General features: G+C 44.3%; 10 protein-coding genes across 15 annotated transcripts in view; 5 read left to right on the top strand and 5 right to left on the bottom strand.

Annotated features, from left to right (window-relative positions):
- ADAMTS4 (ADAM metallopeptidase with thrombospondin type 1 motif 4) overlaps positions 1 to 2,410 on the bottom strand; it is a 7,521-nt gene extending 5,111 nt beyond the window's left edge. Inside the window, exons 1-2 of the mRNA XM_081256668.1 lie at positions 1,338 to 2,410; positions 1 to 230 (exon numbers count right to left, since the gene is read on the bottom strand). The exon at positions 1 to 230 is cut by the window's left edge and continues 94 nt beyond it. Coding sequence (XP_081112794.1) covers positions 1 to 230; positions 1,338 to 1,961 — 854 coding nt within the window. The 5' untranslated portion in view covers positions 1,962 to 2,410. The remainder of the gene's footprint in view (positions 231 to 1,337) is intronic.
- A 3,295-nt stretch (positions 2,411 to 5,705) lies between these two features.
- Positions 5,706 to 14,880, top strand: NDUFS2 (NADH:ubiquinone oxidoreductase core subunit S2). The gene is made up of 14 exons (XM_081219338.1): positions 5,706 to 5,841; positions 6,647 to 6,753; positions 9,510 to 9,700; positions 11,209 to 11,329; positions 11,511 to 11,623; positions 11,879 to 11,953; positions 12,121 to 12,198; positions 12,340 to 12,425; positions 12,633 to 12,752; positions 13,463 to 13,592; positions 13,873 to 13,968; positions 14,148 to 14,231; positions 14,374 to 14,431; positions 14,633 to 14,880. Exons 1-14 carry the CDS (start codon positions 5,747 to 5,749, stop codon positions 14,668 to 14,670), a joined length of 1,392 nt encoding a protein of 463 aa, XP_081075464.1. The 5' UTR covers positions 5,706 to 5,746; the 3' UTR covers positions 14,671 to 14,880.
- A 250-nt stretch (positions 14,881 to 15,130) lies between these two features.
- Positions 15,131 to 18,926, top strand: FCER1G (Fc epsilon receptor Ig). The gene is made up of 5 exons (XM_081224932.1): positions 15,131 to 15,564; positions 17,662 to 17,753; positions 17,914 to 17,949; positions 18,387 to 18,407; positions 18,562 to 18,926. Exons 1-5 carry the CDS (start codon positions 15,252 to 15,254, stop codon positions 18,622 to 18,624), a joined length of 525 nt encoding a protein of 174 aa, XP_081081058.1. The 5' UTR covers positions 15,131 to 15,251; the 3' UTR covers positions 18,625 to 18,926.
- Positions 18,927 to 21,162: 2,236 nt separating this feature from the next.
- On the bottom strand, positions 21,163 to 22,473 carry APOA2 (apolipoprotein A2). The gene is made up of 4 exons (XM_081224211.1): positions 22,440 to 22,473; positions 22,209 to 22,284; positions 21,778 to 21,910; positions 21,163 to 21,402 (listed from the first exon to the last, which is right to left on the bottom strand). Exons 2-4 carry the CDS (start codon positions 22,258 to 22,260, stop codon positions 21,276 to 21,278), a joined length of 312 nt encoding a protein of 103 aa, XP_081080337.1. The 5' UTR covers positions 22,261 to 22,284; positions 22,440 to 22,473; the 3' UTR covers positions 21,163 to 21,275.
- Positions 22,474 to 24,329: 1,856 nt separating this feature from the next.
- Positions 24,330 to 28,062, top strand: TOMM40L (translocase of outer mitochondrial membrane 40 like). 4 transcript variants are annotated; one of them, XM_081225125.1, is made up of 10 exons: positions 24,330 to 24,442; positions 24,673 to 24,923; positions 25,216 to 25,283; positions 25,582 to 25,674; positions 25,954 to 26,055; positions 26,203 to 26,308; positions 26,498 to 26,620; positions 26,786 to 26,862; positions 27,055 to 27,157; positions 27,297 to 28,062. In XM_081225125.1, the coding sequence occupies exons 2-10, from the start codon at positions 24,809 to 24,811 to the stop codon at positions 27,434 to 27,436; spliced, it is 927 nt and encodes a 308-aa protein (XP_081081251.1). In that variant the 5' UTR covers positions 24,330 to 24,442; positions 24,673 to 24,808; the 3' UTR covers positions 27,437 to 28,062. The 4 variants fall into 4 exon arrangements, with proteins under 4 accessions (XP_081081251.1, XP_081081249.1, XP_081081252.1 ...); XM_081225123.1 differs by having other exon boundaries at positions 24,333 to 24,442; positions 24,773 to 24,923; XM_081225126.1 differs by having other exon boundaries at positions 24,333 to 24,452; positions 24,773 to 24,923.
- Positions 28,059 to 33,773, bottom strand: NR1I3 (nuclear receptor subfamily 1 group I member 3). The gene is given in 14 exon segments (XM_081225127.1): positions 28,059 to 28,206; positions 28,208 to 28,292; positions 29,156 to 29,261; positions 29,851 to 29,942; positions 29,944 to 30,001; positions 30,218 to 30,328; positions 30,331 to 30,358; positions 30,582 to 30,667; positions 30,670 to 30,709; positions 30,713 to 30,744; positions 32,152 to 32,202; positions 32,205 to 32,266; positions 33,490 to 33,545; positions 33,549 to 33,773. Coding segments are annotated over 14 exon segments (900 nt in total). The 5' UTR covers positions 33,597 to 33,773; the 3' UTR covers positions 28,059 to 28,161.
- Positions 33,774 to 45,495: 11,722 nt separating this feature from the next.
- On the top strand, positions 45,496 to 67,050 carry PCP4L1 (Purkinje cell protein 4 like 1; the record flags this gene model as incomplete). The annotated part of the gene is made up of 3 exons (XM_081225386.1): positions 45,496 to 45,625; positions 66,233 to 66,287; positions 66,908 to 67,050. Exons 1-3 carry the CDS (start codon positions 45,617 to 45,619, stop codon positions 67,048 to 67,050), a joined length of 207 nt encoding a protein of 68 aa, XP_081081512.1. The 5' UTR covers positions 45,496 to 45,616.
- Positions 67,051 to 78,866: 11,816 nt separating this feature from the next.
- MPZ (myelin protein zero) lies at positions 78,867 to 82,941 on the bottom strand (the record flags this gene model as incomplete). Its single annotated transcript, XM_081224828.1, is given in 7 exon segments — positions 78,867 to 79,058; positions 79,062 to 79,160; positions 79,262 to 79,322; positions 79,480 to 79,615; positions 79,858 to 80,071; positions 80,314 to 80,480; positions 82,829 to 82,941. Coding segments are annotated over 7 exon segments (936 nt in total). The 5' UTR covers positions 82,896 to 82,941.
- A 3,626-nt stretch (positions 82,942 to 86,567) lies between these two features.
- Positions 86,568 to 114,184, top strand: SDHC (succinate dehydrogenase complex subunit C). 2 transcript variants are annotated; one of them, XM_081225719.1, is made up of 6 exons: positions 86,568 to 86,665; positions 92,372 to 92,428; positions 94,660 to 94,761; positions 103,987 to 104,048; positions 110,652 to 110,815; positions 113,991 to 114,184. In XM_081225719.1, the coding sequence occupies exons 1-6, from the start codon at positions 86,646 to 86,648 to the stop codon at positions 114,093 to 114,095; spliced, it is 510 nt and encodes a 169-aa protein (XP_081081845.1). In that variant the 5' UTR covers positions 86,568 to 86,645; the 3' UTR covers positions 114,096 to 114,184. The 2 variants fall into 2 exon arrangements, with proteins under 2 accessions (XP_081081845.1, XP_081081846.1); XM_081225720.1 differs by lacking the exon at positions 92,372 to 92,428 and having other exon boundaries at positions 86,647 to 86,665.
- Positions 114,185 to 116,710: 2,526 nt separating this feature from the next.
- CFAP126 (cilia and flagella associated protein 126) lies at positions 116,711 to 121,663 on the bottom strand. Of its 2 annotated transcripts, XM_081225718.1 has the most exons (5): positions 119,668 to 121,663; positions 118,341 to 118,403; positions 118,057 to 118,137; positions 117,374 to 117,550; positions 116,711 to 116,984 (listed from the first exon to the last, which is right to left on the bottom strand). In XM_081225718.1, the coding sequence occupies exons 1-5, from the start codon at positions 119,692 to 119,694 to the stop codon at positions 116,712 to 116,714; spliced, it is 621 nt and encodes a 206-aa protein (XP_081081844.1). In that variant the 5' UTR covers positions 119,695 to 121,663; the 3' UTR covers position 116,711. The 2 variants fall into 2 exon arrangements, with proteins under 2 accessions (XP_081081844.1, XP_081081843.1); XM_081225717.1 differs by having other exon boundaries at positions 118,274 to 121,663.
- Between the last annotated feature and the right edge of the window lie 18,044 nt (positions 121,664 to 139,707).

Below are 139,707 nucleotides of genomic sequence, written 5' to 3'. Positions count from 1 at the left end.
GTCTGGGCGGCACTGGGCCCTACTTGGGGCCCTTCCTCACCTGGCCCCAGAATCACTAGCCGAGTCACCACCAAGCTGACAGGGTTGCGGATGCTTGGGTGCTTGAAGGCCTTGGCCGCTGCTGCCATGACCGTCAGCAGGTAGCGCTTTAGCCCAGCACCGTGAAATGCCACCATCTTGTCATCTGCCACCACCAGGGTCTCCACAAATCTACTCAGTGAAGCAAAGCGCTGGAGAGGAAAAAAGGGGAGGAGTATCCTGAAATAGCCTCCCAGACCCATGGATCACTTCTCCCCTCCCTTACTTCCTGGGTCTGGAACTCAGCAGAGCCAGCTGGGCCACATACATCCCACGGGATTCCTGATGGGTCTCGGTGGGGCCTCCCCCCCAACTCCAAATCCCAGGGCTTTTGTGGTAACGCTGAGAAATCATCTGCTGGTTCTGAGAAGGGGAGGGGATGGGGATGCCACGTCCCAGGGCTATGTGGGCCCAAGAGGTGAAAAGCAGCTGGGACTGCCTCTGGGAGGGACTTTGGGGTCCCCCATGGCTGAGTGTGTCTGGGGCTGCAGGACTGGGGCTAGAGGGCTGGGCTGCAACGTGTCTGCCCTGTGTGGTTGGAGGAACAATTCAGTCAGCAGCTAGGGCCAGGGCCAGATCTCAGCGTGGCGGGTGTGGAGGGAGCGTCTGGTCTGGATTAAAGCTAGAGAGGGAGGGAGGAAGGAAGGGAAGAAGGGGGGAGACTGGGAGTGGGAGGGAGGAAAGGATGGAGCCTCAGTCAGCCTTGCAGTCAGTCCACAATGTGGGAAGGGGACGGACCAGAAGGGGGTTCAGGATGCCTTTCCTCCCCGGTCCACTCCTGCCCTAGTTTGCAGTTTGCCAGAACAATTTTGAAGACAGCATCAGAAGCCAGAGGCCAATCTCTTGGGCCTCAAACCTCACTCCTTTAGCTGGTGGTGAAAATCAAATTTGGGGCCCAGAAAAGAGTCAAGGCCAAGGGGCTATCAGGAGGGCCTCATTGTTGGGGACTGTGCCAGTAGGATGCCATGACCAGGCAGGGCCGGGGTGGAGAAAGAGAGCGGTCATTCCCAGCATAGAGTCTCTGACCCACCTCTGGGAATCCCCTTGGGATCAGCGGTCTGGCTAGGAGAAGGGTTGGGGCAGGGAAAAGCCAGAGCCTTCCCAGGAAAGGAGGCCAGTGGAAAGAGAAGAGGCAGGCAGAAGGGAGGGAAGCAGCAGACTGGCCAGAAGTGGAAGTGGGTGGAGAGAAGGTGAATAGGGGTCAGTAGGACAGACATGGCAGGAGGACACTGCAGGACACAGACTCCAGGGCTGCCTACCTTGGCTCTTCGTGGGCTGGAACTGGGGTTCCCGGGAGGAGCCTGGACGTTGCACATGGGGCCCTGGCCGCTGGCAGGACTCTTCCGGCGTAGGATGTGAGCCCCAGGCCCACCAGCAGAGTTAGGGGTGCCTCCTTCCAGGGGCTGGATGTGGAGTTCAGTCCCTCGATACTGCAGCACCCCTAACAGAGCTCCCCCATCCCAGTGCAGAGATGCCACCGACTCCGGATCTCCGTTGATGGTGCCAGTGAGGTAGGTGCCCGGCTCTGCCCCGCCCAGGAGCTCAGGCGCCCGGCCCAGGTATTGCACCGTCAGCCCCTCCACCCGCACGCCGGGGTCCTGCTCCAGCTCTAGTAGCAGCATCTCCCCAAAGGCCGGCAAGCGGTACAACAGCCTGGCAGGGGTGCCCAAACCAGGCAGGACACTGTCGTTGAGCTTCTCTGGAAACACGATCTCCTCCTCCCGGGGGAGGGGGCTGGCCGGCCAGGCTGAGGGCAGGAGGGAGGCCAGCAGCAGCAGAAGCAGCCCGGAGACGGGCACGGTGGGGAGCAGCAGGCGGGGTTGGATTCCCCACAGGCAGCAGTCCGCCAAGCCCCTCCCGGGATGCGAGTCCGTCCGGGACATGGCACTGGTGCTGAAGCTGGGAGGGACTGAGGCCGTCTGGGCACCAAGTCCTCCCCGCCCTGGCTTTGGAAAGCTCCTCTCTGCAGCCTGGGGGCTCGGACTCCAGCCAGGGTCAGAGGCAGAATTTTCAGAGGGTCTGGGGACCTTCAGAGGAGATGAGATGGAGAAAACTTGGCCCTTAGGCTTAGGAGAGGTGCCTAGTGGTCTGGTTCCTCCAAACTCTCCTTCCACACCCTCCTCTCCTGGATCTTTGTTTCTCCCTGCCTGTGTCTTCTGCAGCTTCTCTGGCCTCTCCCTTTGCACTCCCTCAGACTCTGTCTGGCTTCGCTTCTGTGCCTGTCCTCTCTCTGCCTCCTTCCGCCGTGCCTTTGTTTCTGTCTTTCTCCTCCTCTCTCTCCCGTGTCTATGTGTCTGTGGGTCTCCCTGTGAGTTCTTCCCAGCCTTTCTCCGCGCCAGCTCTTTTAAGCATCCTGAGCCACTATGATTGGCTGAGCTGTAAGCCATTCAGCCAGGAGCTCTGGTGGTAGGACTCAGATGGGTGTTTCATTGCTTCCCAAAAATCTAGTTTTTGTTTTCCTTTAAAAAAAAAAAAAATGGGACTTGCCCAGGGGAGGGGAATCTCTAGCAGCCGGATGGATCATAGGCACCGGGCCAGCTGATGACATAGTCTTTTCCCAAACCCCACAGTCGGCTCTCAGCTGTCTCTTTCCCTTTTTGGTGGGACAGAGCCTCAGGAAGGGTAGGAAGTCAGGGAAAGGGCCTGGACAACACGTGAAGAAAGGACCATGGTCCCAGGAGAATTCTAGCTCCCACTGTCTAACCTGGCACATCCTCCCTTTTCTCAGGGATCCCTCATGATGCCCTCTGCCCCTAGAGGCTGGTTTCCAGGGCCGAGGGAACTGAGTGAGCTGCCAGGGAAAGAGGGTGGGGAATAGGTAAGGAAGCATCAAGAGGGCAGAACAAAGAAAGGAGGTAGCTTGACACTGTTCAGGATGGGACCAAGAAGCTGGAGAGAGTACGGGAGGCAAGGAGAAGGGGCAGGCAAGGAGACAGTGATCAGGGAGTGTACTGCCCAAAGGTAGGATGAGTCTGCTTAGAATGGGCACATGGAGCCGGCAGAGGGCAAGGCAGGAGGGGTTAACGACTCTTCCTTTTATAGAAGGAAGATCTAGGGTGGCACCTCCTCTTCCCTAACGTCTCTCCTCTCCCTCAGGATCCCCTTTCCTGAATTACCATTCCCCGCCCCCTCAGAAGCCCAGACAGCCATTCTGCCTCCAGCCTCCACTCCCCCCAGAGCTCCCCCTCCCTACTTCCTGACTCCCCATTTCCCTGGCCCAGCTCCCAGTAGCTTCCCCCAGGCTCTTGGCCCTGCTCCTACCCACTCCCAACTGCCCTAAACCCTCCCCCAGCCTCAAGTCAGCCAGCCCCCAGCACAGGAAAGACATGCTCTCTCAGGAACCCAGAAGTACCCTATGTCAATCCATCAGAGGGAATCCCCACCTGGTTCCCCTTTTCGGCCCCACCTTGTCCTAAGAACCCAGTGGTTCCTGGAATATCTAGTAATCTTTTATTTCTCATTCCCCATGGGACAGGGAGAGGGTGGTTGCAGCATTGTGTGTACAGGAAAATTAGGGAACTGAGAGAAACAGAAACCCAGTGCCTGGGATGGAGAGAGTGCTTGGGGAGGAAGAGGTAATGTTAGGGAAAGGAAGCAGAATGATTCCCTTGGTTTGGGACTGGAGAGAACTCAGCAAAGAAGTCTTGGGGGTGGATTCTCAAGACAAGGAAGGAAAGAGTTCAGAAGTAGGGGCGATTTCTGCTCACCCCATGCTATGGCCACTCCTTTCCCCAGGATATCCCCAGGAAGGAGAGTACCGTCAGCACTTTCCTTTCCCAGAGGCAGACCACCTGCCCCTGCCCCCATTCCTCTATTCACTCTCTGCCTAGTCACCTCCTGTCCTCCACATCCCATCCGCCAGAATACTTCCTTTTCCACTCCCTTCCTGCTCAGGTTGCTGATACCTGCCCTGGTGATCATCACTTCCTCTATCACCCACCCTCTTCTGACTGCAGGACCCGCCTCTTGACCCACCACATGCCCTGACCTTGGTCCTAAGGGGAGGGGGTTGGTGCTGCAGAGTCAGACAAAGGATGGGAGACAAGAAGGGGCAGGAGCAAGAGGAGCTGTCACCAGAGGACTCTTACTGCCCCTCTGCACCCGCATCTGAGACGAGGACAAAGGGGCCGAGTAAGCAGTGAAAGACAAAAAGCCTTAGAGTTACAGCAGCAGTGTGTGTGGGGGGAGTGTTGGTAGCAGGGAGAAGGCACAAAAGATGCAGTGTCCTAGGCAGCCCCCCAGGATCCCTCACCCTAGTTGCAGCTCAAGTTGCCCCTAGGGCCAAGCAGCCCGGAGTCTATCCTGACTTCTCCTAGGCTGGATTAGGGCAAATAAATGCAGTCCCCACATCGTCCTCCCTCACTATCACCACACTCACTGTGTTTCAGCTATACCGGGAGAGAAGGCCCAGGGAGACGGTGGGGAATGAGGGGGGCAGGGAGGCACAGCCTCTGCCTGGCTCTGTGAGGGCTGCCGAGCCCACCCAGGTGTCCCAGTCAGTTCCCACAGCCAGGGATATGGCCTCACCCTTTGGTACAGTTCCCATTAGGTCAACTCCCAGGCTAGAAGTCTGGCTTTCCCCTCTTTCTTTGTAGCTAAGAATTCCCTGTCTCTGCCACTCTCCTGGTCTGTCTGCCCCACCCTGCTGTCCTTCTGGTGAGCTGTGGCCCAGGCACCCTGTCTGGAGGAGATCTGGGGAAGGCCTCTTTCCAGGCCCCAAGTGGGAGGGATGTGCAGAGTTAACGGGTGGCCCAGCTGGAGCTGGGCTTGGAAGCAGAGAGAACAGGAACTAGCTCCAAGGCTGGAACTCCTCTTTGTCTCTTCCACACAGGATTAGGATCAGACTCCTGGTGGTGCTACAGTTTTATGCCGTTGGCCATTACAGAGGCCGGGTCAGAAAGATATGAGGTAAGAGACTGACCCAGGATGGAAGTGGGGTGCGAGGCATCGCTAAGGGCACTTCCTGGGTCTGTAATTCTGTGGGTTCTGGAAGCCTGGCAGATATCAGAGTCACCCATAGGGGACCTCCTCTCCTCATGAGGTGGCTCCTACACACCCCAGCAGCCCGTTCCAATGCTGGTGGCCTTCGCATTCTACTCTTTTTTCATTTTACTTTGGCAGGAGCTCTCAGACCCGCCCAGCCCCACTTGGGCCCATTTTCCCTAACCCATTTAGGCCGTCTGGAAGTTAGCTAGCTCTCCCGGCTCCGAATCTTTTGGATTCGGGTTTAAGGAGGTAACTGGCAAAGCCCGGGTCTACCCCAGAAGGGCAGGGCTACAGCAGCGGTGCAGCTCAGGCGAGGAGTGGGGAAGGGCCCCCGTGTGAGTGCCCGCCTGGCTCCGGGCGGCAGGGCACTTGCTAAGGCGCGCAGGCAGCTCGGCGACGGTGCGCGAGGGGCGCCGCTGCCCGCAGCAGTAACTGCAATTTTCTCCTGCTCAGCCTTAGAAGAGCCCACCAGGAGCGGTGGGAAGCAAGGGCCCCTGTCTCCGGTATTTAAGCGAAAGTGAAGCCGGCGTGCAGAACCCGGATGTTGTCAGGTTCGCGCTCGGCGACCCCGCCAGCTTCCAAGAGGGCGGCTGCGTGGTGCCAATAGGCGAGAAGCCCACAAGGAGGCGCGCAAGAGGCACTTCCGCCCGGTTCCCCCTCCCGCAGTCTGTGGCGGGGCAAGATGGCGACGCTCAGGTCTCTATGCGGCCTCCGGGGCGTCGCGGCCCTGGTGCTGCGGCCCGGGGCTGGGGCCCGACTGCCGATTCAGCCCACCAGGTGAGACCAAGGGCAGCCTTCGATGCGCTGTCCCCAGGGCTAGGGTTTCTCGAGTCCGGGGATTCCACGGGCCCTGTGACCCCATAGGAAAGAATGACCCAGGCCCGTGACCCCTCGCCCAGGCCTGCTCTATCGAGTTCCAGGATCCAGTGGTGCCTGCCTTGGCCGAGGGAGGAAAAAGGGTTTGAGCTCGATCTGCCAGAGGTGAAATCAGTTGGAGGGAGACTCTGCGCTTCAGAGTTAGTGATAATGTCCCCCTCCCTTTATGTCCTGCTGCTTTTCCCAAACCCCTTCACGGGTGGGCGCGACTGGTGAAAGGTCTCCTTAGACGCTGTGGAAGAAGAGGAGAGCAACCCCGATAGACTTAAAGGAGGAACATAAACCAAGAATCCCCGGGTTGGCCCCAGTGCATTGTTCTGGCCATACTTGAGCAGAGCCAAGGAGCCAGCATGCCCCACCCCCCTTTCTTTTCTTACTCTTGGGTTGACCTTGAATAAACACACCTTTCTTGAGTTCATATTCACCAGGATGGGAATATGAATATGACCAGAATTTAAAGGAGCTGGGATCCCCAGCTTTGCATGCGTACGGGTGATAGGTGAAGTGATTTCAGGAATAATTTGCTAGTAAGGATGGAACCTCTAGAGTTCCAGTTTGTTCTGCCAAAGCGACACAACCCTGTGTCAGTGACTTGGTATTGAAGAATCCAAGACACCCTTCCCTGGACCCACCTGAAAGTGAATGGGAACAGAGGAACCAAGCACTGTTCAGGCCCTTTGTCTAGGATCTGTCATTACCTCCCCAGAGGTGCTCGGCAATGGCAGCCAGATGTGGAATGGGCAGAGCAGTTTGGGGGCGCTGTCATGTACCCCACCAAGGAAACAGCCCACTGGAAGCCTCCACCTTGGAATGGTGAGTGCCCAGTGCCACTGTCCCAACCGACACCCCTCCATGCCCCAAGCTGATTTCTTAAGTGCTCTTGACCTCTCCGAGTGAGGCAGATTTTAGCCGCCAACTCTTTTTGCTTCTTTAACCTTGCAACTCAACAAACGTGACAATAGTGATAATAGGAGGTATTTGTCAAGTGGAATATTCCAAGAGAAAAGAAAGAGAAGGTCCCAGTCAACCCTTGAAGATCCCTATCAAATTTATATCTTTAGCTTCAGCTTTTTCCAGAGGTTCGGTATATTTCCATCTCCCTCTCTTGACAAGGTGGTTTTTCCCACTGGCACCCAAATGAAACATTTCTAAATACGAAACATTTTCTCCCCCATCAAAACTAGCTCTTCTTTGTGATTTTTATTTTTTATTTTTTTATTTTTTTGTGGTACACGGGCCTGTCACTGTTGTGGCCTCTCCCGTTGTGGAGCACAGGCTCCGGACATACAGGCTCAGCGGCCATGGCTCACGAACCCAGCCGCTCCGCGGCACGTGGGATCTTCCCGGACCGGGGCACGAACCCGTGTCCCGTGCATCGGCAGGCGGACTCTCAACCACTGCGCCACCAGGGAAACCCGTGATTTTTAATTTTGATCAGTGACTCCCTCACTCTCCTAATCCCTCAGGATTGAAATTTTTAGTCATCTTTGGCTCTTTTTTTCTCTCTTGCCCTGCATGTCTATGTCCAATAACGTGCAGATTCTTTAATAATGTTTCATATCTGGTCATTTCTCCCTTTGTTGTTTTGATTTATTTTGTATTAGACCTTGATTATTTCGGAAGTCTCTTTGATGGGTTCTTGCCACTGATATAGTCTCCCTCCAGCTATCCTATACAGTGTCTATGCCTTTGTCTTCCCCAGACATCATTTTAGCATGTCATTCATTCTTTTGCTCGAAAACCTCCAAAGGAACTTCCAGTTAACCTTTCAAAAATTTAACAGTAACAACAGCTGAGTGCTTACCATGTGCTGAGTGTTTTTGTATGCATTATTTCACTTAGTTGTTACAACAACCCTATGAGAGTGATACTAATATTATCCCAATTTTGAGGAAATTGTGGTGTAGAGAGATTAAAATGTGGTCGAGGACACAGGTGGATTTGTACGTGGGTCTGTCTGACTCCAAAGCCCATGGTGAAGAATTTTGGTTGCATAGGTAGTCTCTGGTTTCAGATCTCAACTCTCCATTTACCAGTGAATAAAGTACCTACTTCATAGCGTTATTGTAAGGATTAAATGAGATACAAGTAACATAAACCATGTAATGTAGTGATTGGCTCATGCTAAGTCCTCCCTAAGTGTTATTAATAATACTGATAATTGGGGCTTCCCTGGTGGCGCAGTGGTTAAGAATCTGCCTGCCAATGCAGAGGACATGGGTTCAAGCCCTGATCCGGGAAGATCCCACATGCCGTGGAGCAGCTAAGCCCGTGCGCCACAACTACTGAGCCTGCAAAGCACAACTACCGAAACCCGTGCGCATAGAGGCCGTGCTCCGTAACAAGAGAAGCCCACGCACCGCAGCGAAGAGTAGCCCCTGCTCTCCACAACTAGAGAAAGCCCATGTGCACCAATGAAGACCCAATGCAGCCCAAAATAAATAAATTTTAAATAAATAAATAATACTGATAATTGAACCAGTACCCCCTACCCCCTACTGCCTGCCAACACTTAATCTTCTGTCTCTTGGCAAACAAGAGTACCATAGATATTTACTTTCTTGTTTCTGAGATTTGACATGTGTTCATTCCATAGCATGGGATGCCTCTTCTCTCTACCTATTTGAATCATTCCCTGTGTTTAAGAACCAGCTCAGATGCATGAGGGAGGGGATGTGGGAACAGATGTATATGTATGACTGATTCACTTTGTTATAAAGCAGAAACTAATTAAAAAAATAAAAAAATAAAAAAAAAACAACAAAAAAAAAACTATTCTACCCAAATAAAGTATGCAAATCACTACTCCAAAAAAAAAAAAAAAAAAAAAAGAACCAGCTCATATCTTGCCTCCACGAGATCTTCACAGTGTCCTTTCCTTTCTTTAAATACTTAACGGCTAAGCAGCTTACTTGGCAACTTGTAAATTTGACCTGTGTTACTAGTTTCTCACATGTACTTATCTCCCTAATTAAATTGTAAGCCTCTTGAGGGTAAAAACTGTCAATTAGTAGTAGTAAGAATTCAGTATACATTTCCCAATTAGTTGTCCATTCAGCAGATACATCTGGAGAGCAGTGTATCTTCGTGGTTAAGAGTGTGGAGTCTGGAGCTGACCAGGCTGAGTTAAATCCTGACTCTGCCACTTACTAACTGACAATTTCATTTAGTCTTTCTGGCCTCAATTTCTCCAATGAAATGAGGATAATGATAGTATCAACTACTTATATGGTTGTTGAAATAATTAAATTAATTAAAATAAGTAAAGTGCTTAGAATAGTGCCTGGCACATAATAAGGACTGTATAAGTGTTATCTATCATTATTATTTTTTTAAAGGTATCCTGAGAGACATGGAAAGAGTGAGGCTCATGGTCCCTCTCATCAGAAAGTTTAGTCTCCCTTCCCTTTTTCCCATCTAATGGTCTTCCTGGTTATGATAAAGGTTAGGAAATCAGCAGGGTATGGAATGGTGAGATGGAAAGTCTCCAGGGAGATGCTAACTCCTTGCTGTCTTTTGGGGGTTCTCAAAGGAATTACCATTTGGCTCAACTATTTCCCACTTCTCAGATGTGGACCCTCCAAAGGACACGTTGGTGTCGAACCTGACCCTGAACTTTGGGCCCCAGCACCCAGCAGCCCATGGAGTCCTGCGACTAGTGATGGAATTGAGTGGGGAGATGGTGCGCAAGTGTGACCCTCACATCGGGCTGCTGCACCGAGGCACTGAGAAGCTCATAGAATACAAGACCTATCTGCAGGTGTGGGGGGTGAATGGGGATCTGTTGACAGGACCTGGGGATGCTTTAACCTGGGACTTTGCCAGTTCACTGCCCCAAAACCCCAAGGGAGGAGGGTGTTGAGAGGAGTAGCCTGTGGAGGTTATTAGGACAGTTTTGGTTGGGAGGATGGAGGGATTTGGCAGGGGATGCTTGACTTGAATCATGTGGATTTGGTTTATCCAACAGAAATACTTTGGAGCTGGAGATACACTCCTAGCTCTTCTCTGGCTGACTTTTGGCTGACCCCTTTATCCTTACTCGAGTGCCTCAGTTTCCCTGCTCTTATGTCATACTAGTACGTCAAAGCTGGTGTCCCTGGGGTCAGGGAAAGAGGAGAGAGACGTCAACTCCTCAGGTTTAACAGCTGATTCTTGTATCTTCCAGCATTCTAAGTTTGTTTTCGAAATATTCAGTGAGTCAGAGTGACTGGGAGGGAGTTTGTAACAGAGTTTGCTGTTTTTAGGAGAACTCTGTGACCCAAATAATGAGGGTCAGATTTGAAGAAATTGGAACTGGGATAGGAATCTGAAGTTTTTTTCTTACTATCATGAAGAAAGCTCTTGATAACAGAGGACGATGGGGTTAGGATTTAGAACCAGCTGACTAGAATGTGATTCCCGCAAAGAGTCCAGGCAATGATGGTTTCTGGTCCCAGAGTCCATGGAGTTAACCCCTGTAGCTTTATCCCACGTCACACTGACATCAGGGCAAGAACTGGCTGTTCCAAAGAGAGGCGTCTTAGCTCCGCCTCCTTCCTGGACGCTGAAGCTGGTTCAGCATACAGCTGGGACTTAGCTTTCTTGGTATTCTGGGGAAGAACCATTACTACCTGACTCTTCCTACAGAAACAAATCCCATTCTTCTTGGTGTTCTTAATTTCCTCCTGAGATTACCTTTCTCCTGCAGTATCTCAGAGAGGCGTTCTTCTTTGACAGAGGCATCACTTGGCCCAGAAGACTTGGTTGGCAGTGGTGTGCTGGAGCTAACTCATACTGGCTCACAAGAACAGACTGTTAAATTTTCAGGAATTTTGTGAGCCAGTTGTTAAACACAGCTGTTATTAAAAATCAGATTATACTATCTTGCGCTTTAATATATTAAAAATCAAGGTAAGAAGTATCAAAGTCCATGCCTTCATTATTTTACTACATTTTTCTATGCTGTGCTCTTTAGGTATTTACTTCCATTGTATCTGTGTAGTGGAAATACTGTGTAATGGTGTGCTACTCGGCCCAGCGCTGTCTGTGGTCAGTTACATAATGTTGGTAGTTTAGTATTTTCACCATGGAAATTGGCAAACACGACAAATCGGGGTCCCCCCACCTTCACCCCTTCCGTGTGTTTCATCCTGCCTTTCTGAGGCTCCTGAGATGGGGAAGGTTTATGTAGCACTGACCTCTGATGCCCACTGAGAGCAGTGCTTCTAGCAGCCAGACTGAGGGTTTGTTGGCCTGTTAGATGTGATCCTGATTCCTCCCTCTTCCCAGGCCCTTCCGTACTTTGACCGGCTAGACTATGTGTCCATGATGTGTAACGAACAGGCCTATTCACTGGCTGTGGAGAAGTTGCTCAACATCCAGCCTCCTCCTAGGGCACAGTGGATCCGAGGTACGCCCCATCCCCTTCTTCCTGTGGCCCACTGAGAGTACAGCATAGTGCCTCTGCCCCACATCTTAGGAGCGCCGAACCGGAGCTTAGTATGCAGACCCCAGACTCTGCCCAGAACTGCTCTGTCAGCCTGGATCCTTGGCTCCTATATCCTTCTCTTCTTGTCTTCACCTCTCTCCAGTGCTGTTTGGAGAAATCACTCGGCTTTTGAACCACATCATGGCTGTGACCACACATGCCCTGGACATTGGGGCCATGACCCCTTTCTTCTGGTTGTTTGAAGAAAGGGAGAAGGTATGAGAAGGAGGAAAGAATAGGAAAAGGGAAGGAGGTGCCAGAGGTAGAGAAGGTATGAAGGAGACGAGAGTAAAAGGAGAGAGAACATTTAGGGGGAGAAGGTATATTTAACCTGGGTTATATTCTTGAGGAGCTCTGTGTCATGAGGGGTTGCTTGGGCACCAGAAGGCTGGAGGTGGGGGAGTAGACCATCGTGGTGTTGGACCTACGGGCCCAGGACTTCGTCACTAATTCCCAGTGTGTCCTATCAAGATGTTTGAGTTCTACGAGCGAGTGTCTGGGGCTCGGATGCATGCTGCTTATGTCCGGCCAGGAGGTGTGCACCAGGTGAGCAGGCTCCCCTGCCTCTCTTAATGTCCAGTCCTTGCTTGTATCCTCTGTGGCCACTGGAGGGCAGCCCTGGCTGATGGAAGCGCTAACCCTGTATCCCTGAGGCAGAGCTGGCTCTCCTTAGTGGAGACTCTGCACTCACTATCGATTCTCCATTTGTCTAGGACCTACCCCTTGGGCTTATGGATGACATTTATGAGTTTTCTAAGAACTTCTCTCTTCGCATTGATGAGCTGGAGGAGGTAAGATAGGAGTCAGTGGGAAAAATCCCTCTTTTACCCTGAGAGCATCTGTGGGATTTTAATCCCCAGTTATAAAGAAATACAGAAGTATTTGAAGAATGTCATGAAGAGTGTTCACACACCAGCTCTCTTGCTCAACAGATGCTGACCAACAATAGGATCTGGCAAAATCGGACAGTCGACATTGGGGTTGTAACAGCAGAAGACGCACTTAACTATGGTTTTAGGTGTGAGGAATAAGACTTCTCTCCTTAGGGGCGGGTGGGTTCCAGCTTAATCTCTTGGCTTCAGGTGTGGCACCTTCTTTGCCATGCTGTCTTTGTATCCCATGCCCAGAGCGTGCGGGAGGGAGAGGGGAGACTAAGGAAGAGAGCATGCCTCTTTTCTTGTTTTGTGATAAGTGACCCTTGGTCCCATTATTATACTCTCTACAGCGGGGTAATGCTCCGGGGCTCGGGCATCCAGTGGGACCTGCGGAAGACCCAGCCCTATGATGTTTATGACCAGGTGGAGTTTGATGTTCCTATTGGCTCTCGAGGGGACTGCTATGATAGGTGAGGCCCAGATCCCTTCTTAGCTCGTTGTCCAGCTAGTTTCCCCCGTCTGACTTTTCTCTTAACTACTTTCTTCTTTCTCATACTTTCCAGTATCTATTGGAGCTCTTGTGTGTGTTAAACTAGGTTGCTTTTCAAAGCACTTGCACATATGGGACATTTTATTTTACCTTTACATTCTTCTTGTGTCTTAGATGGAACTGGTTTAGGCTGCATCTTATAGCTGAGAAAGCTGAAGCATAAAAGTTAGAGATTAGCCTGGGATATTATTCTGTTAGTAGTGCTTGAGACTAGAATCCTCCTGATCCAGTGCTATTTCCACTAGATTCTAAGCTTCAAATTCCATTCCTCTTTACTGACCCCAAGAAAAATTTGCTACTGTTTTCTTTTTGAGTCACTTTGACTCTCACCTGTTCTATACCCCAAAAAATGTTTTAAGAGGGTAATTAAAGAGGGAAATACTACAGGACATGGTCTGAGAAAGCTAGAAGAGGATTTGGTCTGAGAAAACTAGGAGAGGGCCCAATACTCGAATCAGAAGACTGTACGTTTTATATGGGTGGCCAGGCCAAACAGAGATGCTGTACTAGGAGAAAAGAATGAGGAAAGTTACCTAGCACTCTTCAGTTCGGCCAAGGGCATCCTCCCAGCCTCACATCTCATCCTCTGGCTGCCCTTCTCTTGCTCTGAGTCTGTCTCGTCTACTTCAGGTACCTGTGTCGGGTGGAGGAGATGCGCCAGTCCCTTCGAATCATCTTACAGTGTCTGAACAAGATGCCTCCCGGGGAGATCAAGGTTGATGATGCCAAAGTGTCTCCACCGAAACGAGCAGAGATGAAGGTTAGCTATAGGGGGAGGGAAAAGGGGGAAAGGGGGCAGCACCTGGGGAGGAGTATCTTTGGATTAAATCCTACTTTTCAGTTTTCCTTTTTCAAAGAATTCACTGTATAAGATTCTTAACCTCCCGTAGCCTCCTCTCTTTTTCTATAACTTCTCTGCTCATTGACTTACATGTGGGATTTTAGACTCCCTGGGGGTAGAGATGATTTTCTGTGTGTCGGTACACCTGCCATTACAGTTTGGATCTGGCTTGTTGATGCTCCGTTTTTCCTCTCTCCAGACTTCTATGGAGTCACTGATTCATCACTTTAAGTTGTATACCGAGGGCTACCAAGTTCCTCCAGGGGCCACATACACTGCCATCGAGGCTCCTAAGGTGAGGCAGGAAGGGGAAGGAAAGGACAGTATGTGGAGTGGGTGACTGGAGGTGGATGTTCAGATAAATGCTTGTTCGTCAGTGAGAGAGAGGATGTGAGGGTGAATAGAGAGGTTTTTGTTGGCAGAGGAAAGGGTTCTTCCTGTTAATGGAGGCAGCCAACCTTCTTCCTTGGACAGGGAGAGTTTGGGGTGTACCTGGTGTCTGATGGCAGCAGCCGCCCTTATCGATGCAAGATCAAGGCTCCTGGTTTTGCCCACCTGGTAAGAACCAACCCCAAAGATTCTAACGCTAATACATGAATCCAGTAATTAATGGCCTTGTTGAGATTTTTATGAACTTTCACTCCTCCTCCTTCTGCCCTGCTAATCTTGCCTAACACTATTGCTGTCTTAATCTCTGCAGGCTGGTTTGGACAAGATGTCTAAGGGACACATGTTGGCGGACGTCGTTGCCATCATAGGTACAAGGCCTGTTGTGTAGTAGAGGTGTTCTAGGCAAGGGAGTTTGAGACTCTGATTGGGGACAGAAACTGAACACTTCCTGTTCAACATAGACTATGGGCATGGACTCAAATCCTCAAATCCTCAGTTTCCTGAGCACAGTAATGAATTCTAGATTCTTGGTAACATCGCTTTTTTTCCTCCTCCCTCTGACCTCCTAGGTACCCAAGATATTGTGTTTGGAGAAGTAGATCGGTGAGCACGGGAACAGCATTGGACCTCCCTACCTACCTGCTTCGTCTGCGGAGCCTGTCCATCGTTGGGAATGGGACTGTGTGTGTGTGTGTGTGTGTGTGTGTGTGTGTGTGTGTGTACACGTACATGAATGCTTAGCTGTCAGGCTTTCTGTGCATGTACTGGAAAAGGAGAAATTATAATAAATTAGCCGCCTTCTGGCCCCAAGCCCAAACTTGTGATATGTCTTTCTCAGTATCTTACTGTCTTTCACTTCGATGGGAAACTTAGGAGTGTTAACTCTCTACTTCTCCATTAGACTCAGTCCTTAGCAGTTTTTCCTGTACATCTCCACCCCTTTTGTGACCCTGTCCTTTCCACTTCTCCATTGCCCATTTCCTCTTTTTCCCTTACTTCCTCCCTGCCCAAACCTTGCTGCCCACACTAATTGGTAAACTCCTCAAATCAAGACTGGGTACAAAGTTCCAGGTGGGAGAGAAAGGGGCTATCATGGGGTCTTAGGGAATTTTGAGGGGCACGTTATCAGAGCTCTGTCTCTGAACAGGGCTAGAGTGAGATGGCGGGTTTAAATAGCCTTTCCCAAGCATGGGTGTTGCCTCTTTCCATGGTAGCAGGGGCTTGGTAACTGAAGGACGGAGACATAGGAGACCAGATCTCCTAGCTCCCTTAGTTGGCCCTTCCGGGAGCCGCCCGGTCTCTAGTGCAGGAAGGGGAAGGGGCCAGAGCTCAGAGGAAGGCGTGGCAGGAAGGGGGCAACTCTGTGGTCAGGGAGCCGCTCGCAGAGCACAGCTGCACAGTGCCATCAGAGCGTCCGATCCCCAGCTCGTGGCCCCTCGGCCCCTGCACAAGATGTTTCCAGCAGTGGTCTTGCTCTTACTCCTTCTGGTTGAACAAGCAGGTAAGAGGGTTTGGTGAGGGACAGTGAGCTGGGCTCCAGGGTGGGAATCAAGGGCATGTGTCTGAGGGCTGAGGCAGGGACAGACAGGAAGGCTGGCGCTGGGAGGATGGGCACAGAGACCCTGAGGCTTCTCCTGTCCAGTCTCTGTCAGGGTGCAGGAATTGTAGTTCCCTCCTTCCTTGTCCCCTTCTTACTTTTTCAGGACCGATACACACGTAAGTCTTCAGTTTGGCAGAGGAGGGGAGTGGGTGTATGACGTGAAAAGCTTGTCTGGGGAAAAATTCCGTTTCCCATGATCAGCATTTTCTGTGGGGTGCCTTTGGTCTTATCCATTGGGAGCTGATCTCTAGCTGGTTAAATAATATTTATAAAGCCCCTTTAGGAAGGCAGGGGCCTGTCCTTGTGTTTAGGAGTGAGGTAAGGGTAGTCAAATACGTGATTGCTCTTTCTGTGGGTCATCACGAAGGCACAGTTGATGTGAGGGTGGGCAGCATGCAATGCCCAGTTCCAGAGAGCTGATCGTCAGTGGAGGCAGAAATGGGAAGTCCTCTGCAGCTCTGAGGCTCCAGGCATTCTCTAAACTCTCACTCTGTTTGCGCTGTCTGTGTTTTTTGTTTTGTTTTTTTTGTTTTTTTTTTTACTGTACGCGGGCCTCTCACTGTTGTGGCCTCTCCCGTTGCGGAGCACAGGCTCCGGACGTGCAAGCTCAGCGGCCATGGCTCACGGGCCCAGCCGCTCCGCGGCATGTGGGATCTTCCCGGACCGGGGCAGGAACCTGCGTCCCCTGCGTCCCCTGCGTCCCCTGCATCGGCAGGCGGACTCTTAACCGCTGCGCCACCAGGGAAGCCCCATGGGTTGTCTGTGTTTTGAAGAGGGATAGTTACAGCTGGGGTTCGGGGAGGAAGAGGTTAGTGAAACTTAAGGGAAAGTGGGGAAATTAAAAGAGATGGACTGGGATGGAGTTCCACCAGCCCAGCTGTGAAGATGGAAGGACTAAGTGAGCGGCCAGTCTGCTGCCATGGGATGAGGGAGCAGGGACACTGAGGCATAAAAGAGGGCACAAACCTGGAAAGCAGAAAACCTGAATTTCAATTCCAGCTCTGGCACTTCACGCTATGACCCTAAATGAATTACTTAGCTTTTCTGAGCCTTGGTTTCGTCATCTACAAAATGGCGATCATGTTTCCCTCACGGGGTAGTTTTGAGATTTATGTAATACCGTGTGTGAAAGAGCGTCACAGAATAAAACATACTTCACTCATATGTCACATGCCCATGAGCCCTTCTGGTAGGGGTCAGAGCAGATAGAGGCTGGAGCTCAGACTTTATTTGATTTTTTCCCTTGCACAAAACTTCCTCTCTCAGTGGCCCAGAGTGAGTAACAGGGCAGAGTACCCGGAGCCGGAATCCATACAGCTTGTGATCATTCCCTTGAGCCTGGGCTAAGACACTCACTCAGCCTTATGTGCAGAGCCATCGGCATCCATAAGGCCAAGGAAAGCAGGCACCTTGTTTTTACATATTGAAGTGTCTTAGTTGGGGAGGACAGAAAGCGATGTGGCTGAGGCTAGATGACCCATAACAGAGTGATTGCCTTCCCTCCTTTCCTCAGCTCACATCCTTCCTGTCCAGCCCCTAACCACAGGTCACAGGACTTAGCAGAGACACCCCTGTGGTTTCTTCGCTGAAATTAGTCACTGCCTCCACTCACTTCACCCCCCTGGGCTGAGGTTTTGGTCTTGGCTCAGTGAACTCAAATGGGTCCCTTGAGGGCTATGGAATGCTCAGTGGTGCCTGAGGAACCCACAGTGCTACAAGGAGAGGGTTGGAGGCTGAGGGGCAAGCTCTCAACTCTCAGAACCTATAAGTTCCATCACAACAGAACTGTTCACACTTCCTGTCCTACCCCTACCCTAGGGTGAGGAAGAAGAGGGAGAGGTGAGAGAAATAGGAATCTAGAGAGGAAGATGAAGTTTCTTCCCTGGGACGGTGCCCCTCCAAGTCCCGTCCCACCTCCCAGAGCCCTTTCTTTCTCTCCTCTGAGCACCAGATCTTTCCTGCTGCCCCTGACCCTATGGGTACCCTCTGTCCCCTCAGCGGCCCTGGGAGAGCCTCAGCTCTGCTACATCCTGGATGCGATCCTGTTTTTATATGGTATTATCCTCACCCTGCTCTACTGTCGACTCAAGGTAAGGCTGGGCAGCGTGGGGTGAGGGCTGGAAGGAGGAGTGGGAGGGTGGTGGCAGCATGGCTCCAAAGAGAGGGAATAAAAGGGGTTCCCCTACAACGTTTGGAGGTGGGGTTGGGCCACTAACTTCACCTTTACTAATGGCCTTTCCCCTACTCCAGCTGCAGGTGCGAAAGGCAGCTACAGCCAACTATGAGGTATGGACCCTTCCTCAACTGGGTATAACAGTTTTTCAGTCTCTCAGCCCTTCTGGGGCTTTAGCCTTGGGATCTGCGGTCTCTGGGGGGCATGGGACTCATGTGCTGATCTGTATACGCTTCAGAGGTCCCCCTCCTACCTCATCCTACCCACCCTGCCACCTAGCCAAATCACAAGTAAAATATTCAACAGGTGACGAGGAAGAGTCAAGTGTAGAGTGACAAGGAGTACATGAGAGAGTTGTATGTTGTGTGTATATGTATGTTGGTAGCCATATGGGCAAATGTGCATTCATGCCCCAGAGTATCCATGGGAGTGCCCTCTAGCCCAAGGGGGCCAGCCACCCCTGGCCACATACCTCCCTGGGTAGGGAAGAAGATGCTGAGGGGCCCTGGAGATGTGGGTCTCTAATGCCTTACCCCTTTTACCTTTGCAGAAATCAGATGGCATTTACACGGTGAGTGAACCTGCCTCCCAACCCCAGTCCCAGGAAGTCAGCAGAAGAGGGTGGGCTTTTGAGTGAACTTTGGAAGGGGTAGGGCCTCTGGGGGTGGGTAGGAGGCCCTGTGATGGGCTCAAGCTCCTGACTATCCTCTGACTTCTACCTCCAGGGCCTGAGCACCCGGAACCAGGAGACTTATGAGACCCTGAAGCATGAGAAACCGCCACAATAACTTTAGAACAGATGCCCTTGGTCACTTCCTTCTTCCACTCTCTTCCCAGCCCTCGTAACTGGCATCACACATGCCTCCCTGCCATTAATGCCAGCTGACCCTATCCCTGTAATGACACTATGCTCCCCATTAATAGACACCAGTGGTTCCTCCTACCTGTCAAAGACCTCAGATGCTCTTCATTAATGTTTATATTCTAGTCTCACCACTTTATGCCAACCTTCTCCGCTTCCCCGTCCCCAACTCCCACTAAACAATGGGAAGGGAAGGGACTAACATCAATAAAGTTCCCACAGACTGGACTCTATTCATTCATTCATTTAACATACATTTACTCAGCCTCTACTAGCCTAGGCTGGATACTGAAGATATCACAAGGCAAATTTAGTTCCTGACCTTCCATAACTCATAGTCTAATAGACCAGAGCTGTTCTGCTTGATTGAGGGATGAATGCTGACTGTGACAGGGGGAAGGATGAGACCCTTGACCCCCAGGCTCTCTAACAGGGTGCTGGAGCAGGGAGTAATGTGTTGGGAGTCTAGGCACATTCAGAGACATTTGAACCCGAGAAGTGACTTCCGCACCCAGCTTGGCCCTCTGTGTCTGACAACTGAAACAAGGTTGGGTTGCGGAGAAGCCTGGCTGTCCAACCCCAAATAGTCACCAGTCCAGATCAGAGTGGGCTTCAGGGAGCAGTGTGAGCACAGCTCGCAATATACATGCATAAGGGCATTAGCATAGCTGAAAAGCCAAACATGCAGAAGGGATGGTGTGACAAAAGCTTGTGTGATGCTCCCAATGGAAGGTTTTATGGGAACAGTGTTTTCAGTGTGTTCTGGGGCAAGAGGGACCTGAGGGAGCCAGGTCTGGGTTGGAGGAGGGTAAGGCAAAGGGGAACAAGTCAGGTCCAGATGGGAGGCCAGGTCCTCCAACTGCATGGGTGAGTGGTGAAGGAATCCCCCTTCTCAGGGCCTGTCCTGTTTCTAGGCAGGATTCCCTGGTAGTATCTGAATCCCATCTGATGCTGCCAGTTCTACCTCTGATCCAGCAGCCCTGTCCAAATGGGTCCAGAGTCTACAGGCTTACTCCTAGCAACCCCCTATGCTGGGCAATACTTTGTACTGCATGGTGACTTACACTTTTCAATGTGTTTTCCATCCTGTCGTACCATTTGATCCACTCATTAACACTGTGAGGAAATTCAGGCTCTTTGAAGTTAATTAACCTGTCCAATGTCATCTTGCAAGTGATGGACAGATCACATGAGGAAAAAAAAAAAAAGATACTGAGAAAGAAAGGGGAAGAAAATAATCACGAGTGGTAAGGGTCTTAAAGCCCAGACTGAAGAGGTTGATCAGTATACAGAAGAGCGGGGGAGGGATAGATTGGGAGTTTGGGATTGACATGTACACACTGCTATAGTTAAAAGAGATAACCAACAAGGACCTACTGTATAGCACAGGGAACTCTGTTCAATATTCTGTAATAACCTAAATGGGAAAAGAATTTGAAATAGAACAGATACATGTATATGTATAACTGAATCACTCTGCTGTACACCTGAAACACAACATTGTTAATCAACAAAACTCCAAAAAAAATAAAAATTAAAAAAAAAATATATATATATATACAGAAGAAATTGGAGCTATCTCGGTATCTGGGGAAAAGGTGATTTCAGATGAGATATGAGGAATGAGTCAGGGTAGAGAAGTAACTATTTTAAATATAAAGTGGAAGTAAACTTTTATTGGAAAATGACCATTTTCCCATTTTGGGATTGTGAGCCTCCTGCACCAGTTCAGCCTGACCTCCATTCCATTTTGATTTAATGCAGGTATCACAGCTACCAAAATTTCTAAAGTCCCACATGTCCATCAAGTTGGAGACCTGTTAGGCCTTTAACTGGCTACCACGTCTACTAGCTCCAGGCTCTAAGATGGCTACCAGAACTTGGGCCAGTTCCATGAATAGCACCCAGATAATAGTGGGGGAGAGGCTTGGAATGGGTGTTCCCAGACAGGGGGTCTAGGTGAGAGGTTTCAAATGAAAGGATGAGAGCACCTTCAGGGAGAGGAGTCTTTTATTGCAGGATGGGGGGAAGCACAGTGTTCCCCTGGCTCAGAAGGGAAGGGAGGGGCCTTGGGTGACCCCTTTGGGCTCATTTTTGGGAAACTTTCTCCTCTTCATAGTATGACAGAGGAAATTCTGAAGGGTGCTCTCATTTCCAGTGACCTCCAGGAGTCTAGGGATTCAGTTCATGAATCTTTCATGCCTTTCAAGGTACCATGTCCACGGCAAAGTCTCTTTAGTTTCTCCTGCAGGGCCATTCCCAGGCCTGTAGAAAAATTCCTGGGGTTTGGAGAAGAGTCACAGGCACCCCTACCCTGTCATTTCCATCACTGGTCTCTTCAACCTTTTATCCACCCCTTCACACCAAAACCCCTCTCCTGTTAGAAGCAGACTTCTCTTTGTTCTCCCTCCTCCTCCTCCTCCACTACCCCTACTTTTCCCAGTCCCCAAAACATACCAGGCTCACAACTTGATTCCTTCAATATTTATTGTAGAAAACAAGGAGTAGGTAGGAAGAGGAGCTCTAGGTCTGGCCAGTGGGTGTTCCAGGGGCCAGCTGGGGATGGAAGACAACAGTCTAGACAATGCACTTGGCAACAGGCTGTGTTTTGAGGTCCAAAAAACTGCTCACGAAGTTAATCAGATCAGTTCCAGCCTTCTTGACCAGGGGCTTCAGCTGCTCCTGTGCCTTCTCAAAGTAGGCCCTGGATATGTGAGGGATTAGAAGTCAGGATGAGGGACTGGTAGGGGCCTTCTTGGTAGTGGGAGGTGAGACCCAAGTCCCCAAACTCTAGTGCCTGGTCTATCCTGGCATGGCAAAGCTCCCAGGAGGAGAGGCAAGCCCTCCGCTGGGCAGAGGAACAGACCATAGAGATAGAAATTCAAAGCCCAGTTCCTGCTACCCCCATCTGTCCAAGAGGTCCATGGGATCTGTGGGGTGATGAAGGAATTTTCTCTACAATTTAAACCTCATCCTCCCTAACCCCCACCCCTTAGCTCAGTCTTCTGTAGGACCTCCCAGCTTCCCCTCTTTCTCTCCATAGCCTCCTGGTCCATGAACCCCCTTTGTTGAGACTTACTTGGCTTGGATTGGAAGCTCTGAGCCCTTGGCCTTCTCCAGCAGGTCCTTGCCGTAGTCGGTCGCAGTCTGGAAGTACTGAGAGAACAGGCTCTGCAGATTCGGCTCCTCTGCCTGTCTCCGAACCAAAGCCCCTGCACATACACAGAAACACACACATGCACACACACACACACACACACACACATCCTCAGCTGAGTCCCCAACAATGAGTCCCACATCTCTGCCAGTATTCAGCCTCAGCTCTCAGCTCTCTCCCCAAACAGGTATCCAGCTCCAGGTCTTTGGATGCACTTTCTGGGCTTTAGAGAGGGAATGATTTTTCTTTTAAGCTCTCTGGTTGCCAGACCTGGGCATAGGAGAACAGACAGATGGGCAGCTAGGACCCAAGCACCTTTTCCTCCTTGGGACCCCTCTTCACATCACACCCACCTTCAAGGCCACAGATGGTAAGGAGCAACACAGTCATTGCAAGCAGCTTCATGGTGTTAATGGAAGGGAAAGTGGCCTGCGAACAGGTGGGGGCAGGGAAGGTCACTGAAGCGAATGGGCTTCAGCCCCTCCCCAGAGACCCCTACCTACATGTCCACGCCAACCTGGTTCCCTCCCTTTCTACAGTTAAATCTCTGGATGCTGCCCACACCTCTTACTCCCTTACTTTACCTAGTCAGCGTTGCTGTCCTTGCCGTCTGTGCCTGGCCTGGCTAGGGAGGCAGGGGCTATATATCTGTATGCTTCCCCACCCCCCTGTCAGGTGACAAGTACTTTGGAGGAGTCCAGTGGGGCAGGGGCTATACTGGAGTAAACAAGTTAGAGAAATGGGGGGAGGAGAGGACAGCACGTAGAGGACTCATGGTGACGGAGTAGGAGGCGGGGGTGCGGGCCTTAATGGATGCCAAAGGGGTATACTTTAGGCTTATTCAAGATCCATTCCTTTGGGGCCAGGGCCCAGTAGTCCTTGGATTTGAATGCTTCAAGAAGCAGGATTCCTAGGTTTTTTTTCCCTGGAAAGCTCTGACATATCAAGCCCTCAGCCCTTGGAATCTTTGTCCCATTATGGGTATATTTCATCTCCCAACCCTATCTCCCATCACTCCAACTTGGCAGAGAGGTATTGGGGAACAGAAGAAAGGACATAATATCAGAGACAGGGGTGAGGGGAATGCAGGTTAGGACAATAAGGGTTAGGGCCAGAGGCCAGGTGTGATTGACTCTGTACCTTTTTGAGTTAATGTGTAATGAATGAGATGGGAGAGAAAACACTAGAGCCCAGAATGACCTTCCTGAGTGCTGAACAGTGAGCACAGCCCACCCCCAATAAAACAAATTCAGAAAGCAGCCGCTGCCCTCCCCCTGAATTGGAGTGCTCTGGCAAGAGAAGAGGTGGATGAGAGGCTTCTACCAAGGATAAAGGTTGAAGGTCTCTGGGCATTTGATCACCTTACCAGTTCTAGGCAGTGGTCAGCCAATATGAATCAGCAGGAGCCATAGCATCCCTCTGACCAAGGCCCTGACCCTTGTCCCAGCCCTGACTGTGAGGGAAGGCAGAGGTGCATTCCCCAGGCCCAAGGTATTTGGGTGAAATCAGCTAAATAGATATCAGAAGTATTTGTATCTTTCATCCTTTTGCCCTCAAAGTATATGTAGAGCATTCCTGAGAGATGGGAGTGGTGATGTGAGAGCTAGTGGGGAGGCGACCAGAGCCTAAGAAATCTTATTCTATTTTCAACTATTCCCCTGTGGAGCACTTAGTTCTTGAAGGGCACTCCATTGACTTGTCTGTAGCTTTGGAGTGGAGCACATTGAGGGCAGGAGTCCATATTCCTCGATTTTATTTGCCAACTCTGCCTAAGGAACCAGGGAAGGAAGGATTAACTTCAGGGGTCAATTGTTTCAGGGAATAGTTCTGCTAGAATTAAGGCTGCAGACCCTGCTCCTCTACCCCAAATTCTCACACCCATTCCCATTCTACCAAGAAGACAAGAGCGCCAACTTGGAGAGGTGCAGACCTCTAGGAGGGAAGTGTAGGTCCATTTTCCTACGGAGAGCTGTACCTGTGCGTCGAACTCATTTGGAGGTGTACTGTGTACTGTTCAGGACTGTGAGGGGGAGTCCCCAGGGCCTGGGAGGGTGGGGGCGCCTAGGGGCGTTCCGAAGCAGTGTTCGAAAGAAGTTTTCACAGTCGTTCCCTCCGCCACCCTTCACAAAATGCGTCTCCAGGCTATCTGATGGAGGGAACTTCAGTGGCTCAAGCTCCGAGATGCTCCCTCTAGTGTCTTGCACGCTCGAAGGTTTTTCCCGACCTTGGAAAGGCAGGGCGATCTAAGGCCATCTACTTGAGTAAGTCTAAGCAGCTACCAACAAGTCCCATCTGCCTCTGCAGTGCCGGGGTTGGAGCTCTCAGGATGAGAGGTCTGCCATTCCTTTGCGTCCTCCTCTCCCACTGGCCCATGCTCAGCAGCCAGGCAGCTTTTTTTTTTAATTGATTGGGCGGAGCCCAATCAAGGGAGGGTTGGGTCTCTGAAATCTTTTTTTCGCCCGGTTCCAAGATGGTGTTCATGACTACGCTGGGAATGCAACGTGAAGCCGCAGTTCTGCCATCATTCAAGATGGCTGCCCCCATCAAGATGACCGGGGTGTGCCCGGGGGAAAGGGGCAGCATGATGGTATGAGACGGTAAGGGTTATTGCTCCATTGCAAGCCTCGCCTTAAGGCATAGGAATGAAGAGCAGAAAGGCTAGGAAGCTGGGTGAGGTCTGTGGTGGAGGCTAGGATTAGAGAATGGGGGAGGGTACAGGGGTGACAGGTGGGGGTGAGGGATTAAAGATGGGATGGGAGTGTGCCTGAGGTTCAAGCTCCCCACCGGTGCCCTCTCCCCGCACTTTTCCTGTTCCAGGTCTAGCGTCGGACCATGTGGAAGTTTCTGGGACTGGGGAGCCGGATAATGGGGGGTGGGGCCCGTGCGGGGTAGAGGGAGCAATAGCGTCCTTTCCCAGGCGAACCCCGGCCCCTCCCCTGACCTCTGGACTGAAATGGGGAACACGTTGGGCCTGGCACCGATGGGGGCTTTGCCCCGCCGGAGCCCCCGTCGAGAGGAACCTCTCCCCAACCCTGGGAGCTTTGATGAGCTGCACCGGCTATGCAAAGGTGAGAACTTGGCATCTGGGTGTCTCAAGTTGAAGGGGCAGAGAAGGGGAGGGTCTTGAATGGTGGGTGTCCAGTGATGGGAGCAGAAAAGGGAAGATCACAGCTGGGGCGTGCAGCCTCAGGGAGGATCAGGTGCTCAGTGGAGCGGAGCACTTCCTGTTACAGGACTTGAAAGGAGGTCAATTCCTCCAAAGCAGTTTCTATGGGATTGAAAGGGGGAGACTACTTCATGGTGTAGGGGTTCCTTGTCTGTGCTTATTCCTTCCCTTCCCCTCCCCTCCACCCGCTTCAGATGTATTCCCAGCACAGATGGAGGGAGTGAAGCTCGTTGTCAACAAGGTTCTGAGCAGCCATTTCCAGGTGCTCCCACTTTTCTGGCCCCTCCTTTCAATTCCTCCCTGCCTGTCTCTGGATCCTCTTCTTTCCTTTGTGCTCCAGCCTTAGCCAGGCTATATGGGGCAAAAGAGAGAGAATATGGGGGCTCTCTTTACTTCCTTTGCCTCTGGGACTTGTTGCTTTTAATCTGGTGACCCTCTGTATATGTTGGAATGTTTGGGATTCTTAAAAGACCTGCTGGATGGGGACAAGATGAAGGGTGGGATGGGGGATTGAAATAGAGCAGAAATGCTCTCTCCTCCATTAACTTCTCTTCCCTCAGGTGGCTCACACTGTGCACATGAGTGCTCTGGGCTTGCCGGGCTATCACCTCCATGCGGCCTATGCAGGGGACTGGCAACTTAGCCCAACTGAGGTGAGGGCTCCACACACCTGGGTTATCTCCCTAAACGCCCAGCTAGGACCCAGGTGTAGAGGAGGAGGAAATGTGTGTGTTATGAGGAAGAATGGGCAGGACACCTCCTCTGTGTTTCTGCTGAATGGGAGAGGGTGGGGAAACATTTCTGTGATGAGCTGGGAGTTTGTCCTTGTGGCTCCACTAGGGGGCACTGGGTACCGCTAAAGAAATCCTACATTCAGATTTAGGCTGAGTGGTGCCACCCAGCTCAGTCTTACTCTGGACACTCTTCAACAGGTGTTCCCCACTGTGGTCGGGGATATGGACAGCAGTGGCAGCCTCAACGCCCAGGTCCTGCTCCTCTTGGCAGAGCGGCTCCGAGCCAAGGCTGTCTTCCAGGTGACCCATGGTTCCTGCCTTCATCTACTGAAGCCTTTCCTCTTTCTCCCCCATGAGTGTCCTGCTCTGGGGACTCAGGGGGAGGAGCGGAGGCAACAGTGATCATAAAGAGGGAGGGAGATTTTACTTCTCCCTCTCCCTCCCCAGACGCAGCAGGCCAAGTTCCTGACATGGCAGTTTGATGGCGAGTATCGGGGAGATGACTACACAGCCACTCTGACCCTAGGAAATCCTGACCTGATTGGGGAATCGGGTGAGGAATTGGTACAGGGTTCTTTTTGTCTTCGCTGCCCACTTGCTAATGCTGGCTATGCCTCTTCCTTGTCTGAACAGTTCAGGGATTAGAAAAGAAACTTTCTGGGGCAGGCTGGGGTTGGGGGCTGCTGGGGGTGAGGTAGAGGGCCTGTCTCTGTGAGTGACTCCATGTCTCCCCACCCCACAGTGATCATGGTCGCTCACTTCCTGCAGAGCCTCACTCATCGGCTGGTGTTGGGAGGAGAGCTAGTTTATCACCGGCGGCCAGGCGAAGAGGGCGCCATTTTGACGCTGGCTGGGAAGTACTCGGGTATGGGGTGAGGAGGAATAGTGACAGGGAGGGAAATTCTGGACTTGGCTGGGGTCCTGGCCTGTGTTCGATTACAGTAACGCTCCTTTTCACTTGTACTTTGGGTTTTTTTTTTTGTGTGTGTGTGTGTGTGTGTTTGTTTTTTTTGTGCTTTGGTTTTGACAGCTGTACACTGGGTAGCTACCTTGAATGTGGGATCAGGTGGGGCCCATGCAAGTTATTACCACAAGGCAAATGAACAGGTGAGCCTACTGATCCCATCCCCTGCCTCAACGAGTCCCTCCCAACCTCCACAGGCCCTGCTGACCCACTATTCTTCCTACCCTCGCTACATATACGTTTCATGTGCACCTTCATTCTGCTGAACCCCTGTCAGGACTCCTCTAGTCTTCACTGAGACAGATCCCTCTCCCATCCTTGCCCATGGTTCTCAGGTTCAGGTTGGAGTGGAGTTTGAAGCAAATACGAGGCTACAAGACACAACTTTCTCCTTTGGTTACCACCTGACTCTGCCCCAGGCCAACATGGTATTTAGAGGTGAGGGTTATTCAGATGACATTCGAAGGTGCTGAGGGGCTGGGGTGGGCGACAGCGGGAGGGAAGCTCCGCTTTCCTCTGCTGGCTCCTTTCTCCGAGCCCTGTTAGATAACCTAGTGTATATTCTCTTCCCCAACAGGCTTGGTGGATAGTAACTGGTGTGTGGGTGCTGTGCTGGAGAAGAAGATGCCCCCCCTGCCTGTCACCCTGGCCCTTGGAGCCTTCCTTAATCACTGGCGCAACAGATTCCACTGTGGCTTCAGCATCACTGTGGGCTGAGGTTGTCCCAGAGCCAGCCCCCAGAACAGCTGGAACCTCTGAGTCAGGTGCCCTGGGGCCAGGAACTAGGCCCCTCTCAAGAGCCCACCTTGTTGGGTGACCTCTAGGTCCCAGGAGCAGAGTGGGGACAATACATGCCCTCCTCAGAACTGGAGCTGCCACAGAGGCAGCTGCTGAGGCAGTGGTTTGAGGCTCCCCCCTCTGCCATCAGCCCCGGTTTCATCTTCCCGTACTCTTATGGCTCTGGACTAAGGGAGACGGATTAAGGGGTCTGTCTGGCTGCATTTTCTCCCCTCACTCCCACCTCCTTCATTTCCTTATGGATTAAAGCTCCTAGCCTCTTCCTCTTCAGAGCAGAAAAATCTGCATGGGATTAGCTCCCCATCCTGTTTTCCATCCCAGAGTTTCCCAAGGCTGGGAAAGAAGGGCTGAAGGGCTAAACCTTTGACCTCAGAAAGTGGGGCCCACCTATTCCCAGACGGAGCTTCTTTACCTCTTAGCCCTGAGGCTTCCTCCTTCCCCATCTTCTGTGCTTCCAGAGAACAACTTTGTCCCCATGGCCACCCCTCATTCTCCCCATTACCGCATGAAGAGGCAGATATTGCTTTAATCTTTCATTGCAACCAGTGGGCTCCCTGTTTACTGGCTCCAGCCTCTGGTCCGAGCATTTTCCCCTTTCCAGTCCAGCGTGTCCAGGTGGGCTGGGGAAGGAGGCGAACTGGGCCTCAGCTGCAGGTCTCCTGGAGCAGTGGCACCATGGTGGACAGTCCCCTGGATGTTCTCGATTTGGTACCAACATGCATTGTTAATGCTTCGGAGATCAGCCAACAGGCTCAGCAGCTTCGCATATAGAAACCTTTGGGGTCACCAGGGAAGGAGGAGAGAGATAGGCAGCTGAGAGTCTTGTCCTGAGGCCCTGACCCCCTAAACTGCCTCTCTGTGAAGCTAGGTCTGAACATTAGGGAAAATATGCTCTGATGTGACAAATGTATCAAAAGTTCCAAAGGTCCCCAGTGGGGCCTCTGTCTGACACTGACTTCTCTCACCATGCCGTTTTTCTTGAACCCAGAGCTCAGAGGGCCAAGTGTGAAGAAAGCCCCAGACTTTGCCAGATATTCAGCTGTGTGGAATCTGAGGATCTGGCCTTCTAGAGCAGGTTCTAGAAGGTGGGTGTGTTCTATGGTATAAAGCAACCCTCTTCTGGCCAAACTGGCACATTGAGGAATAAGCAAAACAGAAGTGGAGTGTACTTCAGAGCCTGGTTAGATCATGGACTGTTGAACCAGGGACTGGTGTTGGCCATGAAACTGAATGACCATAACTTCAAGGGGAATGAAAAATTAAAGGAATTGGACCAATGGAGAGGAGGGGAAGGGCCAAGGAAAGAGAGTGAACAAGATTCTTGAAAGGCTGTTTTAGTCTGGAGGAGTTGGATTGGTGAGGTGATGGATGTCATCAATCTCAGGAATGCTATTATACCGAGCCTGTGAGCTACTACTTTGCATCTCTCCTGAATAAAAAAATCTGGAAAAAGTGAGATGAAACAGCAGTAGGAGCAATTTGAATGCCGGAACTCTATGAGATGGGAGGGAAGGTCTAGACCCCTAGGGGCCCTGGTTTCCCAAAGGAAAGGACGGTAAAAGCACTCATCCTGAGTTCAGTGTCTCCCTAACTCCTTCCCACCCTGGTGCAGCCTCCACGTGCCCAGTTCCACTACACCGGTCCCGGGGATTTTGCTGCTGGCCTTTGATATAGCTCTGCAGAGTCAGCGCTATCTCCTCTTGCAACTGATCAGTCCCCTCTCTCTGGGTTCTCCCAGGCTGGTCTGTAAGATAGGGAGTGGGGAAGGACAAGGTGGGAGGTTGCGGGTGGCCTGCATGGTGCCCTGGGGAGCCAAGACTGGGATAGACCCATTCCACAGGTTTGAAGACTAAAAGGCCTGGATGGATGGATTCAGGGAGCTGGGAGTTTGGGCAGAGGTGGTGGAACAAAAGCTTCTGGGCTTTGATGGATGCTTCCCAGGAGAGAAGAGGGCCATGGCAACCATGAACACATACTCCAGGCTCCTGGAGCTGCAGTTGGCTCAGTGTCCTATGGAAGCCGAAGAGAACTCCAAAAACTCTTCCTGGAACCCCACTGTGGGTTCCAGGCACATGGGCTTCAGTAGTTGTGTCACGCGGGTTTCGTAGTTGTGGCTCTCGGGCTCTAGAGCGCAGGCTCAGTAGTTGTGGCGCACGGGCTGAGTTGCTCCGCGGCATGTGGGATCTTCCCGGACCAGGGCTCAAACCCGTGTGCCCTGCATTGGCAGGCGGATTCCTAACCACTGCACCACCAGGCTTAGGAGGCTTCAGGTCACCTCGCCACATACCATACCGAAGGGATGCATGACCTCTACTGTTCTAGCACCATCTCACCATGCACTCCATCTTCTACTGTGTAGCGAAGAGGCCCGCAGAGGAAGTTTTGTGTTTGGAGACAGAAAGTGGTATTGAGTGCAATGTGACATTTCTACAGCTGCTTCCTTGAGAAGAGAGATCTGGTCCTCCATGGGCCAGAGCAGGAAACCTGCTCTTTAGACTTTAGTCTGAACTTCAGAGAGGGAGAGGAACTCCCAGTTCTGATTGAGACACTTAAAAAAGCTGGGAATTCAAGACCTGGTACTTGAAAAGGCTGAGGGATGGGTTAGTTTGGTTAGTGACTTTTTTGGGGGCGGGGGTGGTGGTGAGGGTGGGATTATAATTTGCTGGAGTGTTTTCTTCCTGAAAGGTAAGGGCAGGTCACATACCGAAAGGGGCAGATCCTTGGTGAGCCTGATGATTTGCTGTACCATGGAAGTGTTGATGTCTGCGAAATGCGTGAGCAGAGGCAGTACAGGGAACTGGGTGGGCAGCACTGGTGATGGATGAACAGATGAGCTGGAGGCTGCAGAGATCAGAGCCTGGGTGAGAGGCCCCGGTCCTAGGGATCTCTTTTAGGCCTCTCCAGCTTTATCTTGGAAGGGTTCCGGGCTAAGGAGTCTGCCTCGGCTGGGGTTCTGGAGAAGTCCTGTCCTCTATTGGTGCGTGGCACACAGCCCCCTCACTCAGGCCAGCCTCCTTGGGCACCCTTTTGGTCATATTTCAACTTGAATCCTGTAAATGCTCACCCTGAACTGCACAAACTGGTCAAACATGGCGCCCATGTGGTGAGTTTGGGCCCCCAGCAGTGTCTGGAGTAGCTCTTTCTCCTCAGCTGCATCGATGCTTGCTGTGCCCGCAGCTGGGCCTGTCTTGCTCACCGCAATGCCCGGGCTTCTGCCGATGGGATCATTGTGCCCGGGGAAGGGATGTGACAAAACTATTGAGACTAGCAGAGAGCACCTTTCTCTGTCAGCCCCTGGTCTGGGGCCCTCAGACACTGCGTAATGAAGGATGCGGGGAGCGAGGAGAGTTCTTGAGGGCTCCTTGGGCTTGGCTGAAGTCCCAGGGGCTCCAGGTGGTAGGGGATGCCTGTACACTTTCCCCGACCTGTGAGGCACTGCAGCAGAAAACAATGCACTGTGGGAAGGAAAAAAATGATGGACAATAAAGTGGGAACAGTATAAGGAGATGTTTGACTTCTGGGGGAGCACTGAAGAGGGAGGGCTCGTGATACCAAAAACATCACCTTATGTTTGCATAGCTTTATAATTTCAAAGCTTCTGAGGATAAGTCTCACTGAATGAAACAGTCCTGTGGGTGGAGAGGGCAGGTGTTATTGTCCATATTTTTCAGAAACAGACTGACATTCCAGTGACAGGTCCCAGGTCACAAAATACTTATGTGATGTAGACTGAATTCAAGATTTTTTGACTTCTACAGTTTCCTGTCCACTGCTCCATATTGAAAAGCAGTGTGACGTCATGGAGAAAGCAAGGGTCTGGTGAATACTGACTCTGCAACTTTTCAGCTGAGTGGACTTGGACAAGTTGATTTCTGTTACTTTAAGTTGATTACGAGTTACCTTATCTTTTGGGGGCAGAGCCTTATCACCTGGCACAGAGAAAAAAAAATAATTCAACAATTATCAAGTACCTACTAAGTGACAGGCACTATATTGGAGAGATGGAAGACTAAAAGCAAGGCATATAAACATCTAGGGGCAGAGCATTCCAGGTAGAGGCAATGGCACGTGCAAGTATAAGTTACAACAGTCTTGAGAAGAGTGTGCTTGGTGTGTCTGAGGATGGCATTGACGTCAGTGTGGCTGGGATGGGTTGAGCAAGAGGAAGAGTAGGAAGTAAAATCTGAGAGGTGGTGTGGAGGAGCTGGACCGTGAGATCATGGACCATAAGAGAGAGGAGGAGCCCTTGGAGGTTTTGAGCAGAATAGTTACATTGTCTGACTTGTTTCAGAAAGCTTACTCTGGGGCTTCCCTGGTGGCGCAGTGGTTGAGAGTCCGCCTGCCGATGCAGGGGACACGGGTTCGTGCCCCGGTCCGGGAGGATCCCACATGCCGCGGAGCAGCTAGGCCCGTGAGCCATGGCCGTTGAGCCTGCGCGTCCGGAGCCTGTGCTCTGCAACGGGAGAGGCCACAACAGTGAGAGGCCTGCATACTGCAAAAAACAAACAAACAAACAAACAAAAAAACAAAGCTTACTCTGCCTTCCCTGTGGAGAATACGCTGTGGGAACAAGGGCAAAGCATAGTCAGTGGAGGGACATAGTGGATTCTCGGGATGGAAAGGGGCCAACTCACTGTCCTTCTTCATGCCAGTATCTAGGCACTTCTGCAACCTGCAGACTGGGCCTTGTTGACCTTCCAGCTTCCAGCAAAGGGGCACGTGAGACCGGTGCTTTTGCTGACTGTTCGCCTGAAAGGACAGAGACATTGTGAGGGTTGGGGATGGCAGCGAGCAGGTAGGTATGTGAGGGGCTGAAATGAAATGGTCAAAAAGAAACTATGGTGGGAATTCCCTGGCAGTCCAGTGGTTATGAAACAGGAGGGAAGGGGGCAGGGCACAACCTTTGAAAGAATGACATAGCCCAAGGACATGACATAAACTGATTAGAACCAAATGGGTCCAAGATGGCAGAAAAGTCGAGTTCCACTAGACCTTGAGCCTCAGTATATGCTCACTGTAACCCATCAGCAAGCTAAATGACACACCCACAGGTGCCATAACAGTTCCAAGGCTGACCATAAGGGTCAAAAAGTGGGTGGTGGCCCAATTCCTGGAAATCCTCACCTGTTCCCGAAATAGCTGGAATACTCCTCCCACTTTTTAGCCTATGAAATTACCCACCCCTATAAAAACTGACAATCCCATACCCTGGTGCCTTTCTCACCTTGTGAGATGGCCCACACCCTGTCTGTGGAGTGTGCTTCTCTCTAAATAAATCCACTTCTTACCTATCGCTTTGTCTCTCACTGAATTCTTTCTGCGATGAGACATCAAGAACCTGAGCTTCATTAAGTCCTGAAACCAGGTATGTGATCTCAGTTGGAAGACCGTAGGTTTTGGCCAGGTTCGAGTCCTGGCCGAGAGGGATCAAGTCCCGATCTGGGTCTAGGCTGGGTTCGAGTCCCGATCTGAGGTGTACCGTTTCAGTTAGGACTATGTGCTTTCACTGCCGAGGGCCTGGGGTTCAATCCCTGGTTGGGGAACTAATATCCCGCAAGTCAAGTGGCAAAAAAAAAAAAAAAAAAGTCTGTGGTGACATGGGCTACTCTGAGCTGTGCCCAGAAGTCCCTAGGGGTAGAGAGGATACAATGCATCTCAAGCATTTCCATGGGGGCACAGAATCAGTCAGGAAGGCCTAGTTGGTGCTGTACTAGTTTGGTGCTTTGCAGGTAGTGAGTACCCTTGACTAAGGGGTTGTGTCCATAGGACAAGCACTCAGCTTTCCCTCTGTTATTTTGCCTCATGTTTATACAAGTGTTAAGGTTGGCAATTTGCAGCGTGCTAGCCACAGGGTAGTTAGGCTTCAGGATGCAGGAGTGATGTAACTGGACAAGCTTGGGCATGTGCCAGGGCTTAAAGGCTGCCTGGCAGGCAGTTTGGGAGGGCGTTTCTGTTGCGGAGGAGGTTCTCACCTGAAGAAACCCTTGCAGTCCTCAGAAGTCAGGGCATGGAAGTGATAGCCTGTGGCTCAGTTCCTGCACACCACACAGTTCCTCGGCTCATCTTCCTCACTGGCCATGGCTTCAGGTGTGGCAGTGGCTGTCACAGGCCCCTGAATGTCAGAGGGGTTATCAGTCAGCTCTGGACCACCCTTGACCTTCTTCCCCTTCTGCAGAGCCTCTTCCCAAACCTGCCCTCGGCCTGACCCCCTGCATTATCTGCACTTCATTGCTTTTAGTCTCTGGACCCCGAAAGTTTTCCTACCTGCTTCTCTTCCCACTCTGACCCTGCTTTCCCCTTGAGCTCAAGAGCTGCTAGTGTTTAGAGTTAGGGATTACGGCCCTCAGTATCTGGAAAACAAGGATAGAAACTGCTCCTTATCAGATCCATGTAGATTTTCCCTATTGCTGAGGAGAGAGGGAGAGAGCCAGCTTTTTCACATGCAGTATGTCAACAGTAAAAGAATAGGCATAACAATTGTACAAAGCTCCCAAAAGGAAAGTTCTTCAAGAGAGACTGGGGTCTAATTAAGGGCTTATGTAAAGAGCTAGAAGAGGTGGTCCCACTTCCCAACAAGGGAGGGCTGAGAATTAAATCAGAATGGCCTCTAAAACATTAGATAGGGGCTTCCCTGGTGGCGCAGTGGTTGAGAGTCCACCTGCCGATGCAGGGGACACGGGTTCGTGCCCCGGTCTGGGAAGATCCCACATGCCGCAGAGCGGCTAGGCCCGTGAGCCATGGCTGCTGAGCCTGCGCATCCGGAGCCTGTGCTCTGCAAGGGGAGAGGCCACAACAGTGAGAGGCCCGCCTACCGCAAAAAAAAAAAAAAAAAAAAAAAAAAAAAAAAAAAACATTAGATAGGGCTTCCCTGGTGGCACAGTGGTTGAGAGTCCACCTGCCAATGCAGGGGACACGGGTTCGTGCCCCAGTCCAGGAAGATCCCACATGCTGCGGAGAGGCTGGGCCCGTGAGCCATGGCCACTGAGCCTGTGTGTCCGGAGCCTGTGCTCTGCAACGGGAGAGGCCACAACAGTGAGAGGCCCGCATACCACAAAAAAATAAAAAAATTAAAAAATAAAACATTAGATATATGGGATTGATCTGGGGGCTCTTGCACCAGAGCTGGCATCATGGGAGTGTGCCCTGTGCAGTCACACAGGCTCTGTGCTCAGAGGGATCTTGGGCTTGGTTTAATGCTCTGATGTTGCCACTGTCTTGAAATTCTTTTTTTTTTTTTTAATAAATTTATTTATCTGTTTTTGGCTGCACTGGGTCTTCGTTGCTGCGCACGGGCTTTCTCTAGTCGTGGTGCGCGGGCTTCTCATTGCGGTGGCTTCTCTTGTTGCGGAGCATGGGCTCTACGCGTGCGGGCTTCAGTAGTTGTGGTACTCGGGCTCAGTAGTTGTGGCACATGGGCTTAGTTTCTCTGCGGCATGTAGGATCTTCCCGGACCAGGGCTCGAACCCGTGTTCCCTGCATTGGCAGGTGGATTCTTAACTACTGTGCCATCAGGGAGGTCCTGTCTTGAAATTCTTAATGATGTTTGAACAAGGAGCTCTGCATTTTCATTTTTCAGTGGGCCCTGCAAATTATGTACCTGGTTTGTATGGAGCCAAGATGAAGGACATCTAATTAATAAGTTTAAGAATCAGAAGTAGGAGCCTTCACTGGGGTTGTCTAGTGCTCCATAGACACTGAAGAATATTTTTCAAGTGTAAAAAATGTGTATGTGTCCAGATGACCAAGAGGCAGTTGAAAATATGCTCAACATCGCTAATTATTAGAGAAATGCAAATCAAAACTGCCATGAGATATCACTCCACACCAGTCAGAATGGCCATCATCAAAAGTCTACAAACAATAAATGATGGAGAGGGTGTGGAGAAAAGGGAACCCTACTACACTGTTGGTGGGACTGTAAATTTGTGCAGCCACTATGGAGAACAGCAACATGGATGGACCTGGAGATTATCATACTGAGTGAAGTAAGTCAGACAGAGAAAGACAAATATGATATCGCTTCCATATGGGATACGAAAAAATGATGCAAATGAACTGATTTACAAAACAGAAACAGACTCACAGACATAGAAAACAAACTTATGGTTACCAAAGGGGAAAGATGGGAGGGAAGGATAAGTTGGGAGTTTGGGATTGACAGGTGCACTCTACTATATTTAAAATAAATAACCAACAAGGACCTGCTGTATAGCACAGGGAACTCTGCTCAGTATTCTGTAATCAGCTAAATGGGAAAAGAATTTGAAAAAGAATTGATATATGTATAACTGAATCACTTTGCTGTACACCTGAAACCAACACAACATTGTAAATCAACTATAGTCCAACATAAAATAAAAATTTAAAAAAATTTAAACAGTGGGAATTTCTAAAAGAAAAAGTGGGTATGTGTGTATACACATACACATGCACTCTCTCTCCCAACCTTTATGAACAGAAAAAGTAATTTCAAAAGCTATTTGGATGTTTTGGGGATGGGTAACATGTTGGATACATCTATGTTGGATAAATCCGATCCCACACACACTGGAATAAGATCCAAATCTCAGTCTTTCACTTTGAAAGGTCTTTCTCACTGTACATCTCCCTGGGTGTTTGCTGTTTCTGCACTAATATAGTCTTCTCCTACTAGAATACAGCGTTTTTTTCTCTTTTTTTTCAGCATATCATCTGCTTCTTCAGTTAAGGGTTAAATTATAATTAATCATGCTCTAACAGTGAGTTAAAAGCCCAAGTGGAGGCTAGAGCCATAAAAATACACTTAGAGAGACAGAGACAGAGAGGAGAGATTGGGTTAAAAAGAGCCTTGTTTAGGTCCCCTTCATCTCAAGTAGGTGTAACATCCAACTTACTGCATTTTGAAGTAAGCTGAGCGCCAGAGAACACAGGTGCTTGCATCTGGTCCTTGGGAGTCGGTGAGCATATTTATGCATATGCATCTGTTGGTATCTTTGCTTGAGTGAGACTCTGTGAGAATTCATACTAACTCATTCAATCGACAAATACTGACTGAGAACCTACTATGTATTAGACACTAAGGATAAAAAAGATGAATAAGATGCTCTCCTGCCCTCATGGAGTTTAAAGGTGTTAGTGGAGAGACAGACCTTTAAATAGATATAAAGAAATATAATCAGGAACTGCCCTGGCGGTCCAGGGGTTAAGACTCAGCACTTCCACTGCAGGGGGTGCATGTTCGATCCCTGGTTGGTGAACTAAGATTCAGCATGCCGGGCGGCACGGCTGAAAAAAAGAAAGAAAAGAAATATAATCCTATCACTGATGACGCTATGCACAGAGCATTCTGAGACTACAGAAGAGGGGCACATAATCCTGCTTTGGCAAAGAGGTGTTGAGTAGGAGGCAGGAAAGTCTTCCTGGAGGAGTGACAGCTGAGTTGATTTTTAAAGGATAAGAAGGAGTTAGCCAGATACAAATAAAAGGTAGTTCAGGTAGAGGGTACAACCTGAGAAGTTCAAGAAGCCAGATACAAAAAAGTAAATATGATAGAACCACGAACAGGTCTTTCTTGCTGGAGCATAACATTTCAGACTGGAGTGGGAAGAGAAAAGTCTAGAGAAATGGGGTATGAGGCTGAGATGTAGGCAGGGCCAGTTCATGGGAGACCTCGTGTGTCAGAGAAAGCAGCTTAAGTCCATCAGGAAGCTTTTAAAGGGTAAGATGGGAAATGACATGGTCAGATCTATTCTAGATATCCAACTACTGGCTGTTTGGAAGATAGATTTGAGGGGGCAGGACTGGAGGCAAAGAAACCAGTTAGAAACTCTTGCCATAAAGTAGGTGAGGGATTAAGCCTGCTCTAGGATAGTGGTAGGATATAGTGAGTGGAGGAGAGGGTTTTGAAAAATACATGGGAGGTGAAATAATTGGAACTTGGTGATAACTAGAATGTCTAGGCTGAGAAAGAGGAAGAGTTAAAGATGACTCCAGGTTCCTAGCATGGGTGATTGAGTGGATGGTGGTACCACCAACAGGGAGAGAGACTACAGGAGGAGTATAGGGCCCTCCCTACTTGGACCCTTATCCTTTTCCACAGTTGCAGATTTACTCTAGCAATAAGTTATTAAGTACCCACTCTGTGGTGAGGCACTATGGAAAGGCATAAAAGAGAGGGTTCCTATTATCAAGGAATTTACTGTCTGATTATGGAGATTGCATAAGTAAATGGAACTCCGAGATCTTACAAGGAAATATATAATCAAACTCTAAATTGTGTGGTAAAGATCATGTATCATATTATAGGTATTAATTGCTTCATTAATTTGTTCTTATTATGAGCAGCGTACTGTGTAAGAATCCTTACCAGTGTTAACCCTGAAACATAAGTAATATCACCACTTTACAGATGAGAAAACTGAGGCCAGAGAGTTTAAATAACTTGTACAAGGATTACTATACCCAATAGTTTATTAGATGACTTCACCTGGATGTCACATAGGCGTCTCAAATTCAGTATATCTACAGTGAAGCTTTATGATCCCTAAAGCACAAGCAACATAATAAAAAAATAAGTGGTACTGCATCAAACTAAAAAGCTTCTGCATAGCAAAAGAAATGATCAACAAAATGAAAAGGCCACTTACAGAATGGGAGAAAATATTTGCAATCCACAGATCTGTTAAGGGGTTAATATCCAAAATAAATAAGGAACTCATACAACTCAATAGCAAAAAACCCAAATAATCCAATTTTAAAATGGACAAAGGACCTGAATAGACATTTTTCCAAAGGAGCTATTCAGATGGCCAACAAGTACATGAAAATGTGCTCAACATTGCTAATATTTATGGAAATGCAAATCAAAACCACAATGAGATATCACCTCACAACTGTTAGAATGACTATCATCAAAAAGACAAGATATATAAAAATTGTGAATCACTATGTTGTACATCTGAAACTTATGTAATACTGTTCATCAACTATACCTCAATAAACACACACACACACATACACACACACGAAAAAAGAAAAGAAATAACAATTGTTGGTGAGGATGTGGAGAAAAGGGAAACTGTGTGCACTGTTGGTGGGAATGTAAATTGGTACAGTCACTGTGGAAAAGCGTATGGAAGTTCCTCAAAAAATTAAAAATAGAACGACCATATGATCCAGTAATTCTGCTTCTGGGTACCTATCTGAAGGAAACAAAATCACTGTCCCAAAGGGATATCTGTATCTCCATGGTCTTTGCAGCATTATTTATAATAGCCAAGACATGGAAACAACCTAAGTGACCATCAATAGATAAATGGATAAAGAAGATGATATATATATAATATCTATTTAATATATGATATATATTTAATTCAGCCATAAAAAAGAAGGAAACGCTACCATTTCTGACAACATGGATGGACCTTGAGGGAATTATGCTAAGGGAATAAGAGAAAGACAAATACTGTATGATCTCATTTATATGTGCAATCTAAAAAAAAACCAAACTCAGGGACTTCCCTGGTGGTCCAGTGGTTAAGACTCCACGCTTCCACTGCAGGGGGCACCAGTTTGAACCCTGGGGGAACTAAGATCCCGCATACCACGCAGGGCAGCCAAGAAAAAAAAAAACCAAACTCATAGAAATAAAGATCAGATTAAATCAGATTGGTGGTTGGCAGAGGTGGGGGGAGAGGTGAAGCTGGTCGAAAGTCACAATCTCCTAGTTATAATGTAAATAAATTCTGAGGTTGTAGTACACAACATGATGACTATAGTTAACAATACTATATTGTATATTTGAAGGTTGCTAAGGGAGCAGACCTTAAAAGTTCTCATTACAAGGAAAAAAATTGTAGCTGTGAGGTGAATCATTTGACAATATATACATATTAAGTCATTATGATGTACACCTTAAACTTACGCAATGTTACATGTCAATCGTACCTCAATAAAACTGGAAAAAATAAAAACAAAATGGAAATCATTGTCACCTCCCACAAACTAATTTCTCCTACACAACCTAACTTGGTGACTATCCCAACATGAGGAAGTATTGGGTTGGCCAAAAAGTTCGTTTGGGTTTTCCTGTAAGATGTTATGGAAAAACCCGAATGAACTTTTTGGCCAAGCAATAGAAAGCGCGTGTGGCTTGGAGTCATACAGACTTAAGTTCAGATTTTGACTCCAGCTCTTGCTAGCTGAATTACTTTTTTTTTTTTTTTGGTTCCTCTCCTAATTATTTGAAGTCACTGAGACCCAGCTCCATGGGAGTCAGATATCATCAGGCTGGGCCATTCCCAGACTGGCGAAGGGAGGCTGACTTCCTTTTCCTAGCTCAGTACTGAATTAGGGAGAAGTTCAGGCTAGAGGAGAGATGCTCTGGCCCAGGGCTGCCCCTTCACCTGGGGCCCAGGGATTGCCCTGAGCCTTCTTTTTTTGTTGTTGTTTTTTCCTGACCAGGGATTGAACCTGTGCCCTCGGCAGTGAAAGTGCAGAGACCTAAACACTGGACTGCCAGGGAATTCCCTGGCCCTGAGCCTTCTTGTTCTTGGAGAAGTCCACCTTGCAGTTCTTTGAGATGGGGCTGTCCTAGGAACACACCTCTCTGACCTTGCTCTTCTTATGTACAGAAATGCTCCCCAGGCTTCATGGTCTCTCCCACTGAGCAGACTGAGACTGGGGGATGTGCTGCAGGATGCCCCTGGCATTCATGATGAACAGGCTTTCAGGGTTAACTGATGTCCTTACCCTCTTCCAACATACATGTCCTAGGTCAGGCTTTGAAAAACAACTGTGTTGGTCGTAGCCTGGTAGGTTAAACTCTCTGAACTTTGGTTTTCTTATCTGGAAAAAAGGGTTTAATGATACCCACTAGCTGGGTTTGTTGTGAAGATTAAATAAAGTGATATATGTAAGCTTCCTTACACAGTGCTTGGAACGTGGAAAGAAGTCAATACATATTCATTCTCTTACACTCTTCCTTTCCTTCTTTTCCACTGCTACCCTCTCCCTGATGTCAAGCCAGAAGCCAGGGAGTCACCTAGCCCCTTTTCTCTCCCTCCCTAAAAAAGATCAGATGCCATGCCCTGTCATTCCTGTCTCCTGGCATCTACATGTCCACTACCTCTTAGCTGAATTCAGGCCCTCATCATTTTCCACGTATCAATGCATGTAGTGGAATCAAATAATTAAATTAAATTATTCTCCCTAAGACCAGCTTCATCTATTTCCAACCCATCCTCCATGCTGTTGCTATTTCTAAAATGCAAATTTGATCATGTCTCTCCCCTGCTTAAAATTCTTCATTTGCTTCTCATCACCTTTGGGATAAAATCCAATCTCTTTGGCAGGCCACACAAAGTGCTTTGTGATCTGGCCCCTATTTATCACTCTGCCTTCATCTATCCCACTTCCCTCCCCTGACCTAACACATCATACTTTGTGCTTAAGCACTCAAAGTTCCCTGAACAAGCTATGCTAACACACCTCTGAACATCTGCCCTTATTATTCAACCTGATTGGAATTGCCACACACACCCCACTTCCAAACCACCACACATCGCCCCCGCCAGGTCCCCTTGATCCTTTTGGCCCTTCGGGCCTGAGTACAGCAGATCACCTCTGGGAGCCTGTGGGTTAGAGCTACACATCTGCTCACACATTTGTCACAGCACTTATCACATTGCAGAGCAACTGTCACTTTCTGACTGTCAATCACCTGAGAGTTGAAGTCAAGAGCTGCATCTTTTATTTTTGGATCCTTAGGGTCTTGAATACTCCAAGCACAGATAATAAATGTTTACAGAGTGAATAAATGGGCTGGGATATGAATTAAGGTCTGATTCCAAACTCATGCTCATTCTATGTGGCATCATGTTATTATTTGAGAATGCATTCATTCATTAAACAAATACTTAATGGGTATCTATTTTTCCAGGCACTTTTTAGTAAGGTACATTTCATGTCATCTGAGTACATTTCCTGTTTCCCTCTTAGCTGCTGTCTTTCATAGCTGATTATCTTTTGCTGTTCTGAGTTTCTGACAGGATACTCATTAGTCTTTTAGTCTGATTCCTGACTCGTTTCTGACTTCTGAAAAATTGCTGCCTGCTGTTCTTACCTGACATGTTTGCAGTTGACATATGGTCAACCTCACTCAGCTGTCCACTGAGCCAAATTTCCAGTCTGGGCCTGCTTTATCTTATTTGGCCTCCCAAGTTTTGGCACAAACACTTCTTTGAATAGGAAGGGTTCAGGCTACCTCCTTTCCTTTGTACCTTATAATCTGGTTTTGATCTTTAAATTCACTAAAGATCTCCGGTGACCTGTTGAATTCAATGGGCTTTCTCTTATGTTTCTCCCAATCAACCTCCCTATTGCTTTGACTCCCTGACAACCACATTATCTTCTTTGAAATGTCTTTCTCCCTAGCCTCCATGATGTTATGCGTTCCTGATTCTCAACCTGTACTTCTAGTAGCTCTTTTTTCTTTCTCCTCTATTGGATTCTCATTTTTCCTAAGGCTGTTGGTTATGGAAAACTATGGGTTTTTCTCTAAGGCTCAGTTTCAACCTCCTCACCTTTCTTCTTCTATGTTCTTCCCTAATAGTTCATCTAGTCACAAGGCTCTGTTAAAATGTAAAAAGAGCTCACATTTTAGCATCACAGTTTACAGAGTGCCTTTACATACCTGATTTCATTTATCCTCATTCTAGTACGTGAATGTCTTCACAAATTAACTCCAGTTCCATGCATGGGATCTTGCTATTCTTAGTAGCTTCTTATGATGCCTGTTCAGATTATTATTCTCATTCTATTCTTTTTTCTGGACTCTCACTGCACTTGCCCAGACTTCCACCACAGCACCCATAATAATATTGCACCTTCATGTTCACATGACCATATCTCCCCATCTCTCCCCTTCTAGACTGCAGTAGGTTCTATGTCATGTGGGTCTTCTTTTCCCAACACCTAGCATAAGTCCTGGCCATAATGTGTGTTTAATAGCCAGTGAATAATTGAATAACTCCCAATTTTCTGGTCCCGATTCCAAGAGTCACTTTGAATCCTCTCCTAAATCTTGTTATTGCTTCCTTATGCCTTATGTTTCTTGATGTTGTCCCTTTTCTTCTGTTACTGTCACTATAGTCACCCAGACTATTGCACTTTGTACAATTATGACATCCCCATCTTTTTCTCCCTGCTCTTGGTCTTTCTATTGTCAAATCAGTCCTATGTTTTCCTTGCAAGAATAATCTAAAAATGCCATTTGTACAAGGGTAAGGTTTAAATTCCTTATTCTGACATTCAAGGCCCTCACACATCTCCTGCCACTTCCCTATCATAAACCTCAGTCTTCTTTCACCATCTTTTTCTTGTTATCACCCAGATGTCAGATCGACACCTTTTCCTCCTTCCCCCCTTCCTTCTAACATTTGTCTAAATTTTACCCTTCCTTTATCCAACCCAAATCCCATTTTCTCCAGGAAGCTTTTGACTCTTTTGGTCTTAGACAATGTCTTTCTTCTTAGACCTATACTATTTACTGTTATACAACTTACTGTTGTAGCATACTTGGGCATTTAATCATCTATGGCAGGGATCGGCAGTTTATGACCTGGAAGCCAAATCTGGCCTGCTGCCTGTTTTTGCACAGTCTGTGAACTAAGAATGGTTTTTACATTAAAAATGAAAAAGAAGGGCTTCCCTGGTGGCGCAGTGGTTGAGGGTCCGCCTGCCGATGATGCAGGGGACATGGGTTCATGACCCGGTTCGGGAAGATCCCACATGCCGTGGAGCGGCTGGGCCCGTGAGCCATGGCCGTTGAGCCTGCGCGTCTGGAGCCTGTGCTCCGCAACGGGAGAGGCCACAGCAGTGAGAGGCCCGCGTACCGCAAAAAAATAAAAAAAGTAAAAGAAGAAAAAGAATATTTCACAGCACATGGAAATTATATGAAATTCACATGTTAGTGTCCATAAATAAAGTTTTATTAGAATATAGCCACACCTATTTTGTTTAGATATTGTCTATGACTGCTTTCAAGCTATAATGGGAGGCTCACGTAGTTTAACTATAGGGCCTACAAAGCCTAAAATATTTATTCTCTGGCTGTTACGGAAAAAGCTTGCTAACCTCTGATCTAGGATCTTGAATTCTCTGTATAATCTTTGCATCACTGTTCAAGAACTTTGGAGAGGTCTGCTTCACTAAAGACAATCTTTTCAAGGCTAATTAGCTGTTCCTTAGACAGGTGGGGGAAGCCAGAGAGTAGGCTGCATAGAGTAAGTAGGAGCTAGCCTACTTAGAATTTAGTAACTTAGGCAACCAGATTCCCATTGGAAAGTGAGAGAAGATCCCAGGTAGATGGGGGAAAAGATGTGATCTTCTTTTCCATCTTCTCTGTTTCCGAAGTGGCAGAGAAAATGTAAATACACAGAAGGTCTAGCTAGAGAAAGGGTATTTGAGGTCTTATCTGAATCTGGTTGTTGAGAAGGAATCAGTGGTTGCTGGCTGAGAGAAGCTCAGCTATTAATGACTCAGTTATTACAGGCCATGAAAGAAACTATCAAAAGGGTGTAACAGCTAATGCTGAAAGTGTTTGGCTTTGGCTGACTGAAGCTTTAAGTAGGCTAAAAGGTTTTACAATGCCTAGAAGTATCACAGGCAAGAGCATTTAAAGGATTTCTTTAAAGTAGAAATGAAAGCTAGATATTTAGAAATAGCAGTTGAAGTTATCAGAAAGTTCCTGACTTTTACCTAGGTGTTCTATTTCTTTTCATCTTGCTCTAATCATATTTTTTTCTTAAAACTTATACAACATAGTGATTATTTAGTAAAGTTCCATCTTATTGAAAAGTAATCTATATAGATTGGACTGTGGGCTTCATCTTACACATCAGCTCCCTACATCTGGGCAGAATTCACTTGCTAGTTTTGGTACTCAAACATATACCATCAAATGGGTTCCTACTTGAATTGCAGGAAGAAAAGTCCTAGACTCTAGGAGATAGGACTTGCATATTGAAATCTATTTTAATGGCAACAATAGGTGCAAGGTCATAATGTGCGTGTGTGTGTGTGTGTGTGTCTCTCTCTCTCATTTTTTTAATAGCTTCACCACCACAGTGGAGCACAGTGGAGGGCAAATTGTCAGACTGAGATTGAATGAGTAAACAGTTGTAAATTAACTTTTGGGGGGAGCTCATTACCTATTCAAGTAGACGCTAGGGGACCATCATTTTGTTGGAGAAGGATTTTTCGCATTATGTGGGAGGTAGAATTGATGAAACCTAAAATGTCTTTCAACTCCTTAGATCTATGATCTTCCAAGTCAAACAGGCATTTCTAAATTTCCCTGTTCTTTGCCACAGAATACCGTCCCCTTGCATCTCTCTGTCTCTCTTTTGCTCTCTCTGTCCCTCTCTGTCTCTATCTCTCCCTCTCCTTCCCTTCCTCCTTTCTGTCCTTCTCTTATTCAGACTGCCATCCTATTACTAAATCTTAATCTGTAACATCTCTTGGCTTTTACCCTTTCATTCAGTTTCCTGCTTCACAATGCACCCTCTTGATCTCCTTCCAGCTCTTCTTTCTTCACTTTCTCAAACTCACACACTCCTTCCCTCCCTCTCTCTCTCCTTCCTTCGTGTACTAGTCCTTCCTCTCCTTCCTTCTTTGCTCCCCCTGCTTCATTTTCCATCTTCTCATCCCCCGACGGTCTCCCCCTCCTTCCCGCTCTCTGTCTTACCCTAGTTTGGAAATGCAGCAGACCTCTGAGCCTGCCACCATTGGATGTCAGGGGCTGTCACTCTGCGGCAGAAAGAGCTCCTATTGGTCGGGCTGGAGGCTGGTAGGGAGCTGACTATAAAAGGTGGGGCCGGCGGAGGCTCGCGGAGCGGCTCTGACAGGACAGGGTCGGACGGGGACTCCTGGCAGGGAGCTGAGCGCCTGGAGCTGGGGTACGGGCACTGCAGCAGCGGCTCTCCGCACTAACTCTCCTCGCCTCGTCAGCGGGGCCCCTGCCTCAGAGCCCGGCAACTCGCGGCCGTCGCCCGAGCAGCCTGAGTGTCCCTTGTCTCCCCTGCACGTGTCGCGCCCCGCGCGTCCCGTCTGGCCGCCGCGATGAGCGAGGTGAGAGGCGCTGCCCGGCCCCGCCGCTGCGGACTAGGGCTGCGGCGCGGGGAGGCCGCGGCTCGGGGTCCCAGGGCTGCGAGGGAGGGTGCTGCAGCCCAGAGCCGCTGAGAATCCTCCCGGGACGCCCCCTGCCTCTCTGGGAAAGCTCCCACCTTGGAGTGCTGGGGAGCGATTGGAAGAGGGAGGCTTTAAGTTCCCTGACTGTCGGTAGAGATTTTGGGGGACTGGAATCGACTGTAGAATGGGAGGGCTGAGATCTCAGGTCGTAAGTTTTATCCTCAGGATACTGCCCTCTGCATAGGTCTTACTGCTCCGAGGTTACTTGGGCTTCCCTTCACTCCCCAGACTTCTGAGAAAAACATTAGCTTCTGTCTTCCCTCTCCTAGGGCTGTATTGCTTTTACACTCCTTATGTAGCATTCAACGGAGAACTCCGGCCCTCGTCCCCTGGGGTGGCCACTTCGCCCCTTTTAGGAAGGTGGCATCCTACCCTCCACTCATTCAATCAAGAACCAACCGTTGGAGGGACCATTCTGATATTCAGAAGCCTTGTAGTGGGGGCCTGTCTGGCTCCTGGGGAGATGTCCCCTTCAAGAGTAGACCTCTTTCTGCAGTGCTTGTTACACCCCGAGTCTCCACAGGGTCCGTGGTCATCCGAGCCAGACCCAGTCCATTAACTGTGATTTCCTCTATTCAAAGAACGCTGTGCATCCGTGGGGGTCAAAGCAGACTGGGAAAGACCTCTTCCATTGTTTGACTGCATTTGTAGGCATCCAGAGACAAGGATCTTCCTTTCTAAGTGAAGTCAGTATGGGCAGTGACATCACAGGCTTGCTGTCTGCAACCCCTTTCCTAGTGCCCAGGATCTTGTGTTAAATCCAACATCTCAGCTATATGCCAGATCCCAGCTCTACTGCTTACTAGCCATGCGGCCTTAGGCAAGTTTACTAAACCTTTCTCTGCTTCAGTGTTTTATCTGCAAAATGGGGGCAATACTGGTCGTTCTAATGATTAAATGAGATAATATATGCCAAGTACTGAGAACAGTACCTGACAGAGAGTAGGCACTCATTGTATGTTAGATATTGTTATTATCTCCCTCTCTCTTTTAAAATTAAAATTTTTTTTTAATTTTAGAGTATTTCAGAAAACTAGCATGAGAAGTGTCAAGGATACAAGGTTAGTGAAAGGGTAGGACCCTGTAGCCGAGATCTCAGTTTAGATCTTCATCTTTAGTTGGAGCTCTGCTGGCTCCTACCAAAAGCTCTCGCCCAGGGAGCCAATTAGTGCCAACTACTATGTTTTGTTTGCCATGTCCACTAAGTTTATCCTGGAAAATTCAGCTACTCTGGGGGCTGCAGATGAACTAAAGTGGTTTCCTGTCCCTCAGATAGTTGTGACTGTGACCACAGCAGCCTTTCAGAAAGAAAGAAAAGGAAAAAAAAATTCAATCTTCTTTCCTTTTGCTTCTTTCAGCCCTAATATGAGAAGAGAGGTTTTCTTTGCCCTCTTTTCACTGAGGTCTAGAGTTCAACGCCCCCCTAGTGTTTCTAAATCTGAAAGTTGCAATTCAAGCCATCCCCTGGAGGTTTGTGATCTGAAGTCTATGCCAACATGAAGATGTGTGGTTAGCCTGTGCTTTTTAGAGGAAGTGCACAGCCTCTCTGTAGGATACACTACAGGGACTGGGATTTAGGGTGATATTTGGTGGGGTGACAAAGCTGTCACAAAGCAGTGTCAAGAAAAATAATTTGGTGTTTAAGGGGAAAGTCAAGTCTTGACTTAGCAGCTGTACTTGACTAGCCTCAATCAGGAACTCAGTAGAATGATGAGAGTGGGATCCTTGGATGGGAAGTAATGGACAGTGTCTGCAGGGCTGCCTGGCCTCCCAGGCTGTCAGAGTGAACTGGTCCTAACTAGCAGTTTAGCTGTCGAAGCTGCCTCCTAATACACAGCTGAGCCTGGTTTCAGGGATGAGTATTTATAAAATCCAGAAGCAGCCACCTGGGCTTACACAGAGATCAGCTGTCTTTGAACCAGATCCCCAAAGGGCCTCTGCTTCCCCAGAGGCCAAGACCCAGCCTGTTTTCTTCCTCTGGTACAAGCTATGAAGAAAAGTGGAAGTGTTGCCCAGAGCTCTGAAGCTCTAGGGGGACTCCAAACTTCTTATTTCTCTCAGCCCAGCCCCAGGGGTCTCCTCTTTCAGGCTGGAGCCCTAGCCCAGGAAAGCCCTGTGCACTCTGAATCTTATGTAAGCTTCACCTCCCCCACCTGCTTATTGTCTTGCTTCAGTGAAACTGCATGAAATGAGAGAATTTGGGATCTCTTTAAGAGATTCCCATTTCAAATGAAGAACAAAAATTGGGGAGGGGGTCTCCAGACCTAGAGGAAAAGTGTAGGGTCCTGGTGACGCTGCTGGGGAAGGTCTCTGGTTATACTTTCCCTTCCTGGCTCTGCTGTCACTCAGTACTGCAGCAGAGCATTTCCCTGTGAGTGTGCGTGTTCGTGTGCAGAGGAGCTGCAGGGGCTCATCTCCAGCTTGTCTGCATTCACAGCTGCAGGCAGGACTTGATTGCTGTGAATCACAGTCTATCTCTTATAGTTTAATAACTTTTTGCTAGTTTCGGTGAAGAATGGGGATGGGAGATACATTCAGTCCATGAGGGCTCTTTCCTATAATCCCTTGTCATATGGTGTATCTGGCGGCTTAAAGCACACTTGCAAGTTCTTCTGTGATCCTGTTGCACTTCTCAATTGTAAAAAACCCAGCTGGAGGAATCCCTTGGTCCAGCAGTCATTCTGCTGAAATGGGGGTTATGGATGACTGGTAACTAGTTCCATGGTGTCTCTGCCCCATAGTGTCTGTCCCCAAGCTGGCAGGGGATAGAGCAAGGGACAGATCAACTAGAAACCTCACTAGACCCAGTACTCCCTCCTTTATTATTCTGTTTGCTGTCCTCCTAGGTAATAGGAATGGGATATCACACTTTGGGGATCACATTCTCCTTCCTGTGCCTATCTGCCTGAATCTACAACCTCCTCCACAATGGAAGTTTGGTCAGGGTGACATCATTCTGTTATGTCTTCTGTGAACCATTTGTTAGGGAACCTGGTAGGGACTTGGAGGAAATCCAAGTTTCTTTCTTTCTCACTCACTGTTATTTTATTATGATGATGATTATGTTGGACGTATAAAACAGAAGAGCTTGATATTGGAAAGCCTTCCACCTCTAGAAATATCTGTCTTCTGAAGTAAGAGAAACCAGAATTTGGTTCTAGAACTTGCTCATGCCTTTCTTAGTCACCAATCCAGGTTGTTGGCCTTAGCTGCTTGAGCAGGAGACTCTGGCTGATAAAAGTGGATGACTTTGTCATCCTGTGACCTGGGAATATAGACGAGTCTTCTTCCTAAGCTGCAGCTGTTATCAGTAACACCTTAGAATGTCACGTCTCTGTAGGGACAGGCACCATAAGTATTGTGGCTAGAGTCCGAATATGCAAACCTGATGTGGCTTTCATGTCTGTCCATGGAGAATCTTAACTGATGACAGTGATGGAGATAGGGCTGCAAAGGCAGAGGAGGAAGTAGGATCAGGTCAATCAAGGCAAGTCACTACCTTGTCTTTTCAAGGTAATGGTTCTATGAATGCTTCCCCCTGTTTTCTTTCTGTTTTTCTATAGTTCCAAATTGTCTTTCATGAGTCTATGTTATCATGGAAAAAATAAGCTTAGTTTTGCAAAAATCCTTCTATCTAGAAGAAATACAGGGTTTTTTTACCAAAAAAATCTCAAATAATACATCAAAACATTTTAGCGATATAATTTCAGATTTGTCAAGGAACCCTAAAGATCATCTGGTCCAAACTTCTCATTTTACAGATGAGGAAACTGAGGCCCAAACCTTATCTAAGTTTACACAGTATTAGAACCAACACTGGGGCATAGAACTGCTGCCTTCTTATCCCCAAAGAACTTTCCTTAAGACTCTTTTAACATGTGACTCCAGTGATAGAATGGTTTAATTTACATGCAACTTTGAAGGAATATATTACAAATAGTTTCTATAGGAGATCTAAGCAGTGTGATTTAATAAATCCTGAGCAAGAGGATAGAGAAAGAGGAGAGACCAACGTAGGATGATATGTACCAACGGGGTAAATTTTGGTAGAATACTAGACAGGGGAAGCACTATTCTTCCTAATGCAAGATGCCTAGTCTCCTTAAAAGTGGGTGCAATGAATGTGCTGAAGTGGAGTAGGTAAGTTAATAGGAGTGTAGGAAGGGGGAAGTCTGGAGGTCCCCTTTTCATGCATTCTTAGTTTCTGGTGTCCATCACTGATTTCCATAACTGTAAAGCAACAAGGACCAGAAGGAGAGGTTTTCTTTCAGAAAAGAAAGGAATGAGCAATTCTCTTAACTCTAAAGTATTTGACTTGGAGGATCCAGTGCAGAAAACAGGTATCTAAGTAAAATTGCTGTACCTGATAATCAAACAGGCGCTGAACATTTACTCCTCCTTCATTTGGCCACTTGACTTCCAAAGAGAGTACAAAGGCTGTGGGAGGAGAAATCTAGAAGAGGGAAAGAAGAACACATTACGCTGGCAAAGTGAGTGGTGAATACTAAGTGCATGATTTTCTAAATCCGTACTCCAGACCTACTGCTCAAAGTGACTTGCCCCAGAATTATTTTGCCTGCAAGAGTAAGCCAAGTCAGAAGCAGATCCCAAACCACTTTTTCTAAGACATCTGCACCCCTGCAGGTGCCTAGACCTTATCACATTCTCCTCCCTGAAGCCTGATGATTGTTTAATTCCAGGCTGATGCCAGAAGGCAGGCCCACCTAGGTTTCCCAACCCCCCATCCAGGGAAAAGAGGTGCCATTTACCCTTCTGTTGTCCTTGGTGCTGCCTCCCTCCCACACAAAGCCCTCCAGCTGAGTGTTTGCTTTGTAGACTGTGGTGGGATGAATACGTTTATTTTGGGACAATAACGCCATGGGTGGGATGCACACTGGAGATTACAGTAATAAATGATGCTTTGGCACTACTCTCTCTCCCCCACCCCCTACCCTCAGTATGGGGTGAAGGCACAGTTCCAAGCTGTGTGCAGAGCACCACAAATAACTGCTCATTACACTGTGGCAGCCCATGCTGGGGGGAACCGGGCGGGCGCTGTTGACTCTCCGCATACCATGAGCTGGCATAGCCAAAGAATTCTGCCTGACTCCAGTGAGGGGTACTGCTATTTCAGGAAACAGGGATGGGATGGCTGAGAGGGGAAGGACAGATCAGGGGGCTCGGGAGCTCTGACTGCTTAGGTTCTATTCCTGTCTGTAAGGTATTTGGGTTATATTCCATGCATTAGGAAACATTAGGAAAAGAATGTGTGTCTGTAGAACCTGGAGTAAGGATTCCTAGTTCTTTTTCTGTTATTATCTTGAGGGTGACCTTGAGCAAGTCTTTCTGAAGCTGTTTGAGGACTGCAGCTGGTTGCTGCACTGAAAGAATTGAAACAGTTCCCACGGTGCTCCAAAAACAGCAGTCCGGGGTCTTTCAGGGGCACCAGGGGATCCCAAAGGCCTCTCTAAGGATCTTTAGCAGTGAACTTCATTTATCATTGGGGGAGAACATGTCAGCAGGGATAAAAGGGTCCCTGGGGGGCTGAAGCCTCTTTGTCACTACTTGAAAGCAGATGCACTAACTCCTGTCTCCCTTCACTTTCTGCATATCTCTAAAGCAAGCACGGAGCTTACAAGGCCTAGGATTTATTTCAATACTAAGGCCAGAAAGGGGTCTTTGGGGCTCATATTTAGGATTCAGGCCCTTTTTAGATTTCCCTGCCCTGGACTATAGGACAGGATTCTGAGTCCTTGTGCTTATTCATTTGAGCTAAGTGATTCTAACAGTACTATTAGGTGTATATGATGTGTTTTCTTTTGCCCAGCATCCAAGCTATATCATGCAAAAGCAGAGTATATGTGATACAGATACAATGAGGTGCTCCTTTGTTCCTGTCTGTTGCTGCTGCTAACAACCTGTGATACCTCTTTAAAGACCCCAGTGGGATGAGGAGTATGGGGAAATCTGGGTAGTTTACCTTTTCCATGGTTAGTTCTAAATTGCTGCTTGGAACAGAGGGGGTGACACTATCTTGCCTCTTCGCGTGACAATGGTTGCTGTGGCAACACCATTAAGGATGAAAGAGACAAAGAAAGGAAGAAATGCAGCCCAAGAAGGGGGCAGGGCGAGTAGGGCCTAGAGTTATAGGGTACCTATTCCCCAATAGTGACAGCTATAGGGAAAAAGAACCTAAGTCGCTACCACTTTGACTATTTTCAGGTGCTTTGCCAATACTAACAAACTATCTTTCTGAGGCAAGGGATGGATTTACACAGTCATCTTTCAGATACAAAGGATTGATTGAGGAGATATGGTCTATTTGCTCCTGAGCACTAATCATCTTCTCCCCATAGTCTACAAAAATAAAAATAAAAATAAAAATAAAAATAAAAAAATAGGGTGTGTTTGTGTCTAAGGGTTCTTTGCAATGAAACATGAACATTAATGGAGGTGCTGCATCGGAGGTCCCCTCTGGTACACCTCTGACCTGGGAGTAGTTTCAGGAGGCTCCAGGGTTACAGACATGGGCAGCTGCTATACAGAATACAATTTCTGCCCAAGCAGACTCTTGTTGGGCCCTTTACCAAAGGTTTAGAGCTATTGTCAGCATTTTTGGGGACAGACATTGGGCATACAGGGAGATTGTGATTTCCAGGGTTGGTTTAGAGTAAAAAGAGAACAGTTATGAAATCCTTTGGTAGCAGAATAAGCCTCAAGGGCCCTTAGAGCCATCCCAGGTATTCCCTTCCTCCTTCAGTCCCACTTAGTGAAGATATACTCTGTGGCAGCTCTACTCTTTGATTCCAGGCCTTGAGCCAGGCAACACCCCAGTAACTTGACCTATTCTTATATTCAATCCAGAGTTACATTACTTCAAAATAATAACTATTTATTTTGATATATGCTAGGTATTTTGCATACATTTTTTCTAGTACTTTTCACCTTTCAGGATAGATATGTTTCCTCTTCTGCAGATGAGATGTCTGAGCACAGCAAGGCTAACTGATTTACCCAATGTCACACAGCTAGGAATGGGAGAGCTGGGATAGTCAATGCAGATCCAGGATATGAACTCGGATCTGTCTAACTCTACCTAATATGACATATTGCTTCCACCGGAATTTGAGGCTTGAGAAAATTTTAATTCACATAAATATCTACTGAGGACCTACTATGTGCAAGACATAGGTTGCAGTTACTACAAGTGATACACAATTAAATGTGCTTTCAAGGAAATGGACTCTGGTGGGGTGGTGAAGTTGGGGAAGGGGAAGTAAGACAAATACACAATAACTATAATACAGGTAACATGAAATACACTCCTAGAGAAGTTCTTCCACTTCATCCTCAGCTGTTTTTCAGGCATATCTACTGAAGTGAGGAAAAACAATGACCTGGCTTCACAATCTCTGAACCAGCTACAGAATGAGGCCCTCAGCTATCTGAAAACAAATTAGACTTCAGAAATTGTGGTGAGGTGGCAAATAAAGCAGAGTAGGAGCTCCCTTCATTTGTTCAACATATACTGAGTGTATATCGTGCTAGACCCTGGGACTACAGGAGTGAGTAAGATAGACACTGCCCCTACCCTCATAGCGAGTTCCTCATAGGAACTCGCACAGAAATGGAGGAGACAGGCATTAAATATCTAATCAGTAAATTATTATTTAATTACATTAGTAAAAAGTACTACTAAGGAGAAATACCAGGTGCTGTGAAAACTTACGAGGGTCCTAGCCTAGTCTGGGGAGCTAAGAAGGGCTTCCTGGAAGAAGGAACCCTTAAGGAGAGCTCTGAAGGATAAATAGGAATTAACTAGGTAAAAGGGGAGCAGGGGTAAGGGAACCATGTGCCACGGTCCTGAGGTGAGAAGAAACAGAGATGAGGTTACCGAGGTAATCAGAGGCTGCATAATGTAAAGCCTTTTAGACTGTGTTAAGAATTTTCTTCTAAAAACAAGAATTTTCTTCTTTATCCTAAGAGCATCAGTAACCACTTGGGCTATCACCGTGGTCCACATAAGAAACAACTGTGTTAGGATGGTGGAAGTGAATGGATTAAGAGATATTTGGGAGATAAAGTTAATAGGACTTAATATTGAATTGGATATGCAATGTGAAGGAAAGAAAGGTGTCAAGAACAATTTCTAGGTTTGTGGCTTGTACAACTGGATGAAATGGGGAATACTTGTAGAGGACTAGGTTGGGTAGGTAGGATTATGAATTTAGTTTGAGACACAAAGAGTTTGGAGTTTCCATAGAACATCCAAGTGGAGATGTTTTAAAGCTCAGAGGCGATTTCTGGGATAGAGGTACGCAGTCTGCCCTCTGCATCCACAGGTTCCACCAACAGCGGATTGAATTTCTGAATCTGAGGATGCAGAACCCATGGGTACTGGAGGGCAGACTGTACTGTGCCATTTTATGTAAGGGACTTGAGCATCTGTGGATTTTGGTATCCCTGGGGATCCTAAAACCAATCCCTCTTGGATACCAAGGGAAAGCTGTACATTTGAGCCATCAATGGCATTCTGGGCTGTTCAATATGGTAGCCACTAACCACATGTAGCTATTTAGCTTATTAGTTATTAATAAATTATTAACTTATTAAATACATTTATAAATTTTATTCCTCAGTTGCACTAGCCACATTTCAAAATGCTCAATAGCCCCATGTGCCTAGGGGATGCCATATATTGGACAGCACAGATATAAAACATTTCCATCATTGCAAAAAGTTCTTTTGCAGGGGTCTGCAAACTTTTTCTGTAATGGGCTGGGTAGCAAGTATTTTTGGCTTTGTGGGCCCTGTGGCCTCTGCTGCAATTACTCAACTCTGCTATTGTGGTGCAAAAGCAGCCACAGACAATATGCAAACAATGGGCATGGCTGTGTTCCAGTAAAACTCAATTTAGGAAAACAGGCCATAGACCAGATTTGGCAGTGAGTAGTAGATAACTGACCACTGTTCTATTGGATGGTGCTGTATAAATGATAACTGAAGTCATAGGTGCAGATAAGATCATCTAGGAAAAGAGAACAGAAGGGAGCCTAGCCCTAAACCTCGAGAGCCCCCAATACTTAAATGTTGACAGAAGTGTCCAGAAAGATAAGAGAAAAACCAGGAAAAACTGTGATGTCCCAGGAGCCAAGGAAAGAATATGTGTCAAGAAAGGTGAAATGAGTATTGAACGCTTCAAGAGGTCAAGACAAGTGGAGGTGGAACTTTTGCATTTGATTTCTTATCATAGAGCACATTGGTTTTCTAAAGAGGCATTTCAGTGGAATAGGCATAGAAGCTAGGTTGAAGTGGGTTGGAGAGTGTGTGGGAGGTGAGGAAATGGAGACAGTAAGTGCTCTGAGAAGTCCAGCTATGAAAAGAAAAGAGACGTGAGAGACACTGGCCCCCACCCCTTCCCCAGTCACCTTTCTACTCTACCTTTCTAACTGCTCCTTCTCAGTCTTTGCTAGCTTCTTGACCTCTCTTAACCTTCTTTCCCCTTAAAAAAATAACTTATTATTTAATAACTTATTATGTTACTTGTATAACTTAATAAGTTAATAAGGTATAACTTACATGCAGTAAAATGTACTTTTATCCGGATATAGTTCTGTGAATTTTGACAAACATATACATCGTGTAACTGCCAGCACAATCAAGATATACAGCAGTTCCATCATCCCCCAAATTCCCTCATTTTCCTTTATAGTCACCCCTCCCATGACCTCAGCCCTTAGCAGCCACTGATCTGTCTGCTGTACCTATAGTTTTGCCTTTACAAGAAATGTCATATAATTGGAATCATACAGTATACGTGTATCCTTTCGGGTCTGGCTTCTTTCACTTAGCATAATGTCTTTAAAGTTCATCCATGTTGTTGTATGTATCAGTAGTTCCATTCCTTCTTTAATTGTTGAGTAGTATTACCTTTTATGGATGTATTACAATTTGTTTACCCATTCCTCAGTTGAGGGACATTTGGTTGTTTCCAGTTTTTGGTGATTGCAGGTAAAGCCGTTATAAACATTCACTTGCAAGTTTACGTGTAGACGTATGTTTTAATTTCACTTGAGTAAATACCTAGGAGTAGGATTGCTGGGTTGTATGAAAAATGTACACTTCCACACTAGCCGTTCCATCTTACATTCCCACCAGCAATGTCTGAGAACTCCAGATACTCTGTATCTTTGCCAGCACATCATATAGTCATTAAAAAAAAACCAACAAAAACGTGTGTGCACGCACAAGTGCATGCGTGCACGAACGCACACACACACACACACACACACACAACCCCCCCAAAACAACAACAACAAAAAACATTCTAATAGCTGTATAATGATATCTAATTGTGGTTTTAATTCAAATTTCCCAAATGACTAATGATATATATTTTTTCATGTGCTTATTTGCCATCCATGTATCTTCTTTGGTGAAGTGTCCAAATATTTTGCTCCTTTTTACAAACTGTATTCATACTATTGAGATTTGAAAGTTCTTTATATATACTGGATACAAGTCCTTTATCCTATTTGTGATTTGCAAATATTTTCTTCCAGTCTGTAGTTTGTCTCTTCATTCCCTTAGGAGTGTCTTTCAAAGAGCAGTTTTTAATTTTGATGAAGTCCAATTTATAATTTTTTTCTTTTATGGATTGTGCTTTTGGTGTATCTAAGAAATCTTTGCCTACCCTAAGGTTGCAAAGATACTTTTCCCCTGTATTTTCTTCTAGAAGTTTTATAGTTTTAGGTTTTATATACATTTCAAGTTAATTTTTGTATAGGGTGCAAGATATAGATTGAGGTTTTTTTGCAATTGACTATCCAATTGTTCCAGCACTATTTTGAAAGGACCACCCTAACATTTTATTTATTTATTTATTTTTATAGATCTTTATTGGAGTATAATTGCTTCACAATACTGTGTTAGTTTCTGTTGTACAACAAAGTGAATCAGCCATATGCATGCATATATCCCCATATCCCCTCCCTCTTGAGCCTCCCTCCCACCCTCCCTATCCCACCCCTCTAGGTCGTCACAAAGCACCGAGCTGATCTCCCTGTGCTATGCTGCTGCCCCACTAGCTATCTGTTTTACATTTAGTAGGTGTATATACGTCGATGCTACTCTCACTTCGCCCCAGCTTCCCTCTTCCCCTCCCCCCATGTCCTCAAGTCCACTCTCTATGTCTACGTCTTTATTCCTGCCCTGCCACTAGGTTCATCAGTATCATTTTTTTTTAGATTCCATAATATATGCATTAACATACAGTATTTGTTTTTGTCTTTCTGACTTACTTCAGTCTGTATGACAGACTCTAGGTCCATCCACCTCACTACAAATAACTCAATTTCATTTCTCTTTATGGCTGAGTAATATTCCATTGCATATATGTGCCACATCTTTATCCATTCATCTGTTAGTGGACATTTAGGTTGCTTCCATGTCCTGGCTATTGTAAATAGTGCTGCAATGAACATTGTGGTACATGTCTCTTTTTGAATTATGGTTTTCTCAGGGTACATGCCCAGTAGTGAGATTGCTGGGTCGTATGGTAGTTCTATTTTTAGTTTTTAAGGAACCTCCATACTGTTCTCCATAGTGATTGTATCAATGTATATTCCCACGAATAGTGCAGGAGGGTTCCCTTTTCACCACACCCTTTCCAGCATTTACTGTTTGTAGATTTTTTGATAATGGCCATTCTGACAGGTGTGAGGTGATACCTCATTGTAGTTTTGATTTCCATTTCTCTAATAATTAGTGAGGTTGAGCATCTTTTCATGTGCCTCTTGGCCATCTGTATGTCTACTTTGGTGAAATGTCTATTTAGGTCTTCCACCCATTTTTTAATCGGATTGTTTGTTTTTTTGATGTTGAGCTCCATGAGCTCTTTGTATATTTTGGAGATTAATCCTTTGTCCGTTGTTTCATTTGCAAATGTTTTCTCCCATTCTGAGGGTTGTCTTTTTGTCTTATTTATGGTTTCCTTGGCTATGCAAAAGATTTTAAGTTTAATTAGATCCCATTTGTTTTTTTCTGTTTTTATTTTCATTACTCTAGGAGGTGGGTCAAAAAAGATCTTGTTGTGGATTACGTCAAAGAGTGTTCTTCCTATATTTTCCTCTAAGAGTTTTATAGTGTCTGATCTTACATTTAGCTCTTTAATCCATTTGGAGTTTATTTTTGTGTATGGTGTTAGGGAGTGTTCTAATATCATTCTTTTACATGTAGCTGTCCAGTTTTCCCAGCACCATTTATTGAAGAGGCTGTCTTTTCTCCATTGTATGTTCTTGCCTCTTTTGTCATAAATTAGGTGACCATATGCACGTGGGTCTATCTCTGGGCTTTCTATCCTGAACCATTAATCTATATTTCTGTTTTTGTGCCAGTACCATACTGTCTTGATTACCATAGCTTTGTAGTATAGTTTGAAGTTGTGGAGCCTGATTCCTCCAGCTCCGTTTTTCTTTCTCAAGATTGCTTTGACTATTCTGGGTTTTTTGTGTTTCCATACAAATTGTAAAATTTTTTGTTCTGATTTTGTGAAGAATGCCATTGGTAGGGTTTTTTTTTTTTTTTTTTTTTTTTGCGGTATGCGGGCCTCTCACTGTTGTGGCCTCTCCCGTTGCAGAGCACAGGCTCCGGACACTCAGGCTCAGTGGCCATGGCTCATGGGCCCAGCCGCTCCACGGCATGTGGGATCTTCCCAGACCAGGCACAAACCTGTGTCCCCTGCATCGGCAGGTGGACTCTCAGCCACTGCGCCACCAGGGAAGCCCTGTTGGTAGTTTGATAGGGATTGCATTGAATCTGTAGATTGCTTTGGGTAGTATAGTCATTTTCACAATATTGATTCTTCCAGTCCAAGAACATGGTATATTTCTCCATCTGTTCACCCTAACCTTTTAATATTGGGGTTCCTCAAGGCTTGGTCCTAGACCCGCTTCTTTTCACTCTAGTTGTGGGTGAAGAAGGAATTCAGATTGAGGAAGGCTTTTTTTGTTTGTTTTTTTGGTTTTAAAGAAAGGAAGAGGTTTTATTTATAAGCAAGTCAAGAGAATTGATTGTGAAGATTCCTGAGGAGGAGAAAAAGGGAACGGGATCTAAAGCTCAAATGGAAGGACAAGACATCATCTGAATGCTGATAAATGCCCTGGAAGGAGGTATAGGGTCAGGAAAGGGAGGATATTGCTGTGTCATATCCCTCTCTGCAGTCTCTCAAAGTTTGAAGACAGAAGACCCCTAAGCCAGCAGACCTCTCCTTTTCCTCCTTCCACACTGGAAGGGAGAGTCCACAACTTTGAACTGCAGAGGAAACAAAAGTATACTCATGGGGAATTGGCAGCTACTGCCAAGATGGTGTAATGGAACTTTGGAGCACATCAGGCCCAGAGGTGAGGAGAAAAGGAATACAGGAAGGTAGGCAGGGAAAGAAACTAGGGCCCTCTAGGGAAAGGCAAGAGTTGATGGGCCTCATAGTTGCTAATTACATGTTGAGAAGTAAGAAACATTTAGTCCTGTGTAGACAGTGAGGCTGAACTGAACCAAGCTTCAACTCACTAGAAACTTGGAATAACAGGCTTAAATGTAAGCAAGAGAGTCATTTGAAATGGAAACCAATAGGATGATCCTGCACATGGAATTCTCAGAATCTGAAAGGCTAGCATCTGGCCCTGGGAGTGAAAAACACACACACAGGCTATGGCTAACCCCCAGGAGTCAGCCGGTTATGTGTCAGGAGGCCCACTGGGCAAACATCAAGATGAAAGCCAGAATCAGCAAGGCTAGCTCAACTAGCAGAGCAGGAATCTGAGTCAGTAGGTAAGGTCTGGGATCAGGTTCTCAAATTACAAGTAAGCTTTCCCCATATTGGGAGGACAGGACCCTCTAGAGTGTATATCAAGCAAGTGTTGGGGACTATGGATTGAGAGACTGGTCCTTGAATACAGCTGTCTAACTGTGGGAATGGAAGGAAATCATGATCTCTAGGACTTTCCTCCTTACCTAGGGATTGCTTTGCTGTGTGGGAGCACTTGTCTATTTAAATCAGTTTCCCACTGGACATCCTTCTCATATGGTATGTATGTACCACATGCATACACATGCTTATGCCTTTGGCTGGAGACTGGAATACAGCATAGCATAATGTTCAAGAGGGTGGACTCTGGAGTCAGACCACCTTGGTTCAAATCCTGGCTTTGCTACGTCTTAGCTATATGACCTTAGGCAAGTTAATTAACCTCTTCTGGCCCTTAGTTTTCTTATCTGTAAAGTGAGACTAGTAACAATACCTATCTTATAGGGCTGTTGTAAGAATTCGATGTGTTAAAGTACTTAGAAAAGTGACTGGCACAAAGTAAGTATTATATCAATATATATGATTATTAATAAGATGAGGCGGGGTGGCATTCTAAAGTCCTTGTTTTCTTCCAGTTCCCCTAGGTGGGTCCCATAAGGAAAAGGAAGGATTTGCTAAACCATTTCACTGTTGTTATTTCTGGTCAGAAGAGCTCAGTATTGAAAGAAGTAGAAGAGCACCTGAGAGTTTCCAATAATCCATACCTGGCTAGAATGAGAGGCTGAGAGAGAGCGGCTGAGAGATGTTCACCTGTCACAGCTCTTGTGGGTGAGCACTGATCCTCTGGAGTTGTGAGTTTTTGTAAGAGACACTCTTACAGCACATGTGGTTTCTGGTTCATCCAGAGTGGACCTCCGTGCCTCCTTGGTTTACCAGAAATATGGTTAACCTGATGGCTGTCAGATGGATGCACCAGAGGACCTTGATTCATCTAAAATTGCTGAGTTTCTGGAAGATACACAGGAGGCTTGGGGCAGAGACCAGGGACCAGTAAAGGGCTGAGTATGATGTAGAGGGTGGGAGCTAACAACCTGTGATCTAACTGCCCCCACCTCCCACCTCAACAAATCACTAACCACTAAATCCAGAAATCCATAGTGTTCAGAGTAGCTATTTGAGAACTGGCTGGAGAGGGTACAGAGAGGAGGGACAGGTTGAAGCCCCAGCGTATTACTTTTTAGCAGAAGGTGTGAGAGAGATTTCAAGGGGCATTGTGAGTAATAGGGGTTTTCTTCTCCTTTACAGAGCCCTTTTCTAGTCTCCGTAGTGACCTCCCATAAAGTTAAGCCAAATGGAGCGGAGAGCCCCTGGGTGGCTAGACAGCAGCTGAGCCATGGCTCCATTCCAGGGTCAGTAATCTCAGGAGAGACTCAGGAATGTGACAGCTGGCAGGGCAGAGGGAGAGGGGTGGCGGGTGTGGTTCAGCCCTGACAAATATTCCTGCTTCGAGGATTCTCAAGGTTAGCTGATATGAGAAGGAAGGTAGAGGAAGGGACAGCTACTCGAGGGGAGATATTTAGAACTGGGGTCCAGATTTTCCTCCAAAGGGGAGAGATGAAAGAAAAGAATTGGTGGATTAAGGGAACAGGCTTAGAGAGAGAGAGGGGGATAATGGTTAAAGCAAGGATCAGATTCAGGGATTTGCTGGCAATAAAGAAAGTAGGATTTGAAGTCAGAGATCATGGGACTATAGAACTTGCCTCTTGACCCGTGACCCCCTTGTCTGGACTATTGACTATTATCCTATTACTAAACACCCCATCTATCTCATGCTTTTGCAGTGTGGACAGACCTCTTGTGATGACAGCATGCCAGTGTGGAAAGTGTCACCTAGCTAACTACTGGGTTATTACATTGATCATGTGCCCTATATATATATATATATATATATATATATATATATATATATATATATATATATATATTGACTACAGGAAGATCATGGGAAAAGAAAGAGTAATGAGTGGCCCATCTCCCAAGAGTCTCAGGAACAACCCTTTCTCTCATGGAAACTTTTTGGTTTTTTTTTTTTTGGTCAAAGGGGGACTAGCAGGAATTCCATAGGGTTTGGGGAACACCCTTGTGCATGTTCTTTCAGATTTTTAAATAAAAATGTACATATACATAGATAAGCAATCAATATATTTTACAAAAATTGGACCATATCAACTTTTCTTTTTAAATTTAATTATTTTTGGCTGCGCTGGGTCTTCGTTGCTGCGCGTGGTCTTTCTCTAGTTGTGGTGAGTGGGGGTTACTCTTCATTGCAGTGTGCAGGCTTCTCATTGCAGTGGCTTCTCTTGTTGTGGAACACGGGCTCTAATGCGTGCGGGTTTCAGTAGTTGTGGCTCGCAGACTCTAGAGCATAGGCTGAGTAGTTGTGGCGCACGGGCTTAGTTGTTCCGTGGCATGTGGGATCTTCCCGGACCAGGGATCGAACCCATGTCCCCTGTATTGGTGGGCATATTCCTAACCACTGCACTACCAGGGAAGTCCCTGGACCATATCAACTTTTAAAAACATTACAGCAGGGCTTCCCTGGTGGAGCAGTGCTTAAGAATCTGCCTGCCAGTGCAAGGGACACAGGTTTGAGCCCTGGCCTGGGAAGATCCCACATGCCATGGAGCAACTAAGCCCGTGTGCCACAACTACTGAGCCTGCACTCTAGAGCCCGCAAGCCACAACTACTGAGCCCATGTGCCACACCTACTGAAGCCTGCTCCTAGAGCCCATGCTCCACAAGAGAAGCCACGACAATGAGAAGCCCGTGCACCGCAATGAAGAGTAACCCCCGGTCACTGCAATTAGAGAAAGCCAGCACACAGCAACGAAGACCCAACATGCCAAAAAATAAATAAATAAAATTATAAACAAACAAACAAAAAAACATTAGAGCAGAAATTAACAGAACATTGTAAATCAACTATACTATAATAAAAATTTTAAAAATAATAAAAAAGATTAGATAGTTATTTTATAACTGTCTGCTCTCTCCAGTACTTTGCAAGATGCTAGGAATACACAAATCACAAGATTTGAAAAGGCGGTATAAATGTGACCAATATATCCTTTGAAAATCACACATGATCAATAAAGCCATCTTTGTTTGGCCCCAAATTTTAACATCCAAAAAGATGGAATTGTCCATCTACCTAACAATTTTTTTTTTTTTTTTTTTTTCTTTTTGTGGTATGCGGGCCTCTCACTGTTGTGGCCTCTCCCGTTGCGGAGCACAGGCTCCGGACGCGCAGGCCCAGCGGCCACGGCTCACGGGCCCAGCCGCTCCGCGGCATATGGGATCCTCCCAGACCGGGGCACGAACCCGTATCCCCTGCATCGGCAGGCGGACTCTCAACCACTGCGCCACCAGGGAGGCCCTACCTAACAATTTTTAAATTTGTAATTTATTTTAAAATGCACTTCCATATCAAATATAGCACTGCATCAGCGTTTTTCATCTTTATTTATTCATTTATGGCTGCGTTGGGTCTTTCGCTGCTGCACGTGGGCTTTCTCTAGTGGCGGCGAGCAGGGGCTACCCTTCGTTGCGGTGCGCAGGCTTCTCATTGCAGTGGCTTCTCTCATTGCAGAGCACAGGCTGTAGGCGCGCGGGCTTCAACAGTTGTGGCACATGGGCTCAGTAGTTGTGGCTCGCGGACTCTAGAGCACAGGCTCAGTAGTTGTGGCACAGGGGCTTAGTTGCTCTGCGGCATGTGAGATCTTCCCGGACCAGGGCTCAAGCCCGTGTCCCCTGCCTTGGCAGATGGACTCTTAACCGCTGTGCCGCCAGGGAAGTCCCAGCGTTTTTTATCTTAATAATTTTTATTTTACTTTAAATTATTATTTTTTCTTATTTCCCCCTAACTTTCTGTTAGAAAAATTTATCAGAGTTGAAAGAGTTCTTCAATGCACATCCATATCTTTTCCAGCTAGATTCAGTAATTGTTAATATATTAGCATATTTGTGTCAGCATGTGACGGTATTCAATCTTGTGGACATAGCACAGTGGCTAAGAGTGTGGAGTTTGTCTGCCTGGGTCCCAGAGCCAGTTCCACTGTTTTCTAGTAGTGTGGCTTGACCTTGAGCAATATCTTTAACATCTCTAAGCCTGTTTCCTCAACTATAAAATAGGATGACATCTCAGAGATTTCAGAGGATTAAATGGGATAGGGTTTGGCACGTAATAAATGCTCAGGAAGTATTATTTGGGTACTTGTTTATCTCCTCACTCAGCCTGGAAGATAGGGACAATATCTTGACTGGTTTTACTTTTTTTTTTTTTTTAATTTTTGGCTGCATTGGGTCTTCGTTGCTGTGCGTGGGCTTTCTCTAGTTGCGGCGATCAGGGGCTACTCTTTGTTGCAGTGCTCGGGCTTCTCGTTGTGGTGGCATCTCTTGTTGCGGAGCATGGGCTCTAGGCGTGCAGGCTTCAGTACTTGTGGCATGCGGGCTCAGCAGTTGTGGTGTGTGGGCTTAGTTGCCCCATGGCATGTGGGATCTTAGTTCCCTGACCAGGGATCAAATGGGCATCTCCTGCATTGCAAGCCGGATTGTTAACCACTGGACCACCAGGGAAGTCCCTTACCTGCAGAATTTGACACAATTAATCACTCTTGTCTCCTTGAAATATTTTCTTCATATGGCTTCTAAAGTACTATAATCTCTTGACTTTTCTCCTGGCTTCTTTTCAACTTTTCTTATTGATTTTTCCGCATTTCTACAACCTCTAATCACCGGAATGCCCCAGGATTTGACCATTTTCTCCTTTTTATCTGAACTCACTCCCCTGGTGATCTCACCCAGTCTCATGGCTGAAATGCCAATCACATCTTAATAAATGTCTAATTTATATCTCTAGGCAAGAGCCTTCTCTTTAACTCATCTTGAATATCCAGCAGTTTATAAAAACATCTCCTCCTGGTAGACAGTGGACTTGAGGAGGGGGGGCGCGGGGGGGGAAGCTGGGACAAAGTGAGAGAGTAGCATTGACATATATACACTACCAAATGTAAAATAGCTAGTAGGAAGCAGCTGCATATCACAGGGAGATCAGGTGCTTTGTGACCTCCTAAGGGGGTGGGATAGGGAGGGTGGGCTGGAGGCTCAAGATGGAGGGGATATGGGGATATATGTATACATATAGCTGATTCACTTTGTTATACAGCAGAAATTAACACAACATTGTAAAGCAATTATACTCCAATAAAGATGTAAAAAAAAAAAAAAAAACCTCCTCCTGGATAATTAGGTAGGCAATCTCAAACTTGTCCAAAAACAAGCTTCTGATCCTTTCCCTAATACCTGCTCCTCCTGCTGTCTTCTTCATTTCAGGAAATGGCAATTTCATTTGTTTTCATTTCCTCAGCCCAAAAACTTTGGAGCTGTCCTTGAGTTGTCTCACTATGCCACTTAACCAATAGTCGTAGCTTGAAAATACAGTTGGCCCTCTGTGTCTGAGGGTTCTGCATCTGTGGATTCAACCAACCAAAGACTGAAAAAAAATATATTTTTTAATTCCAGAAAGTTTCAAAAAGCAAAACTTGAATTTGCTGCAAGCCAGCAACTATTTGCATAGCATTTACATTGTATTGACAACTATTTACATAGCCTTTACACTGTATTAGGCGTTATAAGTAATCTAGAGATTTTAAAGTATGTGGGAGGATGTGCATAGGTTATATGCAAATACTTGCCAATATACAAATAAATGTCATTTTATATAAGGTACTTGAGTGTCTGTGGATTTTGGTATCCTCGGGGGTCCTGGAACCAATCTCCTGGGGAATCTGAGGGACAATTGTATAACTAGAATCAAACCACTTCTCACCACCTCCACTGACACCTTTTGATCCAGCAACAATTATCTCCTGTCTAGTTTTCTGCAATAATCGCCTAACAGATTTTTCATCTTCCTCCCTAATGCCCCTTATGTGCAAATTGAAAGTCTCTAATGGCTTATCATTACCCTTATGATAAAAGTCAAGCTCCTTAAAAAGACTCCCAAGGTCCGACAGAGTCTGCCCCCACTCCCAGTTATCTCTGATCTCATCTCCATCTGTCGTTCCTCCTTCCTCCTCCTCTCCACTCCAGCTACATTGGATTCATGCTATTCCTCAAACACGCTAGTCACGCTTCCACCCCAGGGCTCTTGAAATGTCTTGCCCACCACCTACAGCCCTTACTCCCTTATCTCCTTCAGCTCTTGGCTCAGATGCCACCTTTCAGAGAGGCTTTTCCTGACCACTCTGTATAAAACTGTATTTCTCCATTCCCACCTGGCAGTCACTACCTCCCTTCCCTGTCTTTTCTCTATAGCACTTATCACCACTTAACATAATAATAATCTTGTTTATTCATTTGTCTCTCTATATCCTAGAATGTAAACTCCATGAGGGCAGGGTTTTTTCTGTTTTGTCCTCTACAATTTCCCTAACACCAATCAATACTTGTTGAATAAATTTTGATGACTTTTCTCCCTCTCTCTGATCTCAAGACCCACTTCTTCAAAAGACCAAGGGATGTACCTGGTAGTAGGAGGGCTTGAAAATGATGATGGTGAGTCTACGAGGATGGCACCTTAATACTTCTGTGAATATCTAATATTGTGATTTTTCTTTTCCAGCTTAACACCAAAACATCCCCAGCAACCAACCAGGCAGCTGGCCCAGAGGAAAAGGGTGAGTGGGGGTGGGCTAAGCAGTTTGTAGAACAGGTAAATATAGGGACATGAAGACAAGTAGGGCTGTAAGCCTGGAAGCTCCTAAAGTCAGATGTAACAGGAATAAGAATGTGATAAGTGAAACAAAGCACTAGGTTAGGACTACTATATCTGTAAACTTCCTTCCACTTTTTCCTAAGAAGTAAACCAACTAGAATTTACTCTTTGATTTTAGAAACTGGCTCTGGAATGCTTGGAAGCAGGTACAGTGATAGGAAGAAACTCATCAAATAATCCCAGCCTCTGTCTCAATCAGAACCTTAGAGAAAACAGGGGAAAGTGAGTGTGCTCTGTGACTCCGAACTGTAGGATTTAGGAATAAGTGGTGATAGAAGACATTTGTCATCTTGGTTCAAGATTTGCAAAGCTCCTGAGTATCTACTATAACTAATTCTCAGCCTAGGTACCCCCTGACTCAAGCTTCTGGGGGAGTTATCAGGCATTCCTGGTCCTAGCAAAGATTGGGGGACCTCACGGAGTCCAGTAGAAAGTGGACTTTAACCACGGTATTTGGGGCCTGGGGAAAGGGGCTGGGGCAATTCAGGTTGACTCATTAATGAATGTCTCAACTGTCTGCAGGGAGAGCTGGCAATGCCAAGAAGGCTGAGGAGGAGGAGGAGATTGACATTGATCTGACAGCGCCAGAAACAGAGAAGGCTGCCCTTGCTATTCAGGGCAAGTTCCGGCGATTCCAGCAAAAGAAAAAGGATCCCAGTTCCTGAATAACCAGCCTTACCCTTCACCTTGCTCCCTTCCCTCCCCTTCTCTACAGCTCTGACTCCCATGTATCTTTGTCTCTTTGTCCCTCAAGCTTCTCGTTGAGGCAAGTTCAACACTTATACATTATTTTCTCTGGCCCCTCAAGCCATCGCAGCTGCAGAGGCACAAGGAACACGGGGAAGATGAAGAATTCAACAGGCAGCCACTTGCTTAAGGGTGGAACGTTTTCTCCTTGGGATACAGCTCCTTGATCAGTACCTGTGCCTGCCCTATGAGGTTGAAGAGCAAGAGGATTTGAGGTTGAGAGAGGGACCCCTGACAATGTGGGAGGGAGGGAAAAGCCTTCAGAGTACGGTGCCCGAGGGTGGGGCATATGCCCTGTTCCACTGGTTACAACATTCACACTTCAGGTAGCATTTTTTACCTTCACATCCTTCTCATCAGGACCTCCACTTCCCTCCTATGAGCTAAGCCACAGTGGGGACTGGAGCCTCCCTTTCCCCTGGGCAGACCTAAATCAAACTGTTCCCATGTTAGTGCATGCTCAGTAGATTAGTTCCAAGGAAGGGAGACTGGGACTGGTAGAGACAAGGAAAAGTTTCCTTCATTGTCTAGTCTAGAACCGTAAGGGGCAGAAGTGGAAGAGGTTCAAGGGGCCACAGGCAGGGAAATGGGAAGATTTGGGAAGGAAATCACCAGTTGATTTGGGAAGAAAAGAAAAATGAAGGAGGAGGAGATCTCTAAGGACACAAGTTACTGCTGGTAACTATATGAAGAATTCTTGGGGCTTTGTTAACCTGCCTACCTCTAACCCCTCATGCCTAGCCACCCCCAGAAGCCACAACAACCAAGTGACCCTTGTAGTTCCCACCTGCCCCACTGTGGAGTCAGAGCAGAAGTGGAACAGCCACTCTATGTGATTTTAGCATGTTTAATACTTATGAAAACAATAAACAAAATCCTCAAGTGGGGCCATTTGACCTGTACTTCTGTTCTTTCTTGGGAGGAATACGAATATAAGCTTGAGCTGGCCTCAGGGAGGGTGGTAGAGCAACTGCACGGATTACATGATGGCTCAGGAAACTAACACAGACCGAAGCCCTCTCCTACCTTCCTTCCCTGACCTTGTCCTCACCTTGATTCACCACCCACATTGTCTCTATCTGCTGCTATTTCCATCCCCGGTGCTCCCCTACAAGGGTGCTCATCCCCTTCCCTTTCCCCTTCCAGCGAGCACACGCTTGGTGGATCTGCCTCTGAAAACACACCTGATCTTCCCTTCCTCCCTCTCCCCGAATGACCTGTGCTAGCTGTCCCTCCTGCTTTGTCTTCCTCCCACGACCCTCCTCCCCTCCCACTGTTTTATCAAACTTAGGATAAGAAGCAGATGACTCTGGGTCAATAGTGAGCACCGCTGTCACGCTGAAGATTTTAAGCCATGAATAAAATGATGGCTTACATTGCTGAGAAATGATTTCTATACATTGAAACCAGAAGCCAAATGCTGGAAGGTCGAACAAGGAATTCTTTCTCTCCCCCATTCTCCTCACTTCTTTTTTTTTTTTTTGCGGGCCTCTCACTGTTGTGGCCTCTCCCGTTGCGGAGCACAGGCTCCAGACACACAGGCTCCAGACGCACAGGCTTCGCGGCCATGGCTCACGGGCCTAGCCGCTCCGCGGCGTGTGGGATCTTCCCAGACCGGGGCACGAACCCATGTCCCCTGCATAGGAAGGCTGACTCTCAACCACTGTGCCACCAGGGAAGCCCTCTCCTCACTTCTTAGTACTGGTTTAAGAATACAGAAGCTGGGACCATGCAGCAGCTCTGAATACGAAGCAAGGAACAATATCCCTGAAAGCAACCAAATTACAAAGTTCATCCATGCCTAACAAGCCATGGCTATAGACTATCAGGAGGATTAAACAGTAATTCATGGGAAGGCCCTCTTCTGTTGCCAGAGACGAGAAGGAAATTTTACATTTGAAATCTGTTCTGAGTGCAGTATAGTAATGATGGTGGCTTTTAGTCCTGGACTCAGGGGCAACTAAAAGGATAGCCTCATTGCCACACCAGGTGTGTGTCCAGGATGTCCTGGTAAAACAGGAGGATTCCCTGTTCTCTGGTTCCGTGGACACAAGATGGGGATTAACTGTACTGCACCTTGGTCTGCCCCTATTAACACTAAAGTAAAACAGGTACTTCCCGTTCCTGGTGATACGAGCTTCTGAGAGTTGGCTGATGCTAGGGCAATAGTGGCATTCTCTGTCACCAGCCCTCTCCTATAGACTCTGCTGCTTGGAGGATACCTGCTGATTCGTTTTTTGCCACACTGATCTGGAGCATGGTTTTTTTTCCCTTCACTACTACTAGCTCCAGGGTATTATTCTTGTCCTCATGTGTATTTTAAAGAAAGAGCATGGTAGCAAAAACATAGTCTGTTGCTTTGGGAAAGAGTTTGAACGGGAAAGAAAGGTTTAGGCATCTTTTGCTGGACCAGTAGTAGTTCTCAGTAAAAGTTCTGAAAGCTGGTTTCTCTCTGCCCAGGCTACTTAACTTCTACCATAGGGCACTCAAATTGAGCCTTTCATCTCTGGCATATGTGTAACTCCTCCTTGGGGCCCTAGAATTCTGTCTCTCTGCCAGAGACACGATCCTTGAGTACTGATCACTGAGAAATTATTCCTGAGTGCTTTGTTCTGTGGAGCAAAAACCACAAGTCTTTGAGGGATTGGTGAATACTCATAATAAGTGGTTTAGCAGAAGACACACGCATTAGAAACAGTCGAGGAAGAAAGCAAATGCAGTTGTCACATCTATATCACTGATAACTCTTTTGGTACTTTTTCTCTGTGTAGGAGTGGCAGAGCTGGGAGTAGAGTCTTGTCAAAAGAGAAAGAGGTCTGGAGATCTGAGCGGGGGATACTTGAAATATGTTCCCAAAGCCCAAACTTGGAGGTGAAAGTCTTGGGAGAAATTCAGGCAGCGAAAAGGACAAGGATCCTGCTTCCCTGGACAACCTACTTTCAGGGACTTGGTGTCATTGCTGGGTAGGGCTCTTGACCTCTCCTTGAACTTGCCCCAATATAGAGCCATCTTTTTCCACTTTGATCTCTTCCATCTTTTACTCTTACACTTAACCCCTGTCCTAATGTCCTTTTTGGGAGCTTCCCTTCCTGTCCACCTCTGCCTCTCTCTGTCTACCCTTGTTGTGTTTCCCTTATTTCTGGAGTTGTTTTCAGTGGGAGTGGCAGCTTCTTTGAGCAGGGGCTGTACTCATCCCTGAGAACAAGTTCTCACTGGAATCACTCTCCAGTGAGCTGATGTCTTCCAGTTTTAATTATCTGCTATCTGTGCCTCTGAAAACTGAGGGTTTATGGGTCAGGTGGTTTGTTAAGATGGACATCACTGGTGCCTACTGTTCTGGTTTTTTGGGTGGTAGCCCCGAGTCCAGATCTGCAAAGGCAGAAACTCACAATCCACGGATGTTCAGAAAGTCAGCCTGTTCCCAAGCCTTCAGGAGAGGCTTCTTCATTCCCTCCTTGACTACTTCCCTCCTCCAGCCATTGGGTTAGGGTGGCATTGACAGCTCTCCCTCCTGCTCTCAGGATTCTAGTCTCCCCTTGGTATAACACTACTGCTACTACTAATAGGCCTTTCTTATTCCCTAATCACCTAGATCTTCAAGAATGAAGCAAGAGGGCCATATCCCCCAGATCACTTGAGTATTACCTGCACGTAATGTTCCGTTGATATAGGTTTCATCATGTTCGTCCCCCAAGTTGGGGTAACACCCTAGCCTTATGCTACCTGCAGGGCATGAATGGTGATGACAATGGTAATATCTAGATTTGTAAAGTACTGTGTGCCAGACCACGTTCCAAGCAGTTTTACATATGTAAACTCATTTAATTCTTACAACCCTATGACATATTATTTCCTTTTTACATATGAAGAAACTGAGGCACAGAGAGATTAAATAACCTTCCCAAAGCAAGTGAATAGGTGAGTTAGTATCAGAGCTCAGGTAGTCTGCCTCCAGAATCTAGGCTCTTTGTACCACCTTGATGAGGGACTGGATGACTGAAGAGTAGAGAGCTTTGTTGTCGAGGATGTCCTTCAGACTAGTTTAGAGGGCAGAGAGGGCCAAGCTTCCCTTAGCTGAGCCCAGGCATATCTACTTGGTCCCTCATAGCCCACACAAGTAAGACCTAGACCCTCTGTGGTCCCCCATATTTCTAGGGGACCACCAGCTCTGGCTTTACCTGATTGTACTGCTAGACTCCTCCCAGAATTCTGTCAGTGGCTTGATCGCATCCAGCTGCCTCCCCTGGTGCTCCAAGGAACATAGGGGCAGGCCCTCTGGAATTAAAGGTGGTTTGAAGTGAAATGGCTAGAGAAATGGGGCACAGAACTTGGCAGGTAGGGCTGATACACATGCCCAGAAAAGGAAGAAGAGTCAACAGACTCACATTAGGGTATAAAGGTGAAGAGATGTGGGCCTCATGAAATGAAACCAAACTCTTCTCTAACTCCTGGGAGGGCTCCAGGTCTCACTTATTCCCCAAGCCAGTTCTCAACAGGAGGATGTACTGCCCTCTAGGGGATGTTTTGGAAGTCCATGAGAGTATTTTTTTGGTTGTCATGATATGTAGGGGGGTGGGGTGGGGATGGGGGAGGGTTTCCTGGTATTGAGCATTCAGGGGTGAAAGATGCTAACCATACTGCAATGACCAGAATAGTGCTGCACAAAATAAAATTGTCCCACATCCCACATGTCTTTTAAAAATACCATTGTGTATTAATGTGAAAAACCTGTTATAATCACAGCTTCATTTTACATATGAACACAAAGTACTTTTTGCACCATTTTAAACACTGGATTTTCAGAAATGCAACTAACATGTAGATTGAAGGAACTTATAATGTGTTTTGTTCAGAACTTTATCATGAGTTGCTTACCGTTCCAGAAATCCACGTCATCAATGACAATACTGCTTATGGTATTTGAGTCACTGATACATATGCCCCTATCAGTTTGCATTAGTTGCTGTTGTATTTACAGTGATTCTACGTGTAGGTTCAAGTCTCTACTATGTTATATGCTTCCAGTGTAGTTATGCCTAAACATTACATATTAAAATACAATTTTATTATAAATTAATCTTTTTTTCACCTTTGTAATACGGTTAGAGTATTATATTTACTTTTTGAAATTATGTTTATAGTTTATATTTACATATGAATATCATTCCTGGATAGTAAAATGGGCACTGTGTCTGAGGGGTTTGGGAACTGTTGCCCTAAGCTTTTGGAAAGCCATGCCCAGCACTAGCCTGAAGATTCAGGAATTCATCTTTCCCCTGCCTCCACCATTTGTTTCTCTAAAAGAGGCCCCCAAACCTTACTGCCAAGCTGTAAGTCTTTACCATGAGCTGAACACTCAGAGAGGGACCACAGGATAAACAATGGGGACTCAGCTGGAAGCCACACTTAATGCCTAGAAAGGAAAGCCTTTGCAGGACAAAAGGATCATGTCTGTGTTGTGATGATGTCTGAATTGTGAAGCAGACAGTAGTAGACGGAGATCTGACCTGTGGGCAAGTTAGGCCCTCCTGCCTGAGTGTGTACTGGGGGAGAGGTTCCCCACTTGCTTCAACTGAACAGAAGAAAAAAAGGGAGGAAGAGGATGACTAGGAACTAACATGGATGGGGCTTCTACTCTATGCCAAGTACTTAGTGACATGGTTTACATATATTCTCAATTTCTTCTTTTAAGTGCACCATAGGATAGATATCAACTTAACAGAGCTCAAGGTTCCACAGTCACGTTATTTGTCCCAGGTCACAGAGAGCTTCAACAGGAATTAAAGCAGGACTGGTTTGATCCGTGTTTTAGGTTGCCGAAAACAGGGGTGAGTTCCTCCTTTAGACCATTCCTAATTTTTGGTTCTTTTAGAATAAGCAAAGAGGGACTTCCCTGGTGGCGCAGTGGTTAAGAATCCACCTGCCAGTGCAGGGGACACAGGTTTGAGCCCTGGTCCGGGAAGATCCCACGTGCTGTGGAGCAACTAAGCCCGAGCGCCACAACTACTGAGCCCGCGCGCCTAGAGCCTGTGCTCCGCCACAAGAGAAGCCACCGCAATGAGAACCCTGCGCACCACAATGAGGAGTAGCCCCAGCTCGCCCCAACTAGAGAAAGCCTGCACTCAGCAACGAAGACCCGACGCAGCCATAAATAAATAAATAAATTTTAAAAATGCTTTAAACAAACAAACAAAAAAATCTTCTAGATGACTCCAAAGCTGAGTGCCTAATATGTCAACAGCAGAGACCAACACTGAGTCCCTAACATGTACTGCTCCCTGGGGGGACCAGCCAGACACTTGATGTCAAGTTAATTACATTGGATTTCTTTCATCATGGAGGGGGCATAGATTTGTCTTCACTGGAATAGACGTTTTGGACATGAATTTGCCTCCTTTGCTCATAATGCTGCTGCCAGCACCAACACTGGGGGAATTCACAGAATGCCTATTCATAGTTATGGCATTCCCCATAGTATTATGTCTAATCAAGGAACTTATTTCATAGCAAAGGAAGTTTAGTAATGGGCTTGTGCTCATGGAATTAAGTGGTCTTACCATGTACCCCATCATCTGAAAGCAGAAGCTTATTTGAAACGTGGAATGGTTTACTGAAGATTCACAGCAGCAATTCGGAGAAAATACCCTGAAAGAATGAAGTTCTGGCTTACAAGATGCAATATATGCTTTGAAGCAGAGACCATTACATGGTGTTTTCTCCTCCATGACCAGAATAGAAGGGTTCCAGAGCCACGGGGTAAAAGTGCGGGTGGCTTTTTCACTATTACACCTAATAACCAACTCACAGAATTTTTGTTTCTCGTGGCAACTTTGGACTCTACTGGTTTGGAGGACTTAGTCTCCAGAAGGAGAATGCCTCTACCATTAGACACAGTGGTTCCATTGAATTAGAAGAGGATACTGCCACCTGGTCATTTTGGGCTCTATACATCACTGAACCAAGAGGCAAAAAAAAAAAAAAAAAAAAAATTACTTGGCTGGCTGCTGTGATATATCCTGATGACCTAGGGGAAGTTGGGATGCTGCTACACAATGGGAGCAAGGAGAGCTATTTCTGGAACCCAGGAGATTCTCTGGGGCACCACTTAGTACTTCCTTGCCTAAGAGTAAATGTTAATATAGCAACCAAAAAAAAAAAACAGATAGGACAGACCTTGAGTCAGAAATGGAAGTTTGGATCACTCTACCAGGTAAAGAACCCTGATTATCTGAAGTTCTGGCTGAAGACATAGGAAATATGGAATGAGTAGTTGAAGCAGTTCATAGATATTAATTATGGCTTCTTGACCAATTACAGAAATGAGGACTGTGGTAACTTGGAATATTTTCTGTTTGCTTGTTTTAGATATGTGTTTGTCTAAATTAACCATTTTATTCATCTCTCCCTTTCTTCCCATTTTTATGTTATTATACTAGTTGCTGGAAGTGAACTTCACAATTTAATCTTTAGGTAACAAAAAATTGAGTGGAACTCTGGGTTTAAGGAGTAACTAATATAGCCAGAGATGGACATGATGACTGGTGGCCTCTTTGAGGAACTGTGAAAAGCTCTGTGTTGTAGTCTGACTTTACCTCCCTTCTCCAACTTCACTCCCAAACATAAATATTTGTCCAATTTCTTAGATGTTTTAAGGCAGAGCAGCAAATTCATGTTAAGGGTGGTTGGGCAGGTAAGGAAATGAGAGTAGTGAGAATTCAGACCCTATCTAGAGGAAAAAAACTATATTCAGTTCAAGATAATTGTTGCCCTGTGACGCTCAAATGTAGCCTTAATTTAAATAAACAAACACACTTCGTGTGAGACAAACAAAAGATGTCTTCCTGGTTGTTTCAATCTCTACTTTAAAAAAGTCATGGGGGCTCCCCTGGTGGCGCAGTGGTTAAGAGTCCGCCTGCCGATGCAGGGGATACGGGTTCGTGCCCCGGTCTGGGAAGATCCCACATGCCGCGGAGCGGCTGGGCCCGTGAGCCATGGCCGCTGAGCCTGCGCATACGGAGCCTGTGCTCTGCAACGGGAGTGGCCACAACAGTGAGAGGCCCGCATACCGCAAAAAAAAAAAAAAAAAAAAAAAAAAAGTCATGCAGGGCTTCCCTGGTGGTGCAGTCGTTGGGAGTCTGCCTGCCGATGCAGGGGACGCGGGTTCGTGCCCCAGTCCGGGAAGATCCCACATGCCACGGAGCAGCTAGGCCCATGAGCCATGGCCACTGAGCCTGCACGTCCGGAGCCTGTGCTCCCCAAAGGGAGAGGCCACAACAGTGAGAGGCCCGCATACCGCAAAAAAAAAAAAAAAAAAAAAAAAAAAAGTCATGGAGTTTTCAAATACGTGGGAGAAAAACCATTAGTGTGTTTCAAGGAAGCCAAGAGATAAAGTGTTATCAGAAAGAGGAAGTGGCCATTAATGTTAAATGCTGCTGAAAGGGTGAGGACGACTGAAAAAAGACCATCGAATTTGGCGAAATGGACATCATTAATGCCCTTGGACAGGAGCAGTTTCAGTAGAGTGATGGGGACAGTGTGTTGAAGGGAGAATGGGAGGTAGGAGATAGTGCCTTAGACTTGTTCAAGAAGTTTTGCTATAGAGGGAAGCAGAGAAATGAGACACTAGCTGAAGATGCGAATAAGGGAGATATTAGATTGTTATGTGTAGGAAGATATTTCATTTGTGTTGTATTTTTCTCCACAATTACCAAGTGTCTTTTGGTTTCATTTATAATATATTCTGCCATTAAAGAGGTTCAAGATTTTATGTACTTCCTTTAAGATTTCTGGACTTCCTGTCTTATTTAAAGGCCTCTTCCATTTGAGGATTAAATGAATATGCTTATTTCCTTCAGATACTTGTATTTTATTGCTTAATATTTAGATTTTATTTTATTTTATTATTATTATTTTTTTGCGGTACGCGGGCCTCTCACTGTTGTGGCCTCTCCCGTTGCGGAGCACAGGCTCCGGACGTGCAGGCTCAGCGGCCATGGCTCACGGGCCCAGCCGCTCTGTGGCATGTGGGATCTTCCTGGACCGGGGCACGAACCCGTGTCCCCTGCATCGGCAGGCGGACTCTCAACCACTGCGCCACCAGGGAATCCCAGTACTTGTCTTTTTATGCCTGGCTTATTTCCCTTAGCATAATGTTCTCAGTTCATTCATGTTGTAGCATATGTTACAATTTTCTTTCTTTTTATAGCTGAATAATACCCCATTGTATGTATAGATATACCACATTTTCTTATCCAGTCATCAATTGTCCAGGAACCTTTGGGTTGCTTCCACATATCAGCCATTGTGAATAATGCTGCTATGAACATGAGTGTACTAATATATTTTCAAGACCCTGCTTTTAATTTTTTTTGGATATATACCCAGAAATGGAACTGCTGTATCATATGGTAGTTTTGTATTTAATTTTTTTGAGGAACCTCCATACTTTCCATAGGGGCTGTATCATTTTACATTTCCACCAACAGTGCACAAGGGTTCCAACTTCTCCACACCCTTGTCAACACTTTTTTTTTTTTTTTTTTTTTTTTTTGCGATATGCGGGCCTCTCACTGTTGTGGCCTCTCCCGTTGCAGAGCACAGTCTCCGGACGCGCAGGCCCACTGGCCATGGCTCATGGGCCCAGCCGCTCTGCGGCATGTGGGATCTTCCCGGACCGGGGCATGAACCCGTGTCCCCTGCATCGGCAGGCGGACTCTCAACCACTGCGCCACCAGGGAAGCCCTGTTTTGTTTTTGATAGTAGCTATCCTAATGGGTATGAGGTGGTATCTCATTGTAGATTTCATTTGTATTTACCTAATGGAATCTATTAGGTAAATAGAATTTGGGTTAATTTTTCTTTTAAGAGAAATGGAAGACAGTCCTTGAAATAAATGGAAGCACTCTGGGTTTTGGCAAAGCTGCTGTTAAAAATCTTGTCTTTAACCTCTTAACAAGGTGAAGAATTGACTTGTGAGAATCTTGGGTTTTTGCTATCAGTAACCGCCAAGGGAAAAAGATATATATGTTTTTCCATAATTATTTAAGGATTCCAGGATATTAATGGTGTACCATTAGCAAACCAACAAACCAGCTAATGAGCTATTAATATTATACCTAAAATGCACCAACAAAACAAAGTTGTGTGTGCATGAGTTTGTAGGGGTGAATGAGATTAGTGCTAGTTTGTAAAGTAATCCTTTAGGCAAGATTGAGAAACATCTTTAAAGGACTGATCCTCAATATCTTAGTTGTATATCAATTTATAGTTTACAAAGGTTTCCATACACAGGATGGAATCATATGAGTCTTACAAAAGTCCTGGGAATTCAGTAGGGCAGGTATCATTATCTCAGTTGTTTACAAATGCAGAAACAGGCTTACCTAAGCCAAGTGACTTGCCCTGGGTCAGCTTGTGAGTGGCTGTGATATTTTAAAAATATAGATCTTGGTGAAGAGGGAATCTGTTATAACCCATGTAAACGCAGAGCCTGACACACAGTTTAGCACATAGTACGAACTCTGTGTACTATAGTACAAACTCACTGAATATTTGTTGAATGTATGAATGTGTCTTATGAGCCTATTTCAGAGTTCTTTCCATGATACTATGTAACCCCATGCCATGAAATCAAATTCTTAACAACTGAAACCGGTTGGGGAGAAGAAGGAGTTGGGGAGGAGAGGGATTGGGGAAGGTGGGAGGTTGGGGATGGGAAAAGGGGCAGGGATTATTCCCAGAAGAATGAGGAAATTGGAGATGGAGGCAGCAGCTTCTGGAAATGTCAGTGTTTATTAAACATTTAAGGAGATTTGGGGGTTTGAGAAGAAATATACAGAATGTAGAAAAATCCTAAGAATCCCCTGTGGCTAGGAGTGCAGCCTCTCCCCTTTCCCCCCTGTTTCCTATTTGTTTTTCCTGCTTTTTCTTTGGTTATTTAAAAGCTATTTCTTAAGGCTCATTTGTCCCCTCCTCAACCCCCTCACCTATGAAGATCCTTTGTCTCTCCCTCTCCTTTCCCGTGGCCTTGAGTCCCAGAACAGTGCTCCAAAGTGGTCAGGGGGCACCATTCCTGTAGCTGAGGTTTGAGGATCAGGGGTCCCTCTGCTTGGGCTGGCTCTCCGTTAAGGATTTAATGGGGGGTGGGGAATTGCCAAAGCCACATGACGTCATTGGTACTCAGTCATGGGGGGAGGGTAGAGCATGGGCACAGATCAGATAAACAAACAAACAAACAAACAAGAATGGATTAAAAAATAAAAAATAACTAACAACCTAAATAAAACCTGAAGGAGAATCTGATCTGGGTGACCTGGGTGTTAGCTGGGAGGGCAGAGTCTGGAGCTGGGCCACCTGATGGAGGGGAGGGAGGGTCAGAGAGAAGAGGGTCAGAGGGACAGGCTAGGTGGTGCAGGGGATGGGAATATCAGGTGGCTTGGAGTTGAGGCAGGGGGTAGCAAGGTCCCTTTCTTCTCAGCGCCAGAGGAACGGGCACCAAACACACAGTCCCTGGGGCAGGTGAAGCATAGGATGGAGCCCTGGGCTTCCAGAAAGCCAGGGGGTGAAGGTGGGGGAGAATATGAAGTGCCTGGGGAATGAATTTTGGAATGAAACTTACATCTCAAAGGGAAGTGAGGGCAGGGCAGGGCTGGGGAGCTAAGGAGGAAAGCACCTAGACGGAGGATAGAGGAGCCTAGGTCCCCCTTTTCTGGAAGGGCCTTGGTGGGGGGGGTGATCACTTTTCTGAGTCCAGGCCCATCATGTTCTTGAGGGCGTTCTTGAGGCTGGTTCTGCTGGGGGACTTGACAGCAGGCCGGAGCTCCGAGCTCTGCTCATCCTTTCGTAGCTCCATCTCTATGACCACCATCTGAGAGCCTTTGGAAACCTCCGCCCCTGACCCCTTACCCCCCGCCCGGCCCGCTAACCGCTATTTCTTATCCTTGCGAGACTCCCCCAACCCTTTAGTCTTCTTCTCACTGGCAGCTTTGGTGCTTCTGCTGTGGTCCAGCATGGCATACAGCACTGGCGTCTGTGGGGAGGAGTGCACGCATCAGTCACCGGTCTGGTGGGGCTTGACTGTTCCCATCCTGCCCCTGACTGCTGCCCGGAGGCACCCCAAGTCCCGCTAACCTGCCGGCCGCGCTTCGACGAGTCCTTCACAGACTTGTGCAATTTCCCCTTCTCCATGGCACTGCAGGCAAAGGGGGTGCTATGGATTTGGCCCTGTTGGAGCCCCTCACGGAGGGGTCAAGGCTTCCTTTTCCCTTTGGCCCTCCCACCCATTGGGTTAGTCTCCGCCCAGATGGGGAGTAGTGGGTTGGGGAAGGGGAGTCGGCTCCGCCCCTTACCTGAGTCTCCTCTGCAGGGCCGCCTGCCTGCGTAGCCAGCAGTACCGAATCAGGTAGAAAAGCAGCAGCAGCAATAGAACACCCCCCAAAACACCCCCGATCACGGCTCCCAGCACCACCCCGTACCTAGTAGGCACTAAAAGGGGAAGGAAAAGAAGTGGGGGAATGAGCAGGGACAAGTATCTTTGGTTCCTAGCCCCACACCTATTCCCTACGGTTTGGGTTGTAAGACATCCCAACCAAGGCTGCCTTCTCCCCGCTCTCCCAGAGCCTGAGGGGCATTAGCCCCGGCATTTTGCCCCTTCCCCCAGCCTCTCAGGGAGGCCCGACCCCCTCTCTGAACTCCCTCCCATAACCACATCCCACCTCCTCTCACACCTTTTTCAAAGACATAGAGCGTGACCTGAGAGGTCTTGCCCACTATGTCTGGTGGGTTTTTGACGTCACAGGTGAAAGTGCCGTTGTCACTATAGTCCAGGTTGTGTATGACAATGGAGCCATCCTTCCAGAGAGGGTCCCCTACCCACTGAATGCGCTCTTTGAAGGTCCCCACCTCATCGATGTAGGGTTGTCCCTTGGCATAGTGGAAGATCTATGAGGAATGAGGGGAAGCATGTATTTCTAGCTTCAAGGTGAGGGATTCTGGGCTGGTGAGGGTAATGCTGGGAAGGGGTTCAGCCCTAGTCAGTGTGACAAAGATTGCCACTTACCTTGCCAACGATGGGGTTATGGCTCATAAAGGATTTCCCCTTCCTTAGCCCAAGTTCTCTTTTCTGTGGTTCTTTGAAGCACCCTTTCTGTTATACAATCTCAGGATTCCCCCCAGGCACTCACCGAGATGGCATCGCGGCCTCCTTCTGGCTGGTAGCGCCAGGTGAAGGAGATGTCATCTGAGACCCACTCACTGGACCAGAAGGAGCAGTGCAGGGTCACCTGGGAGCCCACAGCACCGTGGACCTCCTTGTCCGTGTAAACCACAATGGCCTGGGCTGGGGAGAGCACTGCAAACATAGAGGGGGAATCAGATGCACATGTGGGCCCAAAAAGAGATATAGAGGAAGTGAGATCAATCGGAAGTCAAGCCTGAGTCAGAGGCCATAGAAAAGACTGGGACAGAAATGACGAATTCTGAGGTCCAGGTCTGTCTCGCCTAATTGAATAGATGAGTGGAAATGCTGTGTTGGTTCAAGCTCTTCAGCGTGTTCATAGAGGAAATGAAATCAGCAGTACCAGAATTCTCCTGAGGACTTCCAGAAGTTGAATTCTGTCTCCAAGTCTAACTTTCCCTTTGGGTCAGTATCTAATTCTTAAGCTGTCCCTTAGATGCAGGCTTTACAATTTTTAAAACTTATTATAAATTATACAGGTAACACATAGTGCATTCTTCTTGTAACTATTCAAGCAATAGAGATAAAGAGAGATAAAGTCTCTCTTGACCAATTCCTTTCCTGTAGTCCCCTCCCAGATATTACCAATGTTATCAGTTTAATGTGTAACCATTTTCTATGTGTCAGACTCAATATAAACTCAAGATACACATATACTTATAAGAAATAGCTTCTTTCTCTGGGCTTTCTTTTCTTTCTTTCTTTTTTTTTAACATACATTGCATTATAATCTACTTTTTTTTGCTTAAGAACATATGTATAAAAAGAATATATGTATCTGTTGGGAGTGTTCCACTTGGATGCGTACAGATCAATATTATTTTTAACAGCTACATAGTATTTCACAGTACAACAAACTCAAATGTCTTGCAGAAAAATTGAAGATAACTAGAGAATGTAAGTCTTCTTCCCTGACCCAGCTGTTTTCATTGCTGAATCCCTGACTGCCATACAGCTGCTCTTGACTGGTGGGGGGGGTGTCACGGAGGGAAGGACCTCATATCCCTCTCAGGGGAAGCTTGATTCAGAGCAGGACCCCCAAGCCCAAAGCTCAGATGACTCTGCATTTGAGCCCCTTGTGGTTCTGGTTTGACCCTCCTCACCCTCCTCTTGGCCATTTCGGCCCAGTGCCACTCCCAAGGCTCACCCACACAAGGCCATTCCAGGGAGATTATGTGTGTGGGCTGGCCCTGGCTGGGGGCAACTGTAGACCCTTTTGTTCTATGGGAGGGGGAGGAAGCAACCAAATAAATAGAGACCCATTGTCTGACCACTGACCAATGTTGGGGGCTCATGCCTCCCCTCCCCTCACTGCCCCCCACACCCCTGCCCGTGGTCCATAGTCCCAAATCTCCCACCTCAGCATGCAATACCAGTGACTCACCTCCTGGGACTCAGCCTTTGAGCCTTCTTGGGTGTCCCAAATGTAACAAGGAAGGTTATTCATTGGATCTAACTTCTATTCCTCCTGTTCAAATATCGACCACTGCCCTTCAGCTCTGTTCAGTGGTGCTATGAGTGGGACAGAACTCTCTCTCCGTCTTATACTTCAAGATCCCCTCTCCCCATTTCCCTCACCACGCCCTTCTCCAACTCCCTATCCTTAACATTTTCTCAGGATACCTCTGAATAGTCCAGGACAGTCCAGAAGAGTCTAGCTTCTAGGTTTAGGACTCAAGGAGCTGACAGCAGAGAATCTCAGACATTCTAACCAGCCCTTCCTCCCCTCCCCCCATTTGCCCTACTTCTCACCCACTGCACTAGGCTTCAGGGCAGTTTGGAGAAGGGAACAATCCATTCAGATAACTCTGCTTTGAACTTCTCTTCCTCACCCAACATCTGCCGTGGGGCAAGGAAGGGGGTGGTCAACTTATGTGGAAGATAGCTTTAGATGAGACAAGACCCTAGAATCTCATAGAACCTCCCTTCTACTCTGTTCACCCACATAACGGACAACAGATCCACAGAGAGAAACTGAGGCACCAAGAGACAAAGGATCAGAGGAGTTGGGATCACAAACCTTGGGCTCCTTCCTTAGATCACATTCCCTGACTTTTCTCTTCAGGGAAACTAAGGTTAAGGTACCTTCTGCACGACTAGGGAATGAGTAGGGACAAGAACCCAGATGTCTGAACATGTTCCTTACCCAGCTCTAACATTGCTTCCTACTAGGCCTTCACCACCGCTTTGGGGGCATGTTACTGGTTCCCAACCCGGGTGCAGTCAGGTCCACCTCAGGGAAACTCTCTACACTCTTTCCCCTTTTCCCTTCACAGAACACCTTTACCGTTACAGCCTCCCTCCAAACTATATATATATTTTTTTCTCTGCATAGAATATCACCTTCCTGCTCTTGCTCACATTTTCTTTGATTGCAGTGAGGAGCACAGCGAAGGCTGGGGGAAGGTTGCTGAGAGACAACCTGGGCCCCGGGGCCCCCAGACTGGGGTGGCTCAACTTACCCAAAGAGGAGAAGAGTAGCGCAGCCAGGACAGGACTGGGGTTGGAAGAGGGAGCCCCAGGAGCCATAGCTGGGGCAGGGCTAGGGCCCGGAGCGTCTGCGGGGTTGGGAGAGTGGGGGACAAGGAACTGAGCGGGGGTTCCTGGAACCTGCTTAAAATCCCCCAGGGCCCCAGTATGAGGGGGCTGTCCTGAGCCAGTAGCCAATTGCAGCCTGGCATGTGCAGTTGAGAGGTGGTGAGGAGGGGGGCAGAACGCAGGGAGCAGAAGGGGCATTGTGTCCTCTGGGTGGAGGGGTTGGGGGGACACATACCACCCCATACACTGAGGGCTTTGTGTCTGCTGGCCTCCCCCTGCCCCAGGCTGGAATGTCGGGGTGGGGGGTGAGGGAGAGGGACAGAAAAAGGGACACAAACACATTTCTCTGAGGGACAGATGGGCGGAGGGACCTGAATCCTAAGGCTATGAAAAGGGATTCCTCCCTAGCCTCCATGCCTGAGAGTGGCTCCCCTAGAGCTCTAGGAGTTAGAGGCAGGTTTCCCCCAGAGAACTTTCAAAACAGGATATCCCTGTTATCTTCACTACTATGGGCTGCATTACAGGCTTCTTGAGATGACCAAGTCCTTTGGGTGTCTTTTTTTTTTTTCCTATCTCTCTGCATCTTGGGTGATTCTTTCCAGAAAAAAAACTTTTTTTCCGTGGGAAAATACCCAGGGAAGAATACCTTGATCTTTCCCTTTTTTTCAGGAAGTCCTTCACTGCCTCATGCTGCAGTTTAAGTCCATTTCAGTTAAGAGCAAGGCAACAAAATTATATTGAGTGCCAGCCAGCTACATATATGAGTATGTGAATATGTGGGTATGTGAGTAATAGAAAGAGGAATAAAAATTAAGATCCTCCTTCAAGGAGTTCAAATTTTAGTTTGGGGAGAATCAGAGGACAAACCCATTAACAATGAAATATAATAAACCATGATGCTTGGTATAGCAGACTGAGGAACAAAGTGCTGAGAGTATAAGTGAGGGCACATAGAGCTACATTAGGAAAATTAAGTTATGTAACAGAGATTAAACACAAAAATATCAATAACTTTCATTTAATAAATGAAGTTCAGAGGAAGGGGGAGTCATGTCTAGAAGGCAATATTAGATGTGGACCAACCTTTAAGGATGCATGCCATTTTGAAAAGGAGAAATTGGCAGTGAGGGTATCTAGGCATATAGAACAACAAAAGCAAAGACAAAGAGATAAGAAAGTGTGTGTGTGTGTGTGTGTGTGTGTGTGTGTGTGTGTGTGTGATGGGCAGGTTTGTGAAGTTTGGGGAATATTCAGGGCATATCTGGTGTCCTCCATTTTTACTCGATTTGGGGCATCTTGAGCAAGCATGAGAGGAAAGGAGTCTGTACAGGAAAGCTGAAGCCAGTTTGTGGAGGGCCTTAAATGACAGACTAAAGGGGGTGGATTTAATTTTGTACATCATAAGAATTTTGCTGATGGTTTGGGGATGGTATTAGGGGTTAGGAATGGGAGTGTCTACATGGTCAGAGCTGAGTTTTAAGACAAATACGTTAGTGAAACATTTGAAGAACTAAGTGAAAGAGGCATTCATTGGATTTTTTTTTTTTTTTTTTTTTTTTGCGGTACGCGGGCCTCCCACCGTTGCGGCCTCTCCCGTTGCGGAGCACAGGCTCCGGACGCGCAGGCTCAGCGGCCATGGCTCACAGGCCTAACCACTCCGCGGCATGTGGGATCTTCCCGGACCGGGGCACGAACCCGTGTCCCCTGCATCGGCAGGCGGACTCACAACCACTGCGCCACCAGGGAAGCCCAAGTTTTGTTTTTTTTTTTTTTTTGCGGTATGCGGGCCTCTCACTGTTGTGGCCTCTCCCGTTGCGGAGCACAGGCTCCGGATGCGCAGGCTCAGCGGCCATGGCTCACGGGCCCAGCCGCTCCGCGGCATATGGGATCCTCCCGGACCGGGGCACGAACCCGTATCCCCTGCATCGGCAGGCGGACTCTCAACCACTGCGCCACCAGGGAGGCCCTCATTGGATTTTTTAATGTGAAGCTTCCAAGAGCCAAAGCAAGATCAATGACTGGAAGATCAATAGCAGAAAACTGTATTTTAACGTAACAACTGCCTAATGACTAAATTGTTTACTAAATGAAACTTGTTTTTTGAGGTACCCATTATCGAATGTGTTAGAACACACTTTTGAAAATCAGCTGTCAGCAGCACTACAGAGGAGATTCCTGCACTGGAGAGAAAATCGGGTTGGAGAGCCTGTAAGGTCCCTTCCAGTCCAGAAGTTTATTAAAGTGCTTTCTTTGCCAGCATTATAGAAATGCAAAATAGTATATTCATTTCATGCAGAAATAAATGAATCTGTGCTATTTAAGTCCTGAAAGGAAAAGTACATAAGCGCTAAATATAAATAAGATCTGAATATTAATGTAACGAATATGTTTTTATTGCTGAACAGGAGTTGCTCTGGGCTGTCTGCTTCACTTCTCCTCACCCTTCCTCCTCAAAAGAGGCTCAAGAACTTTTGCGCTTTTCCGTTCCTTTCCACTTGCTTGTTTTCTCCCTTATGTTATAAGTGCTCTGGAAGTGATTGCTGTGCTTGGGTTCCTCAAAACTGTTTTTATGTATATAAATCAAAGCGAGTTCTCCCCCACCCCTACCCCAGGTTCTTCTGGCAGTGGGTGTCACCCACATAGCCCTGAAACAAGGAACAAGGGAGCGTTGTCTTTGGTTAGTGGGCATCTAGCTCATGCAGCAGCTCAAGCCCAGGAATTGTGAGACATAAAGCTAATCGAGGTGGTTAGAGGACGCTCCGCATCCTCGGAAATGGTGCTCTGAGAGGTTCTCTCCCCCACGGATCTCAACTAGTGCACTGTCTCTGTATTGGTGAAGACGGTCACATAAGAATGGGAAGGAGCCCAAAGTATCTTTACAAAAAAATTTCTTTTAATTGAAGTATAGTTGATTTACGAAGTTGTGTTAATTTCTGGTATACAGCAAAGTGATTCGGTCATATATATATTCTTTTTCATATTCTTTTCCATTATGGTTTATTACAGGATACTGAATAAGTTTCCCGTGCCATACAGTAAGACCTTGTTGGTTCCTATTTTATACATAGTAGTTTGTATCTGCTAATCCCAAACTCCTAATTTATCCCTCCTCCTTTCCCCTTTGGTATCTATGTTTGTTTGTTTTCTATGTCTGTTTCTGTTCTGTAAATAAATTCAGTTGTACCATATTTTAGAGTCCACATATATGTGATATCATGTTATTTGTCTTTTTCTTTCTGACTTACTTTAGTATGATAATCTTTTGGTTCATCCATGTTGCTGCAAGCCGAAAGTATCTTTTTCCCTGCATGTCTCAGTCACCCTATAATACTTTTTAGTCCCACCTGGGAGGAGGAAGGCGTGAAACTAGACTGAGAAGTCCTCAGTGAAGAATCTGGGTAAGTCCTCTGCTTTGTGGTGCTAAACAAAAATGAGTGTGTTTTTAGAGGTGCTACCTGTGAAGCACCTCTAAAAACAAAAAGGTAAAACGTAGACTGCAGAATTTGAGCCAGCGGCAGCTCTGCGAAAAACTTGTCACTTTTTACAAGTCCGCTGAGAGAGGCGGGGTCAGAGACTAACTGCGCACAGGAGACCTGCGAAGAGTCGGAACTAGGGCTGAGCCGGGGAAGCTCCCAATCCTCTGAAAGAGCTCGTGTCGTCACATGACAGAAGCCCCTCCCCTCCCCTCGCCCAGAGGTGGCGGGGCCGTTGGCGTCACTTCCGTCCAGGCCGGAACCCAAGATGGCTGCGCTCTGTCTGAGGTGACTTTAGTGGGGGGTGGGAGTCGGTGCCGGCGGCTCTCGGGAGAGCTGCACTGGCCCTTCACGTCTTGCTAACAGCTGTTTACCTCGTGCCTCGGCAGGGAAAGGACCTGTGGGTGGAGGCCATGCGCTTTGGAAACCTAGAGACCCTTCCCCTCCCCTAGCGGCTCCTGTGCACCCTGTAGAGCTTCGGGGTCCCTGGCCGATTATCTTTTCCTTACTCCTTGCGGATGGGTCGCGGGGCTCTCGCCGCTTCTGCTTTCCCACTTTTTTTTTTTTTTTGCGGTACGCGGGCCTCTCACTGTTGTGGCCTCTCCCGTTGCGGAGCACAGGCTCCGGGCGCAGGCTCAGCGGCCATGGCTCACAGGCCCAGCCGCTCCGCGGCATGTGGGATCTTCCCGGACCGGGGCACGAATCTGTGTTCCCCTGCATCGGCAGGCGGACTCAACCACTGCGCCACCAGGGAAGCCCAGCTTTCCCACTTTTAAAATAGTTTTTCCCCACTTCTAAAATAGTTCTTCCCCAGATAGCTCTCGGGGCTGCAGCGAGAGCCGAGCTCCGAGAAAATAAGTAGGTCTAACTTCTCTTATTTAAGGCTTGGGCCTCGAGGAGAAGGATCTTGGTGTACTTTACCTTTGCGTTTTACTCCTGCAAACACCAGCTGCTGGCAATGAGTGGGCACTGTCCCAGTTCCTAACGGGCCCCTGGCAGAGTGCAGGAGGCCTAGACCCCTATCGGGGTGACGATTAGCAATAGCGCCCATAGTGGTTGCTCTGCTGCCCCAGAGCAGCCAGGAACTTCAATTTGTTTATTTTTTTACTTGGTGGGTGAGGGGAATAGATGCCCCAGTTTTTCTCTGTAGTGTCAACTCCTTGTCCAGAGAAATACCCTAGATTGTCTTCCATTCTGAACTGTCCATTGTCGACAAGGCCTCGTTCTCTGCTCAGAGCCTTTCTAGCCATAGCGATTTTAGACACTCTTGGTACAAATCCCAGCATAGTTTCGTGCCAGCACTATTTTTGGAAACTATTTGTTATGGAAAGTTAGTTTTTTTTTTTTTTTTTTTGCTGTACGCGGGCCTCTCACTGTTGTGGCCTCTCCCGTTGCGGAGCACAGGCTCTGGACGTGCAGGCTCAGCGGCCATGGCTCACGGGCCCAGTCGCTCCGTGGCATGTGGGATCTTCCCGGACCGGGGCACGAACCCGTGTCCCCTGCATCGGCAGGCGGACTCTCAACCACTGCGCCACCAGGGAAGCCCGGAAAGTTAGTTTTAATGCAGTTGAGATTTAATTCCTGATTTCCCCAAATGTCTTTTCATTTCTCTTTCCACTTCAGTCACCCAGTGTAAAAATAGACGGACTTTATTTAGTTTTTCTCTGTGTCAAAATGATTCCTCTTGGAGCTGAGATCAGGAATGGTTTATCTTAATCCTTCTTTTTTTCTCCCTGACTCTTATTTACAATTGTGTCTTTTTTCTAAAACGTGTCAGGGCCAGTCTTTCCAGATTGCATCCTTTATTACAAGTAGTTTGACCATAATTGAATGCTTTTGAATTCTTTGATATATCATATTTTAGAAGATGTCACAGGCTTTTTGGTGGAATTAACGTTTAGCTTGTAATGATCATATTGGGTCTAAACAGTTCATTTTAGGAGTTTCATGATTAGCGCTTAGAAACCAAGGATCACTGTACACATTGAGTATGTCCAATCTGTGTCATTTTGAGCTGTGTAGGACTGTCATCACTAGGATTCATTAGTGGTAGTACAAAACTCTTATGGAAAGGGCACCTTAAATTCTAGGAGCTAGTTTCTAGTTCTAGTAGTGTCACTAATTCCATTTATTTTGGACAAGTCAAGGTCATTGATTGCATGATTGTGGTTTCTTCATTTGTGAATGAAAATAGTGATAACTTGAACTCACTTAAGAGAAATATTGGCTAAACATTTTTAATGCTTGGTTAACTAAAAATTATTAGTTATCACAGTATTGTATGTCATGGCTTTTGAGTAGTGCTCTATGTTTTGTATACTCCCTAAAGTTCATGGACTAGCTAGGGAGGAATAACCAGCTAAGTAGCACAAACTCCATTGGCAGTCAGTCAGGGAATGACTTGCCAAAGCCAAGACCGAGATAGAGAACTAAGCTAAGAACAGCTAGCCTTCTATCTAGTAATGTTCATGCAGCTTAAGCACAAAGCCCCCAAGTCATTAACCCTCCAAACGTTGCTCATCATATTAAATGCTACATGTGAAGCACCTCCAAAAACAAGGTTTAATTTATTTAAAGTCTAAATTCTTAAGACTGCCTTTTAAAATAAGCATACTAATTCACAAATCATTTTTTTGAGCCTCTTCTGACATATTATTATAGGTGCTATAGATGCAAAGTATTCCAGTTCTGTTCTTAAGGAGCTCAAAGTTTAGCAAAGGAGATAAATGGATTAATTAATAAGCAACATAATGTTGATTTAGAGATATGAACAAGTGATGTGGGAGCATGACAGGTGCAGCAGGTAAGGCTAAAGGAGTGGTGAAGTTGCCATTTGGGAGTTGTTGGATCTTGAAGGATGAGTTTATCAGGCTGCGAGGGAGGTCCACTCAGAGAATAGCCTGAGCAAAGGCATGTGGTCAAAAGAAACTGCTCTGTCGGGGGGTAATGTAACGTTCAGTGTGGTAGATGTATAAAGGGCTGAAGCGAACTTGTGGGAGAATAGCTCTGGAGAATTGGATTAGGTCATGTTGAGAAGGGCCTTGTTTGACTGCAGTGTGAACCTTATAAGTAGTGGGGAACTGTTAAAGACTTTCAGGCAGATGATTGATGAAGTCAGCTTTATTTTTCAGTAATTTAACTCTGGTAATATTGAATGATAGGGAAGAGATTGGTGCTAGGAGATCAATTCAGGAGCTCCTGTTATAGTCCTAGTGAGAAATTAAGAGGATACAGACTAAAACAATGGACTGAAGTTTTCTAGATAGTATTGGTAGGATTGGGTGATGCCTTGCATATATATGGGGGGATGTAAGAGAAAAGAAATCAAGAATGACTTACATTGTATCTTTGGAGTCAGTTGGGTGCTCATACAGTTAATCAGAAATTTTGTATATAAATGATTGCTGTTCATTGTGTCCTTCAAGGTTATGTAAACATTTTAATGTTGCTGTTACCTCAGACATTTATGAAACTAAATTTTGACATGCCGTCAGATCAAGTTTAGAGGGCATACAAGAGAAACTCATTATAGTCACATCTTGTTTTGGACCAAAAATGGATCTTATTCAATTTGATCACATAGACTTGACTTTGAATAACTTTTGGTTTTTTCCAAAAGTGGAATCCATTTTCAGCAGATGAATATTTTTACACTGCAGAGTTTTAAAAAGAATGTGTTATGAATTCTAAAGACCTTTGGGAGACCAGTGAAAATATTACTAAATTACATGTATGTGGTATATTGCAGTTTAGAGAGTGCTTTGCTATACATTTTCTCATGCAGTCCTCCCAACAACCAATAATGTAGGTATTATCAATCCTATTTTATAAATGAAAAAGCTGAAACTCAGTGACTCACTAAGTTACACAACTTATGCAGATCTAGACCTCCAGTCTGGCTTTTTTACTTTGTCCAGTGTTCTTTTTACATTACTGTTGTTGACTCAGTACAGAGAAGAGTTTCAAAAACAATTTGAGCCATGATTACATTTTGGGGGAGACATGTATAATGCATTTAGAAAGGGACAGGCACTAACTAGAAATCAGTTCTGGCTTGTTAATTAAAAATAAAATAAAGAAAGTACTATTACTTTCTAGCTATAACATATAAAGCACTCTTCCTGGGTGGAAAGAAGATCTTTTCAGGGTTCCTGGTTTCACATGAAAGGCAAGGATAAATTAGATATCTACTCTTATCATATTTCAAATAAGGTTATGCAGTTGTGCAACTCGTTTCTGTTAGGGCCTTGTGGAAAGCTTACATTGGTATTTGTCTGGGAGACAATAGCACTAGACAGAGAGTGCTGTAGATTCCAACCCACATCTGCAAACTCTTGCTGGGTAGCTGAGTGACTGGATGTAGCCTGGTGTGAGGAATGCATGCCCTGCAACTTCAGAGTCACAATTACTTCAATTGATTTAAAGAGATTTGTTCCCACTTCTTTCTTTCTGGGAGCCTTGGGTACACAATGTCTGTATTCACCTCTTGCCTCCAAAGCTGGAAAGAGGGAAGAGCTGAAGGAAGTGTTGGTTGGATTATTTTTCCTTCAAATAGTGGGCCCTTCTAGTGTTCTAGTGTAGAGTGTAAGGTTCTTGAAATGTTTATGCATCTAATATCAATGGTATGAGGGACATCATGAGCTTTTTTAGAAGATCATTGGATCTTAATGTGATCTTGTATCCCCACAGTGCCTTGCACATAGTGTATATACAGTAAACTTCTGTAGAATCTCAATGTATTTGGTCCCAGAGCTTCACTCTGATAACTTTCTCAAATACCTTTGGAAAGATTCGATATAACGTGAGTTAAAGGGGTGTAGTGATCATGTGTTTTTCATAATACCATGTTAAATTAGTTAAAATCAGTTAAATTCTCTTTAGATAGAATGCCTGGGTACATTTTAGTCTCAGACTTGAAAAGCAGTTCCGGTATTGATACATACATTTCAAAAATAGCACCTTTTTAGTAGAAAACTTGTGTTACCTTCTTCAAGTACCTTTTCATGTGGATAGTAAAGAAATCTACATTCTCATATTTTTTGCACTATTATATGACAGCCTTTTTCACTTAAAGTTCATCCGGTTGTCTGGAACTTGTTGGTAGTTCCTAAAATGACAGCTTAATACTTAGGACCCTGCCTCCTCAAACCCCTTGTTCTTTAAACCTTTTAAATTCATCCATTTGCATCAGGTGTCTGCTTTGGCTAAGTTGTATAGTACTTGGTGTTGCCACTGGCTTATTCTGTACCCACCCCCCTTTTAAAATTTTATTTTATTTTTTATTTTATTTTTGGCCATGCCTCATGGCATGCAGGATCTTAGTTCCCTGACCAGGGATCGAACGCTTGCCCCCTGCAGTGCAAGCGAGGAGTGCTAACCACTGGACCACCAAGGAAGTCCCCCTCTCTTTTTTTTAAACCCGTCTTTTATTTTATTTATTTTTTTGTGTGGTACGCGGGCCTCTCGCTGTTGTGGCCTCTCCCGTTGCGGAGCACAGGCTCCGGACACGCAGGCTCAGCAGCTATGGCTCACGGGCCTAGCCGCTCCGCGGCATGTGGGATCTTCCCGGACCAGGGCACAAACCCGTGTCCCCTGCATCAGCAGGCGGACTCTCAACCACTGCGCCACCAGGGAAGCCCTAAACCCCTGTCTTTTAAACATCACCTCCTTTAAGATCTAGCTTGAAAAAATTTGCTTTCTGTATTTCTTTGTTGAACATTACCAACTCTGATTATTCTTTTACCTTGTATTATTTGTGTTCAGCTAAAACCTTATTTTGCATTTGTGAGTAATATTTGTGATTATTCTCAAGTTATTTAAAGTTGTAGCTTTTCAACTAGAAAAAATCTCAAACATCCTGATACTGTCATTGTTTTTATCTTATTCCTAGTTTTCCCCTCCACCCGGAGTCTAATACAGTACAAAAATAGAGAAGTTGATATACTGAAGTATGTCTCTAAATGTGTATTGACTGTTGGTTCTCTTATCTTTCAGACGTGTTGGCCATCATTGCCTCCGTGCCCACCTTAGTCCTCTGCTCTGTATCAGAAAGTAAGTTTCTAAATATGGAGATTATTATTATTTAACCTTTTTTTCATCAGGGAAAAGCAGTAGGCTGTTGACTGATATTTTGGGGATATGTACGAAAGCACGTAATTGTAGATGGTTGGCTGAAAATTTAGTGATTGTGGTCCCTATTTTTCTCATCTGGTAATAGAAGAAGGGAGGATAAGAATATATCTGTGTTTTTTCTTAATTTTCCTCACTTTAAGCTTTTCTGCTATATCTAACTTTATTGATTTGCATTTTGGGCAGCTCCCAGGCCTTAGTCTTTATATCTCTTTCTTTCTGCTATATTCATTTCTAGTCTACTGACTTCAACAATTGTCTCTTTGTGGTTCTTTTTTTTTTTTTAACATTTAGTTTTAGAAATATTTTGTACTTCCAGGGAGTTCCCTAGTGGTCCAGTGGTTAGGATTCAGTGCTTTCACTGCCACGGCCCGGGCTCAATCTCTGTTTGGGGAACTGAGGTCCCGCAAGCTGTGTGGTACTGCCAGAAAAAAAAAAAAAAGAGATAGTAAAAATATTTTGATAATTTGTACTTTCAGAAAAGTTGGAAGAATAGTACAAGGAGGTTCTGTATACCTTTCACCTACATTCATCAGTTGTTAACATTTTGCTGTGTTTACCTATCACTCTATATATTTTAGGTTGTGCTCTATGAAATTGCCATTTTTGTGGGTCAAAACTGGCCTAGTATTGACAATTTAGTGTGGTTCAGCACAATTTAATTATTGTGATTATTTTCTCTGAATTCTTTGAGATTAAGTTGCAGACATCATGACCTTTTACTTCTAAATACTTCTCCTAAGGGAATTCCCTGGTGGTCCAGTGGTTGGGACTCTGAGCTTCTACTGCAGGGGCTACCAGTTCTATTCCTGGTAGGGGAACTAAGATCCCACATGCCGTGTGATGCGGCCAAAAAAAAAAAAAAAAAACAAACTTCTCCTAAGAACAAGAGCATTATCTTATAAAATACAGTATAATTATACAAATGCAGTTATCAAATTTGGCAAATTTAACATTGATGTAATCTTATCTGATATACAGTTGTTTTTCAGATTTTCCATTTGTCCCAAATAATGTACTTTATAGAAATATAGTCTACCTGTCCCCCATCCAGGATCTAATTAGGTTCACATATTATATTTAGTTGTCATATTTCTGTAGTATCCTTTAACCTGGAACTATTTCTTAGCCTTCCTGTGTCTTTTATGACATTGACATTTTTGAAGAATACAGGTCAGTTATTTTGTAGAGTGTCTCTTAAGTTAGGTTTGTCTGATTGTTTTCTAATGACTAAATTCAGGTTATCCATTTTTGGCAAGTGTAATACATAAATGATGTATCCTCAGTACATCACATCAGGGGCATATGATGTCATTTGTCCCATTAGTGACTTTAACTTTGATCATTTGAATACAGAAATGTCTGCTAAGTTTTTTCCCAGTATGGAGTTACTGTTTTAACTTTTGCAATTAATAAATAATCTATGGGGAAATATTTTCTTGAGGGGGATAGATCATGTTTAATATAGGCACATAGAAAGTTAAATTGTTGAACATAGCTGTTTAACAATTGGCTTCAGGGACTTCCCTGGTGGTCCAGTGGTTAAGACTCTGCACTTCCACTGCAAGGGGTGCAGGTTCGATCCTGGTGGGGGAACTAAGATCCCATATGCCCTACAGTGCGGCCAAAAAAAAAAAAAAAGGAAAAAGAAAAGAAAAAGAAAAGAACAGTTGGTTTCAGCCTAGCCCAGTGACAAGGAAAACCAAGAAGCTCTTCAGAGGTACTGAGTTGAATCCAGTTCTTGATTTTTGAGAACCTAAAAAGGAGTCTTGAAGAGCCAGATGAGAGCAGGTGGTAATGTATGAGATATCACTCATGGCCTGGGAAAAGGGTAACCCATTTATGTAAATGGTTTTGAAATATTATATTTGCCCTGCCACCCAACAAGAAAGAAGTTTAGCCTCCATTACTGGACCTGTGTGTTGGGGGATTGGAAAGAAGAGTTATCCTCTGATATGACCTCATTGGGTGATTGAGGTTATTAATAACTGAGTCAAACTTGGCAGAAAGATAAGGTGAGTGGACAAACATGTTTTCCTAATACATAGGTTCATCTAGCCCAGCTTACCTTTTTATATTTTAATTTTTTGTTATGTGAAAATTTAAACCAAGTTTACTTTTAATCATTTTAAAACCTTTTGGTTTTATTTTAGTGCTGTCCCTTTGGGAACCACAGCCAAAGAAGAGATGGAGAGGTTCTGGAATAAGAACACTGGTTCAAACCGTCCTTTGTCTCCCCATGTCACTATCTACAGGTAAGGGCTCTAGAACCAGGGAATTTAGTAGTAATGGATAAAAGTTCTGGAGGTTGGCGCATAGCGTCCCTGATTATTTCCCTTAGGCCTTTTTTATAACAAGATGACTAAATTCCCTCTTCTGGCCTTAGAAGGGTAATCTAGCCTGCAAAACTACTACTTGGAAAATTCTGGTAAGTCAAAATGTAATTCCTGTTAATTAAAAAAATTTATTTTGAAACAATTTTAAATTTACATAAATGTTGCAGAAGTAGTGCACTGTGTTCCTCTGTACCTTTATGCAGATTCCCAATGTGTTATAACATGTCTGAATGATTTAAGAACAAGTGCAGTGATGATGATACCGCATGATTCCTGTATTAGTTTTCTATTGCTGCTGTCACAAGTTAAGTACAAACTTGGTGGCTTAAAACAGCACATTTATCATCTTACAGTCCTGTAGGTCAAACTCTGGCTCATGTCTTACAGGGCTAAAATTAAGGTGTTAGCAGGGTTGCATTCCTTTCTGGAGGCTCTAGGGGTGTTTCCTTGGCCTTTTCCAGCTTCTGAAGGCTGTTCTGAATTCTTTGGTTTGTGGTCTTCCTCCATCTTCAAAACCAGCAATGGTGGGTCAAGTTCTTCCATCCTGTCACTTTGAACCTGCTTCATTGTCACATTTCTTCTCTAACTCCCTCCTTCTGCCAGACCCTTCCACTTTTAAGGACTTTAAGAGGATTATATTGGGCCCATCCAGCTAATCCAAGATAGTCTCCTTATCTTAAGGTGAGCTTATAGCAACCTTAATTTCACCTGCAACCTTAATTCCCCTTTGCCATTTAAGATAAGTACTCACAGGTTTCAGGGATTAGAATGTGGACATCTTTCTGCCTACCACAATCCCTTAATACTTGAGTGTGTGTTTCCTAAATTCAAGGAAACTCTCCATACTACAACCATCACAGTCAAAATTAACACTGATCCAGTGTTACCAACTAATCCTCAGATCCCATTCAGATTTTGCCAGTTGTCCCAGTAATGTCTTTTATAGGTCCAAGAGCCAACTCAGGATCATGTATTACATTTAGTTGTCTCTTTAATCTCCTTCAGTATGGAACAATTTTTTAGCCTTTCTGTATCTTTTATGATCTTGACATTTTTAAGATGTTTCCCAGTTTGGGGTTTATCTGATGTATTCTTGTGTTTGTGCATTTTTGGCAGGAATACCTCTGAAGTGATGCCATGTTCTTCTTAGTGCATCCTGTCAGAGGGTGACACATGATGGTGATATATCCCATTGGTGGTGATGTAACTTTTTTTTTTAAAGATGTATTTATAATTTATTTATTTATTTATTTAATTTATTTATCTTTGGCTGCATCGGGTTTTAATGGCGGCACGCGGGATCTTCATTGTGGTGCACAGGCTTCTCTCTAGTTGTGGCGTGCGAGTTTTCTCTTCTCTAGTTGTGGTGCACAGGCTCCAGGGTGCGTGGGCTCTGTAGTTGTGATGCATGGGTTCCAAAGCACATGGGCTCTGTCGTTTGTGGCACACAGGCTCTAGTTGAGGCACTCGAGCTCAGTAGTTGTGGTGCGCGGGCTTAGTTGCCCCATGGCACGTGGGATCTTAGTTCTCTGACCAGGGATCGAACCCGCGTCCCTGCATTGTAAGGTGGATTCTTTACCACTGGACCACCAGGGAAGTCCCTGGCTGGTGATGTAACTTTTTATCACTGGTTAAGGTGTGTCTGCTAGGTTTCTCCACTATAAAGTTAATGGAAAAAGATGTTGTATTTATTAATTCTTATTTTGTGGGGAGGTACTTTGAGAGTATAATATTCTACTTCTCGTCAGGTGTTTACCCATTAGCATCTTTCGATGGTAGTTGCCTGAATCAGTTATTACTGTGATGGTTGCCAAATTGTGATTTTTCTAATTCCATCATACCTTGTTTCTTACTATAGGGTAAAGCTTGCTTGCTTGCTTTCTCTCTCTCTCTCTCTCTCTTTCTCTCTTTCTTTCTTCCTTTCTTTCTCCAGTATTTCTAACAGGAAAAACTCTTCTCCTCTACTCTTACGACAGCAACTAAAGGAAAGACACTAATGTTTCCTCTCTACTCTCAGTACTTCTGATACCAAATGTTTTCCCACAACCAATTTTTCAACTCTCCAGCACCAATTGGGTGTCCGACAATTCAGTTATGACACTTACTACTTGGAGTTAACACAGGCCCCCCAGGTTAGGGGCTCAGTCCCACAAGACTGCCTGCCAGTTCGGATGCCAATTGCAAGTCCCAGGTTGTCACCTGTACTTCTGACTAATCAACTATAAATCAAGAGTTTTCACAACACCCTCTGTGGATTCAATAATTTGTTAGAATGTCTCAAAGAACTCAGAAACATTTACTTAACTTTACTAGTTTATTATAAAGGATATTACAAATGATACAGATGAATAGCAAGGTGCCCTTTTAGTTAGTTCTATGTCTGGAAGGATCCTGAGCACAGGAGCTTCTGTCTCCATGGAGTTGTGGTGCACTACCTTCCTGTTGTGGATGTATTTACCAGCCTGAAAACTTCCCAAACCCTGTACTTTGGGGATTTTTATGGAGGCTTCAACACATAGGCATGATCAATTATTAACTTAATCTCTAGCCCTTCCCTTCCCGGAAGGAGGTGGGGGTGGGGCTGAAAGTTCCAAGCTTCTGGTCATGGTTTGGTCTTTCTGGGGACCAACCCCCATCCAGAGTCACCTCATTAGAACAAAGATCGCTCTTACCACCCAGGAAATTCCAAGGGATTTAGGAACTGTGTGTCAGGAACCAGAGTCAAAGATCAAATAAAAAGATACTCCTAGCACCCCTATCACTCAGGAGATTAATAAGGGTTTTAGGAACACTGTGTCAGAAACTAGGAACAGATATTATATATATATATATATATATATATATATATTTATGTATATATGGGCCTCCCTCGTGGTGCCTGCCAATGCAGGGGACACAGGTTCGAGCCCTGATCCGGCAAGATCCCACGTGCCACGGAGCAACTAAGCCCATTAGCCATGACTACTGAGCCTGCGCTCTAGAGCCCATGAGCCACAACTACTGAGCCCGCATGCCACAACTACTGAAGCCCACACCCCTAGAGCCCGTGCTCCGCAACAAGAGAAGCCACTGCAATGAGAGGCCCGCGCACCACAACGAAGAGTAGCCCCCGCTCGCCGCAACTGGAGAAAGCCTGTGAGCAGCACCGAGGACCCAAAGCAGCCAAAAATTAATTAATTAATTAATTTAAAAAATATGTTTATATATATTTTTTCCTATTATTGCACAATTCCTATTTTGCCCAAAGAGTTACACTGTTACTCTGATTTATTTTGTTGTTCAGATTGTCCCAGACTTAGCTAGTGGGAGTTCTTTCAAGATGGCTCCTGTGAAATCAAGGTCTGGGTGCTAGATGTGCTCATTGCTACCAGGATATCATTGCTTCTAGGCTGTTTCAGTAGATTAGAGCTATGAGATATATGTATGAATATACACATGTACATGTGTATATGTGAGTATATACATATGCATACGTACATCTATTTCTGTTAATTTGTCTTCAGAAGTAGCACTGATGGCTGTTATGCTGGTGTCTTCCCAAAAAATCCCTGTAGATCTGCTCCTTTCTAGCTAACTCAGCAAATCATCTTGAACTCAGTTACCGTCTTTACTTGGGTTCCTGCCAGGGAGGCTGGTCATTTTTTAACCACCTCCACAAATACCACAACCCTTCAGATTTTTTCCAAGCCAGATTCCAGAAATAATTCTAATTGAACAGTAGAAATTGGACATTCTACTAAAACAGAAGATTAATAAGTGATTTCAATCCTTGCTACTTTATGGTAAAACTTATTTTTAAGAGATGAAAGATATGGGGGAAGATTATAATGATGAAGAACTTCTCAAATTATTTTGAGTCTATATTTAAAGCCCTGGCCTTTTTTCACAGGTCATATAACAAACAGTAATAAGCTGATGAGATGAGACTTAAACTACCTTGTTTGCTCTTTGGTTATGAAACTCTAGACATATTTATGGGGAAAAAAATAGCAGGAAACATAGAGCTGTTTCCAAGGTGAAATGTCTGGGAAAGATGTCTGAGATATCTGGAATCATATTTTCTGTTGCTAACTTTTATAGATTTTTGGAGGTAGCATGGAGGTATATGGTTAAGTTATAGCCCTTTCTGAAGTACTCTTTTTTTTAAACTTAAAAAAAAATAATTTATTTATTTATCTATTTTTGGCTGCATTGGGGCTTCGTTGCTGCATGCAGGCTTTCTCTAGTTGTGGTGAGCAGGGGCTACTCTTCATTGTGGAGCACAGGCTGTAGGCGTGCGGGCTTCAGTGGTTGTGGCTCATGGGCTCTAGAGTGCAGGCTCAGTAGTTTTGGCGCATGGGCTTAACTGTGCTGTGGCATGTGGGATCTTCTGGGACCAGGGCTCGAACTCGTGTCCCCTGCATTGGCAGGTATATTCTTAACCACTGTGCCACCAGGGAAGTCCCTGAAGTACTCTTTATCTCTTAATAAATTAAGTCAGTTTATCAAAGCAAAAGTGTGTATAGGGATTACATTATTAGGAAAACAAGTCATTCTAAAGGACGTTCGAAAAATAGTTTAAAAACTTAGAGTTAGAAACGTTCTTAAATTTTAATTTATTCTTCAACCTCATTGGTTTTAAGACTGCTACTTGGGGCTTTGGATATTCCATTAAGCTTCTGTGGATAGTCGTGTGGGGCTGGCCAACATGCAGATTGCACTGTAGGCCCTTAGTCCTGGATAACCAAAGCAACTTGACTTCAAGGATTTTGCATTTGAAGAAAGGGTGCTGCTCAAAAAATAATAATAATAAAAAAATAAAAATAAAAAAAGTTTAAAAGCCACTATTGTACCTAATGAGTGAATTTCCTCTGCAGTATTTTCATAAATGGATGTCTACCTATGCTTGCACACCTCCAGAGAAAAGGAACTCACTATCACCCTTTTCCAATTTGGGAATTTCTCTTATTATCAGAAAGACCCTCATTTTATTGAACTTACTACAACATATCTTCTGTACAGTGGTTCTAGTTCTACCCTGAACCATATAAAATAGATCTAAGTCCATTTTTTTTCTGACAACCTTTATTGATGCCGAGTATCTTTTTATGTGTTTATTGGCCATTTGTATATCTTCTTTGGAGAAATGTATATTCAAGTCCTATGCTCATTTTTAAGTTGGGTTGTCTTTTTACTTTTTTAAAATTGTGGTAAAATGTATATAACATAAAATTTGCCAGTTTAGCCATTTTTAAGTGTATAGTTCAGTGGCATTAAGTACATTCACATTGTTGTACAACCATCACCACTGTTGATCTCCAGAATCCTCTCATCTTCCCACACTGAAACTATACAATAATTACCATTCCCCTCTGCCCCCAGCCCCTGGCAACCACCATTCAAGTTTCTGTCTGTATAAATTTGACTACTCTAGGTACCTCATAAGGTAGAATCATATAATGTTTGTCCTTTTGTATCTGGCTTATTTCATCTGGCATAATGTCTTCAAGGTTCATCCATGTTAAAGAATGTGTCAGAATTTAATTCCTTTTTAAAGCTGAATAATATCCCATTTTACATATATACCACATTTTCCTTATCCATTAATTCGTCCATGGATTTTTGTGTTGTTTCTATCTTTTGGCTCTTGTGAATAATGCTGCTACGAACATGGGTGTACGAATCTCTTTGAATCTCTGATTTCAATTCTTTTGGGTATATCCTTGAAGTGGAATTGCCAGATCATATGGTAATTCTATATTTAATTTTTTTAAATATAAATTTATTTATTTTTGGCTGTGTTGGGTCTTTGCTGTGCGCGGGCTTTCTCTAGTTGAGGCGAGCGGGGGCTGCTCTTCATTGCGGTGCGTAGCTTCTCATTGTGGTGGCTTCTCTTGTTGCAGAGCATGGACTCTAGGTGCATGGGCTCAGTAGTTGTGGCTTGTGGGCTCTAGAGCACAGGCTCAGTAGTTGTGGCGCATGGGCTTAGTTGCTCTGCAGCATGTGGGATCTTCCCAGACCAGGGCTCAAACCTGTGTCGCCTGCATTGGCAGGCAGATTCTTAAACCACTACACCACCAGGGAAGTCCCTATATTTAATATTTTGAGGAAGTAACATACTGTTTTCCACAAGGGCTGCACTGTTTACATTTCCACCAGCAGTGCACAAGGGTTCCAATTTCTCCACATCCTTGCCAACATTTGTGATTTGCTGTTTTTGTTGTAGTTGTTTTAATAATAGCCATCCTAATGGATATGAAGAGGTATTTCATTACGGTTTTGATTTGCATTTCTCTAATGATTAGTGATGCTGAGCATCTTTTCATATACTTACTGGCCATTTATGTATCTTCTTTGCTTTTTACTTTTTTGGTGGTATTGTTTGCAGCGTGATGTTAGGTCACTTGCTGAAAATCATGTATCTTATGTCTCTAGCTTTTCCTTGATTAACATTCTACTAAAAGTCAAAAAAGGAAAAAAATTTAACACACTTCAAATCAGTAGATATTTGTTAATTGCTCACAGTGTGCTTGGTACTTTTTTAGGAGTTGGAAATACAAAGATGAATAAGATAAAATCTGTGCTCAAAAGGATCACAGTATTTCCTGAAAAAAAATTTTCCAAAGGGAAATCATACTGGCTCCTAGTGATCATCTTTTCTGTAAGTGAATTTAAACAACCTTGATTTTCTGTGCTTGACTCTTATCTAATGTTTGAAAGGAAATAGTGGGGATGATCTGTCTCTGCTCCATGATGTCTGAGGCCTCAACTAGAGAACACAAGGCTGGGACTGAAATAATTTGAAGATCCGTTTACTCACATGTTTTGGGTTGATTCTGGCTCTTAGAGGGGATTTCGTTTTTCCTTCTACATGGGTCTTGTTACATGATCTTTCTGCTGAGGCTATTTTGGGCTTCCATATTGCATAAGAGAGGGATGGACGAAGGGATTGAGGGATAGAAGGAGGGCAAGTGATTTGGAACTCGTGCAGTGTCAGTTCTGCTGCATTCTATATCTTGAGGCAGTCAGTCATGAAGTCCTGCCCAGAGTCAAGGCGCTAAATATAAATACTGCCTGATGAGGAGTGACAAGATTCTGGAAGATCATGTGAGACTGTCCCCTGCCCTGGCAGGCGGATTCCTAACCACTGCGCCACCAGGGAAGCCTAACCATTGTTTTAAAGTTAGGGTAACATTTGACTTTATCACTCCCATTTTCCATTTCAATATGTCTAAAAGATTACTAGAACAGTGCATATGTTCCATGTGTTAGCTCTTGTGATTTAATTCATCTTGCCAGGAGCCCTAAGTGCACTTGGAATGCTAAGCAATGTCTTATAATTTCCCCACTTTTTTTTTCTTTCAAATCAATATTTGTTCTGTCTTTTTCAGTCTGATAATCATTCTCTTTGACAAATAAAATAGTTGAGCAATCTGCTTTGCACTCTGTCATCCATTAACATAAAATTGTCAACCCCAGTTAGGAGGCTGTCTTTCCCTGAATACAATTTTAAAAGCCCCTTGTTGTTGTCCTTGACAGTTTTGTAAGCCTCAGCTCATTCTGGGTTTTAGTCTCCTGATTCTTCTAATCAAATTATGCCATTGTTCTCCGCTTGTCCTTTGTTATGAGGCTCTTCTTCTGCCTTTTATATTTATCTTGTTGGTCTGAGTTAATGAGAGTGGCGTCTAGCCAGTTTTTTTGGTTTCTTTAGACATTACTCCTTTCTTACTGTGACCATTTTTAATACATAGAATTTCCTTTTGCGGTCCTTTCAACCTACTTGAGTTGCTTCCCTTTAGAGTATGGAGTATGTGGTCTGATTATGCTCAGCATTCTCTGTCTAAGCTGACTTTCCAGGATGAATGTTAACTTTATCCAAAGATGCCTGTTCTTTCCATTTCACTAACCAGTTCCCTCTTGAGCATGAGCACTAGGTCCAGAATGTAGCAGTGTTGGTTGTCCTTCCATGGAAATGCTTTGGCAGATAGAAAAATCAGAACATGATTTATTTATTTATATTAATTAATTTATTTTTGACTGTGTTGGGTCCTCTTTGCTACACGCGGGCTTTCTCTAGCTGCAGCGAGTGGGGACTACTCTTCGTTGTGGTGCGTGGCCTTCTCGTTGTGGTAGCTTCTCTTGTTGTGGAGCACGGGCTCTGGGTGCACGGGCTTCAGTAGTTGTGGCTTGTGGGCTCTAGAGCACAGGCTTAGTAGTTGTGGCCCATGGGCTTAGTTGCTCTGCGGTATGTGGGAATCTTCCTGGACCAGGGATTGAACTCGTGTCGCCTGCATTGGCAGGCGGATTCTAAACCACTGTGCCACCAGGGAAGTCCCAGAACATGCTTTAAAAAGTGGTTTGATGACAAAGTATTTTAAAACTACTGTGGATTAAGAACATATACTAAATCCAGCAAAATGGGATTTTAAATTTGGGATAGGTAATTTATTAGGGAATGACTGATATGCTCAGTTTGGATATTTTGGAGTATATAATAAGAAAGATCATGGATGACTTAATGTTATATGAAACAGTGGATAAATAAAACTCAGGTTTTCTTCTACTTCTGTCTTACGACTGGAGAAATGGAAGGACCCAGGTGGTTGTAATCTAGTGTTTATTTTCTAACTGTATGCAACTTTAATTGATGTTTTTGACCCATGTTCCTTCTTCTTATGAAAGGAGGAGTTTGAGTTTTAATTGATTCCTCCTCTCAGCTCTGTTAGTGATGCAGTCTGGAAAAGGGAGTAATGCTTCTCCTTAAATAAATCACTGTTCTTATTTTCAAATTAGAGAGTGGAAACACAGGAATGTGAAAGCTGTTTGTTTTTGTTTTGCGATAAATGGTTGCCTATTTCTGAAGTGGTTTATATTCTTTTTGCCAAGACGGACTCTCTACTATGGTATCGTCTATTCCTTTTTTTTTTTTTTTTGCAGTACGTGGGCCTCTCACTGTTGTGGCCTCTCCCGTTGCGGAGCACAGGCTCCGGACGTGCAGGCTCAGTGGCCATGGCTCATGGGCCCAGCCGCTCTGCGGCATGTGGGATCTTCCCAGACCGGGGCACGAGCCCGCGTCCCCTGCATCGGCAGGTGGACTCTCAACCACTGCGCCACCAGGGAAGCCCTATTCCTTTTTTTAAATTGCTTTTGTGTGTTTCTTTTCAGATGGTCTCTTCCCATGGTGATGTCCATTTGCCACCGTGGCACTGGTATTGCCTTGAGTGCAGGTATGTATGTGTTTTTATGCGCACATGAACACACAAACACACACACACATACTGCTTTGAAAAACTTTGCTCTTTCTTTGGCTCTTGGCAATGCCTCCTCAGAAACTTGATTTAGAGAAAATGATAAGTCATTTAAGCTTATTGTTGTTCATTTCTTTAACAATTAATTATGAGTTCACACAATGCTCAGGTTCTTTTCTTAGCCAATTTTTTTTCTTTTTTGAATTCTTTTTCTTATTTTTTCTTAGCCAATTTTTAAATCATCCCTAGCATGTCCTGATAGTATGTTTATTGTCATTACAGAGAACAGATATAGAAATATAATGGAGATAGACTGGCTGACTGACCACACACAGTCCAAGATTAATCATCAACCTTATTCTTTCAGAAACTCAGTTTTAGCACCCAGTTTTCATCACCTAGAATTGATCAGGTGCAAAAACATTAACTCATTCTCCAATCTCAAAAATTCTTGGTTACAAATCAGAATGTCTATTTATTTATTTATATAATATGAAATACAGCTGCAGAGTGAGTCGTATGCTGGTCTTAGTGCATCCTTTTCAGGTAGTAAGGTTTATTACAGGTAGGATGTACAGATTATAGTCAGGTTTCTGGAGTCTGATGGATCTTTCCACAGTAGGGAGGTACTTGATAAGAGGATCAGCTGTATTTTAAGTTTTCTCTGGCTAATGCTGGAGACATGGACATATTTTTGTTTTTCATAATATCCTTTGGGGCCCCTCCTAGGCTTCCATAGAGTATGTTTTCACTGAAGTGGTCATCAACAGGACTAGTGGCTCAAATATAGGGATCCTGTATTTAGGGAGCAGCTGCTGAGACACTGGAGAAATTATCCAAAACTAAGTCTCTGCTATTCACAATTAGATTAGTTTTGTTGGTAAGCAAGTAAAGATAAGAATTCCTATCTAAGATCCGATGTTATCATTCCTATGTTACCATTCCTTAGGTTATTATATAACTTGTAATTATTTTATTTGCTTAGTTTTTATAAATCTGTCTCTTTTATTAGGCTGTAAACTCTTCATAGAGTAGGAACTGCATCTATCTTATTTACCTTTCATATCCTCTAGCACTCAGTAGGTGCTTAGTTAATCTTTATTTACTAAATGAGTACAACCGTGTAAATCACTTTGCTCATAGTGGTCATTTCAGATATGTTCGTTCCTTCTAACTTCTAATTAATCTCCTGTTATGCATTAGAAATTGGATAGTGATAATAATAGCCTCTACCCTCAAGGGTGAAAGAATCTAAGGAGTAAGACAAATAAATATTTATAATGCACTGTGATAACTTTTTAATAGAGATATGAGATCCCAGAGGAGAGAACAACTCTTCAGGAATTGGAGAACTTGAAAGAAGGATGAGTAGGAGAATTCATGGAAAGGAGGCAGAGGAGGACTTCCCAATGGACAGACTACCTTATGCAAAGGCACAGGGTTTGGAAGGAATCCAGAGTCCTGGATAATGATAACTAGATCTGCTTGTTTAAGCATTGTGTTATGGGAGAAGCAGCAAAAGATAAGACTGGAAAGTGCACCAGACAATAAAGGACTTTGACTGCTGTGCTGAGAAGTTGGAACTTGATCCCGTTGACCATGGGAAGTCATAAAAGGTTCATGTTCTCATTTGTTTGGCCTAGACAAATCCATGATTAGGTATTTATTCAGACAGTAGAGATTTTATGGCCAATATATAAATTCTGAAAAGCATGTTGAACTAAAAAAGCATGATGACACTAGTTTGACTTTATATAGAATTTATTGAGGAAGACCTTTACAAGCAGTCCTTTAAAAGATGGAGAGAGAAGGCCAGTAACACTCTTTCATTGCTTAGATTCTGTAGGGATTAAAATACTCGTGATTTTTCATAGTGACAGACAGTATAAAAATCTAGGTGAAATTAGGTAAATTGCTTGAGAATGACAGGTACCTGAAGCTGCAATGTGAATGAGACTGGGAAAGGGTAATCAAGATGCAACATACAACAGTAAAAAGAATGAGATTCAAAAAAGAAAATGAGTGCCAAACAACAGATATTTTAGAGGAATACAACTATAAATAAATTGTACAACTAACTTGAATGGGTAGAAGAATGGTCCTGAATGTTTTGGATAGTCTTTAAAAACGGGTTAGATTGGAGAATCAGAACTTCAGTGAAAGGTCACTTGACTGTATAGGCAAACCTACTGCTTAGGCAGTCGTTTCTTTTCTAGAAAAGCCAAAGGACTTATAAGTATATAAAGTAACTAATGGAACTCTGAAATGACTGTTTTTTTCGTCTGGGCTTTTCATGGGATGGGACCAGAGTTATTGATTCTCCAATGTGATGTGTTATACCCTCGTCATTCCTGACTGAGGCAGTTTAGAGAAAGAGAAAAGAGCATAAACTTTGGAGTTAGATCTGAGTTCAATTCCAACTCTGTCACTAACTAGCTACTGTATCATCACTTCCTTTTCCGGTTATAATAATGCCTAGTTAGGACTGTGAGAATTAAATTAAATATATAAAATTCGAGCTGTAAATCAGGGTTCCCATGACCCCTTCCTCAGGTTTGATAATTTGCTAGAAGAGCTCACCATAACTCAGGAAGACACTTTATTTAGACATACTGTTTTTTTTTTTTTTTTTTTTTTTTTTGCCATGTGGCTAGTGGGACCTTAGTTCCATTACCAGGGATTGAACCTGTGCCCCCTGCATTGGAAGTGTGGAGTCCTAACCACTGGACCGCCAGGGAAGTCCCAAGATGTACTGGGTTTTAAAATAAAGGATCAGCTTCTTTATTTTATTATTTTTTTAAAATTTGCTTCAGAACTTTTTTTTTTCGGCTACATTGGGTCTTCGTTGCTGCACTCAGGCTTTCTCTAGTTGCGGCGAGTGGGGGCTGCTCTTCGTTGCAGTGCACGTGCTTCTCATCGCGGTGGCTTTTCTTGTTGCGGAGCTCAGGCTCTAGGAGTGCAGGCTCAGTAGTTGTGGCACACGGGCTTAGCTGCTCCATGGCATGTGGGATCTTCCTGGACCAGGAGTCGAACCTGTGTCCCCTGCATTGGCAGGTGGATTCTTAACCACTGCGCCACCAGGGAAGTCCTCAACTCCTCTATTTAAAAAACCAAACGGGGGCTTCCCTGGTGGCGCAGTGGTTGAGAGTCCGCCTGCCGATGCAGGGGACACGGGTTCGTGCCCCTATCCCGGAAGATCCCACATGCCGCGGAGCGGCTGGGCCCGCGAGCCATGGCCGCGGAGCCTGTGTGTCCGGAGCCTGTGCTCCGCAACGGGAGAGGCCACAGCAGTGAGAGGCCCGCGTACAGCAAAAAAAAAAAAAAAAAAAAAACCAAACGGGGCTTCCCTGGTGGCGCAGTGGTTGAGAGTCCGCCTGCCAATGCAGGGGACACGGGTTCGTGCCCTGATCCAGGAAGATCCCACATGCCGCGGAGTGGCTAGGCCCCTGAGCCTGCGCGTCCGGAGCCTGTGCTCCGAAATGGGAGAGGCCACAGCAGTGAGAGGCCTGCGTACCGCAAACAAAACAAAACAAAACAAAAAAAACAAACAAAAAAACAAACGGAGGAGATACACAGGGCAAGGTATGGGGGAGCAGAGAGGGGAGTGTGTATGGAGCTTCCATGCCCTCTGTGGGCACACTACTCTCCCAGTACATCTTTGTGTTCAGTGACCTGGAAGCTGTACAAGTCCTGTAGTTTAGGGGGTTTTATGGTGGCTTCATTGCCTAGGCAAGGTTGATTAAATCATTGGCCATTGGTGATTAGCTCAATCACCAGCCACTCCCAGGTGTGGTGGGGTTGGGGGAGGGATGTGGACAGGGAAGGGGAGGGAGGTATGGGACTAAAAGTCCCAATCCTCAAATCATGCCTTGCTTTTTCTGGCAGCTAGACCCCATCCTGAAGCTGTCTAGCCGCCCACTCCCCCTCCCCGCCAGCTACTAATTATCTCATTAGCATACAAAAAAACTTTCCTTTCACTCCAGAGATTACAAGGGTTTTAGGAGCTGTGTGCCAGGAATTGGGGGAAAAAGACCAAATACGTATTTCTTATTGTATCACATCTTCAAACAAGGAATATCAGTATCAGTAAGTTAATCAGAAGCGATTTTGGCCAAAGCTTTCCTCTTTACAAATGAAAAGTATATGAGAAGAAATTAAATATGAAATTTCCTAAATCCTCCTCTGATGTCTAGTGTACTGGAAGGCAGGAAATAGCCTCTCCTCCTAGAACCTGAGCGCCTAAGGAGGGACTCCTCTAACAGCCAAACAATTTAATTTATGAAAACAAAGCCACTGAAGCTGTCCCATCTAATCACTAAGAAAAATTAAATGGTGCTTTCACTTGGCTGCCAAGACCAACTTCAGCCTGTTCTTCTGCAGTTAAGTGCTACATACAGAACTGTGCGGATTGTCAGTAAGTCCTGTTGCCACTTCCAGAAGCCATCATAAGTTCTTTCAGACACTTCTTCCCAGCAAGCCTCTGCAGATGTCACTGCCAAAGAAAATGAAAACATCTAAAAGGGACTTGGTGGACCTGACCAAGTGATGATTAAAACTCAGGTTGGCAGTACCTGATTGCTGTCTTAACTAAAGTGTTGTCAAACTAATCTCATCATATATTCTGCCTGTCTGCTTCCCTGCAGCCTTGTGGGGCGGGGGGGCGCGTGGCGGGCAGGAGTATTCATGCATTGAGGGAAAACAGAGCATTTCTGAGAAGCATTTTCTCTTCTGGTGACAATCAGTTTTTCCAGGTCATCCCCTCTTGACAATTCAAGGACTAAGATATGGAGTAGGAAGGGCTGAGAATGAGATTTTTAGCTACAAATGATCAGACATTTTCTGAGAGGTAAAAGATTAAATATTCCAACTATTAATGTAAATAATAATCACTACCAGGCCTGTATTAGGAACTTTATATATATGTATTTAATTTAATTCTCACAGTCCTAAGTAGGCATTATTATAAGCAGAGAAGGAAGTGATGATATAGTAGCTAGTTAGTGACAGACTGAACTCAGATCTGTCTTAACCAAAGTTTGTGCACTTTTCACTCTCTCTACAGTGCCTCTGTCTGGAATGACTGGGATTCCTAACATATGACATATCACATTTGAGAATCAATAATTCATGTCCCATCTTACAGAAAGCCCAAGAGAATAAAACAGTAATTTCAGAGTTCCGTTAATTACTTTATAAACCTGTAAGTCCTTTGGCTTTTCTAGAAACAAAGCTGACTGCCTGAGCACTAGGTTTGCCTGGTCTCTCACTGAAGTTCTGATTCTGTAATCCAACTTGTGTGAAGGTCAGTGTGGAACAGGAAATGAGCATGGTAATGTCCAATTTAATTTCTGAGGTTTGAGATGTATAATATCCAACAACATGTTAGTAAGTAACTGGTTATTTAAGAATAAAAGTTTTTTCTTTCCATTTACAAGGATAATTTTTTTCACATAGCTACTAAATTGTTAAGACATAAATATTTAAGTTGTTTGAATCTATCTACTTAATAAACAGAACTGTTAGGTTTTTCTTTTGGCTTAGAGGCATCATGAAAAAAATTCCTGAAAACACTGAGGTAACATGGAACTGAGATATCGTTTGAGAAGGTTTGGGAGGAAGATATGACCCAAGAGCATTCAAGGATCTTTGACAGCCTGCATAGATAGGAAGCTAGACGATCACAGGAGCTCCCCACTACCCTCTGAATTTCAGTGCAAACCTGAAGTTCCAAAACCTCGACAGCCACACATGTGCCTCAGATACCAGGCTCAGCTCTGATCTGTGCACCAACTGTGACAGCGGTCTACTAACTGAGTCCTCGGAATAGCCACTCAGCAACACTAACCTCTAGGAGACCAGACTCTGATGTGGCTGCCTTATCCTAGGGTGTGAACAGCATGTCTTCCTTCAGCCTTTGCTTCTCCTATGAATGCTATAAAATTCTGACGCATCTGAGGTTTCGTCAAAGAGCTGCAAGCCATGGTAGTTATTCTCAGCACCAGCATTCTTCCAGACTGATGGAGAAATGGATGGCACCCAAAAGTTTTTAATTTTGATGAAGTCCAATTTATTATTTTGTTGCTTCTGGTTTGGTGTCATATCTAAGAAACCACTGCTAATCCAAGGTCATAAAGATTTACTCCTATGTTTTCTTGGTTTAATGGTTTTAGTTCTTACATTTAGGTCTCTGATCCATATTGAGTTAAATTTTTGTATGGTAGAGATTTGAGTGATTTAAATTTTTTTTCATTCTTCCTTTGACTGAATGTACTGTTATTATTTTTGCTTACTGAGATGATGATATAGATGCAGCCAGAGGTGGCTTCTAAAATGATGGGTGAAGTTTTTATAGAGAGAGATGTTGAAAGAAGGAGCAATATGCTAAAATATATGGCAAATTTAAGAGATTAGGGTCGGATTCCAAGTAGCATATCTTCCACTGCGAATGTGAACATTAGTTTAAATCTTTCCCATTTTAAAATGGTTTAGAATTGTGTGAAGTCCTAGGGCTGTCATAGAACCCAGTTTTATGTGTTAAATTGGTTGTAGCTGGTGTGATGGGCTTACTTTGTTTCTCCTCAGGGGTCTCTCTTTTTGGCTTGTCAGCCCTCTTGGTCCCTGGGAGCTTTGAGTCTCATTTGGAACTTGTAAAGTCCCTGTGTTTGGGGCCAGCGCTGATCCACACAGCCAAATTTGCACTCGTCTTCCCTCTCACGTATCATACCTGGAATGGGATCCGACACTTGGTAAGTTGTACATTTTCTGGGTGAAAGGAATGGGGAGCCTGGAAGGATTTTCTCTTTCCTGGTCTGGGTTTAGTGTGCTGTTCTTAAAGTTAGTTGTGCTGGACCTTTGTTCAGGGGCCTCTTGAGGAAAGCTAAACTAGATGCCCTGTGCATTGCCAGGTAGCCCAGCTGGTGATGTAGCTTAGACTGCATGTAGGCCTGGCAGATACTTGCAGGGTCTCAGTGAATTCTTTTAGTTTCAAGAGGGATGTTACTAAAAGAGACCCATGAAGCCAAGCCATACATCTGGCATAGAAGGCATATTTATCAGACAAATAATAGTTACTGCTTTCAGTCTAAACTTCCTGTCAACATAGAGTGACAAATTTGGCTGGATTCAAATATACTGATGTTTATTATCTTGATACTGGATTGTGTTAACTGCTTTTGTTTTTTGTTTGTTTTGAACTATTAGAGAGAATGGGGCCAACTTTAACAAGCAACTGGGTACTAGGATCCCAATATTGAGTTTAGGAATCTTTTGATAGCCTGAAATCTGACCATGTTGCCTCCTACATGACCTTGGGGTCAGTTCAAACTGGTGTCTCCTTCTCTTTATTAAGGAATTAAAGCTTAATGAAACCTGCCCCAGGTCAGAGATGAATCTCTCCTATAGCATTTTAAGATTTATATATTGTGGTCTCCCTACCCCTAGTCTTGCTTCCTTTCCCAGGAAGATAATTACAGCTTCATTCTTTCTGGTTTTCCATTATTTCTCAACCTAAGCCATCTGTCAGTTGGATGCTCTTGCCTTAATTTGACCTTTCATAACTTCCACATCAGAGCCTAGAGATAAGCACTTTCTGAATTGTAGTCTGGTCCAATAGACAGTTTAATGGAATCAGAAGAGTGAGAGACTAAATGATCTATTAAATTAAGTGTATCTATCAACTGTTCCCTGAGGCAGTGTTCAGTTTGATTCAAAATGACTTCACTTCCCTCAGGAAGAGGGGATGGAGAGGGAGGGCATTTCCATTAATGACTTCTTATTCCACAGAACAAAGCTTTCCAATGGAATCAGCTGATCAGCTTCCTTTGTTGGCATCCTGGCTCAGGCAGGGACTTGCCATACATTTGCTTTTGTCTCAGTATGGGGGGAGGGAAGGGGAAGAGATTTTATAAAATGTCAGAACTCAGTCAAGGCTTTTCTTAATCCCTTAAATCTGCTTTTGTTTGTTCTTTTAGCAAGTCCTGGCTCTGAGTGTGGGACAGGATTTTATCTGTTCTCTGTGACAGTCCATAGTTCTTGCACTCTGAGCTTGATAATTGCCTTGCCAGAAGATCTAGTGGGGGAGTGGAGGGTGGAATTGATATTAAGAGAGTAGGAAGTGACAAGGTCTCTGCTATGCTAGAGAATATTCCCCCATCACCACCACCCAGTAGGACTCGATTTTTTGGTAAAACACTGTGCCTTTATAAGCAAAACAGCTTTTTGTGGAATCTGTTTGACTCCTAATCTTATCTAGGTAGAAGCTCTTTGGCAGCTGAGGTAGGGGCATCTTCTCATCTTGATTATTTTGGGGGCTCTCTAATTTTTCTCTGAGGCAATCCTAATTTGTTCAGTTTTACATTCAGGGTATAGGTATATGTGTGTGTTGAGACAGTCATATGTGGGAAACGTGAAACCTGAAGACTCTACTTTTGCCCTAGGGAATCTTTTTTTTTTTTTTTTTTTTTTTTTTTTATTTATTTATTATTTTTTTTTTTTGCGGTACGTGGGCCTCTCACTGTTGTGGCCTCTCCCGTTGCGGAGCACAGGCTCCGGATGCACAGGCTCAGCGGCCATGGCTCACGGGCCCAGCTGCTCCGCGGCATATGGGATCCTCCCGGACCGGGGCACGAACCCGTATCCCCTGCATCGGCAGGCGGACTCTCAACCACTGCGCCACCAGGGAGGCCCTAGGGAATCTTTTAGAGTACGATATGTTAATGTCCCTAGGGCACAAGAGAGTCTAGATCAGTATTTTTTAAATTGTGTTTTTTTGACTCAATGGGTAGAAAATCAATTTAGTGGGTTGCTACCAACAAAAAAAAGAAATTTAAATAGAATACAACATATAGAATATAACACACATGGTAATGATAAATATTGCTTATTGTTTCATGAACTTTTATATATTATATATTTTATATATATACATACACACACACACACGCACACATACATATGCACACACACACTGGGTACTGATTAAAAAGATATTTCTTAGTTGGGGGTGGGGGTCACAGTCAAAACAAAATTGAGAAATAGTGTTCTAGACCCCAAAGAGTATTTTAAAAAAATATTAGTCCTGGACTTCCCTGGTGGCACAGTGGTTGAGAATCCGCCTGCCAATGCAGGAGACACAGGTTTGAACCCTGGTCCGGGAAGATCCCACATGCCGCAGAGCAACTAAGCCCAAGTGCCACAACTACTGACCCTGTGCTCTAGAGCCCATGAGCCACAACTACTGAGCCCTTGCGCCACAGCTACGGGCCTAGAGCCCATGCTCCACAACAAGAGAAACCCCCACTTGCTGCAACTAGAGAAAAGCTTGTGTGCAGCAATGAAGACCCAATGCAGCCAAAAATAAATAAATAAATAAATTTATTTTAAAAAAAATACTAGTCCTCTGCTGGACAAATGTTCCTTCTCAAAGGGGATTCCATACCTGGTTGGCTATACCTAGGAAATCATGTATATTATATCCCCATTTTGGAGATTAACAGTGTGCATTAATAAATTGTTTGGGAAGTCTTGTAGTTAAACTTTTACCAAATTAATTTGACCACAGAACTTTTTTCCCCCATGTAATGCCTTTTAACATTCTGAGGAACTAGTTTTTGGAGAAACACACTTTGGGAAACATTGATCAGTTTTTTTGTCACAAGAGAACGTTTTTATCTATTCATTCTGGAAGATCTTATGGGCTGAGGATGGATCCCTTTACTGTCATTGGGATAAGTGGGTGGTCGTTACTGTATTGTGGGTTTTGAGGAAAGTGAAGGTCAGGAATAAGGGGAGAAGAGGTTTCCTCTAGAATCATGCTGAGAGGAATTGCCTGTTCCTAGGTGGAGTTCCTTTCTGAGAAAGGAGTTGTGAGAGTGACCAGGACCCTGATTGCTGAAAAACAATTTTTTTTTCTTATTTCTACAGATGTGGGACCTAGGAAAAGGCCTGACGATTTCCCAGCTATACCAGTCTGGAGTGATTGTCTTGGTTCTTACCGTGTTGTCCTCTGTAGGGCTGGCAGCCATGTGAAGAGCCGACGTTCCCAGCGTCATCTTCCTACCAGTTATCGCACTGACCCATCTTCCTGTTTGTTACTCTTATCTTAAGCCAGGGCAAAGCTCTCTTGTTTTGTTTAGACCCTTTCGTGCTTGCAGATCCCCTTGGAGCTCAGCAGTAAGAGTACCTTATAGAACCAGAGTAGTGGAAAAGGATCCAGTTTTCTCCTTATTTCTAAAGATGGAATGACTGTAAAAACTCCCCTTTCCTGCCCCCAGCTTGCAGCCTACTCTGGGCCTGGGAGCCCTCATTCTCTCTCCATATTAGGCCTTGATTTGTGCTGAGGGTCAGCTTTTGGCTTCTTCTTCCTAAGACAGTGGAAACAATGCCACTCTGTGGCCTCTGCCATGGGGACTGGGAGTGGGGCTTGGGTTGCCACTGCCTGTGGGTTGCTGGCTTAAAGGACAATTCTGTTAATTGGTCAGCCCAGGGTCTTTAACACCCACACAGTGTGACTGAGAGAAGAGGGGTGGGGGTGGAGGGGAATTAGCCTGTCCTGGCTAGAGGGAGATGAAGAGAGTAAGTTGGCTCTTGGAGCACATGCTTTGGGGAGAAGAAGATATATAGCTTTTGATGCAAGAGGAAGATCCAGAAAACTGTCATTGAACCTATTGAGGATTATTTCTCTTCCTTGCATTTCCAGAAAAACCAAGCCTCTTATTGTCATGTTTTCTAATCCAAATTCATGTGACAGCTTTTTCTGAAACAGAATTAAAATTATTATATTGTCTTTGACTCTCCTTGATATCTTGAGAAACCAAGACAATGGTGGTTGGGGAGGAGCCAGTTTCCTCCCCCTCCCTCTGGTCTCAGGCGATTACATCCCCCAATCTGACCTTTCTCAGGAGGGGAACAGTTTGTCCTACAAGTGACCACTGGAAAAATTGTCGGGGAATCAAATGCAAGTAGCCAGGGATTTAACATCTTGCTGGAACCTCAGAGAAGGAGGGAGCAAGAGAGAGGAAGTTAAGCATGTGGAGAGCTTTTTGGTTATTACAGGCTCCAAAATCCCACTGAGAACTGATTATTATAAGCCTTAAGGTACAGTTCAGCAAATTATGATCCAGTGGAACAATGGAGGGGACAGCCAAGGGACTATGAATATGAACTAAGTATGTCCATTTGGGGAGAAAGGAGAGTAGAGGTAAGAAAGGAGAGATTGTTGGAAACCTGGCAAACATTTATAGTTTAATGGGAAAACATGCTACTTTTTATAATCCATGTAGGCCAGGCTTTTTGGTCCCTAACTGCCTTGACAGGAGTGCTGTTTTGATAGTCTTTGGAAACTCTGGGGTGACAGATCTATCTTGTCTGTCACTCTGAGTTTTTAGCCAACCAGTTAAAGCTGTGGGTTGGAGAGAAGTAACAGTGGCTGTAATTGGTGTCAGTTGGAGAGGAAGACCTTACTTAGTTGCCTCAAGAGTCTTCATCCCAGCTCCCAAGTAGTCTTTGGCTTTAAGTGATGATCACTTCTCCCTTTTTGCTACACTGGACCTGGGAAGTCTTTGTAGCCTTCCTCCAGCATATACATATGTCCTCTGTACTTGTCCTTGGAGTTAGGCATACGTGTTCATGAGGGAACAATTGGGCACTGGAACTGGGAAAGGTTTGGCAAGGGCATTAAATTTAACCGCCAGTTCCAGGAAGATGCAGAATGGGGATAATGATAAACAGAAATTGGAGGCTGGGAAATAGATACGGGACTTTTTTGGTGGCTTCTTATCATTCACGTGATTGGGGTGGGGGGAGTGGCAGTGTGGTCATCATGTATGTTATTCTGTCCTAAATTTCTACTTGTTGTCTCCCTTTATTTCTCTTCTCTGTCTTCTAATCACTTCTTTTTTTTTTTTTTTTGCCTGCGCTGTGTGGCATGCGGCATTGCAATGTGAGATCTTAGTTCCCTGACCAGGGATCAAACCCGTGTCCCCTGCATTGGGAGTGCGGAGTCTTATCCGCTGCACCACCAGGGAAGTCCCTAATCACTTCTTTATCTTCAGTTTTCAAATTATATTTGTATTTTTGCTTGAATTTTGCTTTTATAACTCTTTCTAGTTTGTTGTCCCTGTGTGTTCTGTCATCAGATAATGAAGTGTTAGACAAGGATTGTATCTTCTACTCTGGCTTCCTGTACCTTTTCTTCCCCACCTTCTCCAAATGCACATACACACACTCTACTCTAAATGATTGTACTTCTGACTTTGAAGTTGTAGTTCATGCTCAGGATGAAAAGTGAGCGAGTAGGGGTGACAGACTGGATATTTGAGGTTTCTTTTGCTGTGATTCAGACCAACTTCCTCCTGGTTGGTCATTTCTGGAAATGACTCAATCCTTGTAAAAATGTGTTCTGCCCCCAAGCCACTGTCATGTTCTTTTTTTTCCCTGCTCTATTTCCTCCAACCCTTCTCCTAGTTATGGGTTAAAAGAGGCAAACATAGCAGGAGGGAAAAATCCAAATCAGTAAAAGATTCAACAAACAATGTTTATTTTCCAAATTTGCCTTTATTCCCATCCATAATTTCCCTGACTGGGGGGTCTTGCTTACATCACTCAATCTCTAGACAGGTTTTCTCAGTGTGGTCCCTTAGTCCCTTATGGAGTTCCAGGTTTGCATTTCTGGACCTCAGCTAAATTAGGACCTGCACAGTGTTCTAGCATACATGGGCTTCCAGGTGGACTCTTTGGAGAGTTGGGTGGGCTTTGGGGACCTGGAGTGTGACCTTCAGAGGGGTGTGAGCTTTGGAGTTGATCTGGGGAATTGAGATTTGACGCTGGGGAGCTTGGGATTATGGTTGGACTTGGTGCTTGCTGTACAGTCTTTGTGATAGACTTCCCAAGTTTCTTCTGACTATCTGGATCATGGGGCTGTCAGGGGTGGAATAGAAGAGACAGTTACGTTTCAGGTTAGGCCTAGATCATTCCCAATCCATCTCAGAATTCTAGATCCCTTTCTCCCCATTCCATGAACAAAAGGTCAGGTTTCAAATAAGAAGAGTTAAATTTGATACTGTTAACTTCCCCTTGAGATCAGCTCATTTTGTACTGTGTGGAGGGGGTGTGAGTGGGAGGGTGTGGATAAGATGCCCTTAGCTTATCCCTTCAGGCCGCAGAGGTTGTTTAAGGACTAGATAGGGTAAGACAGAATTGGTTAGAGGTTCCCCCTGCTGGGATTGTGGTAGTATAACATTAGGCATTTTTGAGGTTGAAAAGAAGTGAAGACAACAGGACTGAGGTTAGATGGGAGGAACAGATACCTTGCCTAAGATTTCAGGATGTAGCCCATTGGAGGCCTTGAGTAAATCAGGATTTTTCTGTATCCATTTGGTAAGGGAGGCAGCACCAGCAGCTGTACGGGAGGTCAGGGTCACCCGAGCAGGAGGTACCTTCAGAGGCATTTGCCAGGTGCCCATGAAGGAACCCCAAGGACTTGCCTGAAAGGAAAAATGAGATTCCTCAACAGGGCTTCTCACGCCCAGTAACTGACCTATTGGTGGGCCGTTTGTCTTATTTCCATCCTTTACCTTTGGGAATGCATCGTCATGAAACAAGAATGAAAGCATAATTTCCCCACTCTTCCTTTTCCCCCTCTCTCATTTAGGCTACCCTAATTTTCTTATCCGCTTATCTCTTAAATTAAATTCCACATCCTTAGGTTAAGTTTGGCAGTGTACCCACTGCATAAATGTTATCACCTGAAGGTGTTCATTTTATACAGATCATTCATCCGCTTAAGGAATTCTGGGTGTTAAACACAACCCTGTTCTGTTGGATAAGCTGGCTGGAAGTTTGGGGGCACTCGAGTTACAATGTGAATTAGATTGCACTTTAATTTTCCAAATAGTAGCTGCAGGAGATTGCAAGTCTCCCTGCTCTGTTCCTCCAGTTCTGTGCCTCAGTTCTTTACCTTTCAAGCAGAGAATGGAGATGAGTATCTCACCTTGGAATGGGGCACTGAAGGCAACAGATGACCACGATCATTGGCGATAATCTGAGTGTAGCCTTCATGGGAAGAAATCCTCTGGGGTAGAGGTGGGGAGAGAAGTGCTTGTGAACATGGACTGGAAAAGTGGAAGAAAGTATCTGAAGGGCTTGAATTAAGGACTGAAGGAGAGGAGGATATGGGAATTCAAAGAAGGCTGAAAGAAGTTAGGTACCAGTGAAATACATAGAGTGTGACGTGAAGAACCAGAAACGCATTGTGGTGTGCTGAACGTGGAATACCTCTTTTGTTCGCTTGGGGAGAGACCAGTTCTGCAGATACTTGGGTGAGAAAGCTTTTTCATACTGTGGAGAAAAAGATGAGAATGCCTATGAGACTCAAACGCCCCAAGCCCAGGAAATGATAGCTAGGCACAGCTCTTTAGATTTGAAGACCGAAGGCATGAACAACCATGCTAAGTAAGCTTTAACTCACTTTAGAGAGGATGTGATTTGTTTCATCTGTGTGCTGTCCAACATGGAGCCACTAGCCACATGTGGCTATTGAGCGTTGGAAATGTGACTAGTCCAAATTGAGGTGCTTTGTAAGTACAGTTGACCCTTGAACAACATGGGTTTGAACTGTGCAGGTTAACTTACAATAAATAAATAAATACGTACTTTTCAATAAATATGTATTACAGTACTACATGATCAATAGTTGGTTGAATCTGTGGATGTGGAACCCTGGTTATGGAGGGCCGACTGTAAAGTTATATGTAGATTTTCAACTGTGTGGGGATCTGTACCCTAATCCCTGCCTTGTTCAAGGGTCAACTATATAAAATACAATGGATTTTGAAGACTTAGTACAAAAATGAATGAAACATCTGATTATAACTTAAAATATTGATTAAGTGTTGGAAATAATATTTTGGACGTAACTGGGCTAAATTATATTATTAAAATTAATTTTATTTCTTTTTAATTTTTTTCACGTAGCTACTAGAAAATTTAGTTACATTTGTGACTCACATTATCTTCTTATTGCAGTGCTGGTCTAGACCAGCGGTCAGCAAACTCTGGCCTGGGCCAAATCCATCCTCCTGTCTGTTTTGGGATGGCCTGAGAAAGCTAAGAATCGTTTTTATAGATGAACATTTGCACTTGATTTGATAAAGGGGAACACTAACTTTGTACCCCAATTAAGTGAAATATTTTCTCATCCTATAAGAATTTCATGCTTTTCATTAATATTACAAAAAATTGCACTCAGTTATTGTATTTTGAATTTTGTCAAAATTTTATGGAAAAGTGTTTTCTCTCATACCTATATAATATCTCTGATTTTGTCACTTGACCCACAAAGCCTAAAATATTTACTCTCTGGCCCTTTTCAGAAAAAGTTTGCTGACCTCTGGGTTAGGGCCTACAAACTTAACCCAGAGATACCTATTATTTGTCCTTGGGCTCTCCCTCCCCTGAGGAGGAGCTGAGGAGGTAAAAAAATACTATCTCACCCCACTCTCAGCTATATATTCAGTCATCAGAATCCTACGGGAGGGGTCAGACCAAAGGTGGAATCAGGAAGGCAAAATTAAACGTTAAAGAAATGGAAAAGAGTACTTACTTGGTTGGCACTGTAGTTAGTGGCCATGATCCTGCCACTTCCTCTGTTTACCTGTGTTGCCTGGCAACTGCAAGAAGGCAGACCATCTCGACTACCTCTCAATTAGCAGGGGCTGCCTTTTCCTTCTTGTTAATCACTTTCTTGGCTGACACTGCCCCCAATCTTTTCCCCTGAAACTTAGGTTCATTTTCATCTTAGAGATGTGAGGGACAGAGTAAATAAATGTGAGAAAATTGGTTGAATAGTGGCCCAGACTTTTTTCTAGCATAACTTCCCCTGCTTAAGAACTTCCAGGTTGTCTTTGACTGGGGTCTTTAACCACCATAACAAACCATGGAGCCCCAAGAGCTGTGTTCATTGGGCAGTGTGGTGTAATGTACCGTAGACTTTAGAGCCAGACACTGGGGGTTTGAGTCCTTACTCAACACAGGAACATAGGAGCTGTATGGCATTAAACAACTGACGTCCCTTCACTGAATTTCTATAATCATTTGTATTGTGGAAATAATAGAACAATTACAGCATAAATGAGGCGAGGTGAATAAAGTATCTAGATAATGTCATACCATGGTAGGTACTCAGTACTGCCAAGACCCTGTTTACAGGGTCCACTACTTCATTTTCTCGGAATAACAAAAGAATGATGGTTTTATTTATTTATTTATTTATTTAAAAAATTAATTAATTTATTTTTGGCTGCGTTGGGTCTTTGTTGCTGCGTGCGGGCTTTCTCTAGTTGCGGCGAGCGGGGGCTACTCTTCGTTGCAGTGCGCGGGCTTCTCACTGTGATGGCTTCTCTTGTTGCAGAGCACGGGCTCTAGGCGTGTGGGATTTAGTAGTTGTGGCTCATGGGCTCTCTTAGAGCACAGGCTCAGTAGTTGTGGCGCATGAGCTTAGTTGCTCTGCGGCATGTGGGATCTTCCCAGACCAGGGCTCGAACCCGTGTCCTCTGCATTAGCAGGTGGATTCTTAACCACTGCACCACTAGGGAAATCCAGGAATGATGTTTTTAAAAGCAGCTGATTCAGATTTGTCCCCAGAAAGAAAAACATATCCTTAGTCCTTAAATGACTCCTGTCTCTTCCATCACTCTCTAGAAATCACAGAGCCTATAAACAAAGGTGCTTGATGTTGGCTGGGATGAGGTGAAATCAGGAGCTGGTGCCAGGAGATTGAGCAGGGATGATGAAAGAAAGCTGTAGTGTGGAAAGCATCAGATTTAGAAAATTAAGTGGTGGTGCTTTGACACAAACCTAATATTTGTTGGACTAGGATACCTCTCTGAGACTAATCTAAAATGGTATTATCAGAAAGTGGAATTGTGTTTTCTGAATTATAAAGTTTATACATAAGGTATTAAAATGAAAGGAAAAAACTAAGAAATAAGTTGTCCAAAGAAATAGCTCATTGAGAGCCAGGAGAGCATTTTAACGGATGATTGTCAATCCCTTCTCCCTTCCTTCTTCCAAAGTCCTCATCCCAACCAACACACCAAGTACAAGAACACTCCTACACTTCTAGAGATGGAGGTAAAAACAGCTTTTGTTTTACAGACTCTGGCAGTTAACAGATGTGCTTATGTGAGGTCTGGAAAGGGGACTCATGTGCTTAGTCCCTGTGGTTCTCATTACTCTCTAGAGTGATAACATTTTGGTTCCTAAAGCCACAGTGATATTTAAGCAAGCATCATTTCTCTTGGAACTTCTGTCTTTAGCTGGTATGCTTTTCTGATAGAGATATGATGTTATATGATGGCTTCAATCTTATTTTTTTTAATTAACTAGTTTTTGTTTAATTGAAAAAAGTGTACATGGGAAAAAAATTTCACTTTTACGGAAAGGTATTTAATGAAAAGCAAATCTCCATTTGACTTCAACTCCCAGTCTTGCTCCTCAGAGGCAACTACTGTTATTATTTTCTTGTGTCTCCTTCCAGAAATACTCTATACATTCTAAGATTAATGGGAGCAAGCCGTTCACACTGTTTTGTGATTTGCTTTTTTTTTTTTTTTTTTTTTTTTTTTTTTTTTTTTTGTGGTACGCGGGCCTCTCACTGTTGTGGCCTCTCCCGTTGCGGAGCACAGGCTCCGGATGCGCAGGCCCAGCGGCCATGGCTCACGGGCCCAGCCGCTCCGCGGCATATGGGATCCTCCCAGACCGGGGCACGAACCCGTATCCCCTGCATCGGCAGGCGGACTCTCAACCACTGCGCCACCAGGGAGGCCCGTGATTTGCTTTTTTGACTATCTTGGGGATTTTTTTTTTTTCATGATAGTATATTATTTCATTTTAGGGTGTACCATCATGCATTTATTTAGTCTCATTTGGATGACCATTTAGGTTATTTCCAGTCTTTTGCTGTTACATACATTGCTGCAATGAAAATCTATATCTACATATATATCTTTATGAACATAAAGATATATATAGAGAAATATATATATCTTTAGGAACATATGTGATTAGTGGGATAAATTTCTAAAAGTGAAGTGTAAAGTCAAAGAGTTTATGAATTTAAACATTAGTAGACAATGTCAAATTTGCCACTTAAAGACATTGTACCAGTTTATACATCTGCCAACAGTGTATGAGAGGGCTTCGTTCTCCACTCCCTTACCAATGTTTTTCCTGTTTTTGTCAATATAATAATAAAAACTAATGTAGTTACTATATGCCAGGCACAGTCCTAATTGCTTTTTATTATATTTTCTCATTTGGTTCTCACAAGAACCCCAGCCTAGGAAACTGGGGCATGCACAGTAAGGAGTAGAACCAGGATTTAATCCCAAGTATTCTGACTCTAGAGTGATCAGTTTTAACCATTACACTGTATTGCTTCTTAAGCTGTAGGTGAAACATGGTGTATCCTTGTTTTAAACTTTCTTTAATTACAAGTTTTTTCCTTATATTTATATGTTTTATTTCTTTTTTCCCCTGAAAATAGCCTTTCATGTTTTTTACCATTTGTTATTGAGCTGTTGATCACTTTTATTAATCTATTTGAACTTTATGTATTAAGGAAATCAGCCCTTTTGTCAGTTATGTTGCAAACATTTTCCCCCAGTTTGTCATTTAAATTTATGTAGTCAAACTTATCACTCTTTCTTTCTGTACTTCTGGATCTTATGCTTTGAAGGCTTTTTGTAAATTCCAATATTTAAAAAATAATTCACCCCTGGTTTCAGTTTTTATATTTAAATTTTTATTCTGTTGGAATTTATTTTGGTGACTAAACTGAGGTCAATCTCCAGATACCTAACTAGTTGTCTTGGCATCATTTGTTGAATAAGCCATCTTTTCCCTACTGATTTGAATTGCCACCTTTATTGTATTCCCTAATATATTTGGGTCTGTTTCTGGATCCTCTAACCCATTGTTCTGCAGGGAGAGGTGACCATTTTAGGTTATTTGTGTCTTTTTAAAATCCATGGTTTAATCCTGGCTGGGTCCTGTGTGAATTCTCCAATTAGAATTTCACAGACACTAGGAAATTGTAATATAAATAGTAACAGGCGATTTCAAGCTTCTAATAAAATTGTATTGAATTTTAGCCTTTCTTCAGATTGACTGGTTGACTTTAGGTATAGCTGTTGTTCGTTCATTGAACCAGATTTAACTCTTTCAAAGTTGGAAGGGCTCATAAAGGCCCCACTCAAAAAATATGCCTCACGATATTTTCATCATTTGATTCGGTTCTTTGATACCTGAAATTAGACCATTAGGAAATCTTTTATTTGGGTTGAGATCATCTGCCATTGGACTACAAGTTTACTTTGTGTCTATAGGAAGTGTATAAACTACCTAATTGAGGGCAACTACCAACCTGAGCACTGGAGTCAGATTGCCTGGATTAAATTCTGGCTCTGCCTAAATGTGTGACCTTGGACAAGTTACTTGGTCTTTCTGGGTCTGAGAACCCTTATGGTGTGAAATGAGGATAATCTGAATTTTGAGAATTAAACATATGTAACATGCCTAGTAGGGTATGTGATGTATAGTGAGTGTTCAATAATTTTAGCATTAGTATTAGCTCAAGACTGCCCAGTAAAAGGAAGTACGTATTCAGTTTACCTGAAACAGAAAAGGGGGAAATTTATTTTAAAGTTACGGGATATCTATAACGGATTCCAAAAGTAGGAAGTATAGTTTGGGCCTTAAAGGGTACCAGAATCTGGAAGATAGAACATGATCAAGAAGAGGGATTTTTTTTTTCTCTATCTCATTGTTCTCTGCAATGCCTTGTTCTTATTTCTCTGCAAGTCAGCCAGTATGATTGCTTCCTCATTGACAGCCACCATCGTGAGATTACTTGGGCTTGTGCCTTTCTTGCAACCTAGTAAGAGTCTTACTAATACAATAGGAGGGAATGGGAAGAACAAAAAGAATGCTGGTCAGTTTAAGTGGAGAGAGACCATAGAAGGTAAAGCTTTTGCTTTGAACCAGTGGATCTTCTTTTAAAAAATAGGTAATAACTTTCCCACAATCAGTTATCAGTTTTTTCTGTAGTTTTCCAAGGTTTTGTGCATATTTAAGAATAGATACAATAAACAGAAATATATATTTTATTCATCACCATTACATTTTACACAAATTATAGCATAACATACTACTTTCATTTTAAGATTAAAAATATATTTTGAAAATCATTAAATATTAGTGCATAAAGAGCTTCCTTGCTTTTTTTTATAGCTGCATAGTATACATTAATGATGTATTATAATCAGTTCCCTATTGTTGAACATTTAGTTTGTTTTTAAACTTTTGCTATCACAGTGCAGCAATGAATAACTTTCTACATGTGTTGTTTTGCATTGTGTGAGTATATTTGTAAGATAAATTTATAGAAATGAAATTGTGAAGTCAAAGGATATGTGCAGTTTGATAGATACTAACAAATTGCCTTCTAGAGGTTATATCCCCTCCAGCCACATATCAAGAGTTCTCTGGCAGAACTTGAAGCCTTGATAGATTGATGAGATCTCCAAGTTAGCTTTTATCCCACATCTCTTCCCATACATTAAAGAGATTCACAGCAACTTCTCCCTCAAAAATTTGCGTTGTTAGGTAAACTACCTCATTTAGTGATTTCTAATTTATAATAGCCAAAAGTTAGCAACCTGAACTTTCAATGTACTTTTCTTCCCATGGCAGCTTTTTTTTTCTTTTTCACCACACAGCTTGCAGGATCTTAGTTCCCCGACCAGGGAATGAACCCAGGCCCTCGGCAGTGAAAGCGCAGAGTCCTAACCACTTGACCGCCAGGGAATTCCCCCCCCCATGGCAATTTTAAAACCAGAAAAATCATTAGTAACCTCATTAGTAAAAACTTGAGCATCTCATCTATTACATAGTTTGACCAACAGCTCTCCAAGTTTTCTTCCAGATAGTTCCAAAGTACCCTGCATGCTAGTTCACTGCGGCAGGTGGTAGTGGGTCTTGGATTGGAGACCTGGCTTTTGCCTGTTTTCCTAAGCTAACAGGATCTTATCCAACCAAGCTACTGGACCAACTTTGAACTATTTACACCCCCCTGTTTTCTATATATTCCTTTATAGGAACTGAAGACAGTTCTGTACACAGTAAGCACTGAAGAAATGGATGGCTGCAAATATAGACACTATTTCAAAATTTCTCTATATATTACACATTTTTTGTTATATTTTCTTTCCTTTGAGGAACCTAAGGCTCCCTCTATTGGAGACTGCTATTACGTCTCCCCTCCCATACCCCATAAAAGAAGAATATTGTGGATAAGAACACTTCCTGAGGAATCTAGAGAACAAGCTGTAGACAACCACAATGACTGAGGAGACATCAGTATCTCTCACTAGTGGAGAGAATTAAATTTATGATTACTTGAATAACCAAGAATAAACGATGGTTCTAATGGAAATAGTGTAGTTATGTGATAGCTATGTGCTTTGACGATATACACAGTGGCCATAAAGTCTGGGAAAAGATACTATTTTGTTCTGTATTGAAATATAATACCAACAAACCATTAATATGTATTCATTTATGTTTCCAGATTTCTTGGCAACCCTGTAAATATAGTACAGCTAACACTGAGAGATTAAATATGTGAGGTAGATTAGGTAGTATGTGAGAAGTATCAATAGAGAAGTATCAATAGAATAAGCCCTGATTATCATAGTTAGGTGCTAGGGGAAAGCAATGGGGGCTGGTGGGGGGAGTGACTGATTAAGAGATTCCTAGATAGTTTCACTGTTGCTCTATATTAGGAAAAACTCCAGTCCTGTGTTTCTCCTTTACTCTCACACTACTATCTCATTAACAAACTTCTGACACCAGACAAGGGGGTTTTCCCCACATCAAGGAATTCCATGACACCAGCTGGGTGTTCTATAATTTAGCTCAATTTAGCTCAATAATTTAGCGCAATTCTATCTACCTGGAGATAGCATCAGATCCCACAGGTTAAGGGCTCAGTCCCACAAGACCGCCTGCCCTCCTTCCCTTCAGATGCCAATTGCATGTCCAGGTTGTTACTTGTGCTTCTGATCAATCAGCTGTAAGTCAGAGGTTCCCATGACCCCCTCCTTGAGTTTAATTAATTTGCTAGAATGGCTAGAATGCCTCACAGAACTCAGCAAAATACTTGAGGATATCTGTGAGGGTATGATAAAGAATACTGATGAACATCCAGATAGAAGAGATGTTTAGGGAAGGTATGTGGGAAGGGCCGTGGAGCTCCCACGTCCTCTCTGGGTCTGCCACTCTCCCTGGACGCTCTCCAAACCCTATCTTATTGGGATTTTTCTGGAGGCTTCATCACCTAGGCCTGATTGATTGTTAATTCCATTTCTAGCCCCTCTCCCCTCTCCAGAGAATGGGGGATGGGGTTGAAGTCTAAGCTTCGAATCATGACTTGGTCTTTCTGGTGACCAGCTTCCACCCAGGAGCCCACAATAATCACCTCACTAGAACAAAAGACACCCCCACCCCTATTACCCAGGAAATTCCAAGCACTGTGTCAGGAACCAGGGTCAAAGACCAAATGTTAGCACAAAAGATGTTCCTAGTGCTTTTATCACTTAGGTATTTACAAGAGTTTCAGGAGCTCTGTGCCAGGAACAAGGGGCAGAGACCAATATATGTATTTTCTATCATCTCACGTGCTCATATAGACAATAGCAAAAAAGAGACAGAACTTATGTATTGTATAAAAGTATTAGGATAAAGTTAACCATTAGAACAAAAATACAAACTCTTTTAAGTACCAGAAGGTATGTTAAAAAAAAAGTGGGGGGTGGGGAGAGGAGGAAGCATATGAAATAGATCACATGGTGAGAGACCTACATATATAAAAAAAATACGTAACTTAAAACAGTAAGGCAGGGCTTCCCTGGTGGCGCAGTGGTTGAGAGTCCGCCTGCCGATGCAGGGGACGCGGGTTCGTGCCCCGGTCCGGAAAGATCCCACATGTCACAGAGCGGCTAGGCCCGTGAGCCATGGCCGGTGAGCCTGCGCGTCCGGGGCCTGTGCTCCGCAACGGGAGAGGCCACAACAGTGAGAGGCCCGCATACCGCGCAAAAGAAAAAAAATCAGTAAGGCAGCTCTAAGGCCAGAAATATTGATTGCATCAACAAATATATAAATGGGCTTACCACACGTGTTAAAATGATTTTCACATTGACTACAAAAGCAAATTCCAACACTATGCTGTATAAAAGAAATATATCTAAATTGAAGAGATTCAGGAAGCCTAATAATAAATGACTAAAAAAGTACCAGGGGCTTCCCTGGTGGCGCAGTGGTTGAGAGTCCGCCTGCCGATGCAGGGGACACGGGTTCGTGCCCCGGTCTGGGAGGATCCCACATGCCGCGGAGCGGTTGGGCCCGTGAGCCATGGCCGTTGGGCCTGCGCGTCCGGAGCCTGTGCTCCGCAACGGGAGAGGCCACAACAGTGAGAGGCCCGCATACAGCAAAAAAAAAAAAAAAAAAAAAAAAAAAAAGTACCAGAATTACTTTCTTAAATTAAAGCAGGGGTTGCAATTGTAATTATCCAAGAAAGTAGAATTCTGACTAAAATGGTTTAAAAGAGATAAAGAATTTTTAAAATTAATTTATTTATACAGAAAGTTCTTATTAGTTATCCATTTTAAACATATTAGTGTATATATGTCAATCCCAATCTCCCAATTCATTCCACCATCCCCTCCCCCCAGCCGCTTGCCTCTTTTGGTGTCCATATGTTTGTTCTTTACGTCTGTGTTCTCAGTTTCTGCCCTGCAAACCCGTTCATCTGTACGATTTTTCTAGGTTGCACAGATATGCGTTAATATACGATATTTGTTTTTTTCTTTCTGACTTACTTCACTCTGTATGACAGTCTCTAGATTCATCCACGTCTCTACAAATGACCCAATTTCGTTCCTTTTTATGGCTGAGTAATACTCCGTTGTATATCTGTACCACATCTTCTTTATCCATTCATCTGTCAATGGGCATTTAGGTTGCTTCCGTGTCCTGGCTATTGTAAATAGTGCTGCAATGAATATTGGGGTGCATGGTGTCTTTTTGAATTATGGTTTTCTCTGGGTATATGCCCAGTAGTGGGATTGCTGGATCATGTGGTAATTCTATTTTTAGTTTTTCAAGGAACCTCCATACTGTTCTCCATAGTGGCTGTATCAATTTACCTTCCCACCAACAGTGCAAGAGGGTTCCCTTTTCTCCACACCCTCTCCAGCATTTGTTGTTTGTAGGTTTTCTGATGAAGCCCATTCTAACAGGTGTGAGGTGATGCCTCATTGTAGTTTTGATTTGCATTTCTCTAATAATTAGTGATGTTGAGCAGCTTTTCATGTGCTTCTTGTCCATCTGTATGTCTTCTTTGGAGAAATGTCTATTTAGGTCTTCTGCTCATTTTTGGATTGGGTTGTTTTTTAATATTGAGCTGCATGAGCTGTTTATATATTTTGGAGATTAATCCTTTGTCCATTGATTCGTTTGCAAATATTTTCTCCCATTCTGAGGGTTGTCTTTTTATCTTGTTTATAGTTTCCTTTGCTGTGCAAAAGCTTTTAATTTTCATTAGGTCCCACTTGTTTATTTTTATTTTGTCACTTGTTTATTTTTGTTTTTACTCTAGGAGGCTGGTCAAAAAAGATATTGCTGTGATTTATGTCAAAGAATTTTCTTCCTATATTTTCCTCCAAGAATTTTATAGTGTCCAGTCTTAACATTTAGGTCTCTAATCCATTTTGAGTTTATTTTTGTGTATGGTGTTAGGGAGTGTTCTAATTTCATTCTTTTACATGTAGCTGTCCAGTTTTCCCAGAACCACTTATTGAAGAGACCGTCTTTTCTCCATTGTATATCCTTGCCTCCTTTGTCATAGATTAGTTGACCATAAGTGTGTGGGTTTATCTCTGGGCTTTCTATCCTGTTCCATTGATCTATATTTCTGTTTTTGTGCCAGTACCATATTGTCTTGGTTACTGTAGATTTGTAGTATAGTCTGAAGTCAGGGAGCCTGATTCCTCCAGTTCCAATTTTTTTTCCCTCAAAACTGCTTTGGCTATTTGGGGTCTTTTGTGTTTCCATACAAATTTTAAGACTTTTTGTTCTAGTTCTGTAAAAAATGCCATTGGTAATTTGATAGGGATTGCAGTGAATCTGTAGATTGCTTTGGGTAGTATAGTCATTTTCACAATATTGCTTCTTCCAATCCAAGAACATGGTATATCTCTCCATCTGTTTGTATAATCTTTAATTTCTTTCATCAGTGTCTTACAGTATTCTGCATACAGGTCTTTTGTCTCCCTAGGTAGGTTTATTCCTAGGTATTTTATTCTTTTTGTTGCAATGGTAAATGGGAGTGTTTCCTTAATTTTTCTTTCAGATTTTTCATCATTAGTGTATAGGAATGCAAGAGATTTCTGTGCATTAATTTTGTATCCTGCAACTTTACCAGATTCATTGATTAGCTCTAGTGGTTTTCTGGTGGCATCTTTAGGATTCTCTATGTATAGTATCATGTCATCTGCAAAGAGTGACAGTTTTACTTCTTTTCCAATTTGTAATCCTTTTATTTCTTTTTTTTCTCTGATTGCCATGGCTAGGACTTGCAGAACTGTGTTGAATAATAGTGGTGAGAGTGGACATCCTTGTCTTGTTCCTGATCTTAGAGGAAATGCTTTCAGTTTTTCACCATTGAGAATGATGTTTGCTGTGGGTTTTGTCATATATGGCCTTTATTTTGTTGAGGTAGGTTCCCTCTATGCCCACTTTCTGGAGAGTTTTTATCATAAACGGATGTTGAATTTTGTCAAAAGCTTTTTATGCATCTATTGAGATGATCATATGGTTTTTTTTCTTCAATTTGTTAATATGGTGTATCACATTGATTGATTTGCCTATATTGAAGAATCCTTGCATCCCTGGGATAAATCCCACTTGATCATGGTGTATGATCCTTTTAATGTGTTGTTGGATTCTGTTTGCTACTATTTTGTTGAGGATTTTTGCATCTATGTTCATCAGTGATATTGGTCTGTAATTTTCTCTTTTTGTAGTATCTTTGTCTGGTTTTGGTATCAGGGTGATGGTGGCCTCATAGAATGAGTTTAGGAGTGTTCCTTGCTCTACAATTTTTTGGAAGAGTTTGAGAAGGATGGGTGTTAGCTCTTCTCTAAATGTTTGATAGAATTCACCTGTGAATCCATCTGGTCATGGACTTTTGTTTGTTGGAAGATTTTTAATCAGTTTCAGTTTCATTACTTGTGATTGTTCTGTTCATATTTTCTATTTCTTCCTGGTTCAGTCTTGGAAGGTTATACTTTTCTAAGAATTTGGCCATTTCTTCCAGGTTGTCCATTTTATTGGCATAGAGTTGCTTGTAGTAGTCTCTTAGGATGCTTTGAATTTCCGCAGTGTCTGTTGTAACTTCTCCTTTTTCATTTCTAATTTTATTGATTTGAGTCCTCTCCCTCTTTTTCCTGATGAGTCTGGCTAAAGGTTTATCAATTTTGTTTATCTTTTCAAAGAACCAGCTTTTAGTTTTATTGATCTTTGCTATTGTTTTCTTTGTTTCTATTTCATTTATTTCTGCTCTGATCTTTTTTTTAAAAAATTAATTAATTAATTAATTAATTAATTAATTAACTAACTTATTTATTTATTTTTGGCTGTGTTAGGTCTTCATTGCTGCAGGCAGGCCCTCTCTCGCTGCGCTGAGCAGGGGCCACTCTTTGTGATGGTGTGCGGGCTTCTCACTGCAGTGGCCCCTCCAACTGCAGAGCATGGGCTCCAGGCTCACAGGCTTCAGCAGTTGTGGCACATGGGCTCAGTAGTTGTGGACTGCAGGCTCCAGAGTGCAGGCCCAGCAGCCATGGTGCACAGGCCTAGTTGCTCCACAGCATGTGGGATCCTCCCAGACCAAGGCTCGAACCCACATCTCCTGCACTGGCAGGCGGACTCCCAACCACTGTGCCACCAGTGAAGCCCTCTGCTCTGATCCTTATGATTTCTTTCCTTCTGCTAACTTTGGGTTTTGTTTGTTCTTCTTTCTCTAGTCCCTTTAGGTGTAAGGTTAGATTGTTTATTTGGGATTTTTCTTGTTTCTTGAGGTAGGCTTGTATTGCTATAAACTTCCCTCTTGGAACTGCTTTTGCTGCATCCCATTGGTTTTGGATCGTTGTGTTTTCATTGTCATTTGTCTCTAGGTATTTTTTGATTTCCTCTGATTTCTTTAGTGATCTCTTGGTTATTTAGTAACGTATTGTTTAGCCTCTATGTGTTTGTGTTTTTTACAGTCTTTTCCCTGTAATTGATTTCTAATCTTATAGCATTGTGGTCAGAAAAGATGCTTGATATGATTTCAATTTTCTTAAATTTACTGAGGCTGGATTTGCGACCCATGATGTGACCCATCCTGGAGAATGTTCCATGCGCACTTGAGAAGAAAGTGTAATCTGCTGGTTTTGGATGGAATGTCCTATAAATATCAATTAAATCTATCTGGTCTATTGTGTCATTTAAAGCTTGCGTTTCCTTATTAATTTTCTGTTTGGATGATTTGTCCATTAGTGTAAGTGAGGTGTTAAAGTCTCCCACTATTATTGTGTTACTGTCGATTTCCTCTTTTATAGCTGTTAGCAGTTGCCTTATGTTTTGAGGTGCTCCTATGTTGGGTGCATATATATTTATAATTGTTATGTCTTCTTCTTGGATTGATCCCTTGATCATTATGTACTGTCCTTTCTTGTCTCTTGTAACATTCTTTATTTTAAAGTCTATTTTATTTGCTATGAGTATTGTTACTCCAGCTTTCTTTTGATTTCCATTTGCATGGAATATCTTTTTCCATCCCCTCATTTTCAGTCTGTATGTGTCCCTAAGTCTGAAGTGGGTCTCTTGTAGACAGCATATATATGGGTCTTGTTTTTGTATCCATTCAGCGAGCCTGTGTCTTTTGGTTGGAGCATTTAATCCATTTATGTTTAAGGTAATTATCGATATGTATGTTCCTATTACCATTTTCTTAATTGTTTTGCATTTGTTTTTGTAGGTCCTTTTCTTCTCTTGTGTTTCTCACTTAGAAAAGTTCCTTTAGCATTTGTTGTAGAGCTGGTTTGGTGGTGCTGAATTCTCTGAGTTTTTGCTTGTCTGTAAAGCTTTAGATTTCTCCATCGACTCTGAATGAGATCCTTGCTGGGTAGAGTAATCTTTGTTGTAGGTTCTTCCCTTTCATCACTTTAAATATGTCATGCCACTCCCTTCTGGCTTGTAGAGTTTCTGCTGAGAACTCAGCTGTTAACCTTATGGGAGTTCCCTTGTATGTTATTTGTCGTTTTTTCCTCGCTACATTCAATAATTTTTCTGTGTCTTTAATTTTTGCCAATTTGATTACTATGTGTCTCAGCATGTTTCTCCTTGGGTTTAGCCTGTATGGCACTCTCTGTGCTTCCTGGACTTGGGTGGCTATTTCCTTTCCCATGTTAGGGAAGTTTTTGAATATAATCTCTTCAAATATTTTCCCGGGTTCTTTTTCTCTCTATTCTCCTTCTGGGAGCCCATAATGTGAATGGTGTTGTGTTTAATGTTGTCCCAGAGGTCTCTTAGGCTGTCTTCATTTCTTTTCATTCTTTTTTCTTTATTCTGTTCTGCAGCAGTGAATTCCACCACTCTGTCTTCCAGGTCACTTATCCCTTCTTCTGCCTCAGTTATTCTGCTATTGATTACTTGTAGTTTATTTTTCATTTCAGTTATTGTATTGTTCATTTCTGTCTGTTTGTTCTTTAATTCTTCTTGGTCTTTGTTAAACGTTTCTTGCATCTTCTCTATCTTTGCCTCCATTCTTTTTCCGAGGTTCTGGATCATCCTCACTATCATTATTCTGAATTCTTTTTCTGGAAGGTTGCCTATCTCCACTTCATTTAGTTGTTTTTCTGGGGTTTTATCTTGTTCCTTCATCTGGTACACAGCCCTCTGCCTTTTCATCTTGTTTATCTTTCTGTGAATGTGGTTTTTGTTCCACAGGCTGTAGGATTCGAGATAAAGAAATTTTTACCACAATTAAAAAAAGAGAAAGAATTACACCTAATATGGGAGAAATAGAAGCACATTAATAATAGGAGACTTTAACAAATCAGATCTAGAGAGATAAAGTGAACAAGAAATTAGTACAGATATAGACAACCTAAACAACATAATAAATAAGATAGATTTAATATATTTTAAACTCTGAACCTTGATAATAGAGATATGGCTTTCTTCCCCCCCAAATGCATATAAAGGGTTCACAAATATCACAAAAATGTGGCACATTCACATCTTAGGCCACAGAAAAAATCTCAATAAATTCCAATTTAAATTTCCAAATGGGAAATTTAAAAACTTGCTGTTAACCACTACTGGGTCAAAGGAGAAATGCAAAACAAATCGAAAATATTAAAAATGAAAACAAGAATCTATGGGAAATAGTTAAAACAGCTATCAGAGATTTAATATTAAATGAATAGAAGTTAAAAAGCAAATATAAATGAACATTATGACTCAAAAAACTAGGGAGAAAAAAAAACAAGGCAAACTAACACAGCATTGTAAAGCAATTATACTCCAATCAAGATGTTAAAAAAAAAAAAGACATCAATCATATCAAACTGAACGTGGCCAAAGGAAGGAACTAGAAAATAACAGAGAAATGATTGTATCTTCAGCAAGACAATGGCATGGGGAAAAAAAGGAGGACTGTTTTTAATTAAAAGAGATATAACAACTAACCACAGTATGAATATTGCTGGATCCTGATTCTAACTAAATGTATAAAGACATTTAGGGAAATCTGAATATGGAGTGGCTATTGGATGGTACTGATGGATAATGATGGATGATACAGGTGGATAATGATCTTATTTTTAGAGATGTACGGTGAAGAGTTCAGGATTGTGATGTCTGAGGTTTGCTTTAAAGTACTTCAGGAAAATTTTTTTAAAAGGATAGATGAAGCAACTGTGGCAATATATTGATAAATATTCAGTCTGGACAGGGATATATACAAATTCATTTACACTATTCAACTTCTATGTATGTTCGAAAATTTTCATAATAAAGTGTTTTTTTAAATGAAAAAAAAAAGGCAAACCAATGTCAGCAAAGGAAAGAAGTTAGTAAAAAGAAAGGCAGTGGTAATGGGTTTGAAAACTACGACAACAAAAAGTAGAACTTTTAAAACTGGAAATTAAAATTCTCTTTTAAAATAAATAAATCCAAAACTGTTTCTTTGAAAAAATTAAATTGATAACTTCTTAACTAAACTACTCAAACAGGGTGGGGGAAGACAGCACAAATAGATAATGTTAGAAAGAAAGAGACACAGAAAAGAAAAATTTTAAAATATTCTATGTAAATATGTTTGAAAATCTACATTAAATGTATAATGTTGTATAAAACCTCAATTTAACAGAATTGACCCCTGTGGCAGCACAAACAGATAATGTTAGAAAGAAAGAGACACAGAAAAGAAAAAATTTTAAATATTCTATGTAAATATGTTTGAAAATCTACATTAAATGTATAATGTATAAAACCTCAGTTTAACAGAATTGACCCCTGTGGAGACAGAGTAAAAACATACCATTTAATATAAAAGAATTAGAGAAACTGGTTAGAGTTACCCCACAAAACAAAACAGATCCAGATAGTTTCACAGAAGATATTATCAAATTTAAAAAAATAAATCCTTAACTTTTTAAGCTCTTTAAGAGCATGGCAAAAGAGGGAAAATTCACAAATTCACTTTATGAAGTGGGTGTAACATTGATTCCCAAACTTGAATTTTGGAACCATGACAAAGACTAAACAAAAAACACTATAGATCAACTTCACTTATTAATATTGATACAAAAATCTTATATAAAATATTAATAAGCAGAATCCAATAGTATGTTAAAAAAATTGTATCATGACCAAGTGGATAATACTCTATGGATGCAAAGATGGCGAGGCAAAGGAAATCCATTAATATAGTTTATCATAATAATTGATCCAAGGTAAAAAAAAAATGCCCCTCTCCACAGATGCGTTGATAAATTTTAATACATAACAACACCACCAAAAAGTGGTTATGTTGTTATGTATTTTAATACATAACAACACCACCAAAAAGACAACTGGAGGAAAAAGTTATACCACAGGCAAAGAGTTAGCATCTTTGATAAAAACAACAACAGGGACTTCCCTGGTGGTCCAGTACATAAGACTCCACGCTCCCAATGCAGGGGGCCCAGGTTTGATCCCTGGTCAGGGAACTAGATCCCACATGCCACAACTAAGAAGCCCAAACACTGCAACGAAGATCCTGCATGCCACAACTAAGACCCGGCACAGACAAAATAAATAAATATTAAAACAAACAAACAACAACAAAACTTCTAAAAATACAGAACAAAAAGACTAATAAGCCTATAGAAAACTGGTTATAATGAGGCATGTCACAGAGAAAGACATACAAATTGCTGTTAATCATATGAAAATTGTTCAGTATTGCTCATAATTTTAGAAATATTGCAATTAAAACTGCATGGAGATACCACATTTTACCCACGAGACTGAATAAATCCAAAAGTTTGATAACGTACTCTGTTGGTCAGTCTATGAGGAAACAGGCATTCTAATATGTTGAGTATGGAAATGTAAAATAGTACAACCTCCACGATGGAGACTTTGGCAGTATCTAGCTAGCACAATTATCAATGCCTTTTGATTAAGCAATTCCATTTTTAGAAATCTATCCCAAAGATACTCTAGCAAAAATATGAAAAGTGTCAACTATTATATGCAGTATTATGTGTAATAACTACAGACTGGAAACAGCTCAACTGTCAGTAATACGGTATCTCCACACAGTGGAGTACTACACAGCTGTGAAAAGCAGTGAGGAAGATGCTGCTGTGGAATGATCTCCAGGAAATACTTTAAAGTGAATAAAGCAAGGTGAAGGACATGTGAATAGTGTGCTATTGTTTATATTAAAAAGGAGATATAAATTATATATGTTTCTAATAGAAAAATGATGGAAAAATAAGTGGTATGATTACCTTTAGGTAGAGAGGAGAAATAATTCAGAAAAGACAGGGGTAGAAGATAAACTTCTTTGAATATACCTTGTTTGCAGAGTTGATTTTAGAACCATGTAAATATTTTATATAATTATAAAATTAAGATAAAAAAAGTAATTCCTAAAATAAAAAACAAATGAATTCTCATTATTTTCACAACAGTTTTTTTTTTTACAGAGATAATTGGCTAAATACAACAGCTATATAAATGAGTTAATACCTCTACTTCCTCTAAACGTCACAAATTTTGTAACCAGTTTTCTTTCTTAAGACTAAGTCTCCCTCTAGTGGAGATGAGTTTTACAACCAGTCCCCTACCCCCTACACTACAAAGGAAGAAATCTTTTGCCCATTGTCTCCTGCCACCGAATCCTTAAATTACATAAGTGTTAAAGTCATGAGGAGGAGGATGTGATGGAAGATATTGAGCAGTGGGATAGCAAAGAGTCAGGGACAGAGTCAAGTTTTAAAAAGAAGTGGGGGGGGGGGGGGTGCTTCCCTGGTGGCGCAGTGGTTGAGAGTCCGCCTGCCGATGCAGGGGACACGGGTTCGTGCCCCGGTCTGGGAAGATCCCACATGCCGCGGAGCGGTTGGGCCCGTGAGCCATGGCCGCTGAGCCTGCGCGTCCGGAGCCTGTGCTCCGCAATGGGAGAGGCCACAACAGTGAGAGGCCCGCGTACCGCAAAAAAAAAAAAAAAAAAAAAAAAAGAAGTGTGGGGGAGGAGAGACTCTAAGAGCCAAGAAAATTTGGTTATTCAACCCAGAATGGGGAAGGAACTTCAACTTCCTGTTGTTGGAGGATTGCCACCACCTCTGCGCAGAAATTTGATTAATATGTCAGTGTCGCTGTGTACTCAGGGAAATAGCTCCCCCTAAGGCATTGCTTTAGGGAGAAACCTGGGTGAGAAATAGTGATGAGTAGATGAAGAGTGATTCTCTTGAGCCAGGTAAAGAGTGATGGGAGTCAATTCCAGGCATCTCTCCCATCCCTCAGGACTCTCCCAGAGTCCCACTGACCCTTGAGGTCAGATGCATGAAAGCTTTGCCTCCTTGGAAACTGATCAGGGGGAAAGGTACTGGCACGGTCTCTTCAGTTCCTGGTAGGGAGAGGAGAGGAGAGTCAGAGACTAGCCCACATTGACAATGGCCTCTGGGGATATGATGGGAGGAGGGTCCTTGTGTTCTGGGCTGTCCTAGGTCTCATCTGACCTCACACAATGAAAACTACTCAGAGGAAAACTCCTTTAGAGTAGAACCTCTCCTAACATCTACTCTAGTTTTAAGTATATGCCATTCTTCCCCTCTCTCTCTGTCACAGTGTGGTCTTACCATCTGTAGAGAACGTTTGAGGCTTGCCACCTCAGCATGTATCTCCAATCTCCTTTACAGTTTTAAACAAGAATACAAAAAGAAATGAACACTAAAAACAGTCTAGGGGCTTCCCTGGTGGCGCAGTGGTTGAGAGTCCGCCTGCCTATGCAGGGGACACGGGTTCGTGTCCCGGTCCGGGAGGATCCCACGTGCCGTGGAGCGGCTGGGCCCGTGAGCCATGGCCACTGAGCCTGAGCGTCCGGAGCCTGTGCTCCGCAACGGGAGAGGTCACAGCAGTGAGAGGCCCGCGTACTGCAAAAAAAAAAAAAAAAAAAAAAAAGTCTAGTTTCCTAAGTTATAGTATCTAACTCCTTGGTAGGGAGGGATAAATTAGGAGTTTGGGGTTAATACACACACACTACTATAGATAAAATAGATAATTAACAAGGACCTACTGTATAGCACAGGGAACTCTACTCAATATTCTATAATAACCTATATGGGAAAGAATCTGAAAAAGAATGGATATATGTATAACTGAATCACATAGCTGTGTACCTGAAACTAACACAACATTGTAAATCAACTATACTCCAATATAAAATAAAAATGTTTTAAAAATCCACTTCTTGGTATATACCCAAGAGAAATGAAATCATATGTCCACACAAAAACGTATACATGAGTATTCAAAGCAGCAATACTCATAATAGCCAAAAAATAGACACAACTCTAATGTCCAAAAACTGATGAGTAGATAAAATGTGGTATAATCACACAATGGAATTTTATTCAGTAATAAAAAGAATGAACTCATGCTATTATTTCTCTCATCTAGTAAACAAACAAAGAAATGAATTACCAGTACACGCTACAACATGGATGAACCTTGAAAACATTACACTAAGTGAAAGATGCCAGTCACAAAGGACCACATATTATATGATTCCATTTATATGAAATTTCCAGAATAGGCAACTCTGTATGGACAGAAAGTAGGTTAGTGGATGCATAAGGCTGAGGAGGGACCTGAGGGTGATGGCAACTTGCTACGGGATTTCTTTCAGGGACGAGGAAAATTTTCTAAGGTTGTCGTGATATTTGCACAACTCTGAATATACTAAAAGTCAATGAAGTGTGCCCTTGAAATGAGTGAATTGTATGGTCTATAAATTATATCTCAATAAATCTTTTACCAAATAAATAAGTAAATGTCCCCCCCTACCCCCACCAAATCTAACTCCTTAATTCAGTTCTGGGGGCCTGCTCTTCTACATATCTAGCCTAACAATACTGTCCAGGAAATTACTCATTTGAATGATTATTTCAGCCAATTCCCACACCTTTCTTTGTTCTGCCTTCACTTCCTCCCTTTAAAAGGTGAATTGAAATCCTAGATGGAAAAAATTGTCCTAACTAGGTGTGGTGACACTTCCTGTGGGCAAAATATAAGAAACATGTTGCTAAAGGCCGAAGTTCTTAATATAACAAGAAGTAATGTGAACGTTACACAATGAAATATTATCAGCCTTAAAAAAGCATGAAATTCTGACATGCTACAACATTTGGATGAACCTTGAAGACATTATGCTAAATAAGCCTGTCACAAAAAGACAAATACTGAATGATTTATTTAAATAAGGTACCTGTACTTAGAGTGATCCAACATCATAAGGCAGAAAGTAGAATTCTACTGGGCGGGGGAGATGGGGAGTTATTGTTTAATAGGTACAGAGTTTCAGTTTTGCAAGATGAAAAAAATTCTGGAAATGGGTAAGGGTGTTGGTCATACAACAATATGAATGTACTTAATACGACTGAACTGTACACTTAAAAAGGGTTAAGATGGTAAATTTTGTATGTATTTTACCACAATAAGAAAAAAAATATTTTACGTATTGTGTAATGTGAACTTCACTGAAGACTGCCAAGTAATGAAAATAGGTACCAATGAATGATGCTAGGATAAGATCTGATGTCTCATTTTAACAAGTACCAAGAGGAACACCAGAGCTCTCCAGAGTTCTGTGTCCCTCCTTGTTACATACATAAATCACTCAGTCATCATTCATACCTCTTCTCTGAGAACATATCGCCTCAGACCACTCCCAGATTTTACCCTCTCCTTCTTCGTTTGTCAGAAA

The sequence above is a fragment of the Mesoplodon bidens genome (genome assembly GCF_964165515.1).
Source record: "Mesoplodon bidens genome assembly, chromosome: 2".
Taxonomy (NCBI): Eukaryota; Metazoa; Chordata; class Mammalia; order Artiodactyla; family Ziphiidae; genus Mesoplodon; species Mesoplodon bidens.
Note: the sequence above shows the minus strand (reverse complement) of the source record. Positions and strands in the feature narration are given on the sequence as shown.

What these genes read in the sequence shown, in the direction of transcription:
- TOMM40L (XM_081225123.1), top strand. Translation starts at nt 24,335, where the DNA reads ATGACTACGCTGGGAATGCAACGTGAAGCCGCAGTTCTGCCATCATTC. An exon ending in GCTGCACCGGCTATGCAAAG is followed by an intron (nt 24,924 to 25,215) that starts GTGAGAACTTGG and finishes CACCCGCTTCAG; the next exon opens with ATGTATTCCCAGCACAGATG. An exon ending in GGCAACTTAGCCCAACTGAG is followed by an intron (nt 25,675 to 25,953) that starts GTGAGGGCTCCA and finishes ACTCTTCAACAG; the next exon opens with GTGTTCCCCACTGTGGTCGG.
- NDUFS2 (XM_081219338.1), top strand. Translation starts at nt 5,747, where the DNA reads ATGGCGACGCTCAGGTCTCTATGCGGCCTCCGGGGCGTCGCGGCCCTG. An exon ending in AATACAAGACCTATCTGCAG is followed by an intron (nt 9,701 to 11,208) that starts GTGTGGGGGGTG and finishes CCCTCTTCCCAG; the next exon opens with GCCCTTCCGTACTTTGACCG. An exon ending in CTCCTGGTTTTGCCCACCTG is followed by an intron (nt 14,232 to 14,373) that starts GTAAGAACCAAC and finishes TAATCTCTGCAG; the next exon opens with GCTGGTTTGGACAAGATGTC.
- CFAP126 (XM_081225717.1), bottom strand. Translation starts at nt 118,402, where the DNA reads ATGAAAAAGCTTTCTCACCCAAGTATCTGCAGAACTGGTCTCTCCCCA. An exon ending in ACACTCTATGTATTTCACTG is followed by an intron (nt 118,138 to 118,273) that starts GTACCTAACTTC and finishes CCTCTACCCCAG; the next exon opens with AGGATTTCTTCCCATGAAGG. An exon ending in ATCCTGAAATCTTAGGCAAG is followed by an intron (nt 116,985 to 117,373) that starts GTATCTGTTCCT and finishes CACCCCTGACAG; the next exon opens with CCCCATGATCCAGATAGTCA.
- SDHC (XM_081225719.1), top strand. Translation starts at nt 86,646, where the DNA reads ATGGCTGCGCTCTGTCTGAG. An exon ending in CCCCATGTCACTATCTACAG is followed by an intron (nt 94,762 to 103,986) that starts GTAAGGGCTCTA and finishes GTTTCTTTTCAG; the next exon opens with ATGGTCTCTTCCCATGGTGA. An exon ending in TGGTATTGCCTTGAGTGCAG is followed by an intron (nt 104,049 to 110,651) that starts GTATGTATGTGT and finishes GTTTCTCCTCAG; the next exon opens with GGGTCTCTCTTTTTGGCTTG.
- FCER1G (XM_081224932.1), top strand. Translation starts at nt 15,252, where the DNA reads ATGGGTGTTGCCTCTTTCCATGGTAGCAGGGGCTTGGTAACTGAAGGA. An exon ending in TGCTCTACTGTCGACTCAAG is followed by an intron (nt 17,754 to 17,913) that starts GTAAGGCTGGGC and finishes CCCCTACTCCAG; the next exon opens with CTGCAGGTGCGAAAGGCAGC. An exon ending in CAGCTACAGCCAACTATGAG is followed by an intron (nt 17,950 to 18,386) that starts GTATGGACCCTT and finishes TTACCTTTGCAG; the next exon opens with AAATCAGATGGCATTTACAC.
- APOA2 (XM_081224211.1), bottom strand. Translation starts at nt 22,260, where the DNA reads ATGAAGCTGCTTGCAATGACTGTGTTGCTCCTTACCATCTGTGGCCTT. An exon ending in TACCATCTGTGGCCTTGAAG is followed by an intron (nt 21,911 to 22,208) that starts GTGGGTGTGATG and finishes GTGTATGTGCAG; the next exon opens with GGGCTTTGGTTCGGAGACAG. An exon ending in GAGCTTCCAATCCAAGCCAA is followed by an intron (nt 21,403 to 21,777) that starts GTAAGTCTCAAC and finishes TCACATATCCAG; the next exon opens with GGCCTACTTTGAGAAGGCAC.